Below are 112,137 nucleotides of genomic sequence, written 5' to 3' on the forward strand. Positions count from 1 at the left end.
AAGAAAATACCTATAATTACTGGATAATGATGAAAATAACTGCCTGTTGCAACATTTGTCATTGATTATCAGGGTACTCTCTTATCTATTCACAATGTACAGGAAGAACCACACATACAGTAAGTAGCACAAGGCCTCTGTTGCATGGGTGTGTGTGTATAAAAAAAAAATTGTAAATTGTAAATTATTTGCAATCACTTTTTAAAATTTAAAGTTTCAAATATAAGGTGATTATCTGGGATAACCCCCATTAGCTGTTTATAACTGTAAAAAAAAAAAGTGGCTGTATTTTTGAAGCAGAAAGACTGAACCAGAGTATCTGTATTTGACTGAACGTTTGTCTTCAGGTGAAGTTATCCCCGTTGTCATGGAAATAGTCATGTTCAAAAAAAGCCCACCATAACGTTCTGGATCACGTCACGGTCATAAAACAAGCGGTCCGTTGTCTCTACACTCCTGTTGTTTCACGGCTTTAAACGGTTAAATCTTGTTCCGATTTGTTCGTTTGAGGACGAACTCCATTTTCAGTTTTAAAATCTATTTTTCCATGTCGATGAGAAACTGGACTTTTTTTTTTTTTTTTTTTTTTAATGATTTTCTAGCAGTAGACACCGCTCACCTTGAGCATCAGATTAATGTATGGGCCTGGCTTGATGGACTAACAGAAAGCTCCTGTATCACATGACCAAGGAAACGGCATTAAATTTTAATTTTCCCGGAAGTTACCCATGCGACTTGGAGGCGCACCGGCTCCACGGACGAGAAAACACCGCACTATGGCCTCGCTCTGAGCCTCCTCACACGACAGTGGTGTACGTACCGAACCGGCAATCCGTCACCATCGACGCCCTGATCATGGACCTACGGTCCAGAGGCTTTTTTCGGGGCCATCGGAGTTGTCAGTAGTACTCCCAAAGTACTATATTATTTGATTTTGAACACTGTCACTTTTGCACGCCCGGGGATTTAAACCGAAGTGACAGCACTCACCCCGGCTGCCGGTTAGCTAACTAGCTCGCTAAGTCATTAGCAAAGAAAAGGGCAACACTTCTCTTTGGAGTAAAAGGACAAGGAAACTACAACACCACTACTTTGTAACAGAAGACTGATCAGAGGCCGACGACCCCCCGAGTTCACATCTAACAACATATTCACTACTGATTCCCGGTAAGGGCAAAAATATAATATCTCACGGTGGTTGTGCTAGCTTGAAGTGCACCGGAGCCTGTCTGCATTTTTGTCAAAGGCACACAGGCTAGTTAGCGTTAGCTCGGCGCTAGCCCGGCGTTAGCGGGCCCTGCCGGCTGTCAGTCCTCACACGCTGTGGGGTCGGTAGCCAGCTAATCTTGGCCAGAATACAAGAAGGGATATAAAAAATGAAAAATAAAAACAGTGTAATCTGAATGTGAGGACACAAGCGCGACTGTTGTTTTTATATCTGAGAGGTGTTTGGCTGAAGAAGTCAACCTAACGTGAGCCTGAAGTGACAGCTAGGGGTTACCTGCGCTCGTGGCTAACGGTGTTAGCCGTTGTCATCGCTCGTCAGTTTATCCTTCACGTGAACGAGATTCTCAGTTTTTAAGGAAGATTTATTACAGAGTTATTACACTTAGTGACAGAATGATTCAAACATTGGCTTTATTCTTCCCTTTTCACACGATAATCGGCTCTGGACGGGGGTGTCAGGGTGGCGGTTAGTGCCCGGTGGCTCTTATGCTGGGGCCTGTAATTAAATGCACCTCAGAGGAGGACAGGACAGGGCTGGGCTAACTAAAAAACCCGCTAACGTTAACCCAACCAACAATAGCTCAACAACTGTAACTCAATCGGTGTCAAGTGTTGCAACATATTTTCCTGCTACATTTGTTTGTTCTCTTGGGGTTTTTTTTTTTTAATTATTAGTAAACACGCCGTCCTGTTATAGTCCGTCGGTCCAGTAAGTTAATACCATCTGTGCTGTGTAGTACGGTAAGGTTAAATGTGGACTCAGCGGCGTTGAGCCACGTAGCGTAACTAACCGAGCGAAATGTCTGTGATGGTGATACGGTGACACGTAACGTTAGCCGGCTTGCTTCAGCACGGGGGAGACGCTGCCTCGCTTAGCGGCCCAGTGAAACACCCCTATCGTGTTATTATAATAACTCGGTTAAAACACAGAGGTAATCTCCTATCATGGTTAATATGATCGGCCGATGAGGCTGTTCGCCATCACTGCTGGCAGATCCATATGGTTTAGCTTTGTGCTGCTGATGTCCCCCTCCGTCCTAAAGCAGCATGGCACAAGCTAGCAGCTAACGATAGTTCCTGTGTCAGCAGGTGGATGGTGTGTGACACGTCTGCTAGCTGCATTTTTTTTTATCCATTTATATAAATCCCGGCGTGTCTTTGCTGTTCCAATAACAGTATTTTTTTGTCAACGAAAAAAAATCTCTATAAATTGATATCGAGTTAAGGTTATTGGAGTGGATTATTTGCACATGTAGCTAGCACAACCAGGGGGCAGTAGCCACTGTTAACACAGTAAATGAACTTTGACCTGAGGTATCCATTTTCTTAAATTCACTCAAAACCAAACTAGGCCAAGTGGTTTAGTTTAGTGGAAGTCACACAAGAGTTTAATGTAGATCTTCACATACACATCACCATTAGTTAATGCTTTATTTCTGTTTGCCAAGACCTGATTATTTAGGGGGAATGTGTATGTGTGTTTTTAAAGCACCATCTGTTCAGTAGTGGAGGTCAAAGGGGGTCTGGAACAATTGTTGAGGATTTTTAGTCCAAGTCCTTTTCTTTTAGAGCCATTTAATAACCACCACAAGCCTTTTTTTCCCCCCTGCTCAAACAATAGGTAGTGTTGAGTGGAGGTTAACTCACATGAGTCTGTTGCAATGTGATTAGTATAAGGAATCCACAAACAACATTAACATGAACTGCTCAATAGACTAAGATAGATGAGCCATGGATTGCAGAGGTGACCAAGACTGAGAGGTTGGTAGTGTTATCATACGTGAAAACACAGACCACACCCTCGCTGCATGGTTACTCCTACTGTGTTTTCCGATATCTGACCTATGTGGCTGCAGTTATGTGCCATAGAGATTTGCTGCACTACTGTCTACTTTTTTTTTTAAAAATGACATTTTATTCATTCATTATTTTTAATCATGGTGCACTTGATTAATGCTTTGTTCTTTTTTGTATTTATTTCTTGCTCCCCTCATCCACAGAAAAGGCTGGCAACACATCGCCACCCTAATGCAGAACCATAAAAGAACGTGAAATGAACAAACCGCCACAGCCTATAACGGGACCCGGTTCTGTCCCAAACCCTGCCCCCTCCCCTGGACTTACACAGGTGAGAGTGACTGACTTTGTAGAATTCAAATTATCTGATCATCTTCAAGTTAAATTTGGTAATATCTATTTTTTTTCTTTCCTCTATTCTCTCCTCTCAAGGCCGCCTACGGCCCTGGGCAACCCCCGTCTCTCGTTTTTGCCACCCCTCCACCTCCACAAATGAATTCTGCACCACAGCCAAGACCGGTATGGTTCACAGCATGTTATTTTCATTTTCAAATTATTATTATTATTTTTTAAATTCAGTTTATTTATTTGCGCCAAGAATCTTAAGTATTTGTCAGGTGTTGCCTCATATGAGAGCCCCTCCTTTTCCCACACTTTAACAAATATCTCTGACACCGGCTTCTCTTGCTATAAAGCTTTGGCTAAATCTGTGTGTACCGTGTGTGCTTGTTATAGCCTGTCTGCCTTCTCTCCCCTTGAATGTCAATCTTGACTACTTTCCTCTCTCTGCTGTTCTCCCAGTTTGCTGCAGGGCCCCGTACTTTACACCAACAGGTACTAACACTCCTCTTGTCCTTATATCCCCTCTTGTTTCCGTTAGTGGAGTGCATGCTTTCAGTCCCACGTGTCGGATAATTAGATGAGTTACGTGGTAGAGTTAACTGGTCCTGAGATCCAGTCGCACTTTCATATCTCAGAATGTTTTTAAGAAAAGTCAGCCAGTGTTTATTTATTCTTTATTCATCCTGCATCTGCACATACCCACAGTTTATTTTCTTTTTTTACCCCCATGCTTATCAGCTTATGCAAGACATCACTCCACACCTATTGGTAAAATTGACAGTAAAGGATAATGTCATTTATTGTGTAATAATCTCATGTTCATGTTCAAATTAAAAGAAGAGCTGGATATTTCCAACATAGGATTATCCAGACATACATGGGCACTGTTAATGCCTGACTGGGGGTCAGTTTAACAGCTGGATGTTACAGTTAATTGATACATATATTTTAGATATCAGTTTTGCATGTGCCTGCAGCCCTTAAAATGACTCCCTAACCACTCAAAACCGGGACTCATGGGACTTGAGGGGATCTAGCTTGTACGCAGACCTGTACGGAGTTGCATGTGCTTCCTGTAAATGACTGAGAGATGCACTGCTGCCTTTCATCCTCTCCCTCTTCTTGCACCTTTTAATCTCAGCCTTCCACATTGTCTGTTGTCCTCATTTTCACCTTAATCTCACTCCCTCTCTTGCTCTCTGCTCATGATGTGTTGCGCGGCTGAAGGGTGGATACAGAGCGTTACAGGTAACAGCTTTTCTCTTCGTCCCCTCCCCCCCTCCCAACCCTCAACCCCCCCAACCCCCTGAAACTTGGGCTAACCTCTGTGTGGCAGGGAGAGATGACATCCAGTACAGTTTTAAACTCAGTGAAACCTAAGTGTGCTTGTTGTATACATCGGCAGTTGTTATGAGTGTGTTGCTTCCAGCTGAGTTGCTGCTGCATTCAAAAACATGGGCTAGGACCACAATAGTAAATACCTTAAATGCATACGCAGAGCAAATACCAGTTTGCTTGTGTGAGCGTACATTCTTCATCCTTCTTTCCTATCCGTTTTCCCCCCTCATCTGTTCTACAGAATTATTATCAGAACCGACCAGCCATGGCTGCCAGCGCTCCGAGGGTACAGACAAGTAGTGCCCCCCGAGCTGTTGGACCTCATGTCTACCCGCCCAGTTCCCAGATGATGATGATTTCACAGCAGCAGTTGTCTTTCGCTGGCTCACCTCAGGGCTACTTCATCCCCCCCCCTGGACAGGTTGGTTCATATTAAGTAGTCTTTAGTGGTGTGCATCTTCACTGGCCTCACGATTCAATTCGATTACGATTAATCAGTCCAAAATTCGGTTTGATTCGATTATACGATGCATCTCGATGCATCACATCTTCAATTTTCTATGTTGCCACACATGGCTTTTTCTTTATTTAACATCAACAGTCGGATACATATGAAAACTTTTTATTTACATAAAATAAAATAAAATAGAAAATATAATTTCAATGGATTTCCATAATACAGCAGCTTCCTTGGAGTCTGAACACACAAAGAAAAAGAAAAGGCCTAGCCTACTTAAAGGTGCACTTGTTAATCTCTCAAAAACAAAACGTAAGTCTTGGCATTGTGCTTTAAAATAAAACAAATCACTGTCTCTGTTTGTGAACAACACCATCAAACTTGAATGAATTATTTGAATTTTAAAATCGATTATGTGACATAACTGCATCAATTCAGAATTGTCCCATTAAGAATCTCGATGCATCTTTGAAACGATTATTTTCAGCACCCCTAGTAATCATGAGTTTGTTAAAATGGCAATTTTTTCTGATTTATAACTCATTTATTCTCATATTTTTTTTCTACTAGCCTTTATCTCTATCTTTGTTTTTTGAAATTACCTTTAGAAAAGTGGGGATCAAATGACTCAGACATTTTACCTGCCAACAAGTGCAGATGTTCTGTTTGAAAAGCAGAAAGTAGCAGCTCTTGTGAACTACCTTTCTTAATGGAGTGTCTTTTAGACTTTGGCAGCTCTCACGTTATTTAGAAATCCCCGTTTAACCTTCTAGAGCAGGGGTCTCCAACCTTTTTTCCTCTGAGAGCTACTTTTACAAAATGAAAATGGCCGAGAGCTACTCATGTTTTGTAACATTAATTCTTTACGTTCGTAAAACAAAACTGTGTTTCCCACTCTTCATGAAAATAGTAGCCTATGTTTTAAGCCTCTAATGTCAATTATTATTGTCCCTCCTCTGGGTTGTCACAATACTAAAATTTTCAACTCGATACTGACACTCAGGAAAATATTCGATACTCGATACCATATTCGATACCACAGGGATTAAAAAAAAGAGAGAGAGAGAAATCCCTCTCTCTCACCTGCTTCTTTACTTTCTTATCTGCTCAAGGGAGAGGGGGGGTGGGGGTTGTAGGTTCTCTTGCTCTTACTCACTCACTCACTCACTCACTCACTCTCTCTCACACCTGCCTCTCTACTGTGCTCTGAAGCAGTGCGCTGCTTGTCTGTTCCTCTGAGCTCCTACATGACCATGGATCTGTTTGGGCTCCTACATGTCAGTTCTCAACGGGCCGGTACCCGTGCGTCGGACCGCATCTGGTAATTTAATCCGTCAGAGGATCCGCGATGCGCGATCCCGTGAAAAACAATGAACACCAGACATATTCATGATTTCATTAAAAAAAACGGACGCCCCGGACAGGACGTGAAAAGTGGACATGTCCGCGGGCAAAAGAGGACGTTTGGTCTCCCTGCCTGATAACGTTAATGGCTAATAATAAGACAGCCAACATTAATGCGTAGCCTACTGTAGCGACAATATTGTTATGCACTAGTCTACAACTAAAGCACGTAGTGATGAGGAGGAGGGTGTGTAGACCTGCCTGCTGTGTGCGAGACTGCGTGTGTGAAAGGGAGAGTGAGCGGCGGCGGTGGTGGTGGGTTCTTATCACATGACATGCGGTGCGCTTGCTGCCTCCCAAAAAGTTGAGATCCTTACTCTGCCGCCCACTACAGCGTCGCTTTGGTTGTGAGCACACATGACGCACATACACGTTACATCTGTACGGCCCTATGCGGCAGCTCGCGAGCGACGTGTTGGAGACTCCTGTTCTAGAGCTTCTGATGGCTCAGGTTATGTTGTTTGCTAACCCCAAAAAGACTTCAGCTCTTCACCCAGTGAAAAAGATCAAGGACTTAATCATCTCTCCGGCAGCCCAGAAGTACATGGGTCAGAAAGTCAAAAACAGTCTGAAAAAGGGCTAACAGCCAGAGAAAATTATTCTCACTGCTTCCAACAGAGAGTGTGAAGAACATGTGACTGACACACAATGAAGAAGTAGCTACATTTGAGAAACGCATTCGGAGAAATGTTGTAGGTTTCATCACAGGCGTAGGAACACATGTTTCATTTTAGCTTCGTGCCGGCGCCTTCGTGTTATTGTTCCTTTCATTGTTGATGTTTCTGACTCCTCATTTTGTTTCTGCAGTACCGGGCCCCATACATGCCTCCAACTCAGCAGTATCCTGTGACCAGCGGAGCACCAGGCTTCTACCCAGGAACCAGCCCCGCTGAGTATCCTACTTATGGTAAGACACTTTTGCTCAAGCCCCAACAACAACCAAGCACAACCATAAACATGATAAAACACAATGCTTATCTCTTTGTTGGAGGTTAAACCTCTGCTAAGCATCAGAAACCCAAATTTAATGGAAAGGCTAAATTGAAGTGTCTGGTTTTTTTAAGTCCATAACCTATTTGCACACCTCTTTGCCCACAACGTGTTGCTGGGCATGTCATGGTTTTGCCTGGTGTGTGTGTGGTTTTTTTTAAATGTCTTTTCTGGGTCAAAACACTGCTGTATGTGGTGAACTGCCAGTTGCATGTGGTCTGGCTTAATTCTGCTTTGGCCTGTATTCTCTCTATCTGCAGTCTCACCTGACACTGCCTCACAGGTTCCATGAAATGACTTGGAGACTTTCACTGCTCATTTTCTCTTTGTTTCATTGGATATGTTGACGTGGAACTTAAAGTGAAGGGGGGGGGGGGGATTGATTTGATTTGGTTGTATCATTTTGAAATTAAAGACCAAACACACTTCTGACCTGTGTCACTGCAGCTGTTGCAACAAATCTTGCTCTGCAGGATCTGAGGACTCAAACTAAAACAATACACACCCCTAAATGCAAGATGGTGCAGTGAACAGAACTGTAAACTTCCCAGGAAGAAAAGCATGTTTTTTTTTTTCTTCTTTTCTTTAAAATAAATAAATAAATAAAATAAAGCTGATGTAAAAAATGCAGCCAGGAACATGAGGACGGAGAACGGTGAAGGCGTTGTTGTTCATTTCATGGGACCTTTTTTAACACCCTGCTTCCTCTGGATCCTCTCATTAACTCATTCTGCATCTGTCTCTTCCTGCCCTATCTCCTTCTTTACCTCCCTCTCCCGTCCCTCACTCCCTTCCTCTCCTTTGCTGCGTTGGTTCAGAGCCCTCTCTTGCTGCGAGGGAGAGGCGGGGTGGTGGGGGGAGAGGAGGCGGGCGAGAGAACGGCCGTCTCTCTCTCCACGGTGCTCCTCTCACCTCCCAGCGCTACCCCGGTGAGTAGTGTGTGTGCTTGTGTGTTGGTCAGCAGGCTTCAGTGGCAAAAATCTCTGTGGCACTTTTCTGTCTCTAGTTCTGTTGTTTGTATATTCTGTAACATCTGGGTATACTTGCATTACTTCACATGTAAATGGGATACAAAGCGTACGCTACAGATACAAAGTAATGGATGATAATTAATAATCAAATAGACAGGAAACACATGGAGTGTATAAATATCTTTTAACACAATATTCAACAACTGATGAGAGTGCACTGTGACTCATGCACATGTTCTCTTATAGCAGATGTGCATGAGGCACTAATATCACTGTAGAAGAAGTATCCCTTGAAGGACGGGTGACATCTTTTGCATGTTAATTAATGGAAACAAAGGCCATTGAAAACAAAAAAACGAACCAGAATTGAGTCCTGTCACAACAGACGACTGGATGTTGTTGTTTTTTCACAGGAAACCGCCCCCCCCAAAAAAAATACACATTTGGCATGTGTTGTTAACCAGCTGCTTAAACACTGGAGAGAAAACAGTGAAAGACAATTTACAATCCCCAATTTACAATCCTGCAGGCCTCCTGCTAGTTGGGAACAAAAGTTAACACACCTTTCCTACCTGAAATCCCACTTATGCACACATATGTATTTTAGTTTTTTATTCAATGCTGAGTTTTGGGGGGGATTTACAAAGCAGAAATCCTTTTGTAATTATACGCTTGCTGGTAATGTTAGCATTTTAACATGTGGCTTCAGTCTGACCTTCAGCCTGGATTTGAAGGTCATAACCCCTGAAGCTTGCCTCGTAACCAGTTTCATTCTGAATAACTCTGACTCTCCTTTCTAGGAGTAGGAGGTGCTGACTGCAGACTAAAACATCCATAGTTTCATAGTGTTTAAGTTAATAGTTGTTTTGTCTCTTGATAGACACGCCTCATATAGGTGTCACAGTGTCCTACAGGAATCTACACTGTGTAACTTCTGTGTGTGTGTGTGTGTGTGCATGTTAACATGGATTTATCAATAGGGCCTCCGGCTGTGGATTTTAGCAAACGCAGCAGTTGTCGACAAGCAGATGCTAATAGTGGCGTCATGAAGTTCTTTTTACGCCAACAAGTCTCACAAACTGCCCAGTGGGAGTGTTAGAGCCAGGCAAATAAAAAAATGTGTGGGTTTACCGAGTGAATCTAAAATGAACGGCCATGAAACTGCACTTGAGGACTTCTCTCTTTTTTTTCTTTTTTTTTCATTAATGCTTTGTTTTTGTTCCACTCTAACCTCGCAGCAGGAGCATACTATCCAGCCCAGCCGCAGTACTCTCCATCTGTCCAGACTGCACCGGTCATGATCAACCCCGCCCAGCAGCAGCAACAAGCCCCGCCTCCTCAGCAACCCCAGGCACAGCCGCAAGGCCCACCAAAGAGGGAACGCATACCGGTAGTGTGTCACAACAAAAGGGCAGCACGTCCCTTGTCTGAGGTCAAAAAAATTGAATGGAGAGCGCGTATTGTCTGTTCAATGTGGAACTTTCCCTTTTACCTCAAAATAACAATAGTTTTTATCATGATGGGTGGCAGCTGTAGATCGGTAGCGACAGCATCGTCACATACTGTCTGTAATTTAATGTTGGGTACACGCTTTTGGGGAACTAAACTCAATATCTGACCTTTCTCCTGATAGATAAGAATACGAGACCCCAACCAGGGCGGGCGTGATATCACAGAGGAGATAATGTCAGGTGGAAGATCCACCACCACACCAACTCCCCCACAGGTAAGAAGAGTTGTTTCATACATTTATATTACTTATTAAGTCAAGGGTTTCTCAGCTATTCTGTGCTGACATAATGGTCTGTATGTGTCAGAAATAAATGAAGGAATGAGAGGATTTTAACTGGATTTGGCTTTTCCAATGAGGCAATGAGTTTGTTTTTTTTCTAAATTTGAAGCAAATATTATATGAATGGCTTTACGTTATGAGATACATGTGTAAGTAAATATATTGACACAGCTTTAAGAGATGGTGGTTATTTTGCGATTGATTTCAGTGAACACAGCCGGTGTTAATGTAGAAAACAATAGAGTATGTCTTTACACACCAGTCCTTACATTTATTTTTCATAAATGTGGTTACATGTTATGTTTAGTCCACCATAGAGTTTCAATGAAAGTCAAATCAACTGCACACATTTCTGCACTGTTGCTGTGAGCTGTGGTTAGGATTTTTAACGTTATTTTACATTCAGTTGAAACTGCATCATCAGGAGGGAGATATAGGGTCAGAATTTAAAAAAAACATGAGAAGCTTTTTAAATAATAAAAGGTCAACGACCGGCTTCAGAATAACCCCCAGGTTGAATCGACCCCTTTGACACCACTGAACTGAAAGTGAGATGCCTCATAGAAATTGCATTGCAGACAGTTTGTGATGAATTCCATGAAGGTGCATGGCTGACAACTCTTTTGTGATCGCAGGCCTCCATGGCAGAAGTAAGTCCTGCACAGACCAACGGTGAAGTTGTACAGTCCGCCACTACAGTGATGAGAAAAGGTGAGTCCAGTTTCTAATATTGACCCCATTTAAAAACAAAACTGCTTTCCTATAATCCACATGTGACTGATTCACGCATTTGATCCCAACAGAGGAAAGCACGGAGCCTCCTGCTAGCGCCGAGACCCCTCCACCTCCCGCCACAGTCAACACTGAGCCCACGGCGGAGGCCAAACAGGAAACAGACAGCCAGGTGACACCACCGTCTGCTGAACCGGTCGCACAGTCTGTAGCTGCCCCAGCTGCTACAGAGGTGCCACCCCCGTTGATAAAGGACCAGCAGTCGCCCCCCTCCCTCCCTCCCGCAGAAGCATCCACTGCTACCCCTGCTGAGGAGGTAAATAAAGACGATACTAAAGTCAGTGACACGGTAGACGCTCCTGTCGGCCCCTCGGCGCCAGTAGCAGCACAAGAGGCGCCCGTCAAGACGGAGGAACCACAGGCTGCCCCAGCTCCAGCTGAGAAGGTACCAGAGAAGGTGGAAAAGAAAACGGAGGATGTGAAGAAAATCGAAAAGGAGGAGCCGGTAGCTAGCATCAAGTCAGAACCTGCAGTTGAGGCTGCAGCGACAGTTGCCCCTGTCAAAGCGGCAGCGACAGTTGCCCCTGTCAAAGCGGCAGCGACAGTCGCCCCTGTCAAAGCGGCAGCGACAGTCGCCCCTGTCAAAGCGGCAGCGACAGTCGCCCCTGTCAAAGCGGCAGCGACAGTCGCCCCTGTCAAAGCGGCAGCCGCAGTCGCCCCTGTCAAAGCGGCAAAAGAAGAAACGGCTACAAAGACGGCAACTGAAACACCAGAGCCTCCGCCCTCCGCACAGGAACCTGCTGCTGCTGCTGCTCCACAGACCCAGACCGCCGCCCCGAGCTCCGCCCCTGAACCTGAACCCGAACCTGAAGCTGAACCTGAACCCGCCCCGGCCCAGACGGCCGAGCCTCCGCTCCCCAACGGCCTCCCTCAGCACATAGAGGAACTGTCTGAGGACGTGCCATCATCAGACACTACACCCCTCGACAAGCCCGAAGCTTCTCAATCTCAGGAATCCACACCTGTGGCTAAAACGGAAACACCAGCCCAGGAGGAGGAGGAGAAGGAGGAGAAGGAGGAGAAGAAGAAAGGGGAAGAGGGGAAAGAGAAGAGCGAGGATGCTCCTCTGGCCTCTGCTAGCTGCTCTACAGAGGAATCTACTATGCAAGGTAAAGGGAGGAGTTAACTCTCACTTGCATTTATGATTGTTGTGTTTTCTGTGCTGCTTTTGTCTGATGTCTTAATGTTGGCTCTTCACCTTCTCTCTGAAGCTGCTACATCTGTGCCAAAGAAGAAGAAGAACATGAAGGAGATCTGCAAGAAGGGCGCCATTGGGAACCTCCTGGATGCCTTCACGGAGGTGTGTAACAATTCAGATCGTGTACAGGAGTCTCAGCAGGTTTTCGTTGTATCGATAACATTTTTAAACACAGAATTCTGTCGACTCATCTCCTCCTGTTTCGGTTGCCGTAGGAGCAGGATGCCAAGCCCGCTTCTGAACCCTCGTCCACTCAGGCCGAACCTGTCCCTGCCCCTGCCCCCATCGCTCCAGCTGAGCCTCCCACTGAGGCTCCAGATGAGACCTGGGAGGAGAAGGAGGACAAGCAGAACGCCGAGCCCGACAGGCCCAAAGCCACACCCGAGCCAACGGAGCAGAAATACCAGTTCAAGGAAGGTGAGTTACGACTCCTGGGGGCTGTTGCACAAAACCAAGATGGCCGATTAAGCCTGGATTTTCTGGTTATCCTGGCTGAATTTAGCCGGGACCCGGTTACACGAAAGCGGAGGCACATATGTTACCATGGAGATTTATTCTTTGCAGCTAGCCTGCCCCAGACCAGTCTAAAAGCCAAGCTTAACTTATCCTGGAGTTGTATTGTTTCAGGCAGCTGTCAGTCTAATCAGAGATAAAAGTGTTTCATAGTTATATCAGGGCACAATTTGCTGCACCATCAGAAATGTTTATGTTGCCACTAAAATGTTTGTCACATCTTTTTATCACCTTAGACAAATTTGTGTAACATGCATGCATCATAGATTCTAAAAGATGTGTTACAGTAGAGTCACACTTTATATTTGACCTGGATTTATTGCCAGTTCCCCCTTTGTCCAGTCATGTTTATTCTGTATCAATATTAACCAACTGTGATAATTCTTGTTAGAAAAAAAAAGGACTGAGCCATACTGAGCTAGAGGAGCGCACTGCTGTTCTTCTCTCTTTCGCCTGGTGTTTGGGTGCACTTGTACAAAAAGCGTTCAAAATGTTTAGATTTAACTTCCATCTGAGCACAGATCAGCTGAGCAAGAGCACAGCTGTAGCAGAGTGTGTGTTTGTGTCTTATAGAAAGAAAGAAAGAAAAAAAAAAGATTGCCGATTGAGGATCGGGTTGCCTATTGGCACTAGTCACAGATGTGTTGTAGAGCTATTTAATCTTATCAGTTAACAGTTAACAGTAGACATATCTACGCTCAGTCTTCCTGGCTCAGCAAATGTGCAACCAACTGAACCAGGACTCACTAGCGAGGCTTTGTCAAGCCTGACTTTTTCAGTTATCCTGGATATCTTAATTCCACCTTAGTGCAGTAGCCCCCGATTTACACATGTCACTATGGTGATGTTCTTTGAAGTGTGCAGGCCCTACTCGCTGGACCACAGGTTCCTTCATGTTAAAAAGACGGTGTGTCCTCAACAATATGTTTTTCACATCCCTCAGAGCAATGGAAGCCGATAGACCCCGAAGAGAAGAAACGGTACGACAGGGAGTTCCTCCTGGGCTTCCAGTTCAGCAACGCCAGTATGAACAAACCTGAGGGCCTGCCTACGATCAGTGATGTGGTCCTGGACAAGGTGGGTGATGTTTTGACTGATTTTGCCCAGCAATAGCACATCTGCTATGCTGCAAATTCAAGATTATGAATCGCAAAGAAGAGCTGTATACACAAATTGTTTGTATGGATAAAGTTAATGATGCAGGAAGCCTGTTTCATTTTTAAATTGTAAATAACATTTTCACACTTGCATCTAGCCAGTGCTTGTTAAATATTCTCTCCTGAGTTGGCATATGCCACGTTTCCACTACGTTGTTCCAGCTCGACTTTAGAGTAGCCTGTCGTCATAAAATGAAATTTAATATAGACTTATGTTAATTTTAAAACATTTATTTATTGAAATGTGGTGATATCTGTAGATTCAGAGCCCCGAGCTGTCCAGTAGCCTACACATCTGAAGTTTCACTTTACAAACTATGATCCGCGGTCGCTCTGGTGACGACTCTCTGACCAATCAGCGGTCTGCAGTGTTTACACGTCACATTTTAGTACCTCTTCACCCGTTTTGGAACCGCGGCCGAGCAGGTACTCAAAATTGTACCAGGTACCAGATTCCAGGTACTTTCACGTAATGGAAACGCAAAAAGGTCGAGTCGAGCCGGTACCACGTAGTGGAAACGCGGCATTAGTAAACCCAAAACTACACAGGTGCTCTTGTTACTATCACAAACACCTGCAGCTGGTAACAGAAAATGAATTAAGCAGGACTTGGTCTAGTCAGCGGTGTGGCCAGCCTTGGTAAATATAGATTTGTGTTTATCTGTTGACAATCTTTCTCCTGGACGCTTAATGAAAAGTCATTCTTTGCTTGTGAACATCACATTTATAGAAAGTTCATAAATGCTTCACAAGCACCAATTAGAAAATGGATTCTCTGAGAACGGTTGTCATAATGCTGAGATTTTTAGCATAATTTTTTTTTTTAAATGACAGAAAAACGATAACAATTGTAATACAATACAAACGCCTTGATGGTGGACAGTGGAGAAAACCGTCAATTAAAATAGTTTATTAACATTTTATATCTCCATGTTTTTCTTCACATGTTAATTGAAGTCTTTTGTCTATTGGTTAATCTAGCCTGCTCACAATTCCCAGTGAGTAATCAGTTGAACGAGCTGCAGCTGTGAAGGTTGCTAGGCAATGGGAGCCACGCTTTGGATAGGCCAGGAAACACAGCTGCGAATCCAGTACAATTTTTTAATATTGATTAGTACCTTCTTCTTTTTTTTTGACAACCTCACCCATGAGCAGCTCTCTGGACTCCGTCACTCCAGCAGCATCTCCATTATTACTGTCTGGGCTCTGAACTCAAACAAGTGGATTCATTTTGTAGGAGATTTTCAAACCTTGCCGTGGGGAGGTTGTCTTTGTTGTTGAATTGTCAAACAATTCAATCGTAAGGTTCATCGTGCTGTAAAACATTTGCCCAGTGGTGTCCAGCTGCTCTTTGGCAAACCTCAGTGGGTGTAGGGAGAGAATCCACACAACTAAATCATCTTCATTTATGGAGTTTGTCTGTCTGTGTGGACTGAATCGTCTTCTGACATCTTTTTATAAAGCAGGTTTCACATGAGTAGATGCCTCTTGGTTGTTGGTCATATGATTCGACATTTTTGGAAAGCTGAGCATACATCTATCTTGGCAGTGTTTTGCATTTCTGTATGAGCATACAGTACATCATTCCTGCTCCTCCTCTGCCTCCAGGTGAATAAGACCCCCCTGCGGCCCGCTGACCCGGCCCGAATGATGAACGTTGGTCCTGATTTTACACCCTCATATTTGGGGAATCTTGGGAGCAGATCTATTGGAGGACCACGGGGCCCAGTAAGTGACTTTGTCTCTTTCTTTTCTTTCGTGGTCGGATATTAAAATAAATTCTTGTTTTATATTCGATGTGTTTAATAATGTTATGTTTCCCTGCAGCCTCCCGGGCAGCGTCGCTCTCAGCAGGGTCAGCGTAAAGAGCCCAGGAAGATCATCAGCAGCATGTCCCTCAACGACGACGTGCAGCTCAACAAAGCCGAGAAGGCCTGGAAGCCCTCGGTGAAGAAGCCCACCCGTAGCCGCGCCGCCGAAGAGGAGGAAGAGGAAGCGGCAGAGGGCGAACCAGGCAAGACTGCGGAGCTCTTCAAACGTCTGCGCAGTATCCTCAACAAGCTGACCCCTCAGAAGTTCCAGGAGCTGATGAAGCAGGTGACGGAGCTGTCCATAGACACAGAGGAGCGGTTGAAGGGAGCCATCGACCTCATCTTCGAGAAGGCCATCTCAGAGCCCAACTTCTCTGTGGCCTACGCCAACATGTGCCGCTGCCTTATGGGAGTAAGTCATGTGATCACTTGTCTTTTGTCTTACGGGCTCCAAGGATGACTTCTGTTTTGTTCCACTGAATATATATGATGGTATCGAGGAACTGAAGGAGCACAACTGTACATTGTCTTTTTCCTTCAAACATTGACTTGGATTTACATGGTAATTAACTGCTGCTGGTAGAAACTAGACTAGACCACCTTGGGGTTGTAAGCTTCCATCGACCAGTTAACTTGTTTGTAAGCTGTGTATTTATTTATTTATGTGTGATGAAAAAGGTGTATTCATCCCAAGATACTAATTGTGGTCAATAATTTCTCCCTTTCAGCTCAAAGTCTCCACTTCAGACAAGCCAGGATCTTCCGTCAACTTCCGCAAAGTGCTGCTCAACCGCTGCCAGAAAGAGTTTGAGAAGGACCAGGATGATGATGAGATTTTCGAGAAGAAGCAAAAAGAAATGGAGGCCTCCAAAGATGTAAGAAATTAAAAAAAAAAAAAATGTTATGATCATGTCCCAAACACACTACACACTGATTCGTAGCTCAACACTAAGCACACACCACCGCTTGTATCTGCCCTCAGGATGAAGAGCGTGAGCGCTTGAGAGTGGAGCTGGAAGAGTCCAGAGACAAGGCCCGCCGCCGCTCGCTGGGCAACATAAAGTTCATCGGCGAGCTCTTCAAGCTGAAGATGCTGACGGAGGCCATCATGCACGACTGTGTAGTGAAACTACTTAAGAATCATGATGAAGAATCTCTGGAGTGTCTCTGCAGGCTGCTCTCCACCATCGGCAAGGACCTGGACTTTGAGAAGGCCAAGGTGAGTGAAGCGTGAGCTCGGAGGGATGACTTTCATTTTGTGCCACGTGTCTGGGCCACTGATTATTAGTGATGGGATTGAGGAGTTGAGGAGACGAATGCGCTCTCTTAATCATATACGCTCATGATCGACAGCCTCGATTTATATAAAAACTGCTTTTTTTTTCTTGTTTCTTTCAGCCTCGCATGGATCAGTATTTCAACCAGATGGACAAGATCATCAAAGAGAAAAAGACCTCGTCCAGAATTCGCTTCATGCTGCAAGACGTCTTGGACCTCAGGAGGGTAATTAATGAGTTCATATCAGGAAATGAATGGTTACTTTAGGTAGCAATGGCTGTTCCCGAAGCAGCTGCAGTGATAACCGACTTAAAAAGTTGATATCGAACAACAGAATGACCGTCTTTCATCTCTGACCCACAGTGCGGGTGGGTGCCTCGCAGAGGAGACCAGGGTCCCAAAACAATCGACCAAATCCACAAGGAGGCCGAGCTGGAGGAGCACAGGGAACAGATAAAGGTCCAGCAAGCGCTCATGAATAAGAAAGAAGGAGGAGGAGGAGGAGGAGGAGGAGGAGGAGGAGGCAGGATGGGAGGAAACATGGGGGGCCGAGGGTCTCACACACCAGGGGGCGGCCGGCCTTCCCAGCCTCAGGACGAGGGCTGGAACACGGTGCCCATCTCCAAGAACCGACCCATCGACACCACCCGCCTCAGCAAGATCACCAAGGTAACGGAGGTTTTCACGAACCTTCATTCAGTTTCTGTCGGAGGTTGTTTTGAAGTAATTGACAATTTTTTTTTTTTTTTTTTTTGTTGCTCCCTGCAGCCTGGCGCTCTGGACTTCAACAATCAGCTGTTGGCGCCAGGAGGGAAAGGCATGTGGGGCAGCTGGGGCAAAGGCAGCAGTGGAGGAACTGGAGCTAAGCCAGCAAGTGGAGAGCAGGGTAAGTCTCCAACAGGACACGACAGGTTAACATGCTTCAGTGCTTAACGGTGGTTAATCAATCCTTTCCCATCTTTCAGACTCTGGTCGTCCAGCTACCAGCACCCTCAACCGTTTCTCAGCCCTGCAGTCCGGCTCGGTGTCGTCTTCATCGGACTCTGATCGCAGAGTTCCTCAGAGGTATTCAGAAGCTCTGAAAGTCAAATCTCCTACTAACTAAGTTGATTTTTTTTTTTTTTTAATCTTGACCGTGTGGTATTGGATCATATCCAAAATCATGTGGTTTAGCTTTGATGATACAATGCTTCCCTTACAACCTTTTTAGATCAAGCTCCAGTCGCGAGCGCGGAGGCGACCGAGACCGTGGCGACAGGGATCGCTTCGACAGGTTCGAGGGACGGGACGGGAACCGGAACGCGAACAGCAAGAGGAGCCTCAGCAGAGAGTCGCAGGAGCGCGGCGGGAGGGGCGGAGACAGCCGGGCCACGGCCGAGCCCGTGCGTCGCGTCGCCAGCATGACGGACAACAGGGACAGAGGAAGTCGGGACAGAGGAAGTCGGGACAGAGGGAGCAGAGACACGGGGAGCAGAGACAGGGGAAGCCGGGACAGAGGTCCAAGCAAAGATCTCGCAGGTACCAAAAGCCCCAAGCGGCAAAAATGAGGTTTTAAAAATTGATCTAAGGGAGAAGTGAAGGACTGAGCTTTAACTTCTTACCTCGTTTCTCAGCAGCCAAGCGTGAGAGCGCCCCCACTCCTCCTCCTTCTCTTCCTAAAGCTGCTCTGACCGAGGAGGAGGTGGAGAAGAAGGCCAGCGCCATCATTGAGGAGTACCTCCACATCAATGACTTGAAGGTACAGAAACGACACCCTGCACACTGGCACATCCAACAGAGCTTTTACTTTAACACATGAACCTTAAAGCAGAAGTAAGTGGTCCGGTCGTTTTCGCTAATGCTGCGTTCCAGGCAGGCCTTTGAAATCGTAAATTACAGCTTCAAGTCACAACTTACGACTTTGTAGCGTTCCAGGCAACCCACTCGTGTTTTTCCGACCTGTTTTACCAACACTATAACGGCCACTCGTAACTTCCAAGCAAATGTTAAGAACTGGCTTGTAGACACCCAAAGATGTGAGCACTGATGTTATTGTTGTCCAATGTGTACTGTTGTCCAAATGTGTATTTATTATGTATGTATTTACGGACAGTTAGTATGTATTTGTGTCTACCCTATGTGGTTATTTCATGGTTGTTCTTTTTAAAGGTTGCCTTGTACAAACTGGCATAGGGACAATTGATGGAAATTAGCTTTTTAAGCTAATTGGAGTGTATTTACATATGTGTTTTTTTTATACAATGTTTATTAATGTGCATTGTCCCTTTCAAATAAACTGAAACTGAAACGCTCCACCCTCCACCTTGCTCTGGTCCTGTAGGAGGCGCTGCAGTGCGTGGCCGAGCTCAACAGCACCGCGCTGCTTTACGTTTTCGTGCGGAACGGCGTGGAGTCGACGCTGGAGCGCAGCACCATCGCCAGAGAGCACATGGGCCTGTTGCTGCAGCAGATGGTGAAGGCAGGGTCGTTGCCCACACAGCAGTACTACAAAGGGTGAGTGTCCAACCGGGAAAACATCGGTGTTTCCTTGTGCGTTAACACCTCCACTGTGTGTGTGTGCGTGCGCGCGTGTTTTACTGGCGGTTTGAACGATTTGTGCTTTTGGGGTTTTAGGCTAGAAGAGATCCTGGAGGCAGCAGAAGACATGGCCATTGATATACCTCACATCTGGCTCTACCTGGCTGAACTCATCACCCCCATGCTCCATGACGGAGGCATCCCTATGGGACAGCTCTTCAGGTGAGCCACACCATCAACAACGGCAAAACAAATGCATTGATCAGCTTCTTACAGATGTTTCCACCTTTTCTTTCCTGGCACAGATGTTACGGAAACATTACTTCAGTAGGAGAGATGCTTGTATGTCACTGACCCACCTTCCTTCTGAAATAAGGAAGTTTGCTAGTCAAACATAAAATGAGGTCACTTATTTCCAGTAGGAAAGCTTATAAAAAAAAGGGCTACATTTATTTCTTCACACATGAAATGGAGCGTTTGTGCTTTTTTTTCTCTTCTTTTTGCCTCAGGCCTAATACGGTTTTATTAATATTGGTGGTAAATAAAACAAGAGAATAATAATGTAGTTTAAAGAAAGCGGAAAGTTTAATTTGGTATAATTGTGTCTTCAGGGAGATCTCAAAGCCTCTCGTGCCTCTGGAGAAGGCCGCCGTGCTGCTGGTACAAATCCTCAAGTTGCTCTGCAAAGGAATGGTATGTCCTACATATAGATCCTAAAAACTCCAAATCCCAGATGTCTCCACACACACACACACATTGAACAGCTGCTTCATTTTACAGCCTGTTGGACATAAAAAAAAAAAAAACACCAGGCTTTAATCTTTGTGTGTCTCTCATCAGACCCCTAAGAAGGTTGGAGGCATGTGGACAGAAGCTGGGCTGAACTGGAGTGACTTCCTGCCCAAGGACGAGGACGTCAACAAGTTCGTCACTGAGCAGGTTTGTAGGACACAGGAACTGGAATAACTAAGAACAAGCACTCGGGCTGGGGTAGGGGTGTGAGGGTGGAGATTTCTTGATTCTTGATGAGGGTAGATGGTACCTTCTTTTTTTTTTTCTTTAAACTTCCTTATTTTTATTTTTATTTTTATCTTGAGACACAAATCAATATCAGGGATTGTAAGAAGTGATACCTGCATGCAATCTTATAAGATACACTGCAGCACTAGTTGAGCCCTCTGCTGGACCAAAGGGTGAACTACATCAAATGGCCTGTTGTAATTTTTTTTTCCAGCAGGTCAGGTTTGAATATCTATTTATTTTACCACATTCACACAAGACGTTTTGAGTATTAGTATTTTTATATTCTGTATTTTGGACATCAATAAATCCTCAGTAAGAAAGATGGGACTGGTTTTGTTGCTGGTGTTGCTACATATAAGGGGGGGAAAGAAAATCGACGTCACTTCAAGATATCTTCAAGTGTTCCTGTTTTTCTTTTGTACATTTCAGAAGGTGGATTTCACCACAAAAGAGGAGAGTGAGTCAAAGGAAGTGGGGAAGAAGGTCCTGAGTGGAGAAGAGCTAAGCAAGCAGCTGGACAGGCTCCTTCAGGACAAGGCCAACAACCAGCGCATCAGAGACTGGGTTGAGGTACTGCTCATGTTTTACTTCATGCGTTAATACCGCTGGGGTTTTGATGGATATCAAATGTTGCCAGAGAAACTGAAGTTCCCTCTGTTCAATTTTTTTTTTTTTTTTTTTTTGTCAGGCTAACATGGACGAGCAGCAGTCGGCCTCCAACCAGTTCGTACGAGCGCTGATGACGTCAGTGTGTCAGTCTGCCATCATATGTGAGTGTTACAGAAACATTGTTAAGTTTTCACTGTCCAGCAGCATGAATTCTCCACACTTTTAAAGTTTCAATGTCACCGATGCGTCGGTATCACAGAATGCTAATCCATAAATATTTGTGTTTTTGATTTTAAGGCGACAACCCGTACAAGGTGGACGCGCGGCAGATCAACCAGAGGGCCAGTCTGCTGCAGAGATACCTGTGTGATGAGCAGAAAGAGCTGCAGGCCCTTTACGCCCTCCAGGCTCTGATGGTGCACATGGAGCAGCCTGCAAGTGAGTGTCCTGCTGCGTCGTAGTAGTAGTAGTAGTAGTAGTAACTGTGACATGTCCCCTATTTTTGATTCACTACCCCACAATGCTTTGCTGAAGTGCGTCCTTAACTGCTGACACAAAATGGCAGACATGGACAGACACAGACATAAACAGATTTTTTTTTTTCTCCCTTGCATCCACACCAGCAGTTGCAGGCTGGAGTACCACTGCGATAAACTACATCAATGTCTAATATGAGAAAGCTCTTCATTTTGCTGCTCCAGTTTCCTGACATTAACTGAGGGATCATTTTTTACAAAAGCTGTCCAAAACTGTGAACCACACTGAGATACTCAAATAAATAAACAAATAAAGGGTGAGAAATGCAATTTGAGGCCTCAGACCTGATGCAACCTAAGTTTAAGGTGTATTTTCTTTTTAATTTGAGAAGACGTGTGTAGAGAATAATGAAACTTGGTGCAAATTAGTATATGATCAGTGTCACTGCCCTCGTAGTTACATAATTTTCCATGTGTCTTAACGCACGCAGCATATCTGCAGTAGCAAACTTAACATTACACTTGATGGCGTATTTAAATCTGTTGAAATGACACAGCAGAAACTTCAACAGTTCTCTCCCCAGGAATCAAACGTTGCAACATTTAAAACCGTCGGTTGTGTCATTGTCGCTGACCTGTGTGCTCCGTCCCTGCAGACCTGCTGCGGATGTTCTTCGACGCCCTGTACGACGAGGACGTCATTAAAGAGGAGGCCTTCTACAAGTGGGAATCCAGCAAAGACCCCGCAGAGCAAACAGGCAAAGGTGTGGCCTTGAAATCCGTCACCGCCTTCTTCACCTGGCTCCGTGAGGCAGAGGAGGAGTCCGACAAGGAATAAAAGACTGAACTGAAAAAGCTGCCGCCCCTCCCCCTCCCTCCTCCTCCCTTTTGGCAAAGGCAGGGGAGGGGGGACTCTGCATGCGGCTGCGGACAGTCGTGGACAATATTGCCAGAGAGGCAGACTCAAATCAATCCTCAGTGAGGATAAAATCTTTATTATTTTTTTTTTTTCCTTTTTTCTTTGAGGGACGGACTCAGAAAACAATCATTTCTCTCTCTCCCCCTTCCTCTCTTGCTTCCTCATTATTTCCCCCACCTGCTTGTCACGGCAAGTGTCCTAATCAAATAAACTTGAAAACTGATTCAGCAGGATTGCTTGTTAACAAGGTGTGAAGTATCCCACATCACTACGAAAACTCTTCTTTCTTCTTCTTTTTTTTTTTTTTTTTCTCTTTTGGTCACAACTCTTCAAACCAACAGGCTGCTTTTCTATGGTTCTAATGCCTAACAACCTACCGTATGTGGTCTGCAAGAATAAACCGCAGGGCGTGTGGTGTAGTGGGTTCCCTGATGCGTGGGTATCATCATGCCATAATGTGTGTTCAATCCAAAACACAGCTCTTCTATGTCTTTGTCCCTTACTGGAGTGTGCAGCATGTCTGAAGTGTGTTTCTATTAATTATACAAGGGGCGGGGGCGGGGGGCCAAGGGGGCAAAACATTGCTAGACAAAATGTACATGAATTAATCTTAATTTGACGGATGGAGTTTTTAAAGCAAAGGTTGTCTATTTTCTCTTCCTGTTTCCTATCATGAATTTAAAGAGGACAGAAACACGGAGGACTGGTGTTGACCTTTGACCTTGACTACTAGGGGGTGGTCTTAATGCTTCCTCTAAGCCATCCTCACCCATCCCCAGTAGTGAACCACACTGACTCTTCATCTTTACCTCTTCTGTACTTTAAACCCGAGCTGTCATAAAGGACACTTATTGATCCAATCACCATTAAAACTTGAAGTCTACAGAAAAAAAATTGACTTGATGAAATATATAATGTTTAAAAAAAAAAAGGAAAAAAAAAAACACAACACAACACAGAAATGATCCGAAAGCCTTTTCTACTATAAGTGGAAACTCATTTCAGGAGCGTTCTGTAAATATATAATAATATTAATGATAATTAAAAAACGACTTTTTTTCCAGTTTTATTTTTCAGAAACAATAAATTGCTGATGTAATTGCAGTGTATCCTTTTCCAACAGCAGTTGTCCGGATGCAGAGAGGTGCTTTAGATAATCCATTGATTATTAGTTTTATTGGAATTTTGTAAATATTTTTTTGCTTTCTTTATTTAAGAAATTATTGCTTCTTTTGCATCGGAAACTGGAAAGATGAGGTAACGGAACATTGCAAATAAAGGACTTATTAAGTTGCTGAGCAGAGTTTTGTAAAAGTCTGTCTGAAACATGTCGGCTGTCCCAGATGTTTTCCAGTTGTGTAAGATGTGGTTATGGCTGGTTATTGGGGGGGACTCATCAGTCTGATACTGACTTGATCGGGTATCAGCCATGACTTTCAACAAACCTACATTAAATACAGTCTCTGTCACAAACCTGCAGCGTCACCACTGTCGGCTACATTCATTCAGTCCCAGCGGACGAACCCCCGGTGAAGGTCGGAGATCTTAAAGGTCCTCTATCGGGAGAGGAACGATTGAATTTGGATGTTTGTTTTTCTCCTGTTGGTTTCAGTATTTGTGTTTCTTGTTCACCTACATGTGCACGGCTGACTGTGACCTCTGTGCTAACAGTCTTTTATTTTTGTTTGAGCTCAAGGTGGCAACTTCAAATACCCATTAATGCTCAATTAAAACTAAGAAGATCATCACAATTGAGAAGCTAAAACCACTGATCAAGGAAACCATTAATTCCTTTTGGTTAATTGACTGGTCCAACATTATCTGACCCTGGGTCGACTGCAGGACACATTAATCTGCAGTCATTATATTAAACGCACACACACACAAAAAACACATAGTAAGTTTAAGTTCCAGATTCTTGTCTTCAGGCGCTAAAAGGTTCCTCTGGTCCAGTGTCGTTTGTGTTTTAAAGACCCAAGGTCACACAAACCAGGCCAAGCTGAGCTCCAAACTCCACAAACATAAACACAACTGATTGTTGAAGAAGTTCCTGCGGGGGAGACATGATGCACCGAGGAATACAGACCGATAAAGGAAACATCTAGTTACCTCTGGAGGACAGAGCCTCATGCAGGATCAGGTTGATGCTTATGCTGCCATCTAATAAACACAGCGGATGTGGGCGTACAGAGGCCACATGGAGGTCTGGGTCCAGGGTCCTGTTAAACCACTTTTCCACTGTGCTGTTACACACGTCAGGGGTTCCCAGACTTTTCCATGCCAAAGTCCCCCAAATAGCATTCACTTCTGGCCGCGGACCCATTTTGCAAACCCACCGAGATTGAGGCTTGATGTCAGGCACAAACTGCCAGGTCATCACAGTTTATGATGTCAGGAATTATATTTTGACTGGCAAGCAAATAGAAAGATGAGCATGCCGGCAAATAAGGTTTCAATGTTATATTAGCTACTGTAAATTATATTTAATAATAATTCTCAAAATATAACCATTTGATTTTATTTTGTTATTGCATTTTTTCTCATCTTCACTCCCAATTTGCTGAGGACCCCCTATAGCACCCCCAGGCAGCCCCCCAGCGGGCCCCGGTCCCCACTTTGAAAACCACTGCATTAGGCTACGGGTTAACACAACTGAATAAAATAAATGTGGTCAATGTGATTGCATTTCAGCTTTGTAGCCTATATTTTGATTTTGGTGACATGAGACAGCGGCAGCAAATGTCCACGCTGACTTTGTCGACCACCACAGACCTGCGGCCAGGGACGGCCCCTGGCATAAACACTCTATGCGGTTGTTTAGGGCCACAACCGTTAGGTGGGGGGCCACATGATCAGAAAGGTACCGGGGTTCATTCAAGTCATTTAAACATCCTGAGGTCTGCACGCACGAGCTTTATATGTAATTTGAAGTCAATATTCAGCTTCTTTTATCTCACATTTGAGACATTTGGTATAGAATGGCAGAATGACAACATTTGTGCATCTTACAAAATTTCATTTTAGACTTGTTTTCTACACTTATCTATTACTGTATTCATATCCTATTTCAAGCACCAAAACAGTTCATTCTCAAGACTGAAGGTGTGTTTTCACAAGGGATTTGAATTTTTTTCAAAAAGCAGACCTCAAATTTCCAGCATTTGGCCTAAATTATTTATTTATACAGTGTTCTAGGACAAATTGGCCTCAGTGTGCTTACAGCGGAGGTTCTAATATTTAGACATACTAAAACACTTGAGTATTGTTACATCTGCAGGTATCTTAAAAAGATCAATTTAAGAAAATATGTAAAAGTCGAGAAAATGGCCTCAAACCTCAGAGGGCATAAACACGTCTGTATTCAGTTTTAACCAGTGATTTGGTGTTTGCGCTTAGAGTGGGCCACAAACAAAAATCTTGTTTAGGGGGCCACCAAAATCCTAGAGCCGGCCCTGCCTGCGGCTGAAAAGTGTAGCCTATATAATCATTTAAAAAAAATAATCTGCAGCACTTTCTAGGAGCAAAGCGGCAGGTCGCTGTGTCTTGATGTTGACCGCATGGAGGGGGGGGGGGGGGGTGGAGAGGTGGGATAGGATGGGATGGGAGGTGACACCGCCTTGCGTTGATGACGCTCGCCATCGGGAGACAGTTGGACAGCCTATGTAACCCATATAACCGAGCAGCAACAAATGGTGCGTGCGCGGCCGAGGGGGAGATGTGATGCTGCCGGAGTTGGGAGGATGCTCGCGGCGACGGAGTGGCATTAACGCCGAGCTGCGGAGGAGCCGGAGCCGGAGCCGGAGCCGGAGCCCCTCTGCTGCTGCTGCTGCTGCTGGTGGTGCTGCAGGAGGAGCAGCAGGAGCAGGAGGAGGAGGAGGAGGAGGAGGAGGAGCAGGAGGAGGAGGAGGACGCGGTTTTATCTGTTGATCGGATCAGAGACAATTAAAGCGCAGAACGATGAGTCCGACTTCCAGGTAGGTGAAGAAGAGGAGGAGGAGGAGGAAGAGGAGGAGAGAGGAGGGGAGCCATCAGAGCTGTGGGGGTACATGCATAAAGCAGGAGCGAAAGTGGAGAAGGTGTTGAGGGAGGGGGGGTGGGAGGGGGGGGAGGTGGCTGTTGGTATTTCCGTGGTGTTTATCCGATGCAGGTATGTAGGCTATGTACTGTATGGATGGAGCTATTGGTATGCAGATGGAGACTTAAGAGGTTGTTGCCAGGAGACCCGCTGCTGCATCGCTGCTTGTCGTGCGCTATCTACACCCCCCCCCCCTCCTCTTCTACACCCCCCCTCTTCAGTAATTGCAGGATACAGGCCTGCACCCATCAATGGCGGGGTGATGTGTTATTCAACCGCTTCTTCTGTTGCTTGAATGCACCATTTCCAGAAAGAAAGAAAAAAGAAAAACACACACACACACACACACACACACACATCACATCACATCACATGAGCACTGCAGCTTCCTGCACTCACACACACACCAGACACAGACTGGAGATGTGCTGCTGCTGCTGCTGCTGCACAGACTTCACTTCATCCCACTTGTTGGTCCTATAGGTCACAGACAGCACTCACTCTGGAGGTGTGAAGAAGACGAAGAAGAAGACGAAGAGATGTCTCAGTAACATCATGTTTAACAGCCGGCTGCCTGCTGCAGGAGAAGGAGGAGAAGGAGGGAGGGAGGGAGGGAGGGAGGGGAGGAGTGGACAAAATGACCCCAAACACCTCAGGATACAAGGGGGGAACTTGTTTACAGCACCAAACACTGCTGTGTGTGTGTGTGGAGTTGTGATTAATGCCAATTAGCAGCAGTTGTCAGCTGCAGCAGGGAGGTCTGGCGAGGAGCAGGGCGAAGTGTGAGGCTTTAAGAGCAACAGATCCACAGAGCAGGTGCAGCGGTGGGGAAAATAGATCAAGTGGAAACAGCTTCAACCATCAAAACAAACTGAGCGTCGTTCAGAGTACTAGAGCTACAACTTACATTTATTTTCATACTTGACTTTTATTTTTTTATTCAATTAGTCATTATTCTAAAAAATTGTATAAAAATAAAACAAAACATCTATTTGTGTCCCAGAATTCAAGGTGACTTACATGTATTTTCTCAAATAAACTGGCAAAAATAACAAAAATCTTTAATTTATGGTTATTTGAAACAAAGAAATGCTGGAAAAAATGAGAAAATGGAACAATTAAACTTTTTTTTTAACTGTTGCTCTTGTTTGACATTGCAGTGGTTCCAACCTTGAGGGCTGACACACCTCCAGTAGGTCAAAAGATAAGATTGTTTAGTTTGTTCTCAAATTGAACATCTTGTCTTGATGCAACACATTATTCAAATAAAGGTCAGCTCATCTTGAGGAGCAAAGAGGTCACACACACACACACACACACACACGCAGGCTGTGAGGACTCGGGGTCACGACCAGAGGGTTAAAGGTGTTGACAAAACGCTGCAGCCTGGTTCATGACCTGATATAATCCACATCTGCTGCAGCCGCCGTCACAAGATTATTTAAAAGGCAAAGCGTCGGTCTCTGCTGTTTGTCTGAGTCTCAGGAGGGAGCCGTGCAGAGCTCCACATGCCCCAACGACATCATGTGTTGCGTTTGTCATGTCTTGAGCGTGAGTGACACCTGCAGAGCTCAGAGAGGTGTCTGTGTGTGTGTCTGTGTGTGTGTGTGTGTGTGTTTTAGCGGCTCCTCTGAGGAGCGTTGGGAGCTGTGGGAGCTGTTCACACCTTCCTGTCGCTGCCTCCCAGGTCTCTACTGTCGGGCCTGTTTGCCACTGACACACATTTACTGTCACTTTTGACTTTATCACACCAGCCTTCACCCACAGTCTGGAGCCTCTTCTTTCTTATAGCTGCTTTGGGAGCAAATCTGCTTAAGGATATCAGTCAAGTCATGCACGTGCTCAGACTTGTGCTCAGGCAACATGTTGCTTGCTTGTTGAAATACTCACCTGCCCTAAAAAAAAAAAAAAATGATGTCAGTCCTCTCCTATGGTTTTCTGGCACAGATTCATCCGACCCTTGAGAGCTGCTATATGAGGCCATATGTGTGTTTGTTATGGACTTAGGTAGTGCTATCACTTGTAATAGGGATCAGCAGCTCATGTGGGTGAGCAGGCTTGACCGACTGGAGCTGCTTACCAGAGCTGGAGACCGGCCATATGTTTGCCCAGTTGCACATTGGGCCGTCACCACCGCCATCCCTCACCTCCCTCAGCCCTGACCATTTTAACTGGTTTCACCGGCTTACCATGGCTTTAGCATCTGTGCAGTAAATTTAGGGCATAGCTATTTTGCCGCTTTGTTTTGCACACGCGGTTGGTTTAAAGCGGTCAAACCCAAGCTGTGGCTTTTAGTTGTGTTGGTTACGCTTCATTGTGACACAGCATCTCTGTCTGCATCACCATGAAGAGGCTGAGGTCCAGGAGTAGAGAAAGATTGGAGGACGAGGTAGGAAAGAGTCTTTTTTTTAACAGTAGTGTGTGTATCTCCATGTGGGAAACAGGCTGCAGCCGTCTTTCAGTGTGTTGATGCGACATGATACGGTGTTTCAAATCACTGGACAATGCTGCACAGCTTCTTCTTCCTTTTCTTTCCTTTCATGCACCAGTGCAAAAATAAGGAGTAAAAATCTAAAATTTCTCTTGCAGGTGAAACTTGAGGAGAGTGAAATGATTCCAAAGTCAGGAAAATCTCCAGCAGACTCACGGAAAAGTGTTGGCATCCATGAGTTTGCAGCACTTGCCAGATCCTCCCTGAATGGTAACAACCTTTGTTTTTTCAGTTTTTTTTTGTGTGTGTAATAGTGTGTGTTTTGAATTCCTTAAGCTACAACGTCAGACTCACTCTGACCTCCACCTCTCTATGTCCAGGTATTTCACAGGCGGTGAAGGACCATGTGACGAAGCCCACCTCCCTGGCTCAGGGCCGGGTCGCACACCTCATAGAGTGGAAGGGTTGGCCCAAACCTGCGGGCCCCTCACCGGCCGCCCACTCCCACTTCAGCTCCTACTGCCACCTGAGCGAAGGAGAGAAGGAGGCGCGCTTCGCTGCAGGTAATTATTATTTTATGTTGTTATTAAAGGAGAATTCCGGGCATTTCTGACCCCTAAATCGTTGTCCTGATGGTCAGGGGGAGCAAAAAATGCGACTAACGACAACGCTAACCTATGGGGGCAATTTTTTCAAACACAACAAACACTCAAAAAACAATCAAATATCTATGGTAGGGGGAGACCGGGGTTGGTTGTCACACTTTTTACTCATGTACGAATTGCTCATCTTCAAAAAAACTTTGAACAGTAATTCTTACATTAAATGAAAGCTTAAGGTCTTGGCTTGAAACTGGTACCCTTTTTGTCTTTAGAACATATTGCAACAAGAAGTAATTCACCATGAAAGACATCACGGGGTTGGTTGTCACAGGGTATGGGGTTGGTTGTCCCTGTGGAGGTTCAATAGGGTTTCAGTGATATATTAGGATTTTAAAAGAAGATGTGTAACTTTCTTGTTTTTTAAGCTAGACACACCAAATAACTTTTGAAATGAATACCACCTCTATAATAATCACCAGTGCCCCGAGAACGATCAAATTATCAAATCATTATGAATAAGTTACCTCATTTGGCAACAACAAACAGCATACCAAGAACAGGTAGCCTACATGTCCAATATTATAATAAGACTGAGGCAGGTGATCAGTTCTCTGAATTATCTAATGAGAAGTAAAATGGAAGAATTTGCAGTGCTATAAAATTATTTCATTGTGAAAGCCATTGTCACATATGTGACAACCATCCCCAACTGACCATTTAACAAACATGTTAAGCTAACTTCCACATAGCTTTAGCTTGCTGGCTAAAAGATGACTACAACAAAAACTACCACTTTTGTTTTGTTAATGAGTGTTTTATTGTGAAATGACTAGTAACGTGTAAGCTGTTATTACAAAAATAACATAAACATGAAAAATTACTCTGACCCATAAAAATGATAAAATATATCTTCACCTCAATGTTTAGTGTGCATTCAACAAAATGACTATTGCAAAATGAACAGGAAGTCAGGGCTCAAATTTAATATCAACATCATGTCACAGCGCTCTGTAGTGTGGCTGTAATAAGCACTGTGACAACCAACCCCGGTCTCCCTACATGACTCGAATCCTCATGACACACCACTGAACTCATATAGTGTATAGTGTCAGACTTCTCCTTTAACTGTTCTCTATCCAGTTTCTACACTTTGAGCAGACTTTCTGCAGTGCGGTGTACTGGGGGGGGTGGGGGGGGGCATGTGCATCCTCTTACACTGAGCTCGGTTTAGCTCGGGCGTCATCTCCTGGCCGGCGCCCACCTTCTGTCATGCACCTAATCCCCTAAAACTCCTGCATGTCAGGGGTCCGCCCCGCCCTCCGTGCTGTCTCTTGGGTGACGGCTTGTCTTGGCAGCAGATGGTGGCCTATTAGACACTCTCCCAAAAAAAGCCCACTTCGCTGCCCACCAATGGTACAGCAGCTCCTGTTGTTTTGCTGTGACTCATCCTCTCTGGCGCCGGTGACATCGGCATTGGTTTGATCAAAAGCGAGAGTTGAGAGAGAAGAGGAGGGAAGTCGGGTGCTCTCTGTGTGTTCATTATGAAGTCTGTTTTTTTCTCTCTCTCAAATCTGACGTAGGCTACAGACTTTTTTTTTTTTTTTTTGCTCTATATTTTAAATAAGCCTCTGATTCAAGCTGAAACCATCAGACAGATTTTATATTAACTGTTGTAATGCTCAAACAAGCTACGGTGATTTAAATTAGCTGGTACTAGTGTCTTAAAAAAACAGTATGATCTGTTTTCTCTATTTTATATTAGTGAAGCCTGAATATTTTTGCATTTTGGACTGAGCCATTTGAAGATGATTTGGGAAATTGTGCTGAATCCTGTCCCAATTCAAGAAGAAAACAGGAAAATTATAGGCCTAAATCATTAATGTCCAAATGTAGTGTTTGATATAGGATATTGATATATTGGCAGATAGCCTGCTTTCACTCTGTTAAATTCATTCAGACACAAAGGCAGATATCTGCATATTTTCTTCTATCTATCTATCTATCTATCTATCTATCTATCTATCTATCTATCTATCTATCTATCTATCTATCTATCTATCTATCTATCTATCTATCTATCTATCTATCTATCTATCTATCTATCTATCTATCTATCTGTCTATCAGGGGTGTAACGATACATATAGCCTATTATTGTATTGAACCGTTTCGATACGGGACGGTTCGGTACAGGGTACACGGGTGAGTTCCCTAAACGGAAGTTGCGTGTGTTGATTGTCCAGCAGCTACACATACAGCCGGTTTAGTCATGGCCAGAGCCAGAGCGATTAATGTTATATCTCTAATATAATATATAATAATAATACATTATATCTCTATGGCTCTGTCCAGAGCCTTATATCAATCGCTCTGGTTATGGCTACCGCTATGTTACCGCTAGCGAGAAACAAAGGCAGCGGCATTTGTTCCTCTCGCTCTCTCCCTGTGTTGGGTCCGGGCTTCAGCACCTGTGGGTTGGCCGCGCATGTGCCAAGAGCCGTGAGGGCCCATGACTGCATGTTACTGCTGTGTCGACAGCACTGTACCGTGGTGATGATCAGTTTGCGGCCGCATCATCAGGCGGTGCTGTCCTATGGCCAGGGGCGGGTCCAGAGTATTTTCTGGTGGGGGGCACAAGGGGTAACAACAGTGAATCTGGGGCGGCCACCACCCAAAAGTAACAAAAATGAAGGCTGCCATTGACCGCTCTCTTGAGTCTTGAATATTTATATTGTACAGTTACACACTGTTTACAGTATGTCTTCATCTTGCTTTTATTGGCCACATTGAATCTTTTACCTTGTAAGGAAGATGGCTATGACCTTTCCATTTTCCACTTGTCAATATTAAAATTATAACCAATCAATAATCAATTCTATCTTGTAAATAAGAAGTCTTAGCAGAATAAGCAACAAGTGAACATCAATATCTTATAATCTTACCCAGTAGTTAGGGCTCAGCTCTGTACAAACATCTCAGTGTTTTGTGTAACAGTCAGTCTCAATGCAGAATAACCACAACAAGCATCACTCAGTTGGTGAAATTGAGAACAATAACAATCTTATTCTCTATCTATCTATCTATCTATCTATCTATCTATCTATCTATCTATCTATCTATCTATCTATCTATCTATCTATCTATCTATCTATCTATCTATCTATCTATCTATCTATCTATCTATCTATCTATCGATTTAAATCAAAATTTTATATGTAGACAAACCCACCCCCTTCTTCAGTACGAGCTGTCATTGAGCATTACGTAATGAGACTGAAGCATTAACACCCGTGTTGCTCTTGTTGCAGGTGTGGCTGAGCAGTTTGCCATCGCTGAGGCGAAGCTCAGAGCCTGGGCGTCCATCGATGATGATGATGAGGAGGAGGAGGAGGAAGACTTCACTGATGAAGACAACCACAGCAATGGACAGACCCACACCTTCTCCAACCAGAGCTCAGGTAACATCCACCTCCTCCTCGGCCCTCCATGGTGTCACCTCACCTCACCTCATCTCATTTCTTTCTTTCTTTTTTTTTGTACTTTATTTTTATAGAAGGAACATAGACAACATACAGAAAGAGATAGAACAAACAGCTGGTCACCTATACATTCATTCAAACGTTATACTGGTAATGTTACAAATACAATGATGGCTCAATGAGCATCTCTTTTGGACATGTACACAATCCATTTTTCCCAATAGTGCAAATATTTATCAGTCTGTAGATTTAACGAAAAGGTCATCCTTTCCATATTTTGGATATTGGTCACAATATTGATCCAGTCTGACTCTGCTGGAGGTGTGGTCTGCAGCCAGCTTTGAGTTACGGTTTTCTTACTAGCTGCTAATAATATTTTTCTCGCCCCAATGTATGGGGTGCAATATTTCCCAGGTAGATTGTAGAAAAAGAGCTATTAATTTCATCACCAAAATGTTTTGTACTACTTACCTCATCTCATTTCATCTTCATGTTGTGCGTCGTCACTGACAAAAACCGCCTCATCTCCTCCCATCACCCACTCACTCCTCCAGGTGTTCTGACTCTTTGCTCCTCCCTCAGACGCCGCCACGTCCAGTCCTATCACCGAAGCGTCACGCTGGCCTGAGGCGGATGGTGGCGAGGCGCCGCCCTCCGACCGTCCCCTGGGCAGCGGCAGCGGCCTGCTGCTCTGTGGACGGCCTCTATCTCACAATGACCCACATTCATCCCAGACCGATTCACCTACTTTACCCAGTGACTGCATGAGTCCATTCCTGGAGGAGGAGGAGGAGGAGGAGGAGGAGGAGGAGGAGGAGGAGGTGGAGGAGAGGCTGGGCTGTCCTGAGGAGCAGCCGGCTCCTTCACAGGAAGTCTACGTCCACCACAAGCCTGGGGAGTGGAGGCCCCGGGGCCGGAGCAGCAGGTTCGACTCCTGCTACTCCACCTCGCACTCCGAGTCCCCCGGAGAGGAGGACGAAGAGGAAGAAGACGAGGAGGAGGAGGAGGAGGGAGACGGCAGCGTGTTTCACGAGGTGAGGGTGTGGCACTGCAGCCCCAGGAGCTTCTTCTCCGACCGGGCGTCTTCGGGAGTGGCCTCATTCGACGAGGAGGAGGAGAGGGATGAAGGGGTGGAGGAGGAGGAGGAGGAGAAGAAGGAGGAGAAGGAGTATTTGATGTGATGTGTCGTCCATCTTTATGTCTCTTTGAGTCGTGTTGATTCTGGATATGACATCATCTGTTCTGCTTTCACTGTAAACCTCCTCTCTCTCTCTCTCTCTCTCTCTCTCTCTCTCCACCACTTCCTCCTCCTCTCCTGTCCTCCCTCTGATCACGTCTCCTCCACTCACTGCCTTCTGTCTCCTCTTCCAGGCCTTTTCATGTACTGATCTCCCTCCACTGTTAATCGCTGCTGTAAACAGTATAAATGTATATATACATATACGCACACACACAGTATGTGTATATATATATATGTGTGTGTGTGTAATCATGTTGGAGAGTTCAACCAGAATGTAAAGCTGTTGTTCAAACTGAGTTTTGTACATTTTTTGTGAAGTCATGTGTTGCTATTGCGTTGGTTTTCTATGGATATTTTGTAGTGTTGTTTTCTTCTGGGTCTTGCTGTGTCGTGTGGGGTCGGGCTATGTTTGATACTGAATATCTGAATGTCCTACATGTATAAATATGATTTTTCTTTTTGAAAAAAGAAAAGTCTTTGTCCTTTTTTTTTTTCTTTCCCCTCGCACATGCAAACACAAAGTAAACACATGAGGAATAAACACTAATCATCTTTTAAAGGTGTTTTTTTTCTCTCCTTTCAATTTAATCATTCACTCATGTACAAAAACAATTTCATGTTCTCTGAAAAATAACAATGGCTGTTGGATTTCAAATGCATAATTCTCCTATGTACAGAGCGTGTACATAACATCTCATCCGTGTATTTTCATATGTACAAAGCATATACAGGCCAGTGCCATATAAAGGGAGATACTACAGACTTATTGCTTAACTAGATACGCTGCAAATTAGCTTATACACTCTACATTTAACTCCTTATACGTTATCTTATATGGCGAGCACTACTACACATTCTATATGCAAACAGAAAGTTGAGACGTTAATAAATTGTTGCACAAATGTTTACAAAGACAAAAAAAAAAACCAACAACCAAAAAGTAAAACGAGCCTGGGTCGGTGCGCTGATGCGAAATCACATAAGATTGAAATGTGGCTCAAAAAATTAAAAATAATCGATGCATGAAGCTAAAATACTTTTACACCCATTTGAAGGTCTTAACAAGGACTCACACACACACACACACACACTTTGCTCTACGACAGTTTTCCAACTCTGTGGGTGTGCTTCATTACAGTAGTTACATTTCTCAACGTTGCATTAGAGGCCAGGCTGGATTAAATGCACTCTGTCATAAAGATATGTCTAACATATCAAGGTGTAAATATCTACAGGCCGCATACAGTGCATGTAGGTGTGTTTGTGTGTGTATGTATGTATGTATGTGTGTGTGTGTGTGTGTGTGTGTTTTGTGTGCTCTGTACAACAGCCGGTATCTTCCTGTCACTCAAGTGTTGTTCCTTTTATCATGCTAGAAACACAAACACAGTTAAAGTCACACAGCAGGAGATGCGGAGGCAGTTCAAACGACAAGACCGACAGTCTACATTGCCCTTATTGAATCAGCCCCTAAAAAGCCAAACAAGGCTACATGTGCAGTAAAATTATATTCATGGTAATTACAATGTGCTTCACCATTATTTGGAGCCCTGTACTGTACTAAGCTTGGTGGACCTTTGGAAGCTGCCTTTGTCATCGTGTGAATATAGATCCCAGCTGATAGGAGGATATTGGGAGCTGACGGTGGATACCGATATATATATAAGCTGGAACATGAAACTCTGCAGAGTCCGCAGAGAGTTGTAAACAAGGGAGTCTGGACAAATTAATGGTGATTATTGTTGCCTTTAAATTACCGTTCATTTTCACTCACATTAAAACCAACACATCTATATATATATAGTACCTTCACACCAACAATTCAACAACCTTTCTGATGTGTCAGCCCAGTGCTAATGAATAGGTAGTTGTTTAAATTCATACCATGATGTGCTCATTAGAATAATTTTCCATGTCTTTGTACCGCTGTGCTTTCTTCTCTGTTATTTGCCCCTTTTATTTACCACCCTCCATGATTTGCATGTGATTTGTTTTTTTGTTTTTTTTCTCTCCTTATAATGTTTGAAGTCAGTTTGAAGTTGGTTTACTTCGGCATGGAAAGTGAGGTCACATACACACACGCACTCACACACACACACACATACACTATATATTATATATTTCAATATTTGTTATTGCCATTAAATCCCATGAAAAGACCAGAAGTATTTGTCTGTGCAGCCAAAGCCTGGTCTGGTTTATTTCTCTGTGCCAGAGAGCTCCACACAACAAAACATCATCATCACCAAACTGAAGACATTACAGGATAAATGAAACACTCACTAATGATGCACATTTTGTCAATACACGTCAACACATTTTTATTTATCTAGAGGCTGCTTTGTATTATTGTCAATCTACATGTTCTTTTGTATTTGCCATGGATTCAGCCATTATGTTAGGAAGGAAGAGTGAGTCATTTCTTATTTCTTATAGTTTATGTATTTACTTTGTACTGTAGCTGTCAGACTTTGGGGTAGTTCTACTTCTACAAACACTTGTTAGAGGAGAAAGTGTATATTAATCCACAATTAAATAAACATTCTCCAATAAATGCACTACTTGACCTTGAATTGTCCAATCCAAGAGAAGTCATCAAAGATCAAAGTGTTTCCAAAGTGGAGAGGTCTCTCTTTACTTTGGTGGATCCATCACAAAACAACCAAGACGGTAGGAATACTAACAAATCAACCAGTGTTACAAACCAAAAACTATGAAAACGTATAATTTCTCCTGCAGGTTTCTGTGCAGTGATACAGACGTCGAGGCTTCACATCGTCAGTAAAATGTGTCGATAGTAGAAAAGCTTAGTTACACTAACAAATCTCAACCTCCCGTGTGGCATCATCACTGGTTGTTTTATTCAGACATCGACACAACAAGTGACATCACCGTGTGTAAAAAAAATCTGAGACGATCCCGTTTAAAAGATTCATGAATGAATGAGCTGAGGGCTGAGAGTCACAGACTGAGCGGGTCTGTCAGAAAAAGCGCTGGAGCACAGACAGACACACAGACAGACAGACAGACCCACTGTTGCTTTTGGTCTTTTCACAGGATTTGTTGACAGTGATAAAAATATATATAATAAAACCAGATTTATCCTTAAATAGGCGTTTGCACAGTAGAATACTAAATGTCACATCTACTCAGGCTCACTCTCTCGCTCTCTCTCGCGCTCTCTCAAATCTCTCACACCACAACAACAACAACGTTAGAAACTCAGGTATCTAGGCTGGACTTGGAGGAGGTGAGCGTGACCTCTACAAATGTAAGAAACGTCAGTATTCATGAGGCGACAGTACGGGCGGATCACATCATTCAGATTGATCCTCCGTGTGGGTGTGGGTGTGGGCGGGGGGGCTTCCCTCTCCCTCAGGTTCTGATTTGTCCTTGTTCAGAGACGGCGGACTCCCCTGTTCCTGCTCCGCGCCGTCTGGCTCCGGAGTCTGGGTCGGGGGGTCATAGTCACAGGCCAGCTCCGATTCCTCGGTGTGGGAGGGGCTGCAGTCAAAAGTAAACTCGGACTGGTCCTCGGTGAACGAGGGGCTCTCCTGCAGGCCCAGCTCCGACTCGTTTGTGATGTCGCCGGGGCTGGTTTCAAACTGCAGGTTGGTCTGGTCCGAGAAGTTGACCGGGATCTCGTTGTACTGGAGGTCGGGCTGGTCCTCCACGTCCTCCGGGGGGTTGGGTTCCCGTGGCAGCGAGAGCCCCCTGTGGCGGATGCACAGCTTGTGTAGTTCGGTTACCTCGGACACGCTGGTGGTGTTCCCGCTGTCACGGAAACTGGCCAGCGGAGGGCGCACTTTCACCCCGGTGACCGTCACCGAGCCCTCGATGGCCTTGCGCAGCTGCGGAGCACAACCAGGCATCATGGGAAAAAAGGAAAAGAGAGCACAGCCAGTGGAGGCAGGGTGAGATTTATTATGGGAAAACAGACTCTATCAGAAATCAAGGTAACACTTTACTTGACGCCTATCTCTATAACACATTATAACCATACTTATAATGAGTTGTAATGCAGTTATAGCCCTGTATAACTATAATTATAAACACTCAATTATCATAATGCTTTATAACAATAAGCATAACACACTATAAAGCATTTTATCATGACTCATAAGCTGACAATGACCACATCGATAATGCATTATAAATATAGTAATAATGTGTTATAATTGTCTTATAAACGTGTATAACTATCATTATAAACACTCATTCATTATCATAAGGCTTTATAACAATAAGCATAAGACATCATAGAGCATTGTATAATGCTTATAAGGTCTTAGTATTATAATAGAGTTATAATGCTCTGTAATGTGTTATGTTTATTGTTATAAAGTCTTAGTGAGTGTTTATAATGCATTATAAATGTGGGCATTGTCAGCGAGTTACTAACAATTATAACGTATTATAATACCTGACCTTATAAGTCAAGAGAAAATGCTTTATAGTGTGTTATGATCATTTATGAGTGTTTATAACTATAGTTATACAGGGCTATAACTGCATTATAACTCATTATAAGTATGGTTATAATGTATTATAGAGATAGGGGTAAAAGTAAAGTGTTACCAAAATCAATAACTGAAGGAAACCCACCTCTTTGAGAGAGACCACTCCCACCAGGCGTCCCATGCTCGTCACGTAGGCGTGATCCAGCCCCAGCAGAGAGAAGATGGTGTGAGTCTGTGGGAGGGGGAGAGCTGCATGGTCACGGGTTCATCTGCATTTTGGATCAGAGCTTTGCAAACTGTGATAACTGGGGTCCGACTACAGAGCCACGGCGTCGGACTATAGTCCAGTAATTTTAGGCCAAAAAGGGGTCAACGTTAAACAAATTGCAACAGAAGCAAACTCAACTGATTTTGTATCCTCAGCATGTCCTGAGTGAGGGAAAAAAAGCCCCGAAGAATCCCATTAGGGGAAAGTTTCGAAAAACACCCAAACATATCCCATTTATACACATATAAAAAAAATTTTTCACGTGTATAGGGTAAAATTTTTAACCTTTAGATATCTCCATGAAAAATACTGAGTTGATTACTTACATTAAGACAAACAAAAAATGTTTTACAAGTTTTTTGAAATTCTTTGTTAACATGAGCAAATTTGCATAAATTTGCATATATTTGCCTAAATTCCACCGTTTTGACGGCACATGTATATATGAAGTTGCTGTGGTGGTACCGGCATGAAAATTGGAATGAGTTGACTCCATCGGTCAACCAACAAGTTGACCACTTTAAATTTCAAGATGACTGCAATTTTTCAAGACAGCCACATCCTTAGTAGAGCAGGTATGACATGAGCCAACAGTGCATAATCCAATTACGTATGGCTAATTTGCATACATACAACACCTGATCTAAACATTGAGTAGAGCAGGTGAAAATGTCTTGTTCAATCTTGTTAACATATAATATGTTAACAAGATTGAACAAATTTGCTCATGTTAACAAAGAATTTCAAAAAACTTGTAATACATTTTTTGTTTGTCTTAATATAAGTAATCAACTCAGTAATTTTCATGGAGATATCTAAAGGTTAAAAATTTTACCCTATTCACGTGAAAAAAATGTTTTATGCGTATGAATGGGATATGTTTGGGTATTTTTCGAAACTTTCCCCCAATGGGATTCTTCGGGGCTTTTTTTCCCTCACTCAGGACATGCTGAGGATACAAAATCAGATGAGTTTGCTTCTGTTGCAATTTGTTTAACCTTTTCTCATAAAATGACTGGACTACTAGGCCGTCCCGGAGTCACGCATTCACTGCTGTCGCTACGCCTCGGACACTAACCAGCCAGAACCTGCCGCCGCCCCCCGTATGTTATGATTTATGTGACATGCTGAGGTTTTTCGCAAATGGAGCTGACACCAAACAAATAAGGTGTGCAAAATGTCATCACCGTTTGATGAATGAAAGCGAAAGTGAAATCATTCAGCCGTGAAGACGGGGGCTCTGTCTCTTCCCTTTGCCCATCGTCAGAAAAAGGGTGAGTGTGTGTGTGGGGAGTGAGCAGAGGTTGATGTTGTGCACTCCCGATCCGAGGGCGACAGGCAGCCAAATGGTTACAGGTTCACTGGAATGAAATAAATCATCATTCCCTTTCGTGCCTTGCTGTGTTTACAGCTTTGTGTGTGTGTAATAAACAACAGGACTGCTGTGTTTTCCTCAGGGTCAGAGTGAAGGAAAACATTAGGAGAGTTGTAAATAAAAATAGGCCAGAGAAGGCCAATCTGAAGCTATTTTTGTTCCCAACACCTCACGTTTGTCCAGTTTAGTCTGATGCCAGTGTTGAAAACACAGCGAGACGACAGAGAGGTCACGCAGGTTATGTTATCTTTAAAGGAATAGTTCACCAAAAAATGTAATTCGATGCTGATGAATACTCCGGAGTAGTTTTTTATTCCTCAAAGTGCATCTGGAGACCCGTGAAGGGGGGTCGTAGTCCAACGAAATCCTTATATGAGAGTCAATAGCGCCCGACACAAAAAGTCCATAAAACTACGCACACAAAAACCTTGAAATATTCCTCCACACTGCTCATCCACTGCAATCCAAGTGTCCTGAAGGGATATAGTCCAGAGTTTACTCAAAACGACGTCATTTAGGACATTTTTACAGCCTAAACAGTCTGACGTTCACGCGCTTGAACGTGACAGCGTGCCCCAGGCAAATTCAATACAGGACTGCTTGTAAAAATGTCCTAAATGACATTGTTTCGAGTTAAAGGGATAGTTCACCCTAGAATGATATTTCGCTCATTATCTACTCACCCTCATGTTGACTAAGGGCTGGAAGAAGTTTCAGATTCCTCCGTGGCTTCTCTGAGTTACAGGGGGTCTCGGCATAGCAGTGCATGTCCATATAACGGTTGCAAAGGGACACCGGAGCTCTTCGTAAAAAAACACACACAAAAAAACATCCAAATACCTCCATGATGCTCGTATGTAATGTCCGTCTTGTGCTGAAGCCCCAAATTGCGTAATTGTCCCGAAAAAAATTAAATAAGTCTATATTTTAAGCTTGTTTGTAGCGGAAGCTTCTCGAAGCTCCTCTTCCTGGTCCGTCCAAATCTCGCGTGATTCGCAGTAACCGCACTGACGCCGGCGCAAATCACGCGAGATTTGGACGGACCAGGAAGAGGAGCTTCGAGAAGCTTCCGCTACAAACAAGCTTAAAATATAGACTTATTGAATTTTTTTCGGGACAATTACGCAATTTGGGGCTTCAGCACAAGACGGACATTACATACGAGCATCATGGAGGTATTTGGATGTTTTTTTGTGTGTGTTTTTTTACGAAGAGCTCCGGTGTCCCTTTGCAACCGTTATATGGACATGCACTGCTATGCCGAGACCCCCTGTAACTCAGAGAAGGGACGGAGGACTCTGAAACTTCTTCCAGCCCTTAGTCAACATGAGGGTGAGTAGATAATGAGCGAAATATCATTCTAGGGTGAACTATCCCTTTAAGTCTAATATCTCTTCAGGACACTTGGATTGCAGCAGATGAGCAGTATGGAGGAAGATGACAAGGTTTTTGTGTAGTTTTATGAACCTTTTTGTGTTGGGCGCTATTGACTCATATAAGGATTTTGTTGGACTACGAACCGGCCTCCTGGGTCTCCAGATGCACTTTGAGGAATAAAAAACTACTCCGGAGTATTCATCAGCATGAGGGTGAGTCACTAATGACTGAATTTCATTTTTTGGTGAACTATTCCTTTAAGGTGAACTCCAGCATCAAGTTTGTGCAATTTGACATTTTTTCACCAGGTGGGAAAATGAATGAAAAAAAAAAATGCTTAGCTAATTTTTGGTGTGGCATTTATTGATTAAGGTTCATAATTCATGATGAGATGAACTATTTTTCTGAGTGCGTTCAAGGCTTTTTGCTGATATTTTACCTTATGCAGCGACGTTTGCTCCACTAGCTGGAACGGCGCTGGATCAATCTTGCAGTTCTTGAAATCCACTGCTTCATCAAGCTGCTGCTCCTCCCACTCTGCTATCTGAGATGAGAAAGACGAGAAGAAAGTGAAAAACCTCTAAACTGGAAACTTGAGAGAACTGGATTTTGTGCAGGCGTGTGTGTGCGGGTCTCACATCTGATGGAGTCATACAATCTTCCACTTCAGTAGAGTCCTGAAAATCAGAGACAGTGGGTTAGACGTACTTTTGTCCCTACAAACACACAGAGTGAACTACACATCATCACGTACCAACACACCACACTGGGGATGATCTGCAGTAGGAAAAATACACGACTGTAACCCAGTGACATTTGGTTTCTTATTTTCTTATTTTCTTATAGGTAAAGATGTCATGGCTTGTGTTTTACTGCACAACCAGCTGCTGCCGTCCGGGGATAAACAGTTGAGTGAACTGAGGATGGGTTATTGATCAAACTGTGCACCAAGTGCCAAGAAAACCACAGCAGCAATAACTTAAAGAATCAACCATCTAAACCAAAACACAAACCACTTCTCCAACACTCACCACACGACCACACAGAACAACTGACGGCAGTTTGTGGGGAAGCTGATGAAACATTTAGTTCAACACAAGCGATTAAACCTTTTACCACTTTACAAAGCGCCCAACCTCTTTCTCTTTCTCTCTCACACACACTTTCTCTTGCTCTCTCTGCAAAGCCGCTCTAATGCTTTGGTTGGTGCACCACAAATACTTTGGTCCAGCGCTCACTACGTACGTGTCGCAAGGCAACGGTTACTAAGCAACAGTCTCTAGGCGGCAGACAATCTTACCGCCATGGAGATCCTCACTCGTTTGGGCTTGGCCTTTCTTTTTTCAGGAGGAGCCGGCCCAGCCGGGCTCTTCCAGCCGAGGAGAGAAGGCATCAACACAGCACAATATTAACACAGCATCAGTGAAAGTGGACAGTTTTACCCCTTTAACACCGCGTCTCTGCAACATTACATCGCAGTCTGACTTCTGCCGGGAGAAGTCTCCGTGATGCGAGCACAATGTTGCTGAAAGGGTATAATTACTACACCACAGATGAAGGTGAGGGCACGAAATCTGTACAAGAAACCCAATGTTAACACAACATTGGACGACAGATACACTGCCAGAGGAAAGGGTTTTAAACACCATATATTCGAGCATTTTCTATGTTAAGTGGTTTCAGCACTTATAATGTCCCCTGAAGTACAAAATATAAGATTTCCATCCATTTCCGTAGGATTACAGATGGTTTTAAGACTAACAGACTAATAGACTCAGTGTGATGCATATTTGATATATAAATATTAAACAAGAAGATTTAGGATTTATATAAAAGGACTAATAAACCCATTGTGCATGGATTATATATGTATATATACATATTAACATTTATATTTATATTGCTTAAACTTGGTTTTAATTCTACTAAGTATCCTGTTTATAGGAAAAACACAGGTGAAAATAATAAAATTAAAATGACCGATTTCTATTCAGCTTCTTGTTGTCCATGCTGCCTCGCTGTCAGACCGTCAGGACTTACTGGGACACATGAACCGAGCAGCAGAGCCTTTGTTCATGTTATTATTACCAGCAGTGCTTTTCCAACAATCCCAAGCACAAATGTTGGGCTGCAGAAAACACAGACTCAGCAGGAGATGCACATGTCTGTTGTGATAAGTCCGTCTTGCATTTTTCATTTGCTCAACAATAGGTAACGACAAACAGCCCATTACACTTCCAAAGAGACAGGAGTGACACATTCAAATGACTTGTTTTGTCCGGCCCACGGTGTAAAACTGTGTTTTCAGTTTACAACAACATAAAACAGCAACAGCAGTGAAGGAATTCCTAATATGTGAGGCGTTTCCATAAGAAACAGCTTTTTTGCTTCATAAATTAAATGAACTTTAAAAAAAAAAGTGATTAATTTTCTGTCACTGCACTGACTGATAAATCAACTAATTATTTCAGCTCTATTTAAATAGTTTCAGCTTCAAAGGACAAAACTACAGCGCTATACGATGTGTGAACTGAGTGGCTTTATATACACTTCATACAGATTTCTCCAGAGGCCGGTCGGACTTATTTACCATCTTTGGAAACTTTGATCTCTGCTGCTACGAGTTAAGAATAACTTTTATTGTTTTTAATGCGTTTGGCTGCAGAGAAGGTTTAAAGTGACTTTACCCCATCCATCGGTGCATCGGTGATTTAACCAGAAATGCTAAAATGTAGGATGTTCAAAAACGTTTGACTGGCAGTGGATGTGTTGTGTGGTGAGGTGAGGCAATGACTCACACACAGGGTTTCAAACTAAAAAGCCACGACCAGAGCGTGAGATCTCAGAGGAAAACCCTGCTGCCTGTGGGTGGATCATCCTGCCCGTCAGCAGGAGGAGGAGGAGGAGGAGGAGGAGGAGGAGGAGGAGGAGGAAGACGATGGCATATACGTGGACTCAGAGAGAGCGCGCACACACCTTTTGCGTACGATACATGTCACACACTCTCACAGCACACACTCGCACCCATGCATTTGTCAAATTCTCCTCTCTCCGTCTCGCTGTTGCTCTCACCTCCAGCAGCTCCTTGTCTTGGTCGGCGCAGGACAGAGTTTGAGAGCCTCAGAGAAGAAAACAACAATTAGCTTTTATTACATTTTTTGGATTTGAATTCTGCACCTTTTATTTAAATGTTCGCTCTCTGTGTCCCGCATCTGCGCTCCACTGAGCGTCCCGCTGTGTGTGAAGTACATACTATTTGGCGTCTCTGTGTCGCTGATGGCAGACACAGTTTTCAAGGCAGATTTCAGTGGAAGCTGAACATTGGAAACCACTGGGCTGAAGGAAGAAGACTCCTCTGTGGAGATCTACATGGAAAATATATTAACAGAAGAAGCCAGACACAAGCACACATGCACACACATATACACACACATCCGCACGCACACACACACAGAGAACACAGAAGAGACAAATACGAGCACATGCACGTAAACAAACAGGACAGCACAGGTAAGGGCACAGACGACAGAGACACAGGAAACATGTGTTAATGTAAAAATAGAAATATGAGACATTTACACAGTTTGTCAACACTTACCACAACAGCTGTCCAAAACCTCCATCTGTGCCTTTACCTACTGCTACATGCTCCACACATGCTGTGTCTGATCCACTCTTAGTCTACCGCTACAACCCCAACCCAAGCCAGACTTCGCCCCAGCCCAGCCCTGGCGCCCCCGGACGCCTCACACCTGTTGGGTGCTCACCAGGAAGCGGACCGCTTGGCGAGCGCTGGCCGAGGAGGCGTTGGCGTGGGCGTGGGTGGTGCTGGGCGAGCTCGGGGTGCTGTCGCTGGTCACGCTGGGCAGTTGATCGTGGGTGCCGTTGTCCTGGGCCAGCTGGCGGAGGTACTCGAGCCTCCGCTGGCGTCCCAGCTGAAGAGCGAGCAGAGACTGGAGCTGCAGCCGCTCTATGGAGCCCAGGAGGATCATGGAGTCTGACAGAGGAAAACAAAAAGACAGAAAAAGAAAGAGAAGAATAAAAAATCTGAGAAAATGTGAAATCGAAATATGTTATTTTATAAAACCACTGTTTCATTTAAAGGGACAACGAGGAGTTTGTATTTGGTTATAAAAAAGTCTCACCTTAATGTGGATGAATCTACGTTACACTTGTTAATGGCTCCATTTTCGCTAAATATATCGCTTTGTCTCTATCATTATTTTGTTATTATTATTAGTGGTGGAAATGCTGGGCGAGCCTTTCGGTTTTGCGGACGCTGCCCGGCGGGTCATGAGAATAACGCCGCCGAATCGCCGTTTATGGTTGGAACTACGGCGGTATCTGATCGTCTTTAAACCTCCGACTTTCATTCTTGATGAATGAAAACATTCTTGACAAGACGTCCGTCTTGCGCCGGTCCAAGAACTTCACCGTGCGTGCGGAGGCTCATGGTAAACGTAGTATGAAAACACTTTGCTTTCCAAAACTCCTTGTTGTCCCTTTAATGACACAAAACAAACCTCTCTGGTTTCCTCCCTTTCTAACACCGATCCTCATGATCAGCCGAGTCCAGCTGTTTAGCAACAAATCAGATCGCACCATAATCTAAACTAGCCAATCAAGTTGTCCATTCCTATAGTTCCCATCTATATGAGCTGCTATCTGGCACTATACAGGATTATTATGTATTGTTACATGTTTATATTCTTGTCATATGGATTTTGATGATTTATTTTATTTATTTCCAATAGCTGCAGTGTGGATGGCGCTAACCCTAGCCATAATAAGTCAATATCTAATATAATTAATAATTATATTATAATGATAATATTAATAATATCAGCTATTTTGATTGCCGCATGCCTAATCCTAACCATAAAATGTTTCTCTCCTATTGTACTAACTTGACCTGAACTTTTCTGCCTGCGTTGACCTTTTGACCTCTCCCTGGGGCGCACACACACATATATATTTATATCAATTTTATTTCATGGATATTTTGGGTATTTGATTCAAGTTATAATCTAATTGATTAGTGCTTGTTTCTTTTCTTTTTTCTCTTTATAACCTAACATCAAGCATTAGGCTATTCTTTTCTTAAATATATTTCAGGCTTTGATCTTATACAGTACAGGTGAAACCCTGTGCCCATGCATGTTGTTAACTTCACAATTTAACAGTCCCTAACCCATTCACATTTTGGTGAATAACAAAAAAGTACTAATATCCATCCATTTTCCGTTATGAGTTGAACTCAATTAGTACATTTCATTCAAAAAAACTGCAGCCACGTTACTTGTAACTGTTCAATATAACCACATAAATCTGCTGCTCTAACAGACTCTTCTGCTCTTCTGGTTTCAGGTTTTCCACCAGATTATAGACCTGGCTGTGGGGATTCGCTCCCATTCAGCCACAAGAACATTAATGAGGTTCGACACTGATGTTTGGCGATAAAGGCCCTGGCTCATTCCACTTCATCTCAAGTGGAAAGGGATTGAGGTCAGCAGCTCTGTGCAGGGCGGTCGAGTTCTTCCACACCAAACACAGAAAACTGTTTCGTTATGGACCTGGTTTTGTGGGAAAGTGTCTCTCCTATACAGCAGTGTTGTTCAAACATACAGCTCTGGAAAGAGACCACTTCAAAAATGATCAGTTCCTCTGGTTTTACTATTCATAACCATGTGTTTGAGTAAAATGAACACTTTTGTTTCATTCTATAACCTACTGACAAAATTTCTCCCAAATTGGAAATAAAACTGGTCAGTTCTGTAAGAGGAACTCAGTACTGGAACAAGTTACCACCACACATCAGAAACTGCGACAACTACTTAGTCTTTAAAAAAAATCATAAACATTGGTTAAAAACAAATCAGACATGTACTCATATAGCTTAAATACTGTTTAATCTGATGTCTGTTCCTGGGCATGTATGGTATATTGTTCTTTAACTGTGGGTTAAAATTGTCTGTTCTTATTTTGTATGTCTGCGTCTGTTTTTTTTGTTTTTTTTATTCATATGCACAATGATAAAACAAGAATTTTATTTAATAATACAAAGACAAATAATTGTGCAGGGGAGGAAAAGAAGCCCAAAGGGCTTATATAAAATCCTCCCCCTCAATACAACATCACTAAAACAAATCAACCAATTAACAAATTAACCAAATTAATGTTTTGCCTTGATATTGTCTGTCTGTGTTCTGTCTTGTAATTGTCCACTGTATGACTTGTCATCACAAGGTTTTAAAGTCTTCTGTGTTTATGTTTTTTAGAAACCTGCCTTGGGACTGCGGCTTGTGCTAAGTCCGGCACATTTACACTAATGCTTAATGCGTCAGTGTTGATGAATGTGCATGCACTGTCCCAATTCAATAAATAAAGAAATGAAATGAATGAAATGAAAAATATTGTCATTTAAGCATTTATTTGCAGAAAATGGCAACAGGTCAAAATAACAAAAAAATTCTGGTGTTTTCAGACCTTGTATAATGCAAAGAAAACAAGTTCACACTAATTTTAAAACAACACAACACTACTTTTTAAACGTAGGAAGAGTTTAGAAATCAACATTGGTGGAATAATCCCAATTAATAATCGCAGCAGTGTTTTTATTTTATTTTATTTATAATCTTTTTTCCTCATTAAATATGATTTGGTCCAGGTGATCAGCTAAGTAGAGTGAGGTGCTTGTGTTGGAGTTCAATAGACACTGGAATCAATGGCTGCCATACATGTAGAGAAGCTGATTTATTAAGAACATTTTGGAGTGGTCTCTTAATTTTTCCCAGAGCTGTAACTGTGTGTGGGGTCACATTAAAAGTGAAGGCACTCACCTGTGGACTCGACCAGGGCCAGAGTTTTGAGCTGACCGGTCAGCAGCATCTCCTGCAGCTCCCGATAGGAAGAGCTGAGAGTGATGTAGCGCACGTCCCTGACCATGATGTCCTCCACACGGATGTTATACTTCCTGAGCGGTGGAGGAGGGGGAGAAGACAGACGGTGAGTGATGAGGAGGAAACAAGAGAGGGAGGGAAATCAAAGAGAGGGGTAGAAAGAAGGATGATGAAGATGGAGAAACAACTAATAAGGACTCAGACTGGACTCACTCGTGATGCCCCATGCCCAGCTCGGGCAGATAAGGAAGTTTCTTGATCCGGATGATGGAGTCGTACAGAGACGGCTGCAGCGCCTGGGCCACGGCGTTGGCCAGGATGACGGCGATCATCACGGGCAGGATGTGGGAGATCTGACCGGTCAGCTCGAACACGATGACTGCTGTGGAAACCGTGTGGGTGACTGCTCCAGACAACGCTGCAGCACCTGCGTAGGAGGGAGGTGAATTAAAGAGAAATCATCTGTTGTGTCTTGTCTCTCCGTCCACATGGAGTAAATAAGAGTAAATAGAGCAAGATTTAGTGTGTGATCAATCGTGTTTTTGACAGGAATAAGAAATTAGACCGCTCATTATGCAGCGACCATAATTGCGCGTGATTTATCAGAGGAGAGTTTACTGTAAGACTGCAAATCCAAACAGGATTTTGTTCTACAGGGTGTCGTTCTAATTCATAACATTTAACGGCATCCTGTCGCACTAACCACTGAGTCACGACCGTGGCAATTTTGTATTGAACAATTTTCTATTTTACTTTGGTCCAAAACGTAATGTTCGACTTAAGTGGAATCAATTTTCATCAGTCACATTCTATAAGCTGGTATGAAGCGATAAAAACGGCTGCAGCTTTGCAGCTTTGCAGCGGCAGCGATTTCAATCATGCAGGAGAGAGGAAGAGCGGGAAAATGACTTATCAGGGCAAATTACGTAGGAAACGGTGAATTAAAGTTCAGCGTACGAACTCACCAACTACAGCGTAACCACCAGGAACTATGGGATACACGCTGCCGTCGGCATGGATGCCATCAGGAAACATGGTTGCCATGACCTCTCCGACGAGTCTGCCAAATGCTGCACCTGTCACACAGACGGATACACGCATTTAACAATGGGATGTTCTCACAGCTGCAGGAGAAACCAACAGATGATCAGATTTTATTCACCTATCAGGAAAACCGGCATGAAGGCTCCACACGGGACGGGCATGGTGGTGGCCACAGCAGACATCCAGAACTGAAACGGCGAGAGAAAAAGTCCATCTGAGAAAATTATGAACTTAAAATCTCCGCCATCATCGGATGCAAAAGGCGCCGGATGCCGACCTACCTTCATGATGATGAAGAGGATGAGCGTGATGAAGACGTTGACCTGAGGGTGTTTCCAGGCGTGGTGGTGGCTGATGTAGTCGAACTCCTCGGCCACGCCCTGGCGGCACCACGTGCGGTTGTCGAACAGCGCGACCAGAGACTCGTGCTGCGTCAGCTGACAGAGCGGACGAGGGAGAGGTTGATGTGAATGTCTGTGTCTTACGTTCCTCATACCTATCGGCCACACAAGGTCAAAAGCAAAGACTCCCTGCGGACAAAAATGCTGCGTTCAAGAGCATCTCGCTGTGTTTCGGTGTTTTCTGCGCCTACATGGGAACAAACTAAGTCAGATTTTCAAACGCGAACTGACATCTGGAGCCTTGTACCTCGATTCAACAACTGTTTTAAAGACTCTCTTGACAGCAGTGACGGCACGAAGTGGTACTGAAATAAAGTATACGAGTTTAATTCATTTTCTTTCGCAAAAAACTAATAAAAACTGTATTAACTAGTCAGTATGGCATATTGTTGTTGGGTTATATTGGTTTGAGCTAAATGCAGAATACCATCATGTTCCCTGTGACAACGTTGATCCACTGAGCTTCAGGTTTCAGTGTAGACTAATGAAAATGACTTTTTTTCTGTCACTTTCGTGATATTAGTGCAGGAATCTGTTTTATCCTGTTTCAGGAACTTTGCATAAATGAGCAAAGGAAATCTGCACTGGAACAAAAAAAAAAAAAGAAATTCTCCGAGCTGACTGACTAGCTGATTTCTTTCTTGTTATGAGCGTCTGAAAGGCTCAGAGTGAAACTAAACGGCTTGTTATGCAGGAAGACTTTGCAGCGTGGCAGGTGCGAGGGCAACTTTGGCTCAAACTGCTGTGTGCTCCGTAATCCTGCCTACAGAAGCTCAAGCCACAGTCACTTCACGTTTTTTTTCTTTTTCTTTTTGACATTTTGTTCAATTTCTCCAGTGGCAGCACAGCACAATGTGCCGACATCCACTCATCCTGAACGAGAGGCTTTACTTTCCTGGTTTTGTTTTTGCAAAGATACTGTGCTGTGTTGCATCCAGCAGCAGCAGCAGCAGCTCTGAAGCCTCATTAGTTAGAGAAATCTAAATATAAAACAATGCTAACACCAAACAACGTTGGTTGTTTTTGATATTTGCATTTGTTGAAAAAATAAAGAAAAAAGTAAAAATATATTTGTTTTAGTTTTTAGCTGCATATTTTTAGCCCCCAGATCTGCACACGCTCTGTGGCTGTGACTCTGCAGTGAACATTGTCTTCACAGTAATCCATCAGACAGCACGGCAGCGCTGAATAGCTTATGCTATCAACAAAAAAAAAAAAACCCACAACCTGACACCAGCTCTCGCTTCATTTAAAATTATCATCAATCATTTAGCAACAATAGAGACGTGCTTTCATACTGTCAGAGGAGTGTGAAAGTACATTCTCACCTGTCCAGCCATGAACTGCCCGAGGCCCGGAGGGAACGTGAGCGTGGAGACGAGCAGGGTGACGAGTGCAGGATACACCAGACGCCTGACAGGGAGAGAGGGACTGCGGGGTCATTAATGGGTGCACTTGTCACTGTATGTGCACACTTGATTTCTGGGTGGTGGTGGTGGTGGTGAGGACGGGAAGGCTAAATATAGCTTTCTGTGATGTGGGTGAAACTGACCCAATTTGAACAAGGACTTTACCTAAATATCCCAAAACTACATTAACACTGTGACACGAGACACCGAGCCAATTTTAAACACAAGTTTAGTGGCAGAGGAGCAAGATTTTGATCTTTCTTAGATGTAATTACAGTTTAACGGGTTGAAATGTGGCTTTTCTAGATGCATCTTCGATATTTTTTTTAGCAATTTTAAAAGGAATTGTTTAACATTTTGGAGAAATACACTGATTTGAAGAAGGGGAGATACAGTATATGAGAAAAGTGATAGCACTCTCAAATATGTAGAAGACCTGAGGACTATCAGCTTAGCACAAAGACTTGATGACTGAGGCAAATTAACTGGAATCGATCTATCAGAAGATCAATATCTCCATTTATAGGCACCTCTAAAGCTCAGAAATGAACATACAGACCAGATTTAACATGTTTATTAGTGAGCTTTGGAGGTGCTAAATTGGTTTTCTTACCTTTGGACACCAAGGCCCCTTTAAAGGAATAGTTCAACATTTTGGCAAATTCGCCCATTGCCATAATCCCTATAGTCATAGCAGTAGGTTCGTTACCTTTAATTGTCGGTGCAAGCTATTTTTAGAACGGCGGAGCAGAGCCGTGAGCTGCTCAGAGCTACGCTACGGAGGCTAATGGGATTTCTTGGTTTCCCTCATTAAACTCATCAAATACACAATCCAACAACTCCATAAACGCTCTGGTGGACAAGTTGTGAGCTGCACATTCACCACGCTATGAGATAATAAGATGCATTTGCCTCAAAAACAACTCTGTCTCGTAACGTTCTGTTATTATCTCATAGCGTGGTGAATGTGCAGCTCACAACTTGTCCACCAGAGCGTTGTGGAGTTGTTGGATTGTGTATTTGATGAGTTTGATGAGGGAAACCAAGAAATACCATGAGCCTCCGTAGCGTAGCTCTAAAAAAAGCTTCCACCGACAGTTAAAGGTAACAAACCTACTGCTATGACTATAGGGATTATGGCAATGGGCCAATTTGCCAAAACGTTGAACTATCCCTTTAAGGTGGAGAAGAAGACAGAGGGTCCATCTGTGAAAAGTGTTATGGTTCTGTTCAACGAGAGGTGTCGGACACTCACTTCCTCAGCAGGAATTTGTTGATAGTCTTCTGTTTCCTCATGCACTCCACAATCAGCCGGTTCAGATAGACGAACAGAGCGCCACCGAAACCACAGGCGATCCTACACACAGACAAAAGGCGCACCTGTGAGCCAGAGGAGCATCCTGGGACAAAAACAAAAAACCTGAGCCACAGTCACTGCACTGATTCAGCTTCAGCTGTGCTTCACCTGGTTAAGTCAGTCACTGTTTTTTCCGAAGCGCTTTGACAGGAAGCCAACCACCATTAATTCATTGTTTTCTCCGTTAAAGCGTTTTGGGCATCAAACAAATCCAATATGTAATCAGCAGAGGAAAAAACTCATTTCATGCCTCGTTCATCAAATACAAATCAACCTTCAAGACTCAGTACAGGAATGTAAATGTGCAGCGCTGAATGAGAGCCCAGGTCTCCTTGTTAAGCTCGGCGCCAAACTGCTCTGGGATCAGTTAAATCATGTGGCGTCAATCCAGAGGAAAACGCACTCACCCGAGTATGGCGAAGGCTGGCAGCTCCTGAAGGTCAAACGGGAAGTCCAGACGGAAACGAGTCTTAAAGAGGGCAGTGATGGTCTCTGAGGAAAAAGAGGATTGTTCTCACTGTGTGCAGCAAAATGTCATTACACTGACTATTGAATGGATCTAGGCACCGACGACAATTATAGTTAATATGATATAATGTAATATTCTTCATTATCATTGCAGAACAAATGATTATAGGTAAAGTCACATGCACAGAGAGATACAGACAAATGAATAAAAACTGTACAAATGTTATTTAGTATGTATTTTATTGTTTACCTTCCTCTTGATTCCACACTGCCAGCACTCTGAATATGAAGGCACTGAAGGTGGCGGCAAAGAAGCCCCTCCAGTAGTTTCTCACAGCAAAAAATGTTGAAGTGACCTCAATACTGAACAGCACCCCTGCATCAAATAAACACACTTATTTAATCCCACACAGGAAAAAAAACAACAACCACACACAACTTTTTCTTGATCACAATTATAATCACATATCCTAGAGCGCATCATTGTTTGGGCTGCAATTCACGATTATTTTCATTATCCATTCATCTGTTGATTAATTTTCTTTATAAATAAATTCATTATTTTGTCTAGAAAATTATGTTTTTCCCCAATTTCTCACAAAGAAACAAAACATAAAGAATATTAATTTACTCTTAGTTATAATATAATATAAAATATTTGACTCTCAGCTGTAAGTTTTTTTGTTTTTTTGTTTGGTAACCATTCAACACATCGTCCCACAGGTCTCCACATGTACAGCCGGCTCATTCTAGTCATTATTACCATTTACCACCTTGCAATAAGCCAACATGGTCATTTCTCCTGTTTGCTCTGCTCATGTGTATGAATCCTCTGTGAGGTTTTAGTGCATACTGAGTATATGTTGTGCTGTATGTCAGTGTGATCTGGTCAAATTGATCAAAATGAATGAGGCACGGTGTCAATCATGTGCCAAAAACGAGCCCCACTTGCATCTTGACGTGTCGCCACGAGCATCATTTCTATTCTCCTCTGCGCAAACAATAACACAGAAGAATCTGACAAAATAATCATAACTCAAGGCTTTCATGCTGGCTTTTTTTGGGTCTTCGTTATCGCAGTCTTCAATCAGCAGATGACGTGAGAATGGCTGTGTAATGCTGGGTAAAAAAAAAAACCTTAAGATTGTTTTATTTTTATTCAAACTATGGCCTCAGAGTGTGTCTATCCTTCAGGCTGTTTCCAATATTTCTATGTGCAGTGGCCTCAGAGAAAGGTTAAACTGCCCAAAACTTTTGAAGCCACTATTTTTAAAGGGATAGTTCAACATTTTGGCAAATTGGCCCATTGCCATAATTGCTATAGTCATAGCAGTAGGTTCATTACCTTTAATTGTAGGTGTAAGCTATTTTTAGTACGGCGGAGCGCAGCAGCTGGCTGCTCAGAGCTACGCTATGGAGGCTAAGGGAATTTCTTGGTTTCCCTCATTAAACTCATCAAATACAAAATCCCAAAACTCCACAGCGCTTTTGTAGACAAGTTGTGAGCTGCACAACCACGACGCTATGAGATAATAACGGAACGATACGAAACGGAGCCGTTTTCGAGGTAAATTCATACAAAACCGCTGATGCGCGTTGCGTTCAGGGACAGTTTTTCAGCAAGCAGTCTCCGTATTTACCCTGTATTTACCTCGAAAACGGCTCCGTTTCGTATCGTTCCGTCATTATCTCATAGCGTGGTGGTTGTGCAGCTCACAACTTGTCTACAAAAGCGCTGTGGAGTTTTGGGATGTTGAATTTGATGAGTTTAATGAGGGAAACCAAGAAATTCCCTTAGCCTCCATAGCGTAGCTCTGAGCAGCCAGCTGCTGCGCTCCGCCGTACTGAAAATAGCTTACACCTACAATTAAAGGTAATGAACCTACTGCTATGACTATAGCGATTATGGCAATGGGCCAATTTGCCAAAATGTTGAACTATCCCTTTAAGTCTTTTCAATGCTGCGAGAAAAAAAAGATTTAACATCTACATTTCCAAGACAAGTGTGGATCTCCATCTGCTGAGTAAGATCCTATGATGCAGATTTACATGGTGCTGATAGGTTTGATCAGCATTGTGTAAACTCATTTGGCAAGGCCTCGAATGTAACAGATGTTCATTTACATGCAAACGTCCTGCAGTCCTGCTTTAAAGATAAGCTGATGTGAATGATCAAGCGATTTTTGACCTGACTGGGGCCCTGAGGGGGGGGCGGGGGGGATCACAGGGTCATCGAAAGCGAAGGGGGAACATCTTCTGACGTGAATAAATAATCTGAATATCATGAATTTAATGTGGCCATTAGCTGTGGAGATACAGAGGTCTATGACGCTCCGAATCGCAGTTAAGACTGATGGACTGACCAAGACTGGCATCCTCTGCTGCCAGCGGGGTAAATATTTTCCTCATCTAATTTAGCTGCCATAATTATCTACCATGATTAGATACCATTCAATCAGAGGCTGCTGCTGCGGCCATGTTGCCTCACCTCCGATAGGGGCAGCGAAGCAGCAGCCCACACCCACTGCACAGGCGGCCGACAGCATCTCTGTGTTCCTCAGCTCGTTCTGTCCAAACAGAGTCAGATATACACACAGACACACACACACAGGGCCGTGTATTCAGGGAAATACACACACACATACACACATACAGTACACACACACTCAAAGCCCAACAGGTGTACATGTACGTGCAAATGCCACAAACACGCAATACACAACGAGCATTTGTCATGAAAAAATAAAAAATAAATCAAAGTCAGCAACTGTTCAAAAATGCAACAGTTTTTCCTGAAGAGCTGCTGCTGCTGCTGCTGCTGCTGCTGCTGCATCTTCTCACATTCACTGACATTACAGTACACACGTGAGCGGTGAGATATATAGGAGGCCAAAAATTGAAAACACAGGTCTGTTGGAGTCATGGAATGAGATGTTTGTATTGAACAACACAGATCGATGCCTCGCCGCGACGGTTCACCGAACAGAATCAAACAGCACAGACAAAAGGCATCAATCTATCTCAGCCTCTTGAAATGGGCAGCATGGATTATTAATGTGGATGGGATTGGCAATAAAGAAGCTATCCGACTCATGCGTTCATACCTTGCATCCCTCAAAGGGTTCTTCCTTTAGCGGTAAACGTGAAACAAAAACAACAACAACAACAAAAAAGAAGAAAGGAAGAAAAAAAAGCACAGACAGAAATATGTGTGAGTGCCATCTGTGCGAGTGGAGAGGTTACCTTTTTTTTTTTTTTTTAAATCATCCTCCTGGAAGACATCCAACTCATTATCCAAATCACACAAAATCAAACGAGCAGCGAATGAGCTTGGACAAACACAGTCTTGATTCCACACTGGACTGAATTAACGTGTTCCCAGACTGATTGTGTTTAATGGCCGTGGTCGACCGTCTCTCCGTTACTGACGAGGTTCGCTGGCGCTGTTGGTACATATAGAAGGAGCGCTCTCCCAGTAGGAGACGCACGGCGCACACTGTCCAGTGCAGAAACAAACAGGAGCCCCGGGGTGAGGTCGCACATGAGTGGAGGCGAGAGAGAGAGCGTCTCCTGGAGAGTGGCAGAAAGTCAAAGAAACGTCAGAGACTTTTCATTGTGCAGCTGCGTTTGTGTGTGTCGTTCTTTCCATTTCTTTCTTTGTTTTACTCACTTTCACTCCCTTTTGAATCATTTCTATCGCTATATAAATAGAACTAAATTGTATTACATATTATTTTTGTTGAGGTGCACTACTTGGCTCTTAATTCTGACAATAAACTGTATTATGTGTAGCCTCAAACACTCAGGTCAAGTTATATCTAGCACAAGAACATACATGGGCTCTGAACGGCCGTTTACATGGTTATCTTGTAATGTTGTACCTGTAATTTTAAAATAGTTTGAAGGTAAAAAGAAAAATCCATGTTTCAATTACATTAATCACCAACGTTAAAACATGAATGTTTGGAGTAAGTCCCTAAAGGTAAATTCTGAAAAAAACATAATTTGTCTTATTTTCGTAGTGAGGCATAAAGGGCAGGTGGTCAAAGAAGTGGTTAGTGTCCCCTGGTTGATCCCCAAATTGTAGGTGGCTAATGAAGTAATCCTTAACCCTCAAATGCTCCAGTGGAGCGAGTCATTGGGCCATAGATCATCAAACTGGGACTGTTCCTGAAAAGAGAGCACTGGTCTCCATCATTAAGAAGAGGTTAATGAAAAGAAATACAGGTGTTGCAGCTTTGAGCGAGGTCAGATTTCTAGTGGTACAGTGGAAAGCCAAGTTACAGAACAGAAGTATATGGATCAATCATTCAATTAATGATGATTAATTACAGAATCATTAGATTATAGGAAACAATACTTCAACACAGGGCTGTGGTGAGGACTGTGGAGCTACTGGACAGAACTGGATGAAACAGACCAAACTCTACGTTTTAACGTTTTAAATGGGAGGAACATTTTTGATTTCACACATTTGATTTCTAAGAAAGGATATTTCGTCAAAATGGTGAAAACCCCAGTGAGAGGCACGATCAGTGAATGTCCTCAAAGCTCAGTAACTGAAACAAATTTGAATTTGTGCGTCTGTTTGCTTGGAAATTTGTCGGGAACATCTTTTAAAAAAAAAAAAACGGTAGTTACCATTCTCATCATGTAAATCCCCCCGAAAACAGCAGCCATGAATTTGCTCAGCAGAGCAGCGCAGAGGCTGGCGACGTGAACGAAGGGTCCCTGAGAGGGAGGCAGAGGAGAGAGAGATAAGGATGTTAGGAAACAGTTATGACTGAAAGCACAGTTCAGAGCATGCAGCGCTTAAAGTTCAGGGGCATTACTCAAAACCTCCTCAGATTCAGTTCAAACAACTTTATTACGCCCCCGAATGGGAAATGCAAGTGTTCTGCACAGTAAATCGCTCCTTTGTGTTCACAGCCGTGGCCGTAATTATTCTAGACTGGAGGATTTATTTATCCTCTCTGCAATCTACAGTAAGAAACTTCAAAACCTTCCTCTACTGTACCTCCTTCCCCAGCGGCATCCCGCTGCCCAGGGCACAGGTCAGACCAATGACTTTGGCCACAAACGTCTTGAAGGTCAGGTACTCCTTGAGGACCACCCCCCTCAGTATCGTCTTCATCTCAGGAATGCCTGAACCTGCAGGATGAAAAGCAGAGAGATGCCAGGTTGGGATGATGGATTGGTGAGACGGGGATGAGTTGAAAGAGAGCAATTACACAGGGAGGGGTGAGAAGAATAAATGAGGAGTAAGGATGGGAGGATGGGGGGGAGAAGAGAGGGAAAAAGCTGATTGATATTCATATAGTTTTCCGTATGCACATCCCATCGGAGGAATATTTTAGGAAACGTAGAGAGCATGTCCTTGGAGGCTTTATGGTGTATTAAAGGGCCAATTACATTATCCAGACACAGATATGTGACCACGGATTAGAGATGACAATACATATGTTTATGCATAAACCGTGTGTGTGTGTGTGTGTGTGTGTGTGTGTGTGTGTGTATGTGTCTTACCCACAGCCTGAGGTGCCAGTATCTGTGTGAATCCCGCTGAGAAAGTGATGAGCACTACAGGGTAGGTGACCCAGGCGATGTACTGCAGAAGCATGTTACTGTCCAGTCCGCCATACATCCACTTCTGTGCTGCACATACACACACACACACACACACACATAAGTAACTTCACACACAATACAGAGTGCAGTGGAAAACTACGTCATCAACAGCCAATTCTTCTCATATCTATCAAGATTTGCCCTTATTCATGGATTTTCTTCACCTTTAGCAGCCCGGTGGCCTCCCCCTCCTCATGCATCATTTAGCTCTCCCACAGTCGATTTTACCATTTTAAAAAAAAGAGGAGGAAAAGATACTTGGGTCTGCTACAAATGAGGCTGCATCTGTTTCTTTCCATTCTGTCCACATCTGTTCATTGAGCTGCTGTAAACATGAAAACCAATGCAACCAGTGGCAAAGTTTTCATTTTCACTTCACAGTGAGTGGGTACATGTGCAAACTTTACACAGGACGAAGAAAACAGAGGTCAGGTCCTTGACCGTCTTGGCCAAAAAATGTCCTGTTGTGTTTACAGGTGGTGTGGTGAGCAGATAAATCAATGATGCCGTTGATAATTTTGGTGAAATTGAATAAACCAGTGATCTAATAGAAAATGGAAAGTTTGGGGGTGAAAGAGTGATGTGTTTTCCACTTTTCTGTCTCTATAATTATCTCTGTGATCACTCATTTCAAACACACAACAAACTATGTGCTTATGAGACAACTTTGCAACCACAAAATCATGAGTTGACTGTCTCAGTGCAGAAAACACAGTTTACCTAGTGAACCTGGTGTCTCTGATACCTATTGTCTAAGTTCTCATCCAGGGGTCAAACAGCAAAAACAGAGAAACGTGTGTTAGTGTGTGTCTAGTTTTTAAACTAACTACATTTAACTTAATAACCCTGCTAAAATTGTGCTGTGAAAGTAAAAATCCTATTTATCGATCCTTCAAATGTTAATGAAAGCCACTTTGTTAGCAACTGTTCAGGATCGATACAACTCGGTGGCAGAACCTCACTCAATTTGTATTAATATTTTACCATTACTCCCCTTCATATGACGCCTGACACGGCCTCTTAGCTATTCGTTATGAAGTGTGACTTCTACCGGTCTTATTTTTTCTTCAGTTCAGTCTTACATTCACTGTTTCTCTCTCTCTCTCTATCCGCCTCTGTGTCTCTTTCCTACCTTCTTGGCAGAAAGCGATGGCGTAGTCCATGACCCAGCTGACCAGAGCCATGAGCAGCCCCAGCAGAATGAGGAAGATCCAGTCTTCGCCCACCCGCGAGATCAGGAACTTCTGGCAGCGAGATGCACACACTGAGGGGCAGAGAGACGGAGAGAGAGAAGAGAGAGAGCTGACGGAGAAGAAAAGCAAAAGTAAAACTTCACAGTGTAGTGGGAGTGCAGAGAGATTCAAAGAGCCATCAGAGTCAGAGAGGAAGGAGAAGAAAGAGGCGAAGCTGTAACGACGGGAGAAAAGAAATGAATGGGAGGATTTAGGGAGAAAGGAAGACGAGGCAGGTGTACAGGATTTCAAACATGATTCATAGGTAAGTCAAAGTGCTTTATGCAACACAAGAACAATAAAGGAACCTATAAAAACACACAATATAATGTTGAAAACCAAATTAAAAAGGGAAGTGTGAAATTTACAAAAATAAATGTAAGTACAAGGAGGTTGAGCAATGTAAAATATATGCATAAGAAGAAATATATATTATATGCATTTTTGCCATAGTGTGATAAATCTCATTTAATAATCATAGTATGTTTGCATCAGTGGTGCCTGTGGCAACAGTCAGGGACTGAACTGGAATAACAACAAAGAACAATTTAACTGTGTAGTTTTTATCCATAATAAATCTTTTCTTGATGCAGTTTCCAGAAGAATTGCAATATTCATGACATTTATGTATTTTATTAGTTTTTGTTTGACTTAACTTTTACTGCGAGAAATTATGAGTGTTTAATGTTCAGTCCTTTTGCCGGGGAAGCATTTACTGGTTTGATTTACAGATTGTTAAATTATTTTGTCAGAAGATCATGTCAGGTTGTGTTCCTCCTGCGGACTCTTGAGTGAGATTATGTTGAGGGACATCTGAGATAAGAACATGACATTAGTCCGACTTGGTGGAAATAAAAGCCTGGACGAGTCATAACTGAACACATATCATGTGATGATTTATTACGAGGACTAATAAGAAGAGAGAGAGGGGGGAGGGGGATAAAGGATCCAGTTTCAGATGCAACCTAAAGAAGCAGATTGATCAACACAGTGAGCAGAGTGGACAGAGAGATGCTGTGTATTTACCAGGTGTGAGCAGTGGTGGACGAACAATAACAAAACTAAAGGAGGTTATTACCGTACGTGGTGAATGTGATGAGCGCAACAGCGTCACTTTATCACCATCCACCTCAAATATGAGAATACGGCGACAAAACAAAGCTGGGTCACGGTTATAAATTCTAACCATTACATTATAATCTATAACTCTGAGCTAGGTCAGCTAAAAGAAGCATCACTGGACTCATTTCCTCTCTCTTGTCTGTGGACACTGCCAAAGCCTGGAATTCACTTCAATATCCAGAGCATTCATAGATGTGCCCGTCCCCAGAGAGGCCAAAAGTGTGCTACTAACACATTTGCCAGGTCCATATTTCATAAAAATGCTACAATCAAGATACCTCAAGCTTTCCTCCCTTTTTTACTCTTGTTTTTCCGTTTTTTTTCCTCCTTAAACCGTCCTGATATGAACTTATTTAGTGACTTTCATCCTGGAGAAACCAACAGATGATGATGATGATGATGAAAAAATGAGAAACAGAAAGACGTGGGTCAGGCAGCCCGTCTTGTTTAAAGGATAAAGCCGGTGATACCAAAACCAACAGTGAGCATATTCTACAAACACTGTGAAGTTTGCCTGTGTAACCAAAGCCAGTACTGGATTGTTGTGGTGGGCCACACAAATTATAAATGAGCCACATCATTTTATTCAGTGACACACGCAACAAAAATATTCAATTATCTAATGTGAGACAAATAAAAGCGACAGATTCTCACTGTTGTAGTATTTGTGTAATTAAACAGCGAGTTGTTTGCACTTCTTTCTCCTGTTTTTTTTTTTTTTTTTTAACATTTGCTTAAGAAAATAAATAAACAAGATGAAAATAAAGGTATAGTATATGTTGTTTTTTAAAATCAGGGATTATGTTTAGCATAATGAAAAAATAATAATATCACTAAGTCTTTTCTTGCAGCAGGTTTTAAACTATGTCTAAAAGTGCAGCTATCTAATTTTGCTGATATTTTCCTTTTTGTTTGAACTCAATGCTGCTTGTACCGAAAGGTCATACATCTAAACAACAGACATAGTAAACAATATAATGTAAATGTTAGAAAAGAGAGAGAGACACAGACATTTCAGCAGCCTTTGTGGAGGAGGATTCAGGTCATGGGGGGATGCTGATCTCCCAAAGGAAGTGGGACACAACTGTGTGTGTGTGTGTGACGGGGCAAGCTGTCTGGTAGCCAGGCCACATGCTGGAGGGCAAGTTGCCACCAGAGAAAATGCAAACAGGGACACAAACACTGATGTGCAGACAGACATGTCACACAGTGGACACTGATTAACAACTCACACACTGTACATTTAATGGACAAATATCGATATAATCAGTTTTTAGATCTGCCATGTTCTTCCCTGGATCTATACATTTTATTTCACGGTCCATTGGACACTCACATGAGTGAAGTTGGGGAAAGTCCCATTCCTACAGCCTCTTACACACACACACACACACACACACACACACACACACACACACACACACAGTCTGGCACCTGCCATACTTCCGTGTGCACCTTGGCTCGCGCTCACATCCGCAGGCTCAGTGGTTTTCACAGATGTCTTCTCCTGATCCCACAATAAAATCCCACCCAATGCCAGACATTTTCCCCCACCTGTGTTAGTCCTGCATTGCATCACCTGACACACACACACACACACACATACACGCAACATGTGACACAAAACGTGACGCTGATCCACGGAGACGGAGATCTGAGTAACTAACGGCAGCTATGAAATCCCAGAAAGATTGATTCTGTGAGTGAAAATAAACACGGTGGGGCTGTAAATGTTTTTAGCTCTCCATCATGACCGGCGGCAGAGCCTCTAGCTGCATGTGTAGGCTGCCCTGTTCCAACGCCGCAGCCTCAGTTAACTGATCTCAACACACACTCGTACTCCATCACCCACAGAGATGATGTTCCCACACACAGATACATGAGAGGAAAACACTAAAACTCCCACTTCCACCGATTCTGGAGGTTTTCTCCGTGCACATTACCTAACACGACAGCAGCAGCAGCAGCAGAAGCCGTCCAGCCTGAGCGTCTATCTAAAGATGAGTCTAAAAATACAAACAACTCTTGATCTACGAGCGCACACAGCAGCACGCAGACAGTAAGCACACAAATCACTCTGGCTGGCTCCTGATCTGAGAGTGATTATTTTAAATGGCTTCCATTACAGCCAGCGAGCGAGGCTGAGCTGATATAGTGTAGCTTTCACCTATGGTGCAATCTATCGAGCTTTAATCAGATCACTAGTCACAAGGGCAAAGAGGCAGAGACGGAGCCTGGAAAACGGCCACGGTGGCTCACTCGCCCCAGCACGCGTGGAAAAAAAAGACGAAGCTCAGCCGCTCTCTAATTTTTTCAGAGATTATTTAGTGTGTAAGTGTTAAGACTTTAATATTGTACCTAATTATTCATTAGCAGTTCCTGTTTGCAGCGTACCCTTGGATGCACTGACAGTCCTATCCCCGGATGACCTTAAAACTGAAGAAAATTTAAAAACATTATAATTCAACTGTTATTTCTAGGGATTGAGAGAGAGTGTTTTACTGGGCGTTTTAACGCACTTCAAGGATATTTGGTTTTCTTATCATAGACGACTGAGACAATCAGTGACCTTTGGGAATTTTTGCTCAACAGTGACAAATAATAAATCTTTGCTTCAAGCTGGTAAACAGTTCTTGTTGTTTGACTATTGAATTAATGGACTAGATTTCCAAAGTCACACACACGCACACGCGCACGCACACACACACACACACACACACACACACATATATATACATACACAAAACCAACCATAAATCCAATCAACGCAGTGTTAGTGAGGGGGATTTCATGAATGATTTCATCAAGAGTTTTGTTGGGGACGATTTCTAATAGAATTTCATCGTGGGCGAACTGAACCTTTCAGAAATGCACTGGCGCTCTGTTGACTTTCAGAATAATCCCTTTAATCTCAGTGAGCTGCATAAATGAAGGTTAAAAGTACAAATATGAATAAGAACCACTGGAGGAGGGTGAATGCAAACATACATCCACAGAGAGGTGGAGAGAGAGTGAGAGAGGGAGAAGAAGAGAGTCACAATCCTTCACTCTATTATTGTCGAGTACATCAGTCTGAAGTGGAGCTCTCTGCCGGTGCCACTCCCTTATCTGCAGTCATCTGGGAAGACTAGACATAAAATAATCTGACAGTTCAGATCAGAGATCTGCTCGCACAAACAAAAATACACTCAGAGCAAAGCAAACATCCCTACCAACACACACACACACACACACACACACAGACGTGCACACGTGGGCCACTGGCAGCCAGCAGAGGGGGCTGTCTTTGTCTGACATTGGGACGGCCTTGATGGCTGGAGGTCATTGCTCAGATCAGTCACATTTAATCCTGTTCACATCCTCCCTCTGCTCCCCTGAGTCAGGTAGCCGCTCTGCTGTACTTAAAGAAGTCGGTGTTTTCACACAACTTTCACGCTCGCTGAAGCGCTGCAATCTGCTGCACAAGGCTGCTTCAGGGCACACACACACACACACACACACACTTTGTTCATGTACATTAAACACTGCTTTGGTCTGACCTTCAGGATATGTCTGCGTGCTGCACCACCTGCACACTTTCTCCCTGCAAACGCCCTCCACAGATGATTTGGGGGCTTGTTAACGTGATCATCACTTACATTGGCACTTTGCACAGGGGTCTTTCTCGTACTCCAGTAGATCTGCGGCTCGACTACGGACGCTGGTGTTCCTCCGCAGTCCTCCGCCGTCCCGCACTCCTCCATCCCGTAGGCGGGCGGCTTCCTCCTTGGCATACACACCCAACTCCTGGGTGTACCGCCCATACATCTGCGAATAAGAAAGACAGAAAAAGAGTTTTTTTCTACAGGTATACTGCGAGTGGGAGGGAGGGAAAGAAATGACAAAGCAAGGCAATTTTATTTGTATAGTTTGTCTCAAAGGGCTTTACACGGCATCATGACAACATCCTCTGCCCTTAAACCAGTGGTTCCAACCTTTTTTGGCTCGTGACCCCATTTTGACATCACAAATGTCTGGCGACCCCGTCAATCAAGATTCGTCAACTCAGATATTTTCATACAGTATGCTGAATTTATTTGAACTCAATTTATATTCGAGAAAGTGAAAGAATACAGTTGTTTAAGATTGTGTGTGGCGTTTTTAATCATAATTTGAAAAAGAATAATAATTGGTTAAAAAATATATTTTTATCAGTATTTTTTTTTAATCAATTACTAGAAATTTTAGGCGACCCCATTTGAATTTCAAGCGACCCAACATGGGGTCCCGACCCCAAGGTTGAAAAACACCGCCTTAAACCCTCACATCCACTGAGGAAAAGCTCCCAAAAACCCCTTTTAACAGGGAAAAAATTGGAGAAACCTCAGGGTGAGCAACAGAGTAGGGATCCCTCACCCAGGACGGGCAGACAGACGTGCAATAGATGTTGTATACAGACAAGAAAACAGTTAACAACACGGAATATGGGAAAACATGGAAATGGTTTAAAAGAGCTGATGAAGGCAGCTTCAGGTGGGCAGGAAAGGCAGGGAGAGCAGGCCAACTGGATTCCAACATACAGTACAGTATATTCACATTAAACTGTAATATAAGGTGGAGGCTTAAAAATAAGCCCCTTGTGGCTTTTTGCCTCCCCCTGCACTGTCCTATTGTTACCTACCATGTTTCATGTTGTATTCTTTTAACTTTGTGCAAAAATAAAAAAAAATCAAATTCAAATTCAAAAATGTCAGACTGGTTCATGTGATGCAGCAGGTTGTTCAGTTAGTAGCTATATTAGTGAAGATAGTTAACTTCTGTAAACAAGAGTTAACAGAGCAGGTGTCACAAAAATGCACTGCCTTCCTCTAATTTCCTCAAGTCTCTTAAAAAACCCCTCCACTCAGCATCGACTCCACAGCGGTGTAATGACTTTTTCTCAGACAGATGAACAGACAATGAGCTGCACCTGTCAGCTCCCAGCTGATTACCCCAGCAGGCCTGCCACACAATTGACTCCTAACGACGAGAGGCAGCGTCCCAGTGAAGCAGACGCCATCAGTCAGGTATAAAGCCTGCGTCTAGACCACAGGTGCTGCAGTTTCAGGTTTTGGTCAGTGTGAGGAAGGTTACCAACACCATAATGGGGCTTTTTGGTTTAGTGGTCGTCGTGGTTGCTGTTTCAGTTTGTGATGTTACCGCCCAGAATTACTGGATGCCGTCTCCGCAGAGACATCAACCTCCTCTTCCTACTCAGCCGCCGAAGCAACTGTTGAGGGTTCCTCCGTCTGCAGCTCCCTTTGACAAATGTCAGGTGGAGGAGAATGAGAAGATCGAGTGCGGGACTTCAGATATTTCAGCCGAGCAGTGTGAAAACATAAACTGCTGCTTCGATGGGCGGCAGTGCTACTACGGGAAAGCAGGTATCTGTGCTCTCCAGCGTAGCTTCTAGTGCCTCTCGTACAAACACTACATGGTGAGTAATGTTAAACAGACTACTGCAACAACACCCACTCCTCTCCTCTTCTCATCCAGTGACTGTGCAGTGTACCAGGGATGGCCAGTTTGTGGTGGTTGTGGCTCGAGATGCCACTCTGCCCCACATAGATGTGGATTCAGTCAGCCTGCTGGAGACGAACCACCCCTCCTGTGCCCCTGCTGGTCTCACCTCGGCCTTCGCCATCTTTCAGTTCGCCGTGACTGCATGTGGTACTACGATCAAGGTGGGTCTTTAATTACAGTATTATTGATCTGATGCTTAAAATTGTTTTAGGATTGTGACGGTTATTTACTAAATTTAACTTCTGATTGACAGCTGGTCTCTCTCTATAAATACCAGCTTTGTCTATTCCTGCAGCCAAAATTTAATTCTCATTTCTTTTATTAGACAGACTTGAGGTACTCAACTTAAAAATAAAGCACGCAAGAATAGGCAGTTTCATTTTACCATTCTCCTCTCCTCTCTGTCACTTTAGTTTAATACAAATTGACACTCTGAAACATCAGTGTTTCCATTTCAGAAGATGGAAGTCAATGATATTTGACACTTTCTTTTTTGCCTGCTTTAAACGCAATTGACTGTCAATCTACATTCAATTGTTTCAACATGTATTTCTCCTACAGGAGGAAGAGGGTAATGTTGTATATGAGAACCACATGTCTTCTTCATATGAAGTGGGAATCGGCCCCAGAGGCTCAATCACCAGGGATAGTCACTTTGAGTGAGTTCACACAATGATAAGCCTCTTGTTTGTGGTGGTCGCTTTTGTTTTTTGGACCAACTTGGTTTCCTGAGATGTAAACATATCGCCCTTCTCTCTCCCTGTCCTCCCAACAGGTTGTTGTTCCAGTGTAGATATTCAGGCACAGCTGTGGAGGCTCTTGTCATGGAGGTGAACTCTCTTCCTCCCCCTGTGCCAGTCGCGGCTGCAGGACCCCTCAGGGTGGAGCTCAGACTGGCCAATGGGGCGTGTTTCTCAAAGGGATGCGTGGAAGGCAAGCGACTCGGACGTTACTAAGAATAATACCGGTGAATGCATCATTCTCGATACTAAAACTGAGCTCTTCCGGTTCCAGAGGAGGCAGCGTACACCTCTTTCTACAGCCCGGCAGACTATCCCGTCACTAAAAGGCTGAGGGAGCCGGTGTATGTTGAGGTACGAGTCCTGGAGCGGTCCGATCCCAACGTTGTCTTGAACCTGGAGCATTGCTGGGGAACCTCCAGCCCCGACCCTCAAAGCCTGCCTCAATGGGACCTTCTGGTTAATGGGTATAGTAGAAACGTGTGTGTATATAAAATTGTCATGTTGAACAGCTTGGCATGTGGTTTGACCTGTTCTCCGTGGATACAGGTGTCCCTACCATGATGACAGTTACTTAACCACAGTGGTGCCTGTGGACGGATCCTCTGGACTTCATTACCCATCGCACCACAAACGTTTCATCGTCAAAATGTTCACGTTTGTGGATCCAAACACCTATACGCCTCAACAGAACACGGTACAGTTCAGAATCGTACATTAGCCTCAATTATAAATGTAATTGTATTTTTCTTGATCACATATCTTGGATATTCCTTTTCAGGTGTTCATCCACTGTGCTACAGCAGTGTGTTACCCCAGCAGCACAAACTCTTGTGTACAGCCATGCCACCGGCAACGTGAGTAGCTCCTTAAGGCCTTGATCAAATTGAATACAGCTGCTTCGGCAATATCATAAAACTTGAGGCCGTCTGACTGTATCTGCAGACACCCTGAACTAATCGAGTGGGCATTGTGCATTGCTAGAAGTTCCCAGAGGTCACTACGACAGATGCAATTGTGTTTTCTCTTGCAGGGAGAGCACTCGCTGCAGCAAGGAAGGTTTCCGCAAAACGGGGGGCTCTGGTCTCAAGCGGCAAGGTGATCCTGACAGCGCAGAGGACTGCGACAGCTTCAAACACCACATCTAAGCGATGACTGTCGGCTTGTCCCAATTTTTAATAAAAGCTTGTTAAAGCCCATGTTAAACACTGGCTCATGTCGGAAATTCTTGAAGGTCACTAGCGCTACATTTTTGCTGAGGTAGCTTTTTCCCCCCCTCATTTCATTCAGATGGTGTGGTAATGTAACCCCTTACTGATTTGTGCTGAGAAACCACAAGGTTGCATTGCAATGGGATACTTAGTATGTTTCTACTGAATTTTAAAATGGTACAAAGATGGAAATTTTACATCCCATTTTTCAGCTGTGAAAAGTGGTTGTGGCTGAGAAAGGGACGTGTAGTACTTTAAATGTTGTGCTTAATAACACCACTTCTACAGCACTGGGATGGCATAAACCTGATTCCATGTGTTCCCTTTAACACTGATCTCTTTCTAGCATGCCACATTAAGATGAGCATCACGACTCCTGCAGTCTCACTGCTCGTCTCCTTCCTTTTCTCGCTGTCGTTATATATATATATATTTTTTTGATAACAGTCCCCTTAGGTTTCTGTGTATGCTATAACTTGCAGCATCTCTCCTCCACTGCTCTGCGCACCACCTCCCCCTTTTTGTCCAACTCCTCCACCCCCTCCTCTTCATTGAGATGGGCATCACGACTCCTCCAGACTCGCTCTTTCTGCTCGCATGAACAGGAGGTGCAGAGGGAAAGCAGAGCAGCTGCACAGGTTCAATTCTGACCGGCGCAAAAAAAAACGTCCATCCAGTCTGTCGGGATGCTCATCTGCCTCCACCATCACCTCCAACCTGCTGCGAGGCATTTACGCAAGATGCAGCTATATATCATATTCAGACAACAGCTTTGCCTCATAAGCTACATGGCTAAATCCCAGAAGGATCGGCAAATAAGTGTGAGCTGACACACTAGCAGCAGCTGCTGCACACGCATACACAAACATGTCACAAGTGAAATGTAAACATTTTGCCACTGTCAATTAAAGCAAACTGATGGACATAGAGGAGTGTGTGGGATGTTAAATAAGGGAATAAATTAAGCAAATGAATTGAAAACTACAACACATTAACTATGCTGCGGCTGTGGACTCTCTAGGTCTTTAATGAATCCTACTGTCAATACTGGACCTGAATATAGACTAGCTACACTAAGATGGATGTAGCCACATGATACCTACTACAGGTATCTGAAGAGCGGTTTTGACGCTCAGAGGTAGTTGCTCCATCATCGCCATCTTTCCAGTACCTGACACCAATGGGACATCATTTATACCGCTTTTACGTTACCTTGACTCTCTCCGTCTATGTTTGTTAAGTTACAATTGTGTTCTGACGGCATCCACTGTATTTGACTTCACTATGAACTGTGGCTAATTTCCTTAGCATCGTAGCTGACCTACTGTAAGGGGACAAAAAGGGCTCGCTCACTGACTTGACGATCCACGGATGCTCTGGTGGCTCACCCCATGAAGTGCAGCCCATGTACAGTAACCACAGTCTTTACCGCAGTGACCTGCAGGTCTGAATCCGACTCACGTCCCTTTGCTGTATCACAATAAAAGGTATTAAAAGCCCCAAAGTTTATCTTTTTTTTAAAAAAAGGACTGATTCATTTTTGGAGCCAGCATCACACGGCCATTGAAGGAACTACAGTGGGTTTTGTTTTTTTTTACTTCTGTGTCAGATTCATCTTTCAGTTTCAGAGTTTGTTTGTCACAGTGCTGACATGTAAGGACAAATTAGTCACAGATTCAAACACTTTTCTTAAATTTGTTTCAAAGATTCATTGTCACTGACTGACAGTTTATGATAATCACATCATTATGGTTTTATGGCATTTGCGACATTTTACAAGCCTTTAATGGGGAAGTGATGTCCTGTGTGATCACATTTTAGCATAGTCTCTCCAGTTTAAATGTTTGGTTTCCATTTGCAGATGTCTTTAACAGAACTACAGGACACCATGTTCAACCACTCTTACTTCGTCTTCATCAAAAGAGAATCATAATGGCTCCGTCAGTGTCTCATGTCTGTTAACTTTTTGATCTTGACCAACTAAAACCTGCATTGATGGTTTTCCTGTTAGTAGCTGGTCTACTTATTATTATCACTACACTGGTAAATAAATCTATTCACAGCTATGCTGAATTTTAACTTTCCGTCTGAATCGTTACGTGTTGGCAAACAAAATTTCAGGCGCCCACACGTTCAGTATAGACACATACAAACCCACAAGCAGCACCAGACAAACTCTCACTAGGAGGATAAACGGGGCCTGTTAGTGTTTCTTTCTTGGGCCTGTGTGAAAGCAATCACTGGCCATCTGGAGCACGGCCCCCTGGGAGAGCAGCAGGTGGGACCCTGTGGGTTAAATGAGCTGTTGTTTGTAACCAGTTTACCTCCCACATGACCGACTTCTGTATCTGCATTAGTCAGTTTAACGCCCACATCAAAACCCTTTAAACCAGTTCAACTCCTGCCTCCCACTGGTCATGCCTCCACGCCGGCGACAGCCAGGCACGGAGGAATCATGTTTTCAGGTTGTCCTTCAGACTGTCCGTACACTTGACTTGAACATGAAATGTCAGTAATGCTTTGAGGGAATCTGAGTTTGGTGATAAAAATGTCAAAGGTCAAAGTCACTGTAACTTCACAAAACACCATAACCTGGCCAAATCTCACACCAATTAGGACTGAATTTACACAAATGTCTAATATACATTGCTTAAGTGAGGACATTTTAAATCCAAATGGCTAAAAGTCAACTTCACTGTGACTAAACCACTTTACTGTGCAGGAAACTGTGTTGACTGTGTGTCCAAGTCATATCAATCTAACCAACTAGACTGAACAATAACAGTCACCACTTAGAAACAAAGAAGCTAAATAAACCATAAAAGGCCAAACTGCATCTGGTGGTACGTGAGATAGAGGGGTTTGCACTTACAGAGCTTTATTGCAGAAAGTTAACAGCTGCTTGTTGTGGCTGAGAACGGCACCATGAGAGGAGTGAAAAAAAACTGTAAAGTATCTAAAAATATATGCTATGCACAGGGAACCTGCACCTACAGCTTCCCCGTTCAGCACTACAAGAAACCCCATTGTCACACTGTTAATGTAAAAATATTGATTACATCAATGCAGACAACTTAGTGTTTATGCGGACTGACAAGAAGTTGCAGATCTCCATAACAGTTTGTTTAACAGAAAAGTTACTAACTTCATCTTGCTCATATCTTGGTAACGATTAAAGGGATCAACAACAACATTTTATATTGCACATGCTTTTTTCTTTTTTAAAGGCACTAACAATAGATATTTTTTCCAAGTTTGCACTGACCAGCTGCCCTACAGCAACTGACATTTCACTCTGCAGGATCACGCACCAACTTTTTCACGAGAGGAGAGGGCCACATGTCCACCAACTTTCTTCTGCGTAAGACCCCCCACTTTACTGCTACATCACTCACTTTGCCACTTTTCCAAATCAGACTATGTGCGAGACTGGCACAACAGATGAGATAAAACGTTCTCTATTATTCAGCAATTCCCAAGGCAGTGCAGGATAATGTATTCATTGTGAGGTGACAGCAAGGACAAATATTTGACACTCTAATGAACATCTAAAACTCTCATCCTTTCTGCTTTTCATTAATACATATTCATAAGAGGTTTTTCATCTCCAATTTTTTGGGAGTGTATAGGAGTTAAGGGACCCATTGCTGGAGAGAGAAAGGTGGACGTTTTAGAGCCCTAAACTACTTCATACTGTTGTGGCAGTGTGATTACTTAGGAGCGTGCTGAGTGTGTATTGATGAGACCGGGGGAATAACAGAAGGACTAAAGCATTCAGGCTAATCTGAGCCATGTAGCCTTCAGGGACAAGACTGAAAATTGAATTAGAGGAGGAAGTGACAAATTTGACTCATCCCGCTCTCTACATTTGCATTAATATAGGTAGTGGAGGCTGCTTTTATAGTTACCTATGAGTCAGAACTCGCACGCGCACACTTACACTTACACACATGCATGCACAAACACACACAGACAGTGAAATAAACATGAAAGCTCTTGATGCTGTCGAGCAGACCTGCGCAAGCATGCGAGACCGAGACGACTAAAAACACACCAGCAGCACGCACTCCGATCGTGTTAGTAGGAAGTGATGTCAGTGAGACTGAAGCATCAAGCAGAGAGAGAGTGACATCTTGTCAGAAAAAAGACTTGAGGGGGAAGCTGGCTGTTCTGTGTGCATCATGACACTCATCCACGGAGATTACGTTTGCATCAGGTTTAAAGTGAGCGTTGGCTGGAAAACAAGAAAATAAAACACACACTCTCTATTGTGTCGTATACTGGTGCTGTAAAACTGTACTGGACTGAAGCTGAAAAATTAACCAGTTGGCTAACACTGGTGGTACATTTACAGCAAATGTCACATTACACACACAGAGATGTTTCTGTTCTTCAGCCAACACCTCTCAGCCCAATGGCACCATAAACTAAATCTTCCAAAACGATCAAACAGCTGAAGTAACACCTCACTGAAAGTGTTTCAACACAAACTTCATATTCTAGCCTTTGTGAAGGGAGGATTTAGTCCAGGACTGTTACAACGGGCTGAATTATTTTCACTATTTGTACCTATAAACTGCGATGTGTCAGACTTTGATCCAGAGTGCTGATCATTCACATACACAGAGCGCTACTGACAATCAGCTTCAATGGTTCAAGCCTCTTAAACAACAGATTTGCTGAATTTCTTTGTTTTGTATGAGGGTAAACTAAATATTAATCATTAATTACTATGACTTTTGAAAGGTTAAAAGGGCATAATAATAATTAGACTTTCTGAGAAGTTATGAAAGCATTTTAATAATTTTCTGACGCATTTGTAGACTGAATTTTATGATAAAAAAAACAACAATTAATCAAGAAAATAACACATAGCCTAAATTGTGTTAAAAAGCTCTTTATAAGGCAACACTTTGACAAAACTAAAGCTACTAATTATCACTATCACCTTTTAGACAGCCAGTTGTCACAAGGTATTCTTTTAATATAGATTTTCATGATAATACTTTTTCCATAGTAGAATTTTTAAAGTAAAGGACCTGAGCACCTCCTTCACCACTGATTATATCACAATACCACTTATTCTGTAAGATAATGTTTGTTCTTACAAAATATTAGGTCCTACACGCTCTGCAGGGTTTTTCTAACACAGTGTACAAGTATATTACACTTTTAAACGGCTGTTTTGCCATTTTGATAAACGATGCTGTTCAGATGGTGCGCACACCTTACACAGTACACTGAGCATAATCTATTGTATGAGTCAAATGAATTGAGACAAATTTTTTCTGTCTGCAGTCTCTGCAGTGGTCTGCTCAGTGGCGTGCAGGTAACAGCACAATTTGGAAGTGACAGGACTTGAAATGGACTCAAGCCAGCCTCTGTGTGAGAACGGACAGAATGCTGACGACGAGGAACTAGACCCCCCTGAGGAGGCAGCACTTCTGTTTGTGTGTGTGTGTGTGCGCGCCTGCATGTGTGTGTGTGTGTGTCAGTGACAGAGGGAGAGAAAGATGCTGAGATACGAGATATACTATATGCTATTCAAATTCTGTTCAAATATCTGTTTTCTCCCTGAAGCACAATGGAAGTTCTCATGGTATCTGCACCAAATGGCACCGAGAGGTACGGTGACACTGAGCCAGGAATCCTCAGATATGATGGAAGTAAACTGCAAACAGCATGATCATATTTACCAACCCGACTGGTCTGTGACACTTTTCAGCGAACAATACAAAAGAGAAAAGAGAGGCAGCAGATTTCACACTGCTAAGTGCCATTTTCTGTGGACAAGAGTGCTTACTCTCTGCTGTTAGGGAGATAAGTACAGGCTTGGTACTGTATGTACAACTGTAGCCATTGAACATAGTAAAATGTAGGCACAAGCATCCATTATGTAGAATCCATAATATTTTAGACACAGATATTTTGTATTTTCAGTGGGTGGAAAATTGGCAATAATCAATAGGAAACTTTTAAATGAGCAAAGCCAGTGGCCTATACTGTATACTGTCTCCCTGAGGGACAAACAGCATCTCCTCTTCTCCTGCACCACTGTACACATATTTTACATAAAAATGTTGCAGTAGCGTGGCTTTAAATATTTATCAACCACCGACATATGGACAGAGATGAGACAGAGTGCGAATTGCATCCTCTCTCTGCGGTGCATCTTTATAGACAGTGAGTGCAGCAGGTTGCTCTGACACAAACACACTGATGCATACATCCTGAAAGACCAGCAGCAGCAGCAGCAGCAGCAGCATGTGTACCGTATATCATTTCTGCTGTGCTGCAGTGCCCAGTGATGGGGGCTGGGATGTGGGAGGTGGGAGGTGGAGGGGTGGAGGGGTGGAGGGGGGAGGTGGGGTGGTGGGGTGGCAGCTTTTCCTCTTCAGGTGGATCATGACTTTGTTCCCTGCAGCAGCCAAACCCCTCGTGCACCCTGCTGCTGGAAGGACAGGAACATGCTGTCTCCAACATCTGCTCTGACAGAGACTTACACAGTCGTTTGGGCACGTATGTGTGGGCAGGTACAACATGCGTGGGTACAGGCACATGCCCACCTACACACACACACACACACACACAAATACACACCAACAATCTGAGTGCACATACAAGACCTTTGGGGGTAAACCTGCCCACACTTCTGAACAGAGAAAACACATGCATGCACGCGAACCCTATGACACATCCAGACCTCCCACACCTCTGAATAAAAAGCTTTTGAAAAGGCTTCAGATGGAGGGCTGCAACACTTTGACACCGAGTCACCACAACACCGTCTGTCTCCGTCTCTTTTATTAACGTCTCCGACCCTTCCTCTTCTCCAATTTACCTGCTCACATCCCTTCGTCCCGCGAGAACGCCGGGGGAGTAGAGAGGCAAGCGTGCTGCCTGCTACCTCGGAAAGCACTGCACCTGACAGCAGTTGTGGAAGCCAGTGACCCATGCACCGGCAGCGATCTGACAGCTTTCCAGCCGTCCGTCACCGCTCACAGGATCTCTACTGCATCTCCGCATGGGGCACAGAAAACAATGGCTGCTGTGAAAAGATGCGGTGCAGAGTTCATTCACACTGCTTTGAAATGAAAATCTTAATGGTTAAAAATAGCTTGTTTGTTCTGTTTGACTATTCCCTTTGGACAATGAGTTCGCGGAGGTTACAGAGGATTGCAAACGCTTCCTAAGAAATCTGTTTGGAGCAGCGATTGAAAACACAGCAGCACTGGACAACATATGATGGTTATCATTTACCGGTATCAAATAATTGTTTTCTTTAAGGGTGATTTTCCACTGAGGGAAATGTAGTCATGGACATTTGAATTGTAATTATATCAATTATTCAGTTGGTAGCTCATTCATATGATAAGTTTATGATACCCTGCATATTTATCTTGATGGACTCTCACAGCAATGCTCTCCGATTGGAAAACTCCAGCAGCAACAGCAGCCATAAATTAAAGAGTTATTTTTGGTCCATTGTCTCAGAAAACTCCACTGTCTATCAGCTGCTGATTCTGTAAAAGGATTGTTGCCAGAAATGCATAAATACTGGAGGGGGAATGACATTTTTAGCACAATAGCTATGAATGAGGAGATGACATTTCTGTGCCGCTTCTTCCTGGGGATGGTTATCAGACAGATCTCTATTTTTCTCTATCACCTCTGTGTCATCTGCTCAGTCCTGCAGTGTTTCTGCGCTGCCAAAATCCAAGCAAACTAATGACGGGATCCTGCTGATGGCAAACAATGAAAACACAGAGGAGCCTTTTGTCAACATTAAAATCCAATTTTAGACTGCAGCTACACCTGCAAGGAACTCTGTGAGCCTTCACTTATCTCATTAAAGTCTTTTGTTGCCTAATATCTGTCTCCACGTGTCACTCAGTTTTCCAGAAGGGAAACATGGATGCTCTGTTTCACCTGAGCTAAGAGGTGGGGGCGGGGGGGGGGGGTTGGTTGATAAATTGTGCTGCCACTTTGAACTTAAAAGTATCAGCACACATGCAGCAAAATCACTTGCATCTGCAGAAACACAAACACACACACAATACACACTCACACACAATCTATTTTTGGGTAATGGACTGGTATGCATGCAGTGAATGAAATAGCCATTGATCAGATGGTCAGAGGAGGTGGGGGGAGGGGGTCAGACAGCACGTCCCAATCCTCAGAGACGCCGACTGACTGCCATTTTACATTACTATTGATCTTTACACTCAGACACCGCACAGAATCGATCCTCACACCAACAAGAATACAAAAAAAAAAAACACCTCTGTATCACTTGGGCCAGACACAGCTGCACGGACACTGACTAGTGCCTGCCAGATCGTGCACGTGTGACAACAACACATGGATACAAAAAGAAGAGAGAGAAAATAAAGACAGGAGCTGAGAGACACACTGGTTTGTAGTCACAGACACACAAACCAGTGGTGGAAGGACCCTTTAATTCAGTGTTCGCCTGACCAGTTGCCTGCCTGTGAGTCCCTTTATCTGAATATAGATATCCCTGCGTAAAGTGCTCCAGGGTATCACTGTCAATCCTGGCATGACAAGAGTGGGGGGAAAACTGGTGCATGAGGCAATTAATATTCGGAAACATTCTACTTTTAGTTCACAAGTAGAGGGGGCCGCTGAAGCAAACAGGAAGGGCTGAGGAGGAGATGACAGAGGAATAGATGGGGGGGGGGGGCATAAAGAGGGACAAGATCTGCAGGAGAAATAGATGAGATAAGGAGAGACAATGGACACAAGCAAAACACATTAGAGCTCAGTGAGCAGAGGGAGGCTGTAATCTTATATTTCTGGCAACTTAATAATGACCCTGTATATCTGTATGAAAATGAACCGAGATAACCTGATGCTGCATTTATTCTAGCTGAATAAATTAATAAATTTGTGTGCCTATGTGTGTGTGTGTGTGTGTGTGTGACATCTATACTGAAAAGAATTTACTATGAGGGTGCAGGGCAGGCTGAGACTGATGCAACACCTGTGGATCAAGGTGAATGAAGGGGTGCGTGTAGGGGATTGGATAAGACTGGAGCAGCTGGAGCGAGAGCAAACCAAAAAAAAAAAAAAAAGACCCTAAAACCATCGGCCATTAAATTTTCCTTGGAAATGTTTCAATAGGAAAATGAAATACACAAAGCTGCACACAGTCTCCTGCTGTCCCCGTACAGGACACAGCTGAGCAGGCAGCAGCAGCAGCAGCTGTAGCAGCTGTAGCAGCTGTAGCTCCATCCTCCGGCCAGCAGCATCCGTGAAAAAGCGCCACGCATGCCGAGACATGACAGGAAACATCGTTTACGGCCTCGTCCCGAAACTCACCAAAGTTTGCTGGTACTGAAGCGTCCGGTTTTCACCCTTGTCCTTCACCATTGCCGCAATATCCTCATTAAGACCCCCACGGTCCGCGACTCTGAAGGAGTGCGAGTCGCCCCGCTAATTAATCTGCGGAGGAGGAGGAGGAGGAGGAGGAGGAGGACAGGACTTGGCGCGGTCGCCTGCCATCACATGTGCAGTGTGTAACAGGTTTCTTATCATAAGCCCTCCTGCATGACGCAAAGTAGTACCGTCGCCGCCGCCGCCGCCGCCTCCTGCTGCCTTTGTGTGTGTGTGTGTGTGTGTGTGTGTGTGTGCCAGATGAGAGAGTAGCTGGCTGTCGCCTCGCAGCAGCGCTGGTGCGGTTTGACTGCAAAACACCGCCTCCCTCCTCCTCCACCCTCACCGTGCTACTGTCTCTCTCTCTCTCTCTCTCTCTCTGGAGTTACGGGACTTGATGAGATTCAGGATTTTACTGATGTGCTTTAGTGCGGAGGTGTGTGCAGGTGTTATGTGGAGCTGTGTGCAAATTATGATGAAGGGATAATGTTTTTTCCTTCTTCTTCTTATTCAACAAAATACCTGTACTGTTATTCCTGAACGAATTATCTGCTTTGAGTCATCACTGGGTTGTGATGAGTAATTCACAAGGGTGAGGCTTGTGGTGGGATGAGTTATAGCTCCATCAATGTCATGAGGAAATCTTTACAATAACCCCTTAAGTGCCTAACTGAGCACAAAAGGTGTCTGTGCTCCCATTAGTGACTTTATAGTGGCCTTGCTTTATTGATGTAAGAAGCCCTCTGCTGCTATCCATCACTCGCCTTTTTCCTCCGGTATATCTGCGGATCCCTCGACACATCTTTGGTGATGTGTCCTGAGTCATCGGGCGTTTCAACTTGATGCACTCTCCTCAATGTGCCCCAGCTGACCCCGATCATGTCCCAGCTCATGTTCAGAAAGGATGCTGTATAGCTGAACGCCGCTCCCCATGGTCCTTCTCTTCTGAGCCACGGTCCTCCTGAGGCTCTCTCTGTCGCTTCTTCTGTCCTTCAATGACGTGAAGGCGCTGGACAAGGATTGGACTGCGAAAACCCAACATCTGACCTCTACTGAGAGACAAGTTGCTCTCCATCCGACTTGTTAACACTGACCAGTTCGTTTTACTTGACCTCTTCCAAGCAGTTTTTCAGAGGTGGACTGAATGACTGAGTGATGTCTGGTCAAGGGTGAACTTCAGTTGCTGTTCAAGCTACTACTACAAGCTACAATTGCCACTTCCTTGCAAAGGCCAGGACATGTGCAGAGGGTTTTGAAGTGGGTTTTGGCTGCTCCCCAGCTCTGATGAAAGTTATGACTTGATTGAAGCGGTGGAAACACTTCACAGAAGATGTTGGCTTTAACACAGGAAGATGGGGCAGAACCGGTCTATCTGTCGCGGAGGTCTCCTCTATCAGAATCCAAACCCTGTCGAGTGTCGACAACTTCCCACTACCCCTCCTCCAGCTGACGCGGTCTGGTCCACTTCATACAAAGACGAGCAGAACATGTAGCTATGCTCTCCTGGTAACCTCTCAAACTTCCTTCAACTGTAACTCTGACATATCAAACTGCGTGGTTGGCTTAGGATCTAAGAGTATTCTGCTGTTCCCACTAAAACCACCCTTTAATCTTGTTCATCAAGTCATTAGCACTTTCATTAATGGTAGCTTTAGCTTTTAAGTGTTAACCTTTGTCTGATAGTGCTATCATTACAGTATTAAACAGGATAAGTAGCCTCAAGTCTTAGCTGCTCCAGTGTTTTCATTTCCCTTATTTGTGGTATGTTCTTTAAAGGGATAGTTCAACATTTTGGCAAATTGACCCATTGCCATAATCCCTATAGTTTTAGGAGACTATATGGATTATGGCAATAGGGACTAGTGCAAGCTATTTTTAGAACGGCGCAGCAGAGCCGTGAGCTGCTCAGAGCTACGGAGGCTAATGGGATTTCTTGGTTTCCCTCATCAAACTCATCACAAATACACAATCCAACAACTCCAAAACGCTCTCGTTGACATGTTGTGACATGCACATTCACCACGCTATGAGATAATAACGAAATGTTACAAGACAGAGTTGTTTTAGAGGTAAATTCATGCAAAACCGCTGATGCACGTTCCTGTCTGGGGCCGTTTTTCGGCAAGCAATCTCTGCATTTGCCTCGAAAACAACTCTGTCAGGTAATGTTCTGTTATTATCTCATAGCGTGGTGAATGTGCAGGTCACAACTTGTCCACCAGAGTGTTTGGGAATTGTTAGATTGTGTATTTGACGAGTTTGATGAAGGAATTCCATGAGCCTCCGTAGCGTAGCTCTGAGCAGCTAAGACTATAGGGATTATAGCAATGGGCCAATTTGCCAAAATGTTGAACTATCCCTTTAAGATGTGCTGCAACAATTTGGTATTAACCTATACATTGTTAAAATCTTAGTTTCTAGTTTAGGTCGAGCAAAAAAAAACAAAACAAGATTGGATGTTGTTCACTGAGACTCACTAAACACCCTGACTTCAGAGAGTTTCCTCTAAGGCCACAAAATTCATGGAAGTGCTTTCAACAGCCGTGTAGCATACCCCAGGCCAGATGAAATTAAGTTCATTTGTTAAATCTACAATATCCATTTGAGTTTTAAATCTTCTCCTGCTGATGCATTCTGAGCCAGAATGACAATGACAGTAATTCTTTAAAACATGAAAGCAATAAGCATCCAAGGGCCTTGAGGGGAATATGTAAGTGATGACTGTATGATGACCACTGATCCTCATCATGGGAACCACAGCCATCATTTGGGGAAGCATGCATTTAACACACTAAAGTTTGTTGCAGTCTCACAGCATTTTGTTTCCTCAGATGACGTATAATACTGAGAGTTCATATCTCTGAGCTTTCACTAAAAGCTTTTCCGTGGGTGCTACTCACCGGCAGGAAAATCTATTGCGCTGAAAGATGTGATGCCAAGTGAGACTCACACCTGAAAGATAACCACCATCCCAAGGATTCACTGCTGTTTAGTCAGGAGCCAAACATCCATCGTGTTTGCCAATAAGCCTGCAGTTGGATGGAAAATTCAGGGGGTTCAATTCAGGTGTTCAGGACTCTCTTGGGCCAAAGCAAATGGACAGTTCGTCAAACTGTTATGAAATTGAACAGGTGACTTATGAATTCAAACTTTAAATTAACTGTATCGCATTAAACAATCTGACTGGTCACAGGCCATTGTTCATTTGAATATCAAACTAACTGATCTTTTACAGGTTAAAAGGCTTAATTCCTCTGGGAGTCAATGACGGGCTGATGGATAAAACAGTCCTGCACAAGATTGCAGCTGATTGGCTGTTGGCAAGGCAACCAGTTCAAAGCACTGAACCACAGGCGCCGGAGTGAACCAGGGCCGCTGAGACCACTGCAGGATTTCACCCCTTAAACACACTCTCAAACACACGTTCTCTCACAAATCTCATTGCTCATGCACCTCAGGTTCACATGCACCTTGGGCCTACAACCTGTCATTGGATCAAATCGCTCTCTCTAAGTGAGAGCGGGAGTGTCGGTGCCTTCATTTTTATCAGGGAGCTGGCAGCCACACACAGGCAGAGGTACCGTGGCCCCAGAAGCAGAGGAACTGGGTGCTCTGCAGCCCGGAGCTCCAGCACACTGACCCACATCTCTCCAACTCCACAGGATTTTTTTTATGTAGTATACCATCTACATCTGCATGGAGGGCAGTGTGGTACTGGCATACAAGAAGAAAAACATGTCACCTGTCCTGTTATGTGACTGTGAAGACAAAGATGGTCTTCCTGAGCTCAGTGTCAACATGATGTGAAATCATGGCAATTTACTGGACATTGACATAAAAAATTGTTCATTCATGTGAAGAAATGTGTAGAAATGTGGTTAACTTTGATATAGGCCTAATTGTAAAGTGCGTGTCATTGTTGAGAAAGTTTTTTTTTTTTTTTCCATCTCCATCTCAGTAAAAATAATTTTATATATTTTCTCATGTAAGTATTTGCTGCAATACATCTACAAGGACCTCGAGTCCTTGATGAGCAACATACATAAGATGTACCAACCACCTGTGCTCCTTTCTGTTTTCTGTAGGGGTTAAGTTTCTTAAATGTCAGTCATTGCTGCTGGCCACAGCTGGCAGTAAATACTTAGAACTAACGGCAAATAATCACAAAAATGACGCCAGCAACCACAACATGACCCAATCAGACCTTCAATTACCATTTGCCCTTGAGCTGGATATGGCCAAAGTTCGGGAGATGCGCATGGATTTAACACTCCAGGGAGAGAGAAAAGAGACAGTGATCTATCTTGTCAGGAGGCAGTGTACTTACGGTTTCCACTGGGGCTGCTTTCCTTCTCTTTTTTCTTCTCTCCTCCTCGGGCTACGGAGTCAAAACCGTCAGCTGTGTCCCTCCATTGCGCCTTAACGGAACAATGGCTGAGAGAAAAGGGACACACAGCTACAGGTTGCAGCGCACGCTTAATCGATGATGTGACCGGGTTTGCGGATCGCTCCCCGGGGATCACACTTCACTCCAGCGGCGGGAAATTTCAGTAGGTCCCAAAGACTGGCCTGTTGCTGATGCGCAATCCATACAGGCTACATAGCACCGCGCCAAAGTTGTCAGCAAGGCGCGTAATTACCGGCTTTGCGCCTCCAGAGCGGCGCACAGCGGAGCAGGCAGCGGCCAGTCGTCCGAGAGCGCGGCTGCATGGGATTGTGAGTCAAGGAAAACTCTGTGATGAGGATGCTACAGTCTCCTGATCGGCTCAAGTTGAGGTGGGAGGGAAACAGCGGGGTACCGGGTGTCGTGTCCGTGATGCAATGCGGGTACCGTCAGTGCCATGGCCCGCAGTTTTCTCCTTGTGTGCAGATATCCAGGCGCTCCGGTCATTATCTGCGGAGCCGCGGCGCACATTCGTCTTAATTAAGACGGTCGGGATTGTCTGCAGGGAAAGGTGCAGGCTCGGAGAGAGAAAAACTGAACATGTGTTTAGTAGGATGCTCTCTCTATTTCTCTGCATCTCTCTCTCTCTCTCTCTTTCTGTGTGTGTGTGTGTGTGTCTCTCTCTCTCTCTCTCTTGCTCTCTCACTCTCCTTGTAGGCTGTGACAAAACGCGCGGGCACACACACACACACACACACACACACACACACACACACACACACACACACACACACACACACACACACACACACAGGTCTAATATTAGGATATTAAGCGTCATGCGTCTTTTTCATTGGCACGCATTAAGTGCCCTGACTGAGACATAAACAGCTTGGGCATCAGATAGAAGGGGACAGGGGCTCGGTCAACATCCAGGGTTAGGGTGATGGGGGTGAAGCACGTGTGTCTTAAATGAGGATGGATGGTGCATTCCCCCCGTGTTTTCTCTCATGTGTTTGACAGCTATTATACTTCTTCACCCCCTCCCCTACATTGCAATTGAATTGTAGCGTCACCGCGTCCTCCAGCTGCGCCCCTCTGGCATTACACCCTGATGGATGATTGCATGTATCCGGGCGAAGACCGCTTGTTCACTTCTCTGGGGTCCTAGCTCTGGGTGATGAATACAAGGGGGTGAGGCTATTGAAAGAACCGAGAGAGGATGGCTAATGACGTTGACAGTGACCTTGTGGTGTCTACAAAGACCACACTGGTGTTAACATACACGATAGCTTAGATGAATCTAAGTGTAAATAGCCTATTACAAAAAAAATGTACAAAATTTAATAGTAAAAACCTGTTAGGACATGAAAGTCAAAACAACATGGCCTTTCAACAAGCTTTGGGATAAGGTTGGAGATGACGAAAAACATTTATTTCAAACGGAGCCGTCAACACACACACAGCCTACACAACCTCAGTGCTCACATACACACCTACGTGCTGTATGGGGGCTGTGTAGCTCCCTCTGACATCAATTTGTGAATTATATGAACTCAAGCTGTTGTACTGCAAATAGCCAGAGTAAAATTTGACAAAAAAAGCAAATAGCCCTCAGCAGTAGTGACTGGATTTAATACCAGCTGTGTAAATGGAGTCTTTCACAATAATAAATCATTAACCTTTTAGTCAGCAATCACGCTGTCCCCTGAACGCTCTAAAAGCCAAACAAGAAGCAAAATAATCCTGCTTGTATCAATGAAATGCCATTTTGGGTTTGTAACGTTTGGTTATGTTGCGCAGCAGGAAAAGCTGGAGCGCATCCTGCTCTCAGGATAGATAACACTTGCACTTCCCACTGCTGAATGAGAATGTGGGAAATTGAGTGGTGAGAGGACCAAAAGGACTCACAGCTCCTCTTTGTGAAACAGGGTTACTACAGTGGACACAAGGCATTTTCCACCTGGCAAATCTCTTAATGGAACAAATGTGGACTCATCGGGAAAGGCCAAGCGGGGCATGGCTTTAAGCAGTGAGTAGTGAGCCTAAACTAATCAAAGTGTAACTCATAAAGATATTAGTGTTACGTGCTAGAAGCTGAATAAGCTGGCCGGCGGCACCTGAGCAGCAGTTTGTGTTCATGTGTTTGCGCAGGACTCCTGCTGCTGTGTGTGGTAGCCTCTGAGGTGTGGGATGCTGAGACCAAACCCAAAGACTTTGTGTGTAATAGAGCTGCCAGGAGGGCTATGAATATTGTGGCAGGAATGGAGAGTGCACTGGTGAGTCTAAGTGTTTCTTTTTGCGGTTGCAAGACAAACCTTCCCAGCATTTCTCTGTCCCTTTCCCTCCTGCTGAGATGATGTATCTATATTTCCTGTTTGTCTGTTGTTACGTGTAGTCTCCCATTGGCCTATCTCTTTGTTATCTACCTGATTGTCTGGATCCTGTCACCTCTTCTCCATTTTCTCCTCCTTGGCAGAGTGATTGCAATGGCGTTATGACCCTCTCCGAACAGGTTCAGCTACCCTGCACACAGCTTCACGTAGCATCTTGGGAGAACAAATCAGTATGTTGGCACATGTATGAGTCCAAAATCCTCTGTCAAAGTGGTGTTACTAAGTGCTTACTTTAACTTTTAGTGGCTTACCTTGAAACATTTCCTTTTCTTTCTTTATCGCCGTGTGTGTTACTGCAGCACCAGGAGAAGAGGGGAGATATAACAGCATCCTTGAGGCTTCTTGTTGAAGGTGTGAAGGCTGTGAGGGCCCTGAGTCATCCGGGATGTGTTGCTTCACTACTGCAGAGATTGGAGAATAACATCAACAACTACCTGCTCATTCTCACACACCTTCAGCTGAGTGTAAGAAGCTGCCACTATTAAAAACTGCACGCAGACAAGTGTATCAGCACTGCCAGTAAGCAGCAATTTGGTGGTTACGGAAATGTTGTGATACTAATGGGGATATTTCAATTCAAAACGATCCTGATTTTCATTTAAAAACTGTTTAAACTTTGAACTTCAGTGCTTATGAAACTTTCATATTTGAGTTTAACCTACATGCCTAAATGGCTTTTGTCCTGGAAATGAACAAATCAAAGCTATCTGGGCTCAGTCTGTCTTTGCACTCGCACACAAAAATAACATCAAACAGAGCCAAGTGAAATTCATCAACATGTAAATGAAAATTCACACCTAGTGTCCGTAAACGTGTTGATGGGCTTCTCTCTGACTGGTTACGTAATTCATTTGGATGCATTATCAGTGTTCCTATGGTGTGGATGGGAATATCCTGGTTTCCGAAAAATCAGTGACTTTCTGGAATTGCTGTGCCCCGGGAGCATTGATGTTATATCATGTGACCCCAAGCCTTCCTTCCTCAGGACAAGAAGAAGATAGCAGTGCATACTTTCCCAGTGAGATAGTTGTTCTCAAAATTCACTTAAGTGCGAGACAGATGACATAGAATCAGTGTTAAAATATAAGTCTGAAAAGTTAATTTGTGTGTTTTTGTTGTCAAGAATAGTATTTTTTTTGTCTCGGTTAACAAATGGATATTTTTTTTGTGTTAGTTATAATGACACCCTTGTTTTTGCTTTCAGATTCACTTTGGTTCATATTCTTTCTGTTTATTTTAAATCTCACCTTCATTATTGTGTTTTCTTTTTGGACCAGCAGGGGCCACTGGTGAGTCCATCACTGTCTTGTGTTCCTCAAAGCTCCCAGAGTCTGAGCACAGTCCTGTTGAGATACAACCAGCTGATCACAGGGAAACTGGAGCAGCTCATGGTTACACTCGAGGACAGCTGCACTCACTAGTGACTCAAGAACAACTATATTGGACCCGTTATTCTGCAAAAATGGGAATGAATCCAGCTCCACTGAAGCCCTCACGTCAATAAGGTCCACCTGTGTAAAACTCTAAACTTTCATGTGTTTACACATACAGACACTTACACTTTTAGAGTACAAAAGCCAAAATATGCAGTTGCTCATCATAGTGGAACTACAGCTTGATAAGAAGAGGAAAATAAAAGATACGTCTGTGATTTTTTTCCTATCATGGAAGAATTAATATCTAAGAGGATGGCAGTTCTTTGTATCCTTCAGGATTGAGTTATGGATATTTTGGGTTTGGTTATGGGTTTGTAGAATCACTGCAAAGTTGCAAACCCACAAACAACCAAAAGGCAACTAGCTTGTCTTTTCAATGTAACTTACAGACAAATTCTCCATGTCTCCACAATATATTATCTAAATCCAAAGAACTGTTTCACGGAGGATGTTGTTCTCCACCTTGATCGCTTGGCTAGAATGAAAGTCAACTTGGCTGTTTTCATGAATGTTTTCCAAGCCAGATTTGTTCTGCTACTAACCAGTCAGTATTAGAAAGCAAGGTGGGTGTTGTAAATGAAAAGTAATTTATAAGCTACTCACTTTCTAAAGAATAAGCCTGGAAACTATATCTTTCAGGTATTTTTAGTGAGCATATTATGTCTCTTCTCATTGCACTTTTAGGTCTTATTTCTGTTTACATTATTATTTCTAAAGTTCTGATTTGCTATGTGTCTACCTATGTATTACTTTTTTATTTTATTTCAGGCAATCTAGCTTGTGTTTCTTTGTGAATGTCCATGCTTGATGTTGCACCCAATTATATACATTTTGCAACACTATCAAAAATAAATACTGATTATTATGATAATGCATACCCTCCATAAATTGTCCACGCAAAATGGTTGACTTTGACGTTGGTGTTGTGTGACCGAAATAAAAAAAACTATTCATTCATTCATAATCAAGGCTAAACTGCAGTGATTGGACGAACAAGCGAGTTTTTTTTTTTCTTCCTCCCAGCTCATTAGCAAACTGTAATCACCTGCACAAGGTGAGTTGGGCCTGTCACAAAGGAGCAGAGCGGTGAACGGCGGCTGCAGGGCTAACGCTAGTTGGAATGCTAGCAAATATCACCATAGCTACACTAGTTCGAAAATTAGCTTGTATCGCCATAGCTACAACACCAGTTCGAATATTAGCGGTTATCGCCATAGCTACCACGCCGAAGATGTCAGCTATCCGTTCAGCACGTGCGCTTTAAAGAATTCTTCGGTTGAGGTTGAAGCGCAGTTAGCGTTAAATACCTTCATCTTCAGCCGCCATGTCAGAAAAGACTCCTCTTCTCCATTATCGACTCACCACAAGCACCGGCCCAGAGCCCAGAGATGTGTCCAAACCAGACTCCAAACACAGCACTGCGGCGGCGGCGGGCAGAGACGGCGGCCGGACCAGGACCAAGGCCAAGCCCGCTAAAAAGCTCGGAGTGGTGTTTGGAGTTGTCATACCAACTTTACTGTCCATGTTCAGCGTTGTTGTATTTCTGCGAATTGGTGAGTAGACTGTGGCAGCGACCTCAAAAACACTAAAATAAGAGTTTGTGATTGAATAAATGTAAAATGTTAATGTAAATGTGGATTTGTCTTAATTTGGCCCTGGTGGTCTATGTCAACAAGCGGACACTAATGGCGTCGATATAGATTATAGTTGCTAGCTGCTAGCTAAACAGCTACTAGTGGAAATATTCAGCCAATGAATTCAAGGCGAAACCATGGTGGTTCTCATTGGCCAGAGTCAAAAAGCCAGACATCAACAAAAACATAATTTTCTTACATTAGCGAAAGTGTTTGACATTTTTATCTTTGGAAATGTCGGAGATGATATGTTAATGAATATAAGTGCTGATTCATTTTGAGATGAATGCCAACCTGAATGCTACTGGACCAGTTGCAGCTGTAAAATATGCTAAGGCTATCTCCTACATTCAAAAAATAGTTCATTCAAACTCTGCATGGCATGGTTTTTCATCTAAATCTATATCTAACCTGTCCAAAAATACTAAGTGCAAAATTGTGAAAAGTGCCCAATTACAGTTCAGAAGCAGTATTTGCATTTGATCCAGTTCAGTGAGTTCACTGTCCATGTAAGATGTTAAAAGAAAAGATGTCCATCATGGCACATCAGCAGAAGATGACTCTGCAAAAGATGGCAATGTTACAGGCCTGAGAACCATCAACCATCTTCTTTGTAAATAAAAGTTTCCTCCTATTTTGCAGGATTTGTTGTGGGTCAAGCAGGGCTTTATCAGTCCATTGCCATGTTCCTGGTGGCTTACTTCATTATCACAATGACTGTGCTTTCTGTGTGCGCCATCTCCACCAATGGGGCGTTAGATGCTGGAGGTGCCTACTGTATCCTTTACTGGTGGGAGAGGCTTGGACTGTATTATCCAAACCTCACTTGTGCATAATTTGTCTGTGATTAAGCCTGACTAATGAACTGACAAATTCAAATTCTTCCCTTGATTTTTTAAAAAAATCCACTAGTAGACATTTTACTTTGGACGTGATTCTATTTTGTTCATACATTGTGTCCAGACTTCACTCGGCAACATTTATGAATCTGAAGAAATTCCTTAACTTGGATCACCAGACATGATCAGTCGAGCTCTGGGTCCAGAGTTTGGAGGCAGTATCGGGATCATGTTTTTCTTTGCCAATGTGTGTGGAAGTGCTCTTTACATTTTAGGTCTGGTTGAGGCTATCTTGTCTGCCTTTGGTATCCCAGAAGGTAAGGTCCATTAGGACATGGTAGGGCACCCATGCATGTATGCTGATAGATTAATTAACCCCCTTATACTGTCCTCTCTCAGATGGTGCTGCACATGTTGCAGGTCTCCATCAGGTATTGCCCTCAGGATACTGGTGGTCCATTCTTTATGGTACTGGCCTGCTCTTCCTATGTTTGACTGTTTGTTTGGTAAGATACAATTATTTAATAACATTTTTTTTTTGTTGTTCTTCCACAATTTAAGATGCATGTATATTGTCATCTTGGACCCTTTGCTAAATATACAAATATTTAAAATTTAAAGAGTTAAGTCTGAAGATTATTAGCTATCCTGAGGCTGCAATGATGTTTACATTGCACAGCCACAAAATTATTCACCTAGAAATAATTATAACATGATGAAAAAGATTTAGATCTAGATTTTTATTTTTATTTTTTATAAATGAAGATGTTCATTAACATTGAAATGCACGTACAGTATATAATGGACAAATTGCATCTTTTGGCTTAATGGTGGTCATCATGAACATTATAGTCTCTGTCATCCAAGGAGCAAATTGACAATCAAGACAAAGCCTAGACTTCAGAAGTTCAGTGGATCTCAATTGTCACTGAACCATAAATGTCAAACCACATATTATTACTGTCTGTTTTTCATATTTTGCTCTGAAGTATAACTGAACACACTGGTCATGCCACTAATTTCTCAATGCACCATGTTTGTCATCACAGGTGGGAGCCCACATCTATGCCAAAGCAACCTTTATCATTTTCATCATAGTCACAACAGTCCTGGCTTCCATTTTTCTTAGTTTCTTCATCGTAAAGCCTATTGCGCTGATTCTGCCAGTTACTTCCGTTTTCAACAACACCAGCCGAAGTGCTGCCAATTTTACTGGTTTCAAGTCCCACACTTTGGAGGACAACCTAATGCGTAAGTGCTGTGCCTTTTTATATATTGACAGATGTACTAAATGTGCATTTTATGGACTTTTAAGCAATGTTAGACTTGAAGAAAAGTTACTTGGATCTGTTGAAAAAGATTGCACAAAAATGGCTTTCATGTGCCATAAAACATGCTTGCTTACACAGGTGATCCCTTGTATAATGATCAAGCTTCCTGTCTGTCCCTCTAGCCAGTTACACAGTAGACTATACCACTGGTGCCATGATGAGTTTTGCCACAGTGTTTGCTGTCATGTTTAATGGCTGCACTGGAATCATGGCAGGTTCCAACATGTCAGGTAAGATGACGTTCAAATAAACCAGTACATAAATGGATATAAGGGTAAATGGAGGGTTACTTCTTTTTTAGCTATGTACAAGTTCAAGACAGAAGGAACCTGTTGGTTTTGGCGATTACAGGTCCTGATTTTAAGATGCAGGATATGAATGATGTACTTGTGTGAGGAGGGCTTAGAGTTCACAGAACTTAAGTTGAAGTTAATTTGCTGTTATAGATATTTCTGTGCTTTTTCGCAGGTGACCTGAAAAATCCTAGCTATTCTATCCCAAGAGGAACACTTGCAGCAGTTTTTATAACGTTCATCACATACAATATGCTCAGTCTGCTGGCTGCATGGTCCTGTGACCGGTAAGGCACACAAATTTAAATAACAAATGCCATACGGTCTAATTATGAAAATCATTGCAATCAAAATCTTATCTGTTGAAAAACTGTCAATGATGTGGTCAGTCAACAGAGTGGCCATGCATTTAATGGAGGATTAAAAAAAGAAGTCTTTTTTACTTTTGTTTATTTTTAAATTCTTTTTTCAGGGGTAGAATATTGTAGTTTGGGATTTTATTTAGTTTGCACCCATCAATTGATTTAATGTTACATTACAGTTAATCTGTTGGTTCAATAAGTTTGTACTTTGCCTCATTTAACATTTGGCTTTATTCCATCATTCTCAGTCACCTGCTCCAAAGAGACTACAGTTTCCTGGGAGACATCAATATATGGCCACCCATGGTTACAGTTGGGATTTATTCCTCTACTATGTCTGCTGCCATGAGTAACCTGATAGGAGCCTCCAGGATCCTATATGCCCTGTCCAAAGACAACCTGTTTGGTGAGACTCCTAATCAAGTGTCCTGCTTTTTGAACCTTTGGAATTTATATTGCCTGTTCTCCTTGATTGCAAGTAATGGAGCAGTACATTATTTTTGTTAACTGGCAGAGATGGGTATTAGTGAATGTAGCTTCTGACCATTTCTGTAGTGTGAGGGATTTAATTACTAGCCTTGCTTGTCTAGGTTATGATCAGTGCTTAATAGTTGATCCAGAATATATGAAAGCATATCCAGTTCCAGCTGGTTTTTCTACAAAACTGAGTCAACATTATAATAATCTGCCATCTGCTAAAATAAGCCTGCATCTCTAACATGAAAAATTGTCACTTATTAATTTCATCATGTCTCATTCTCTTAGCGAGGCATGTTGGTTTGGAAAGCATCAATTGACAACAGATGGCTTGCAGTGTTGACTTTCTCAGAAGAAGGGGAAAAAAATCCTCATTGTGTATTTGGCTTAAGGACATGTGCAGGATGACTCAGTTGTTTATCTGATTTAGGACCATGAGCAATAACAAGAAAGAGTGACTTTGCTTTTGTTAATGATATAAATCGCTACAGGTGGTGTCCTGTCTCTGGCAAGGAAAACATCTCGGAGCGGGAACCCCTGGGCCTCGGTGCTTGTCTCCTGGTTGCTTGTACAGGTAAGATATTTCTGACTTTTCTTTTCAGTTTTCTTGTGTACCTTAAGCCAGCTTGACCAGAAAAGTGCAGAAATACGAAATTCAATTGGTGTAAAACAATGAATATGAAAAGTTATTGCCCATTATGTCCTAATTTTTTGTCTTTACTTGTAGTGTCCCTTTTTGTTTTTCTGATTCTAATGTGTAGAAGAAAATGGGAGGCATCTATTTCAGTAGTGGTAAACATGATGCATACAAAATCTGAAAACTCTTACCCAATTATGTAATACACCGTTGCTGGTGTGTATTGTTTTTTAGTACTGGAATACACTGGAGGCAGATAAATTAGCAGCCTTTGGTCAAGTGCAAAGACATTGTCATTTTCAGTTTTGCATCTCCTGGACATTTGTCAAATGAAGTGCGTTAAAAGTTTTTGCCAGGGAGACAGAACAGGGCCCTGTCCTGTTACACTAGTAAGTAAACTCTTCACATGACTTTCATGCTATTTTGTATTTGCATAATAGCTAGCTGACAAGGCTTAAACTTTTTCAAACTAAAGTACAGCAGTAATTTAGACCAGGTAAGCTGTCAAGGGGTTTCCAAGGGTCCGTATCTTCTGTAGTCGTTTGTAGGGAGTCAGGTTGTTATTATACATTTCTCTCGGTTAAACAAGTGTGTGTGTGCCTGCTCGCTTGAAAATATTAATTAGATATTTCTCAGCTTACTTTAATAAAACTGAATGAACTGAACAAAAAATATTGTAGGTGATGATTTTGGAAAATCTCAAGGTAGTTTTTAGATAAGTTCTTTGAATGTACTGCAAGGGAAATAAATGTTCTTCAATTCTGCCACTAGGTGGTGTTGTTTGCTGGTAAATTGAACACCATAGCTGGTATTGTAACCATCTTCTTCTTGTTGGTGTATGCTGCTGTGAACTTGGCCTGTTTGGCTCTCGAGTGGGCTTCTGCACCAAACTTCAGGTAAAATGTACCATATTGTATAGAGCTTTATTTTCTATTTGGAATTTACAAAAACATAATCAAAAGGCTCATTTTATTCCATACTCTCTCATTCTTTTTTTTTTCATGTAGACCCTCATTCCGTTGTTTTACCTGGCATACCTGTACACTGGGTATCCTAGGCTGTCTGGTCATGATGTTTTTGATCAATGCCATTTATGCCTTTGCCAGCATAGCCTTCATGCTGCTGCTCTTGATGCTCATCCACTACCTTGGTCCCATGAGCAACTGGGGTTACATCAGCCAGGCTCTCATCTTCCACCAGGTGCACAGCCACAAACAAGAATCAATACTATGACATTACGTGTGTTCATGTCTTTCTCATCACGCCTTTTATTCACTCAGGTACGCAAGTACCTGTTGATGTTGGATGTACGTAAAGACCATGTGAAATTCTGGAGGCCTCAGGTGCTGCTGATGGTTGCAAACCCTCGCAGCTGTACAGGTCTCATGACTTTCATCAATGACCTGAAGAAGAGTGGCCTCTATGTACTGGGACATGTAAAGCTTGGTTTACTAGGTAATGTGTTTGTACATGGGAAGATGAAATATAGTGTTAAATTGGAAGCCAAACCCAAAATGTAAATTAACAACGGACCCTTGCCTGAATGAAATGGGTTTTCCTCTCTTCCATACAGACGGGTTACCCTCTGATCCTCTGCAGAGCCACTATGACTCTTGGCTGTCTCTAGTGGATCATCTAAACATCAAGGCATTTGTCAACCTCACTCTGGCTAACTCTGTCCGACATGGAGTTCAGAACCTGCTTTTCATTACAGGATTTGGTAGGCAAGTTTACTTTACAGCTGTGTAGTGATGATGGTTATTAAGCACAATATATCTATCGAGTTCTTATCCAAAACAATTTGATAAATCTGTTTGCATCTAGGTGGAATGAGGCCAAACACCATTGTTTTGGGTTTCTATGATGACTGCAGTCCTGAAGACCACCTTCAAGGTAAAACTCTTTCTACGGGACATGGCATGGATGCCTGTCCAAGCAAAGAGGCTGGAGAGCGGTGGTCCCCCTTCTTTCCCAACGTGCGAGGTGTTGAGGAGCCCAAAGATCTTCAGGAAGAGGAATATGTGTCGGTGATTGCCGACGCTGTAAAAATGGGGAAGAATGTGACACTGGCACGTTATTTCAACCAGTTTAAAAGGGAGGAGGTCTTGGGGTCAGGAAAAAAGATTGGAGGCCACCAAAGAATGATGGGGCCCTTTGTTGATGTGTGGCCTCTGAATCTGCTTCGACCAGATAGCTGCGGTTATGTCGACATCTGCTCGCTGTTCCTCCTGCAGCTGGCTTCTGTGCTTCAAGAGACCCGTGCGTGGAAACAGGCAAGACTCCGCCTCTTCCTATGTGTGGAGGCTGGTCACAGTCTGCAGGAAGAGGAGGAGACGAAGCTCAGGGTGATGCTGAAGGAGCTAAGAATATCAGCCCAGGTGCAGATGGTGGCTTGGGACCAGGTGGCAGCACTGCACTGGCAGAGACAAGGAGGAAGTGAGAGAAGGAGTCTGGTGGTGTCTGAACAGAATGAGGAGAGGGTAGAGAGAGAAGAGGAGGAAGCTGCAAGGGAAAATAATATCCAAACATTCCCCAATAATGTTGCTCAGCTTACAGATGAATATATCTGTGCCGTCAACGGTCTGATTCAACAACATGGAGCCCCTAAACCTGCTGTGCGTTTCCTGTACTTGCCACGCCCACCAGCTGACACAAGCCGTTACTCTGCTTACCTGCACCAGGTGGACCTGTTGAGTCGAGACCTTGGCCCAACATTGCTTATTCACGGAGTCACTCCTGTTGTCACTACAGATCTCTAGATTTTTACTATTGACTTGAATCTATCGACCTGATCCTTATTCGGTATTATTTTTCTGTGAAGTCTCTGTTGCCGCCAATTTATATTTGCACTGTCGATTATAGTATCACAAATGGGCCTGAAATCTCAGATTCATACCCATAATAATGTTTCTTTTATTAATAAGATGAAATACTACAAAATGAATTGACGATTTAGTCTACTGCTGCAATCAAAATGAGTATTTCAGTGAATTCATCACGTGGTGATATATCAACATACAAATAATGTTCGTATTTTGTCGGGTGAAAGGAGGATACGTTCTTGCAGTTCCCTCCCTTGAGTTAAACAGGAAAGGAAAGTTTAAGTATTAGTTTCCTGCTGTTGCTCAACTTTTCTTGCATTTGTTTAAGTACTGTTCACACATGGAGACTGAGCTTCACTTTTGTCATTTTGTTCATGTTAGAAAAATAAATTGAATTTATAGTTGTATGAATTTTCTATTTCTTTGTCTGTGGTTCATAAGCAATTCATTAGTCTCCTGTATTTTACAAAGCAACATTTAAATCCATGTCCTGATTTTCATCTATTTTGACCATGACTGAAGTAAATACATTTGTCTGAACACCTGCAGAGGGCGATATAGTATCATGGTACGAGTGATGGAGTGTTGAAGCTCCTAGTCTCCCTTTATTCAGGCTGTTGGTATACTAGAGTAATAGTGGTAATGCCAGTTGAAGACTCTACTTTTGGCACTTAAAGGCTAATTTGATGTCTGCGTTTTAAGCTGCCACTCGATCAGTACCAACAGGTTTTCAGTCTATATTGAACAATGTTTAAATTTTAGATTATATTTTGTTGCAAGATATCTAAATACCTTTCCTTTACAAGGATATGTTGGTGTAGTAAATTATATGACTTAAAATGAAACTTATTCCTCATCTTAATGTCTATTACCGCCCCAAGGCAGACATTTTGTGACTGTTTATAACCACAGTAAAGTATGACGATACTATCTGCATTTCAGTGGCTGTTGGAGTGATATTTGCCCTGTGAAGAAGAAACCTTTGGGTATATTGGTATGCATATAGGTCATGAGAAGGTCACATTTAATACGTTATTCTTAGTACTCACACGTGGCTTGCACAGGAACTGTGGTTGGCAATGCCAAACCCGTACCTACTGACGGAAAGCCAACGCCATCTGTGGAATATGTCAAAATTGGTTAGAGAGAATTCCATGAGTTCCTACAGAGAATTATTGACACCCACCTTCACATCGCTGACAAACTGCACGTGGGAGGGAGCGTGTTCGCAGATGGGGGCAGATTGGGCTCCACATTAAGGGATACTACATTACAGATGTTGGAGAAACACAGGCATTGAAGATATGATGTACTGAATATTTTCAAAAATGTTCAATCAGAATATTATAAAGATCAATAATGCACGTGTAGATACGCCCACATTTTAAACACATTTTTTGGAGTCGGGTTCAGTGTTGCCCTTCTCTTCCGCTTAAGCCAAGAAGTGGAAAGATGGAAAGGCTGAATCACTTCTGACTAGTGATTGGCTGGGAGAAGGTGTGCTGCTGATGCAGGAAAGGCGTAATCATGTGAATATTGAAAACACTCAGGTCTTGTGCCAGGCTTGTGTTTTTTGAAAGAGGAATCAGCATTACATGTGCCTGTGACCCACCATAGACAAATCTGTTTTTGTTTGAGGTCATATTGCCAAAAAAGACTAATATAGGCAGTTTTATATTAGTTTTAATTGAAATGAATGTTTACTTTCTATGCTGTAGCCTCAAATAATTTGTTTTCTATGCCTATAAGAGATACATTGCATTTTGAATGGTAATGGGGAAACTAGGCTGTTTGTTCATCTTTATCAGTAAGCTTTCAACAGCTTTAGAGGACTATAAGTGATCAAACCCACTGAATTTTTGATGGAATTAATCTACCTACCGCATTCATTTTAAAGTGCAGTTGAAATAGGGCACATGTATCATCATCGTCCTCATCAGTGTCACAGTTTGAAGTGTGACGTGCTTGACTGACTGGTTTCCGGCCACCACATTTAGACAGGGATTTTCACAGATTCTTGATGTACAAATAACTTTGGCAGGAACTGAACCATACAAGGGACCAGAATGCCAAAATGAGATGAGTGGAATTTTTGTGGGACTAATGTGATAAAAAAAAGTCTCACAAAAATAATACCTAATTTTTCAATGTTGAGGATCATATTGAATGAGTTCCTTGTTAACGTTACTCACAAAAGTAAAACATTTCTCTCAACTGATTTCCCTTTCCCATTTGATTTTTCTTTATAAAATAATAGGGTCCTATTAGTAGTAGTTTAGTTCTATTAGTGAAATGGCAACCAGGTCACCTATGATCAGTTCATTTCATACCATCCATACTCCCAACTGCAGCGTGTGGATGTTTATCTTTGTTTTTGTTCAAGAATCTATCGTTTTTTAATGTTCAATAATGGGCTCCAGACTAATTTTAAAATTGTTCTGTGGTCACAAGTAACGTCCTTTTGACCATTATTTAAATTTTAAAATTCGCTTTACAATTAAGTTAAATCAAAATTTGGACTTACTACGGCTTCCGCATTGTTCCTTTCCGGGTCGGAGAACAAGGCGAGTCCGAATTTTGATTTAATTCAATTGAAAAGCAAATTAAAAAATTTAAATGATGGTCAAAAGGACCACAGAACAATTTAAAAATTAGTCTGTAGCCCATTGATGAACAAAATGATAGATTCTTGAACAAAAACGAATATAAACGTCCTCACGCTGCAGTTGGGAGTATGGAATGGATGGTATGAAATGAACTGATCATAGGTGACCTGATATCTGGGGTAAGCATTGATTATGACTGGAAATGCCCATTAAGGGTGCCAGGTGTCTTTGACCAGCCTTGGTGGTTCCCTCTCATTCATCTCACACAATTGCTGCCCAGCCATGCAACCACCCAGACCTACCACCTTGGCCCAGATATGTACACACTCACACAGGCTAGAAATATATGTGTGTGCATTTGTATTCAAATAAACAGTATATGAACCTTTATTTCAGGTAAGCGCCATTGAGATGGAGATGTCAGATTTTTTTTAATGACCTGGCTGAGGCCTTGTAATATTGGCAGCCATTTGGTGACGGTGGGCAACAGTTAGAATATAGAAGAGACAACGCCATCTGTAGCACACGTCACACTTGCAGTTTTCATATAGGAGCACTGATACCCACCTACACATCACTGACCAACTGCTTGTGGGAGGGAGTGTGTTCGCAGACAGCGGCAACCCAGGCTCTAAACTCTATAAAGGGATACCACGCTCATACTCGTGCAAGTAAACTGCACGGCCTGCTGAAATTGAATGTGCTGAATACAGCATACAGTAGTCCTACACACGTCCCACACTGTGAAATTTTCTTGTGCTCAATACAACATTTGCCCATATTTACTCTACAACTCAGCATGTCAGTTCGAGGGTGATCCCTCCATGCCTACACTATGAGGTGACTGCATCACTTCCGACTGATTGGCTGTGGGATGATGAGTTGCTGACGTATAAAAAGCATAAAAAATACAGTCGATAATAATAAACAGCAAGAGTCTGTATTAGGCATGTATTTTATTAGGCAGTGTTGTTTATTAGAAGAACACAATTTTAATGTTTTATTTTTTATATTTTAATTTCAATTTTAATTTTTTACTGAATGGGAAGTATATCTGGGCCCACTTGACATAGAGTGGGCACTTCAGCGAGTGTTGTATCTTCAGTAAAATGGACAATGTTTTCCTTCAAAGGCAGCTGTATTGACGCTCTTTCAACAAGCAGCAGTTCTAGTGGACCATGTAAAATGGCAATATGAAGTATGTTGAATTAGTTTAATCAGTGGCAGTGCTGAGTTTTCGTTCAGAGAGTGGGAAGTAGGTGATAATCTTTTTTTTTTTTAAAAAGGGCCAGTATGTAGAATTTTAGTGGATGTGTTGGCCTAAAGAGGAACTGTACAATTTTGTAGTTTAACTATGCTACATTTACCTTAAATAGCTATGGAGTAATTTTGATGGTTTAATAAATGGCTTAACTTGTTACAGGGGGAATGGAGGCTCTCTGCCTTCCACTTGCGTGTCACGTATTGCGTCTCTTTGCTGAAAACCAAATTTGTAAGATCAGGGCCACCGCTCCAGTGTCCCAGCTCTCGTCTCTGCTGCACTGCGACACAAAAGCGCCCCTTACCCCGCAATCTCTTGTTTATGTCAGATAAGACTACACAAATATACACGTCGTAACATTGTATATGATACAACATACATTATCGACTGTCTATTGATTGATTTCTTGCAGGCTTAATTATAAACAAATGCACATGGCCAGGAGGAAGGTTAGCGGAAAAGGGTTATCGGTATCTGATCGTCTTTGAACCTCCGACTTTCGTTCTTGATGAATGAAAACATTCTTGGCAAATGCTTTTGCTTTCGTCCATCTTGCGCTGGCCCAAGAATTTCACCGTGTGCGGGGAGGCTCTTGGGAAATGTAGTGTGAAAAGACTTCGCTTTCCGAAACTCCTCGTAGTCCATTTAAAGTAGCACAATCACAAATTCCATTTCTTTGTTCGGCCACTAGATGGGGCCACTGGTGCAGTGTATCAGTAAACATCCTTGTCCGCTTTACGTAGCGTGCTGGGCCGGCTTGTCTCATAACAAAAAGGAATTCTGCATTTGCTCCACAGGCACTACACCGTTGACTATATTTTGTGTACAGATAGTTATGGCTCCTTTGGACCTATTTATTGCATATTTCAGTTTTTTCTATTGCTATTACTGCTGTATTTGCTACTTTAAACTACGTATAAAATGATAATGTTTACATGTTCCCATGTAAAATCACCTGAAACTAAGAAACTTTGTGTTTTCATTGGTTTAGAATGAGACCTTCATATTTACATAGATGGTCATCTTCCATAGAGCCTGCCATGTTTCACCACTATAATTCTACAGTAGCTAAGAACAGACAAGCCAAACGTAGGCTCTAGAGGCTTTCTTCCTACACACTAATAAAAGGCAGGGGGGAGGGGATGGGTATTATTACAGTAAGTGGTTGCAATCTGCAACGTCACTAGTAGATGCCACTACATCCTACACACTCATTCTTTTGCAGCCTCTACTTGAAAAATGTTGAAATAATCATTGTTTTTAAATGCCACTGACAATCAGAACTCTTTTCTCTAACCATCAGATGAAACAGCATGTTATTTTCTTTTACAATGGCTTTAAAAAAAAATTACAGAACAACTGAAAAATCACACTACGATTGTAGGTGAGAGAATGAATGCTAATGACCTGTAGCTGTTCCTGTTAAAACAGTCCTAAGTAACTTCTGTACTGGTGTAGTGCTCTGTCATAAAACCAGTGATGCTAGAGACAAACTTTAGAGAAAACGTTGACTCAAATCGTCAAAACTGCTGGGTGTGCTGAGATCTTAGGAAATCATGTCTTCTAAAATATTCTGCCATTTATTTGAAATAGTTTGATCATCTCCCTGTCGGTTTAATTTGCTGAGGTTCTCTCAAGTTTTCTGTTTTGCTTTTGCAGCCAGAAGTGATGTACTGGGGGCATGCTATATGATCTGTACGATTAAGGAAGGAAAGCTAATGGAGTGGTTCTAGTCAATATTCTTCAGGCACTTTAATAATGATCTTTTATAGTATTGCTGGGAAGTGCTAGGGGAGAAATATTGTTTGGTGTGTCACATAGTCATGTGCCATTGATATTTCATTTTTTAATATATTTTTCTGAACAGCAGTGTGTGACTCAAACTGAAAGTCGCTCAGTTGAAAGAAATTAAAATGGCATCTTTACCCTCTGCCATCGATTTTCCAGTGGTGACGCAAATGTTTTTGAAAATTTGTATCATTGTAACTTTTCTTGGCAAGTGGCAACAATGTAACTCATGCAATTAGGCAGGCGAGGAAGCCACAAAATCTTGAACTGTCTTTAAATAGATTATCTAGGTTTCAGTGTCTCTGTGACGATTAATTTTTGTATTTTCGTCATTGCTGTCCTCATGTGTCTGGTGGTACCAATAAGGAATGAATCACTCGTCTCACCAAGCATGATTTCAGTATAGATACATACGGGATATTTAGGAAAGGTAAAGATATATACTTTACAATTCCTAAAAATCTTAAATTGGCAATTTGTCTTAGTTTGTCAGCTTAAGGCTCAAAAGGTACATCTTCAACTACATCAACAGTTTTCCTCAAGTATGTGAGCTACTGAAATGTGAAACAATAGAGTGAGTTGGCAGCAGTTTATCCAATAGTGCTGCTGGTATCTGTAGCCCGAAGTGAAACTATCCCACATCATCTGCCTCTCTTCTCTGGATCTGTACCAGTGACGTAGTTCAAACTGCTGTCACTGTAGAAATAGCACCACTTCATTGTATGAGTGGGAGGAAGACTGCAGACTGTTAGATCCTGTGGAACCGTACACTCCTATCCTATTGTATGTGCAAAGCCTCTAGATAGGAAGTTATTTGTGGACTCTAGATTATACAGATTTTACCAGTAACCTTACAATTTATGTCACTTCTTTCAAGACCTTAGAATCCAATATATAATTTGTAGGCCACTGTTTTTAATTGGGATGCCAGGGCAGTTTTTATTTACACTTTGCCAGTAGTACAGGAAAATAAATTACTAATCAGAGGTCATGTTTCTGTACCGTATCTCATTGTTACCTTCAATATGACAGGGTCAAAAATATCAGTCAGTATTTTTCCTTAAGGTTTGTGTATAAAATCTGGAAATACTTTAATTATTTGAAGAAACTTACATTTTGTTAACAGTGACATTGAATTAAACTTAGCAAGCAAAGCCCCAGAAGTGACCTTTTACTCACAGACTGAATACATTTCTGGAGCTCCAGAGGAAGGATGAACACCACCACACCATCGAAAGATACTCTCTCATTTGGCGTTTTGATGATAGTTGTACAGAGTCGCTAAGAGTCTAAGAGGTCCCAAATCTTCCATGGTTGTTCTGTTAGGTTGAGATCTGGTGCTTGTGTCTTCACAGTCACCAGAATTTGCATCATTTTCATACTTTCAGACAATTCAATGACAAAATGAGCCCTGTGGATGGGGGTCATTGTCATGTTGGAAGAGACCACTGCCATCATGATAGAAGTGTTTCATCAGTGGAGCCAAACCACACCAGAACCCACTGCAGGACAGAGCTACAGGGTCTCTGTCAACTACTGCTTAATTCTCAACTATGCATTTCTCCTCACAATGGTTTTTTGCACTGTAACTACTATAATAGACCCTCCTATATAACTGTTGACAGAAAACAAATCAGAATCTATTTGGCTGCTGAGCATTTTTATTTATTTTGGATGGTTGTTGTCCAGTTGTACCAGACAGTGCTCCGTGTGGAAGCGTCTCCCTTCGTTAGGCTTCTCCACTCAATTATTCAGGCTTTTCCTTTCTATCCCACACAAATGTATGAGTGAAGAGGATGTGACTGATTCATAGGAGTCTACACATGTGCATCCCATTTGTTTTCAGGGCTACACATGCTTGTCATGCCCGTCTGCTTTCTCACCTTTTCCTTTTGCATTGGCTCAGCCTGACGTAGAGCACAAGGCAACCAGCAGCACCAGTCAAAACTGGCTAGTTCTTTCTGCCATCTGGTGCTCTGCTCCTTGTGGCAACTTGTTTTTCTCTGCAAGTATAGATCACACTACAGACTCTCTTCCATCTGTGGCCCCAGACGCTGAATTAGATGATTAAGGTATCAAGACATCAGTCATTTTGAATGATTTATTTATTGTGAATTCGGTTTTGTTTCAGTTATAATGAATCATTCCAATTCAATACCAAAACGTCAAAGATGATGTGCTCTGTAGGTTGTTTTTATGTAAACACTTACTGTAATTAGGATTTTGGAGGACCTAACAATTCAGTCAGTTTTCGTACATTTTGACAGCCCTTCACAACTTTCACCACGGCTTTTTTCCAATTTAGACAGCATGGAAAACTGTCACATTTCCAGTTGAATACAGATGAAAACAATAATTTGCATTAGATGAAAAATATGTGGTGATGATTTGCTATTAATGGCATCTCAGAGCAGATGGTCAGACAATAACATTGCGCCTCTCTAAATGTGCAGTATTGTGTTTGTTGTAAAGTATGTTGATTTTTATTAAGTGTGTCAGGCTAAGGATAAGTACGGCTACATTGTGGTAACAGTGCTACACAAACAGTTTTTTTTTTTGAGGAAGAAAGGAAGCCTATGATGGCTTAGTGGTTAGCAGTGTCTCCTGGAATTTAATCCAACTCTTTGAATTTTCTCTGTCTGAAAAGTGGTTTTCCTCCAGGAGCTCTGTTCCATCACACAGATCAGAAATGCAAATTGGAGACCACATAATCCTACATGAGACCAGTGAACTGTCCAGGGTGTTACCCACCTCTTGTTCATTCTGAGCTGGGAACGCCAAGCTCCTCGTGACACTGAAAAAAATTAAAGCAGAAGTAAGCGATCCGGTCGTTTTGGCTAACTTCCTGTCAGCCGATGGAGTTAGCAGTCCCCGCCCTCGTCCCTACGTCACCACATTCACGCGCATCCCTTGGCTGCACACACAGAGAGGACCGCCCCTTTATGCCGTTCTCTCTCCTAATTGGATAAAGGTTGTAGGATACAAGGAAAGTTTTCTCCTCGGCTTACAGCAGAGCAGAGTGACTGACAGACCCGTGTTTCAGACCAAACACTCTATATAAATGATTCCCATCGGAAGATATAACTATTTAAGACTTATATTAACACAAATATTCCGCTTACTTCTGCTTTAATGGATTTTGAAAAAGCATTAAGTATGAAAAGAAAGATATGTGCTGATTTAAGTTTAATGTGTCAACTCTTACAAAGCAGTTGGTCATCGTTCTCGTACACAAACGCAAGTTGCATTAGGTATCACTGATATGCACTTTGATATTTACTGCTTACCTCTAAAAGAGCATCTTACCAGCAATAGATCTTAAGCCTGCTACACTGACTGCAGTAGAAATTTGTGGCGAAATCAGATAAAATAAAAGCACACAGCATAGAATTTTTCCAAATGATTGCCACAGCAGGTATATACTGTATCTTGCTATTTTTGGACAAAAAAGTAAATATTTCAGCTGATATTACTGTCCACATACATTTAACCGATGTTTCTTTACATTCTGAAAGTTGTCCGGAGTTATTCATTGTTTGCGTGGGAGCAGCCAAAGTGAATATTGATAAATTGCATAAAACATACAATCTCTAATCAGGTCTCTCCTTATCAGCCATGGCACTGTTTGTTGAAGTACATTCCACTGTGGCTATCCACCTGCAGATACAGGAAAAACAAAAGAAATTCCTAGTGGGTCAGCAAATGTCACAAAACCACTACATGAAATTTGTACTGGATTTAGAAAATAGTGTAGTGGCTTGGTGTAATAGCCTGTTTTCACTAATACATTTCAAATTTACCAGTGTACTTGCGGTAGCATTTGATACACTTTCAAATAGGGTAAATGTCACAGTTCATAAAAAACACAACCACACATCAGAAAAAATGGGGTGCCAAGCTCATAAAACCAATTAAACATTGTTAAATGTTGTTGTTGGAGTCATGAGTGTTGGCATCAGTCATGAAATTTTGTTGCAAAAAGCCAAGTCAGCAAATCCACAACTTGGTTGCAGACTTGACCATGAGCTGACACAGGTCCAAACACAGCCACTAGGGGGACAATTCAGATTATGATTGAGCCCTCTGAGGAACAGACTTCAAAACTATCCCAAAGACTCAGCTGTGATCATCAAACTGTTGGAATTGGACAAATGAATATTTACCCATGTAGGTATGTGTGTACATTCTGGATCATGATTGTTTTGCCATTGACCAATCAGCATGCCAAATCTGCTGCTTAAATATAGTACAAAATAATATGTGATATGTTTATAATGAACCCTAGCCAGTTCATTTCTAACCTGATCTTTAACCAGGCCCTCAGATATTATGTTTTGCCTCATTAGGACCGGCTTTGGATGTGCACGTAGTCCTTGTGCCGTGCTGTGGCTTCCTCCAACAGTACAAAGGCATACAGGCTATGCTGACCTTAAATGGGTAAACAGCTGCTTAACATCACACACAGCACAACTCTGCGACATGACATCATGCTTAAGGAGAAAACCGAGTCTAGAACAAGTGTTTTATAGCTTCATATTTCAGTCAGCACAGTGCAAAATTACACAGTTATTGCACCACTGCACGGATTTTTATGTAAAGATGACTACCGTATAAATTCATTAAGAGGCACGATCAAAGTCTCCTTGTGTTATATCATATTAATAGAGAGAGAGTCAAATAACTTTTACTCGCTCTTACGTGGATGGTTGCGCACCAAACACTTTACCCACATTGGCCACACACACATTCACTCACTTGTATAACCGTTTAGATAACAGTCGTCCGTGCTGAGCCGCTGAGAGCCAACCATCGGCGTGGCTTCATTCACCAGCAGCAGCGTCGTAGTGATTTGCTCGCGCTTCTCTCACGGTGGCGGAAGCCGTGGGTTTCCACGTGAAAGCGATGACATCCTTATGTAAAACGATTGACGGCGCTGGACACCAATCACAGCGCGGAGCGGCCGTAGCCGTCACCGCCTCCCCGGGGGCGGGGAGCAGCGATTGGCCCAAGCCGCAGTGAGCTAGAGACGGGCAGTTCAATGGGCCAAAGGGAGCAGAGCTGTGGGAGGAGCTCAGGGAGGAGCCCGAAATGAGGTCACTGCCTCCGTAGGAGATCCAGGGCAGAGTACCGGTGTGGGAACCCGAGCAGGGGAGAGCAGTGTGTCGGACCAGCATAGGACCAGCATAGGACCAGCACAGGACCACCGGCACCCGTGCGCTCTCTGTCATCGGGATTCAGCCACAGCTCCGTCCAAACCACGGCTCTGTTTTACGGACGCATCGGGATCAGTGGAGAAGCTGTCTTTTTGTGAGGTTGGTGGAGTTATATACTTGTAATCGCGAGTTTTGCCGTGTAACAATCTGTGTTTTATCACGTTGTTGTGTGTTTTAAAAGGGGCTGGATGAGTATGACACCAACATTTAGCCGGCTTCGCTATGAGTGTGCAGAATAATACTGTATGAGGGTGAAGCGCGAAAGTTGCATAACTGTGTCAGTGTGAGGGTCAATCCCGGTCAGTAGACTACAGTTGGCTCCAGCGTGCAACCAGCCCTGCCCACATGACAGAGTCTGTCCACGAGAGAGTAACCTTTGCGAGCTATGGGATAAAATACCGCAGGTGACGTGCTCTCCAAACAACTTGGGTTTACATAAGGACTGTAAATGCATCATATAGTAAAACTGATTTAATATCGCCGCGCTGCAGAGTTTGTTACAGATGATAAGAGATGACAGCGGTCATGATAATGGTGATGATGTCAGAGATACATATGTTGCATTGTAGACGTGCTTTCTGGTGTCGTCGTCACATGAAAACTCCGGCATAACGCCTTATGTAAAGTCTACTGCAGCAGCAGCACATGGCAGAAGTTCACATGCTGCACCGATTAGAGAATTTGCGAGATGTGAGCTCTGGTTTCCCCCCAAAGAAACCGTCATCATGCTGTGATGCTTGAGTCAGGCGGTTTGCGCACTTGTCTCGTGAAGAAGAAAATCGTTATATAAATGATAGTCGAGCTCTTTGAAGCATTCATCAATTTCAGTTCGTCTTGACAGTGATGTTCAAGCTGTGTCAATGAACTGTACACCACTACTTCCCATCCTTCTTCAGATACACTTCCAACCTTATTGGGAAGTTGGCAAGATTATTAACCGCAAGGCAATGGGTTATGCTGTCCCATCTCCAAAAAACCTGCCAGTTTTTAGATTGATGACATGGCATGTTTAGAGTCTTTGAGGTTAGAGGAATTTCAAAAACATGCATACTGGAGGTACAAGTTTTTTTTTTGCCTGACAACGATAGTGTATAAGTGTCTGGACAATTTAATCCTGTCAAGTATATCTTTACTTCTGATACCTATTTTATTTCTAGTACTTTGCTTTTATTTCAAGTAGATGTTTGGGTGAATATCTTGTAATGGACTGTGTCTATTGTATTGTTGGTGTATATTCTGAAGTAAGTAAATGGACAATTTATTTTGGGTTATTTATTAATGGTTTGAATGGCTTGATTCAAAGTGATTCATGGTGTTTGTCCAATTGTTTTAACTTTGCCTGAAGAAAGATGAAGACAAGTCCAAGGAAAAATCATTCAGAAATAGGGTATTGGTGATGGAAATATTGCTAAAATGGTGACAATGAAACAGCAGTTTGCCTTTAATCTGTTTGGTAAAACACTCATATGTAGGATTGAAACACAGTACTTAATTTAAAAGTGATCCTCTGTGACCATTTCAAGCTGTCGGACACTATTCACTACAGCCGGAAGTCTGAGGTAATGAGAGTCAGCTTTCCCTTTGAGACAGGAGAGGGAGGAGAAAAGACTGACTGACGCATGTAGGGAAGGCAAGGGAGAAGTCATTTAGACCCATTTATGCTGCTGCTGTTCCAGAAAGCAGGTTTGGCATCTCTCCAGGTACACATTTCCCCGCCCACTCGTGCAGCACGAGAGGACGTGCTGTCAGGTTACCTTTTGACACTAATTGTCAGGTGAACTTTGTACATAGTAACTGGATGGTCAGAGCAGATCTGGTTGTGGTTGGTCTGGCATATAAAGGGTTTCTATTAACCAAATATTTCTAACTATTTGTAATTGCAATGGCATCATAAACATCTCTGCAGCAGCTTTTCCTCTCTGTCTCTGCTGAATAGTGGTCTATGGAATGAGGAGAGTAATTCCAAACTTTGTAATGGGACAGTTCTTTGTCAATTTGACCAAGAAGGCATCTGTCCTTTTCTTTTTTTAAGGCATTATGAAAATGGGTGAAGCAGTAGATGTGCAGTACACTGTGTACTTGATTCATTATAGGTATTTAAGATGACATTGAGAAGAGATGTAGGTCAACGAAAGAAGAAACAAACCATAGAACAACCTCGGTCATGTCTTCACATGAAAGTACTCAGCACTTTTTGGCCCTAAGGGTTAGATATTAAAAGCCCTGTGTACAGACAAGACTGCGGTTAGAAATCACATTAAAATAGGAATGATAGCAAATGTGCAGCAATGGATCAATAAAACGTCTAATTACACAACAATGTTCGGGGAATTTTCAATGACAAAACAGACATGTTTAGGCATTTTATAATCATTATTGATCTAGTTACCAGGTTTCTTCAGCCAAAGCATGCATGTTGTATGCAGGAAACATGTTTTTCCATTTACACAAAGTTTCATAAGGCAGCCTTTCATTAATGGTTCACTGGGGAAATAATAGAAAATCTGTCAAAGCTGTCAGTACTAATTTTTGTATCAACTGTGACTACACACTGTAGTTCATAAAGTTAATACCTCCAACCTGGTGTACAGTTATAAAACTGTGGCTACGGTTTCATGGTTGTATAAGATGGCTTGTTGGCTTATTAGTCTGTGTCATTGTGGGATAGTTTGGTCCTGTAGAACAAAGTAAAGGGAGATTTATGACAGTCATTTTAATACATATGTGGACATGCTTTGCCTTTACAGTAGTGTCACAGCTGTGCAAGACAAAGTCATGAAACTCAAGGTCAAAATGAAGGCCAGTTTCAAAGACGAGTTGACTGTGGTACAACCAAGGATTTCCAAAATCTTGGGGTTGAAAATGGGGATGGGGCCATTTTATGCCCCAAAATGGACACTATTATGTTTCAGCCATTACTGTCTTCTCTAAGTAAAACAGTGCAAACAGTGCCTTTTCTAAACTTTAATCTGCAGCGTTGCAAGGGTAAATTGTTTGTGTGGTAGAGGGTTCAGCCCTTAATCAACAAGGGTTCTGTTTAGAAAAAGTCTGTGGCAGGCGTGCCTCTTACGTGACATTACTTTTGTATCAAAAAAAGCAACAATTAGTAAGAACACAGGCTCTCTCTGTCATTCTAGGAAATCTGCTCAGTGCTACAGCTGTGGCTAGACTTAAAAACTGAAACTGGTATAATCATATTTCAATGTCCGACCTTGAGTATAACCTTAGCTTTAATGGTAATAAGGCCTGTTTGAATGCCATGTTCTATCTTTTTGCTTTGAAAAAGTGATTTCATTTAAATTGCCTTTTTAGAGTCTCTTGGATTCAGAAAGGCCAAGTGAGCAAAATGTTCCCAATAGTCTAAAACGGTTCCTTGATTGCATTAAAATGACTCAAAGTCAGGCCCAAGTAGAGTAATATATGACCCATAATTGTGTTATGTTTCTCATCTTGTCTTGTTAGCCACCTGTTCCCCTGTGTACCTACCTCATTGTTGGGCATAACTGCTTCTTAGACCTGCTTCCAGCCACACTTTGACAAGAAACACGTCACGACTGACATTTAAATGCAGGGCCTATGTGTATGGGGGATGCAAAAACAGGGAATGCTGCAACATCACATGCAAAAGAAGACCAAGAATCATCATCCTGATGTGGCAAGCCATTTTTAAAAAAAATGGCTGGTTTTCAAAGTGTGGTTACAGGAAATCTTTCCTTTCCTCTTCTTCCTGCCCTGCAGCAACTCAACCGGATAAAATAGATATAGATTATAACAAGAAAAAACAGGAGTTGCATTTACCCCTACTGTAGAGGTAGATTCAACATTTATAGACATTAATCAGGAAAAGAAAAGACTTAATGACTTTAAATGTGTGCTATTTAGCAACAGCTCTTGCTAATTATCTTTTAAAGCAAAAGTAAATGATGTGTGAGCTATTTTGGGTTAGGGTTAGTACATTTGTATCATAAGCTCACCTCATAAATCTTTCAGTATTACTAGAGTAAATATTTGATTGTCTATACTTATTGCTAGTACATCGTGTACCACGAGGGTCAAATAAACTGAACCTGAAGGCCTTTTTTGAAGTTGTAAACATGTAAATCTCAAGAGTATCATTAATGTGATACTGGGGTAAAATTAAAACTCTGGTTTTCATTGGACTGTTTGAATTGCTAATTGAGTATTTGGCCACTGTCTGTCGTATAATTCTACCTCAGAGAGAGTGGTTATCCTATGATGATATTCTGTTTTTAGGACAAGGTAGGATTGGTAAAACATGGATAACATTTATTCATGGTTTCACTCTCACTGTATCCCGAAATGACCTCCCTTACATCTCTTCCTCTTCACTGTCTGCTGGTATCAAGCCAACAAACTTTGCATGATAACGAGGTTATGAGGTGAACGTCTACCGTTTACTGTAGTTGATTATCAATGTGAACTCTTGGACTTTGTGAATAGTGGGCACATTGGCAGTCAGTGCTTTAACTTTGAACCTCTGCAGCAGCTCCTCCCAAAAAGACTCTGTGCAACGAAAACCTTGGTCAGCAGTTTGTGCACAATGTTCGGTATGTACACTATGTTGGCTGAGTAATAAATGATCCACTGTCTGTTGAGGAGGGCTTTCTGCAAACTTTATCTTATTCTGCAGAAAGTAGTTCAACCACAAAGCTGATCGCAGGTGCTGAACTGTGCAGAAGACAAGTCATTGCCAAACCCATTGCTCCACTTCAGCTTCCCAACTACCCTTTTTCGTCATGATTGCCTCGGTAGTGTTGTCACCGTATGCTGACCCAATTCAAAAAAACGGCAGTAATCAAAAAAATACTTTTTCGTGGGAGGTCAGTGATAAGCGGACATGATTCTGCATTCTCTGCTCTGTATTGTCTGGCCCATGGCCACCAGATAAGTTACTTATTAATGGGCATATTTTATTGCAGCCAGTATCCCATGAAGTTTTTTCAAAATTGTGTCATGATTCAGGGACCAGTCTGAGTTCCAGATGATACTGGTCTTGGTCGCATGGAGGCACTGAAACTTTCTAATCAACAGATTAATCGATAATGAAGATAATAGTTAGTTGCAGCCCTATAATAGTCTATATTCTACTTTCATTATCAGTGAAAATCAATCACATAAATCGCTGAATATTTGCATGCACAATATTTATGATATAAGCTGAAGGTGAACTCCATGTTGGTCAGTTGGGCTGTTATGTTTAAACAAGAAAATATTGCATTTTGGGGTTGTCATATTGTCTGTAACTAAGCAAGCCCACCATGTTTGTTGTTAACAGTGTCCCACTGAGTTGTCACACTTTTGTGTATTTCATCTCGTGGTTGTTGTTTTTCTTTGCTGACGCATGTGGTGTCAGAAAGACACAAAATAGACCAAGAATTTGAATGTCTCACCAATATAGGATGCTAACTAAAATGGAGCTGGCTGTGAGCGCCCAACCTTATTTGTGAAGCACTTTAAGCTTTTCCAGCACTTCATACGCCCACATTGTATACACAGTCTGCACGCACTTCAGCAGATCATTCGCAGATCAGTTAACAACATGAACGTCACACTAAAGAAAGCCTACGTAAGAAATGCTTGTGCTTGTATGGGCTTGGCACTTTAGACTACCTCTACAGATCTCAAGTGAATTAAGGACGGCATAAGGCTATGTGTCTAGTAGGAAATAGAAGTTTTCCATTGCGGGGCAAGGACAAAGGCATGCCAGCACTTGGTCAAGTTATCCTTGGATAAGGGCCAGACTGGAGGTTTTACTTGGACTCCTTAATGACTTTCATGTGACCGTAACATGTTGCCAAGACACGGGATTATGTGGGTGACAGCATTTTTTTTTACTCTGTGTGCTCTTAATTCAACACAACTAACAGGTTAGTCTAATGATTGTATCACTGAGTCGACATGTGTTTGTACAACAATCACTGCAGAGATGTCAAGACTCAAGAAGATACACACAAAGACAATCATACAAACAGAAACAGAAGGTTCCGCTAAATTGCTATGGTAGATCTAATGCTCTATCATTACAGGCTGAAGCAGCAGACACTACCTTTCATCTCTGCCTTTTTAGTGGGTGTAACCAAGAATATGGTTCTTTCCAGATGTAGTTTACTGTGAAAGTCTCTTAGAAACCCTCACTTTATCTCTCATTTGCTCTCCATGTTCTTTAGTCATTCATTAACCAAAGAATATGAATACACAGCCATCAATCAATTGTGGTCTTTTGGAATTGCATATCTTTATGTTTACTCAACAGTTCCAACACTGCTGTA

General features: G+C 42.9%; 6 protein-coding genes and 2 non-coding genes across 16 annotated transcripts; 7 read left to right on the plus strand and 1 right to left on the minus strand.

Annotated features, from left to right (window-relative positions):
* The first annotated feature begins 728 nt into the window (after positions 1-728).
* On the plus strand, positions 729-23,560 carry eif4g1a (eukaryotic translation initiation factor 4 gamma, 1a). 2 transcript variants are annotated; one of them, XM_085805075.1, is made up of 34 exons: positions 729-1,167; positions 3,228-3,355; positions 3,457-3,543; positions 3,826-3,858; positions 4,594-4,614; positions 4,946-5,125; positions 7,373-7,472; positions 8,374-8,484; positions 9,765-9,958; positions 10,160-10,252; positions 10,954-11,029; positions 11,122-11,603; positions 11,766-12,219; positions 12,322-12,410; positions 12,524-12,725; positions 13,765-13,898; positions 15,587-15,706; positions 15,806-16,201; positions 16,518-16,664; positions 16,772-17,008; positions 17,188-17,292; positions 17,431-17,736; positions 17,836-17,953; positions 18,033-18,132; positions 18,278-18,585; positions 18,684-18,805; positions 19,388-19,560; positions 19,681-19,806; positions 20,196-20,277; positions 20,425-20,523; positions 21,037-21,177; positions 21,296-21,377; positions 21,514-21,654; positions 22,349-23,560. In XM_085805075.1, the coding sequence occupies exons 2-34, from the start codon at positions 3,281-3,283 to the stop codon at positions 22,528-22,530; spliced, it is 5,316 nt and encodes a 1,771-aa protein (XP_085661201.1). In that variant the 5' UTR covers positions 729-1,167; positions 3,228-3,280; the 3' UTR covers positions 22,531-23,560. The 2 variants fall into 2 exon arrangements, with proteins under 2 accessions (XP_085661201.1, XP_085661202.1); XM_085805076.1 differs by having other exon boundaries at positions 9,765-9,916; positions 11,122-11,622; positions 11,785-12,219.
* LOC146970546 (small nucleolar RNA SNORD66) lies at positions 16,238-16,301 on the plus strand. The gene has a single exon (XR_015038158.1). It is a non-coding gene; the product is annotated as a small nucleolar RNA SNORD66 (small nucleolar RNA).
* LOC146970547 (small nucleolar RNA SNORD66) lies at positions 17,025-17,101 on the plus strand. Its single transcript, XR_015038157.1, has one exon. It is a non-coding gene; the product is annotated as a small nucleolar RNA SNORD66 (small nucleolar RNA).
* A 2,944-nt stretch (positions 23,561-26,504) lies between the features above and the next one.
* Positions 26,505-35,293, plus strand: fam131aa (family with sequence similarity 131 member Aa). Of its 2 annotated transcripts, none has more exons than XM_085805079.1 (5): positions 26,505-26,585; positions 29,276-29,387; positions 29,498-29,680; positions 33,027-33,176; positions 33,780-35,293. In XM_085805079.1, the coding sequence occupies exons 2-5, from the start codon at positions 29,297-29,299 to the stop codon at positions 34,376-34,378; spliced, it is 1,023 nt and encodes a 340-aa protein (XP_085661205.1). In that variant the 5' UTR covers positions 26,505-26,585; positions 29,276-29,296; the 3' UTR covers positions 34,379-35,293. The 2 variants fall into 2 exon arrangements, with proteins under 2 accessions (XP_085661205.1, XP_085661204.1); XM_085805078.1 differs by lacking the exon at positions 26,505-26,585 and adding an exon at positions 29,026-29,075.
* Positions 35,294-36,489: 1,196 nt separating this feature from the next.
* On the minus strand, positions 36,490-85,308 carry clcn2a (chloride channel, voltage-sensitive 2a). Of its 6 annotated transcripts, none has more exons than XM_085805084.1 (25): positions 85,182-85,308; positions 65,116-65,284; positions 60,256-60,387; positions 59,022-59,150; positions 58,513-58,646; positions 58,137-58,226; positions 56,600-56,623; positions 55,984-56,062; positions 53,746-53,871; positions 53,435-53,519; positions 52,926-53,027; positions 51,590-51,692; positions 50,142-50,297; positions 49,979-50,048; positions 49,782-49,892; positions 49,030-49,243; positions 48,757-48,890; positions 45,670-45,914; positions 45,171-45,282; positions 44,990-45,036; positions 43,218-43,286; positions 42,556-42,594; positions 42,357-42,461; positions 39,043-39,129; positions 36,490-38,288 (listed from the first exon to the last, which is right to left on the minus strand). In XM_085805084.1, the coding sequence occupies exons 2-25, from the start codon at positions 65,282-65,284 to the stop codon at positions 37,755-37,757; spliced, it is 3,096 nt and encodes a 1,031-aa protein (XP_085661210.1). In that variant the 5' UTR covers positions 85,182-85,308; the 3' UTR covers positions 36,490-37,754. The 6 variants fall into 6 exon arrangements, with proteins under 6 accessions (XP_085661210.1, XP_085661209.1, XP_085661208.1 ...); XM_085805083.1 differs by lacking the exon at positions 85,182-85,308 and adding an exon at positions 82,696-83,425; XM_085805082.1 differs by lacking the exon at positions 85,182-85,308 and adding an exon at positions 78,315-78,677 and having other exon boundaries at positions 51,590-51,674.
* LOC146970550 (zona pellucida sperm-binding protein 4-like) lies at positions 66,554-68,964 on the plus strand. Its single transcript, XM_085805086.1, has 8 exons — positions 66,554-66,879; positions 66,992-67,179; positions 67,580-67,677; positions 67,794-67,951; positions 68,033-68,225; positions 68,308-68,455; positions 68,540-68,615; positions 68,792-68,964. The coding sequence occupies exons 1-8, from the start codon at positions 66,600-66,602 to the stop codon at positions 68,911-68,913; spliced, it is 1,263 nt and encodes a 420-aa protein (XP_085661212.1). The 5' UTR covers positions 66,554-66,599; the 3' UTR covers positions 68,914-68,964.
* Positions 84,477-86,986, plus strand: thpo (thrombopoietin). Of its 2 annotated transcripts, none has more exons than XM_085805087.1 (5): positions 84,477-84,784; positions 84,907-85,031; positions 85,232-85,318; positions 85,448-85,612; positions 86,426-86,986. In XM_085805087.1, exons 1-5 carry the CDS (start codon positions 84,772-84,774, stop codon positions 86,567-86,569), a joined length of 534 nt encoding a protein of 177 aa, XP_085661213.1. In that variant the 5' UTR covers positions 84,477-84,771; the 3' UTR covers positions 86,570-86,986. The 2 variants fall into 2 exon arrangements, with proteins under 2 accessions (XP_085661213.1, XP_085661214.1); XM_085805088.1 differs by having other exon boundaries at positions 84,488-84,784; positions 86,429-86,976.
* A 791-nt stretch (positions 86,987-87,777) lies between these two features.
* LOC146970552 (solute carrier family 12 member 9-like) lies at positions 87,778-95,386 on the plus strand. The gene is made up of 14 exons (XM_085805097.1): positions 87,778-88,137; positions 88,861-88,995; positions 89,237-89,374; positions 89,457-89,563; positions 90,107-90,308; positions 90,511-90,618; positions 90,857-90,968; positions 91,292-91,449; positions 92,012-92,094; positions 92,929-93,053; positions 93,165-93,357; positions 93,438-93,612; positions 93,731-93,877; positions 93,982-95,386. Exons 1-14 carry the CDS (start codon positions 87,909-87,911, stop codon positions 94,914-94,916), a joined length of 2,847 nt encoding a protein of 948 aa, XP_085661223.1. The 5' UTR covers positions 87,778-87,908; the 3' UTR covers positions 94,917-95,386.
* The last annotated feature ends 16,751 nt before the right edge of the window (positions 95,387-112,137 follow it).

The sequence above is a fragment of the Trachurus japonicus genome, chromosome 17, assembly GCF_045865225.1.
Source record: "Trachurus japonicus isolate A0001 chromosome 17, Traja_1.0".
NCBI classification, from domain to species: domain Eukaryota; kingdom Metazoa; phylum Chordata; class Actinopteri; order Carangiformes; family Carangidae; genus Trachurus; species Trachurus japonicus.

Coding starts and splice junctions, on each gene's coding strand:
- eif4g1a (XM_085805075.1), top strand. CDS start 3,281: ATGAACAAACCGCCACAGCCTATAACGGGACCCGGTTCTGTCCCAAAC. Junction 11,604..11,765: donor TTGAGGCTGCAGCGACAGTT/GCCCCTGTCAAA, acceptor GCAGCCGCAGTC/GCCCCTGTCAAAGCGGCAAA. Junction 17,009..17,187: donor TGGACTTTGAGAAGGCCAAG/GTGAGTGAAGCG, acceptor TGTTTCTTTCAG/CCTCGCATGGATCAGTATTT.
- fam131aa (XM_085805078.1), top strand. CDS start 29,031: ATGAAGAGGCTGAGGTCCAGGAGTAGAGAAAGATTGGAGGACGAG. Junction 29,388..29,497: donor TGCCAGATCCTCCCTGAATG/GTAACAACCTTT, acceptor CTCTATGTCCAG/GTATTTCACAGGCGGTGAAG. Junction 33,177..33,779: donor CTTCTCCAACCAGAGCTCAG/GTAACATCCACC, acceptor CTCCTCCCTCAG/ACGCCGCCACGTCCAGTCCT.
- LOC146970550 (XM_085805086.1), top strand. CDS start 66,600: ATGGGGCTTTTTGGTTTAGTGGTCGTCGTGGTTGCTGTTTCAGTTTGT. Junction 66,880..66,991: donor GTGCTACTACGGGAAAGCAG/GTATCTGTGCTC, acceptor CTTCTCATCCAG/TGACTGTGCAGTGTACCAGG. Junction 68,616..68,791: donor ACAGCCATGCCACCGGCAAC/GTGAGTAGCTCC, acceptor TTTCTCTTGCAG/GGAGAGCACTCGCTGCAGCA.
- clcn2a (XM_085805080.1), bottom strand. CDS start 78,365: ATGGTGAAGGACAAGGGTGAAAACCGGACGCTTCAGTACCAGCAAACT. Junction 43,287..44,989: donor AAGACAAGGAGCTGCTGGAG/GTGAGAGCAACA, acceptor CTCGGCTGGAAG/AGCCCGGCTGGGCCGGCTCC. Junction 42,595..43,217: donor GAGTGAGGATCTCCATGGCG/GTAAGATTGTCT, acceptor TCTGATTTTCAG/GACTCTACTGAAGTGGAAGA.
- thpo (XM_085805087.1), top strand. Junction 85,032..85,231: donor CAGGAATGGAGAGTGCACTG/GTGAGTCTAAGT, acceptor CCTCCTTGGCAG/AGTGATTGCAATGGCGTTAT. Junction 85,319..85,447: donor CATCTTGGGAGAACAAATCA/GTATGTTGGCAC, acceptor GTGTTACTGCAG/CACCAGGAGAAGAGGGGAGA.
- LOC146970552 (XM_085805097.1), top strand. CDS start 87,909: ATGTCAGAAAAGACTCCTCTTCTCCATTATCGACTCACCACAAGCACC. Junction 88,996..89,236: donor AGATGCTGGAGGTGCCTACT/GTATCCTTTACT, acceptor TTGGATCACCAG/ACATGATCAGTCGAGCTCTG. Junction 93,054..93,164: donor GCTTCTGCACCAAACTTCAG/GTAAAATGTACC, acceptor TTTTTCATGTAG/ACCCTCATTCCGTTGTTTTA.